Source organism: Cyanidioschyzon merolae, chromosome 16, assembly GCF_000091205.1.
Source record: "Cyanidioschyzon merolae strain 10D DNA, chromosome 16, complete genome".
NCBI classification, from domain to species: domain Eukaryota; phylum Rhodophyta; class Bangiophyceae; order Cyanidiales; family Cyanidiaceae; genus Cyanidioschyzon; species Cyanidioschyzon merolae.
Window position 1 is genome coordinate 295,884 of NC_010142.1, and position 133,957 is coordinate 429,840.

Consider the following 133,957-nt stretch of genomic DNA (forward strand, 5'->3'; position numbering starts at 1 on the left):
CCCGGTGCTCGCTCTGCAGCGGTGCCGTCACCAGCGCTCTGAGCCAGTGCACCGCGCATGAGACTTAAGTTCTTCATGGTGCCTATGATTTTAAAATAATTGCGCCTTCCTAGAAAATTTGAGGCTAGTTGTCGTCGAGCGTGAACACCAGAGACCGACCACGAGACCCTAGCGGGAACGCACTGAAACATGAGCCGCAGCAACCTGTTTCGTCGCACTTGTTGCTTGCCAAGTCGTGAACTTGCTAGTGTGTTCCCAGGTCGCACGAAAGAAAGATCGCAAACTGCGCTTTCTTGTCCAAACGCTCTGGATATTCTCGGGGGAACACGACTTTTGACGAATGCGTTGTGCTTCACACTAGGTCACCTGCGCAATGTCGCACGAACACCGAACTCTTTTCAAAAGAAAAACGCTGTCGCCAACGGTGTACAGTAATAGCGGTGAACGCGTCCTAGAGAAGACGTCGCTAACTGAGGTGCAGACGCCACCCCGTCTTTCTCGACCGGCCACCCACTAATGCTTCCAACGTTTTCTCATATAGTTCACATTTTAGCAATTGTCCAATAAATTTCTTTCTTGTCAGCTCTGGAGGTCTTCTTTCCATCACCGCACATCTCCTGATATTGATTGCGGCGTGAGTGTCTCGGTTCACAAACTCCATACGTTTCTTGCCATCATTGGTTGTACTTACTAAAGCAAGTAGCCCTCGAACTTATGCCCTTCTTTCCATTTGCTCCTCCGTCAGCGGTCCGTACTTTGCTACATCCTCACGGCTCCTTTAAAAGCCCCACACACCACGCCCGGATGAGAGGTCTAGTTTTTCCGGAGGAGCTCTGAAAGTGGGTTAAACCGGGGTGTTCGGGCGACGGGTAAGGAAGCCCACGCCAGGGACCTTGACCGCAACGAACGGGGCGGCGGAGGCAGCAGCACGAGGAAATATTGACGAGAGTTCTGAGCAGTCATCCGCTGCTCCCGAGCCAACGCTGCGGGTTCCGGCGCAAATCCCGGATCCATCCTCGAACTCGGGCTACGTTTTACCTCCCACCTTGAGTACCTACCTCAACTTTGGAAACAATGTCGGCGGATACTTTGGAAGACGGCTGTCGATATGCTCGTGGTCGAAGCTGGAACGAGCGCTTACCCGCCTATATGTTTGGGGAGCGGATACTAAGCCGCTGAAAGGTTGGTTCGTAGACTGTTCCCAATGGTTGCGGGTAGCTTCACGCGTCCACCAAGGTGACGGTCGCATTTGAATCGACCTTGACTAATGTACTTCTGATTCTACGCTCGCGCTGCGGCAGAAACTCAATGAACAACTGGAATGCAGGAGGCAATGGTGGCATGTACGTTCACACACCACGTGGGGGTGCGTCTAAATCGACGAAGTATCTCGGGAGCACCGCAGCGTTACTCCTATTCCCTCACGCGCTACGACTCGATAGGTTTCGCGTCATGGAATATTTGCGGTGTGGCCTCGATACTAGACGACGAGATATCGAATTACCAGTACAGTAATGAAGAACTGATACAAGTCGAGAACTCTACAATAGGAAAAGATACCCAACGGGATACGGAGAAGGAGGCACAGGAAACTCATGATCCACGTAGATGCGAAATAACCAGAGAAAGCAGCTCAGGAAAGAGCCCGAAGAAGAAGAAGACCAACAAGAAAAGACAGAAGAATAGAGAGAAGAACTCCTGAACGAGCCCATAACCACTTATTCCCCGAAAGGGCACCCCAGCAGGAACTCAAGAAAGCTGCCGCCAAGCCAAGTCACCTACTCACAGCGTTGAAGATCCGAAAAGCCATGCATACAAATCTTTAGACCAATTGGCACGCGAGTATGTAGATGGGAATCAGAAGATTGCCAGAGAGCTGGGACTGCTTGCACCAGAACGCAACAGTTGCAAACCTCAGTACCTGAAACGACGTACCAATACCCGGATTGATGAATGCCACCGACTCAACAAAATCGTCAACCGCACCGCCATACATGCCAACGCCGGAGACAAGGAAGCGAAAGCAGCGCTACCGACGCTACAGGCGGAACATGAAGAAGCTATCAAAAGAAAGAAGAAACTCTCCAGAGAAGACAAACGAGAGGATCGAAACCGCAAAATCACCTCCCTGGCGGAATCTATGCTGGAGAGCACCAACAAAGATGAGACTTGGCGCTACGTCCGATCGAGACTGGACCCGCCAACAGACTGCTTGGGGCTCACACCAATTGTTTATAAGGAAGCGCTGAGGACGGAGCGTGCCTCAGTGAATGAGGCCTAGACGGACCACGGGACAGAGCTGCATGAAGACGCAACTGGGCACTGCCAAGACCCAATCTATTGGCACCAACATGCCGCAGAACTACCGCGCCTCGACCCGGTACCAGTATGGAACGACCCAATCTTCTGGCCTGAATCTGTTCGGACCCTGCTATGCTCAAGCAACCGCAAAACACCTGGCATCGACGGTATCTCTGCGGAGTGGATGATACTGGTGACCCCAGAAGACGGGACAACAGGGACACTATCGATACCAGATGAACTTGACACAAGCTTAGGCAAACGCCTTGTGGAGCTCATCCAACGCATGTTCGAAGAGGCGTACATCCCGGATGTATGGAGGACTGCCGAGGTCGTACCGATCCTCAAAAAGGACTCTCACATACACAGACATGAATATCTACCGGCCTATCGGCCTCATCCCGTCAATCATGAAGCTACTTTGCGCCATTCCCACGAACCGGACTCAGAGGCGCTTCGAGGAACGCAAGTTCTTCGCCCCAGAACAGGCTGGATTCCGGAGCCACGAGGAGTGCATGAGCCATGCCCTGACCCTCATTGAAGTGGCGCAGCGTCGCTTCATTAGCGGCCAACAACCAGCTTACGTATGCTTCATCGACTTTCAAAAGGCCTTTGACACGGTCCCGCATGAGGCTCCATTTCTGAAGATGGAACGAGTCGAAGTCTCCGGAAAGTGCTTACCGTTCTTCCGTGCGCTCTAGGCAGACTCGTGGATGTGCACCCGACTGGGCGACTGCTGAAGAACCCCTTCGGTAAGAGTCCGCCGTGGACTGCGATAGGGCGACCCCACATCCCCGCTCCTTTTCAACATCTTCATCAACGATCTGCTGAACAACTGCGGACAATACGGACTTGAGGTGCCGTGGATAGACTGGGGAGATGCCCGGTGAGGAGCCCTCACATAGGAACCGCCTCGCAGGCCTTCTATTCGCGGACGATGTCGTGTTGCTGGCTCCCGCCCCGGAAACGCTTGCGGCTAGCATGGAACAAGTCAGCGCCTGGGTCGATCGCTGGAAGATGAGCATTGCAGCATCGAAGTGCGGCGTCATGGTCATCCATGGAGACTCGCAGCGCATTCGCAATCGCTCGTGGCGGTTGCAGAATCAGGAAATTCCGATCGTGGAAAAATATCGCTACCCGGGGGTCTGTCTAACGCCGACGATCGACGAAGAGGCACACGTCGACGAGATGATCGCCAAGATGCATAGACGTACAGCGATCGCACGCCCAGTCCTATCCGACCCCTCTATCTGCATAGCAATTCGTACCAGCGCACTTAGGATGTGTATCATCCAGCCTGCGACCTGGGGTGCTGAATGGTGCGGCATGAAGCACACAAATGCCTCGCGTCTGCAGACAGCCGCCAACAGGGCAATAAGACTCGTTGTTGTTGGATGCTCAATGCAGAGCAGAGCAACCAACCCGCTGGCACTCGGACTTGAACTCCAAATACCCTCAATAGAAGCGATAGCAGCAGGCTTCCGGGCATGTATATGGGCGAAGGGGTCCACCAAGCGCACCCGGTTCAGTCGGAGTTTCATGCAGATCCCAACGCACTCCAAGAAATCTTGGATGAAATCAACGCAGATTTGGGTGAAGCGCCTTTTAGGAGACAACACGCTCCAATCGTTCCCCAGGAATATAGAAGGCTCCCGCCGCCTCTAGCGAACGGTCCAAACAAAAATATGGGAGGGTAGACACGGAACCAGTCGCCAGTAACGCCGGCTTGACTCTATACTGGAACTACAGCCTAGCCTGTTCATTCAAGTACTGGTAGGAGGTGCTGGAATTCCCGGGACTTGCTCGCGGTAGCCAGTGGCTCGCGAAAATCCGCGTTGGTGGCTTCTGGCTAGCGCCAGCTCTAAGCCGTATAGGAACACTGGAATCGCACTGTCCCTGCTGTGGAGACGATAACCCCGAGACGCTGACATATTTAGGCTTAGAGTGCCCGCGCTGGAAGCAGGAGCGCAGCGTGCTCCTTGAAGGACAGCAGCAGCTGGACATCACCGTGATAGCAAAAGGCCGGACACTCACTTTGAGTGTAGCACTGGCAACTGATGGTCCGCTAACGGAGCCTCAGCGCTCATTAGTGGCGAACAAACTCACATGCTACGTTCTGGGCGGAAGGTCCAGCGGATCGGATGCGCACACGGGCTCAGTGCGCTTTCTGCGCCTACCCACTGTGGTGAGCGTCAAGCACAAACCCACATTGCCAACCGACAACAACGCATTCCATGCATGATCACGAAGGAGAGAGGCAGCTCCCAGGATATATCTGAACAGCCATGTTTCTCCAGCGTGTCGTGCAGCGAATACAAGCCTGCATCCGCAGACTGTCCGAGCACAAACTGACGATGAGACCGGATTCTACGTCGGGTGAACCATGCCTCGAGCCGACGCCCTCTGTGGTATGGAAAAGCAGTTCTAGCTCTATGAACTATCTGCTCCAGCATTTAAGGCGCAAAGGCGGATACGGAACGGCAGGTACGAGGCACACACGATAGGACGTATGAAACGACCAGAATATCCGAGAAGAAGTACAGGTAAAGTAACTTGGAAGTAGGGGGTTTCATAAATACTTCACCGCGCACTGGAAAAAAAGTGAGAAAAGAAAAAGCGCTTGATCGGAGAACGCTGACCCAAGGAAACGTCTTCTCCATAGGAAAAAGAACCTGCACCACACAATGGGCGAGTCGAGCGCGTCCACGGTGCTGCTCGCCGCCGGAGCGCAAATGCCCCAGAGCGGCGATTCCCAGTTCACGTTCGCACACACTGCACCACACGACGTCGAAGGTGCGTAGCAGAGACTTCGAAAAGCGGGTTTTCTGCTCGTGGTGACTTGTTCCAGGAGCGTTTTGCGTCAACTGGTGCACACCATGACACTCGGGTTCATTGTGCCAGTTCCTAGAACGCAACGCTGGGCTGCGCACTCAATCTGGTTGGGAGCGACTGACAGAGTGCCTCATCCACGAAGTGCGGTGGCTGCAGGGAACGCTATCGTGCGGCGTACTCGACTCGTTGGAGCTGGGGCGCAACCGCAGCGGCTGAAGCGCGGAACGCTGGCTAGTTTGCGCAGTGTACACGGCGGGAGCGGGCACGTATGGGACAATGTGTCGTGTGCAAACTCTGGCAGCACGGAATCCGGAGACTTGACACGCAACCGTTTTGCCGTTCACAGGAGGCTGGGGTCGTCCGAGTGGCGTCGCACCTGGAGCGAGCGACTGGCTGGAGCGCGTCGTTTTCTGGTGGAACGTGCTCGGACGACGCTGCGGCGCTCGCCGCAACTCCTTCGCGAGACTCGACAGCAGGTGCAACGAGGGGCAGTCTGGTGCGAGCAGCGGCTTCGGCTGCTTGCCGCAAACATGCTCAAATATCTCGAGTGGATGTCGAAACTTCGGCAGCGCCGCAGGGCTCGTTCGCCTTCTGCCGAATGGGGTCTCGTACTGGAGGCAGGCTGGGCGCGCCGCGGTTTCGGCTCTCCAGCGAGTCGGGCAGTGGAAATCTGGTCGTTTGCGCTTCATCAGGTGTGGATGGAATTGCGTCTGCGTCGAGTTCAGGATTCGAAGCAACGCGCTGCGCTGCGCCGCCGGAACGCCCGCGCGCTCAAGGAGGGCCTCCTCCGTCTCGGACCGACGTTCATCAAGCTTGGACAACTCGCGAGCACGCGCGTGGACCTCTTCCCCCGTGAGTATATCGAAGAGCTTGTCTCATTGCAGGATCGCGTTCCACCGTTCAACATTCGCGTTGTGCGCCAGATCATCAGGGAGGACCTCGGTCGCGACATCGAGGAGCTCTTTGATACGTTCGAAGAGGAGCCCATGGCGGCCGCATCGCTCGGCCAAGTGCACAAAGCGCGCATCAACGGACAAGACGTGGCTGTGAAGGTACAACGCGCCGGACTCCGGGAGCTTTTTGATGTGGATCTGAAGAACTTGCGTCTGCTCGCGCAGATGCTAGACTGGCTGGATCCGAAGACAGACGGCGCCTCACGAAACTGGGTGGAAATCTACAATGAGTCGGCGCGGCTGCTCTACGAGGAGATTGACTACGAAAACGAAGCACAGAATGCGCGAGAGTTTGCAGACAACTTTGAGCGATCCACTCGGGCGTTCGGGGGCGCAAATGATTGGGTGCGCGTCCCCAGAATTCTCGATGCCTACACGTCCAAGCGAGTGCTGGTCATGGAGTACGTGAAAGGCACCAAAATCAGCGCCGTGGAGGCGCTCGACGCCCTCGGTCTCGATCGAAAGCTACTTGCAGAGCGACTCGGGCGTTTCTTCCTGGAACAAACGCTGCGGCATGGTTTTATTCACTGTGATCCGCATCCGGGAAACATCGCAGTAGACGAAGAAGGCAGGTTGCTGGTCTATGATTTCGGCATGTGCCAGCGCCTGACTGCCAAAGTGCGCCGGGCCGTCGTGAACCTTGTCTTCGCGACCTACGAGAACGATGTTGCAGCCTTTGTGGATGCGCTGGCGGAAATGGGTGTCCTGAAACAAACCGCTGACAGGCTTACCGTATACCGCATCGCCCGGTACTTCCTCAAAGCGTTCCGGGAACGCCTCGACGGCACTGCCGTGCAACTGGGCGGCGTCGCGGGTGCAGAGGCCACTGGCGAACAGCCGCCAGCACCAGAGACGACAACAAATCCGTTACCGAGTCTGCCAGTGGTGGACAGGAAGCTTGCACGCCAAATGACGCTAGAGAAGAGGCTCTCGGCAATCGGAGAGGAGCTGCTAGCAGTGGCCGACGATCAGCCGTTCCAGTTTCCGGCAGTCTTTACCTTCGTTTTCCGTGCATTGACCTCCATCGACGGTGCAGCCAAGGCACTGGACCCCGCCTTCGATATCACACGTCTCACCAAGCCGTACCTGCGTGATCTCATCGACCTCCGCGATGGATCCATAGCAAAGACCGCGTTGAAAACCGCCACCAAAGCGCTGGGTTGGCGCAAAGAGGACCTCGCCAGCGTCGTCACGCAGCCCCGAAAAGTCGCCTATATCGAATCGGTACTGCGGAAGATAGAGACGGGCGACCTCAAGATTCGCGTGAGAACGCTGGAAATCGAGCGCTCTTTCAAACTGCTCAGCGTCATGGTCGAAATTTTAGGTCACGGCATGCTCGCAAGCATCTTCATGAACATGGCACTCGCCGGGGTCTTCGCATCTGCCTGTTACCTTGGAGCAGCAGTGTGCGGTGTGCGCGCACTCGTCGGTTTTCTCAACTTGCGCATCATCCAACAACGACAGGCAAAGTACGCTCGTGGCGGGAATTAAGTATCCCACAGTGGCTGCCAGCAGTCACTGCAACAGTCATAGCGCTTGAGAAGCGTTGTCGCATACGCTTGGCGCTTTTTCCAAACCAAAACAGGTTGTTGACGTATACGTACGAATATCGAATACTGGGCTACCATAGCCGGTCATCGATTGGCCAGGCAAATCGTTCACGGTGTAAATATACGGCGCTCCAGTGTGTGGTGCTGGACCGCTGAACCCTACCATACCAGTACCTGATCCCAGGCGAGTACGCAGTGCCCTCTCTCCTGGCCAAGGATATTTTGTTTCTCGAGAGCCTGCCCCGTTTCACCACAATGTCCACCATGGATACGAAATCATTCACTGGAACGTTCGCTCAACAGCAAGGCGATGGATGTTCATCCAGCACGAGACGTTTCCGAATATTGATCGAGGCGGTCGAATATCGATGAAGAGAAAGTACTTGCGAACATCGTTGCAGGCGGCATCGTATTCTAGCAAGTCGCTCGTTTTCGTCTGCCCCGCCGAGTAACCTGAAGTCTGCTTCCCGTGCACCATCTGCTGCATGCGGCACATGTTTCACGGTATGCTGCTGAACCAGGTTCGGCTTGCATCCGTACCCGTGATGCACGTCTGTCGTCCTGAACGTATCGATGGGAATCGTCGGGTAACGATTCTCGGACGCTCTGTGAGTGCGCGCTGTCGCTTGTCGGGCGCCATATGCTGCCATCAAAAACCACGCGACTTGCCCGTCGTTTCCTTTTAGGGTTCGTGGAACAAGTCGGCGGTTGCACGACGATGGCCGTGGTACATCCGAAACCGACGTCCAGCCTGGCGCAGTCGCATGTGTGCTGACCCAGGATCTCCTTCTTGATCCACTTGGAAACTCATGGATGCTCTGAATGATGTGTACAAAGCATCGGCCTTGTGCTCGGTACGGTACTGTGGGCTTCGTACGAGGTATCGACGCCCTCATTGCAGCTGATGGTACGCCTCGGGGCGTCCACGATGCCTGATACCCGATCATGCCGAACCCCGGAGAGAGGTTGAGCGGCCTCACCTGGTTGCCGTTCAGATCTTGGGTTCCGTCGTTTCTATATATGGGGGTACGGCGACCGCCGTGATGCACACGAAGCCGGGACCCCGCTTACCGTAAACGTATACCCTTCATGTACGTTCAGCGGTTGAACGTGAGTCTCGTTGCTCGACTCTGGACCAGGTTTCTAAAAAAATTGCGTGGAAATGGAGATGCCTTGCATCTGTATCCTCCCTGCAGAAGTCTTTCCATTTTATATTCTCTGTAAACGACAAAGCTTGAACGAGCTCTGCGAACGCTGTCTAAGATGTAGGTCGAATGCTTCATAGTTGCTCACAGAGACTGGCTCCTTGTTCGCTTTTTTCTTTATTTTTCTGGTTCACATGGATGTACTGGCTGCATTCGATTTCAGGTTTTGTTCCCGCGGGACCTGGACGCACGCTGTGAACGGTGGCACTGAAAATCGCCTTTTCTATGGATGCATCTACGGTTCCTCAAGTAATACGTTGTCAGCTTCTCTGCCTCCAGCATGTCCGCAGACCGAAACGCACAGTTTCATTTCCTCTCATGAACAAACAGATGCGCAACAGCGCGATTCAGTTCTAGTGAACGCACTGGAGAACGTCAAGTCGTAAAACAGTTTTTCGATTAACGGTGTCACGGATGCGACTGACTCGTCTATAAATCACAGAGCGCCAGATGCGGCGTATGGCTACAGAAAAGTCGCCTTCGACTGGACTGAACCAGCGAGCATAGGCAGGCACAACGCGCAGCTCAACCCCAGGATCAGCAGCATATTCCAGGTCAGGTATTGAATGATGGAATTCGGCGCTGTCTATAAGCAAAAACAGAAGCATCTGGAAAGGAGAAGCTACGAATTGTGCATCGACGAAAGATGCGTCGCTGAACAATCCTGCTGATATTGCGATTTGTGAGCGCCCATATGCATCAATCACAGCGAGAGCTGGTGTTGGCGCTTTGGTCGCTTTCATGCGAAACAAGAGCAGTTTGCCTGCTTTGGGGTACCCACATACCAGTATATTGTTTCTTCCGGATACCGTCTCATCGATTGACACGAAGACGTGCATCTCTTGTGACGAACGTTTGCGTTTCAGAACGAAATCCATAGCCTTGTCCAGCACGTGACAGTCTACCGCAGACGCACACCGGTCTCTTTGGGTAAGCGTGCCTCTTCATCGCCGTTCGGGGCAGCGGTATGCTAAAATCAGATTCTGTGGCTTTTTTGATAGAATTTCTTAGAGAACGTATGGAATCGGATGCATTGACGATGGGAATGGTGAATAAATAGGCTCTCGGAAGTTCTGTAGATGGGGCATGATCTTCAGGATACGGAGCAAGATAAGCGTCGTTCATGGACATGCGGACTGCAGAACGAATAGCTTGTACAAGTAAGGTAGTTTTTCGCAAGCGATCATTGCCAGCAGAACTTCTTTCCATGATCTGCTTCGAATCCAGCGAATATATTCCTCTCATAATACAGCTTTTTGAAAAACAAGCAAAACCAAAAAAGGCAAGCTGATGCAGGTTCTCAAGAATTCACTGCTTGGTGAAGTAACGAGCAATGCATCAACGCTGCCGCTCGCTTGGATTGCGTCCCTGCGCGTAGACTTGGACCGCACTGTAGGCGAAACAGCTTCCAATGGAAATCCAAAGAGGAGAGAGACTGGCGTACTGACAACCTGCAATAAGAGAGCGGAATACGAAGCAGTCGCGGGTAGAGCTCGTAAACGCTGGTGTTGATGATAGCTAGAAGAGAACGGAAAACTTCATAATGAACGCCCATGTTCGCGAGGCGGATCCTGTTCCATTTTATGCTCACCTGCACGTACGCGTGAAAAGTCTCCGATGAAAACGCGTTGCAGCGTAGCGCATCGCCAGACAGCAAAACAGGAGACGCCGTTCAGCTCAAGTCCTGGCAACGGCAACCGCTGCTGCTTCTCTACTGCATCGCACGCTCGTAGCGGAACCGCGGGTTCGTGGCTACTGCCGCACATCCGCCTCGTGTATGCCTTGCCTCTGACGGGAGCAGCACTGTTTTGCACATACATCACACCGTGAACGCTTTTGCGACTGCAAGTTGCAGACAAGGGAACACGAACGCACTGGCGGAGACTGGTGTTGCGCAGGACACGCCCTGCTTGGTGTTCTGGTCGAGAACGCTTCGATGATGAGGCACGTTTAACCGCCGTTCAAGTCGTCGCCACTATCCCTGGCGCGAAATCGATCGATGGACACATCCCTCGAGGTGCTGCGAAAAGCGTCGCTTCAACCGGACGCAAAGCGAGACGCGCAAACCGCATCGAGATTCCGTACCAGAGAAAGCATCGAAGCAGGAGCGACGAAGGCGATATCGCGGATACCGAAACACGATCACGATCGCTATTGAGGTTCGCAGCCGAAGACTCTGTATGGAATGTATCGTTGGTTGCGACGCAGTTGCGAGGTGCAATCATCAAGTCCAGCCATGTGGCAGGGCCTTAGCGCAAACGATTCTCTTGGATCCAGTTCTGGATCGTGCATACGCAAGTGAGGCATCGAGCAACGTCTGATTGTGCAGTTTGTTTTGCGGCGAGCACGGAGCATCTCGTGTGTGCGAGCAAATACGAGGTCCGAGTGGCTTCTCTCGGCGGAATACGGAGCTCGTCCTCCAGGCGACGACGCCGAGAAAGACGTTTCACGAACGCATCTCCAGCGAGTCCATGCGTCTATGCAACGCGCTTTCCCGTGCTCCATATAGAGCTAACGTAATCGTTGCATCCACTGGATAAGAAACCGCTCGCTCAATGCATGTCGGCCTCATCTCGATTAGGGGTCTCCATGCTAGGGCTTTTTGTTCAGAGGCCCATCCATAACACCTTCCCGATGGTAAAATTCATCGAGAATCTTCTGGGACACACGTTTCAGAAGGTGCGCGGGGAATGTGCGTAGCAAACTCCAGGCCAGGTCCAGGGATTCGTAAACAGAGCGGTTCTCGTTACGACCTTGATGAATGAACTTGGACTCAAACTTTGCCAGAAAATCGAGGTGCAGATGATCTTCTGCGGTAAGCGCCTCCTCACCGATGATCGCTTTCATTGCCATCACATCCTTGCCAATCGCGTACGCAGCATATAACTGGTTGCTCACGTCACTATGGTCTCGTCGAGTCATGCCTTCGCCTATGGCACTCTTCATGAGGCGCGACAACGACGGCAACGGGTTCACCGGTGGATAAATCTCACGGCTGTGAAGCGCTGCGTCCAAGAATATTTGGCCCTCGGTGATGTAGCCAGTAAGGTCGGGAATCGGGTGCGTGATATCACCGTTCGGCATGGTGACAATCGGGATCTGGGTGATCGATCCTTTGCAGCCTTCGACGCGGCCAGCTCTCTCATAGAGTGAGCTCAAATCCGAGTACATGAACGAAGGGTAGCCGCGGCGCCCTGGTACCTCCTCCCGAGCCGCGCTGACCTCGCGCAATGCGTCACAGTATGAAGCCATATCCGTAAGAATGACCAGCACGTGCAATCCGCAGTCGTATGCCAGATACTCGGCAGTGGTCAGCGCCAGGCGCGGTGTAATGATGCGTTCAATCGTTGGATCGCTGCTCATGTTCAGGAAGAGCACCGTGCGGGTCATGGCTCCGTTTTCTTCAAAATCGCGGCGGAAGAAGCGAGCTGTCTCCTGGGTCGCACCCATTGCTGCGAAAACGATGGCAAACTGATCGTCGTTGGCATCATTCTTCTTTGTGCCGGGTGGTCGCACCAGGCACGCTTGGCGACATATTTGTGCGGCGACCACATCACTAGGCAGGCCACTGGACGTGAAAATGGGAATCTTCTGACCGCGGGCGACGCTCATCATGACATCGATCGTCGAGATGCCGGTCTGGAACATTTCCTGCGGATACATACGTCGCTGCGGATTGATCGGCGATCCATTGATATCCGCAAGCTTTTCGGGGAGAAAGGCGGGCCCCCCGTCGATGGGCCTCCCAGAGCCGTCGAAAACGCGCCCCAGCATGTCCCGCGAGAGTGGCATGCGCAGTACGTCGCCGGTAAACTCGATGACCGTCCCGCCGCTATCGATTCCGTAGGTACCCTCGAAAACCTGAACGACAGCACGATCACCGTTTACTTCCAGCACCTGACCGCGTCGCCTGGTTCCATCGGAGAGCGTGATCGTCACGATCTCTGCGTACCGCGGTTGACGCACCCGCTCGAGCACGACGAGCGGCCCGTTCACTGCTGCCACAGTGCGGTACGTTAAGCGCGGCTTGACGTCTTCGAACCGATGCGACTCTACTTTTGTACTCTCCATCAGTCACCGGAAGCTCTCTCGGTCCAGAGCAAGAGAAACGCGATTCGATTCGGGTTGGGTGCAACGATTTGCGCTGTTGCTTGACCTGAGCTCGCCGCTCGGTGCCGAGAAGCTTACGCCTGGAGCCTGTTGCCGAAGTATGTACGGGTAGCAGTTGCTCAGACCCCGAAACACCGTAAGCGAACCGCGCTTTGTGTCTCCCGGTGAGTCAGGAATACGCACTAATAAACGAACAAACAAACAAACAAACAAAGAGTTTTCTCTGAAGCGCCACAACTGCAATAATGATAACCTGCACCAGGGATGCCTGCAGCGACGCACGCTTCAGGCAAAACGTGCCATCGCTGGCGCTCGCTTTAGCCTGCACCGGCATTCCGTACGAGGCTGGAGGTGTACAAGCGACGGGTCAAACGGCAACGGGTTCGCATCTGAACTAGCCACTTGTGTTACCGGGCAGTTTCTCAGTGACGATTTGCAGTGCTTCATGGCAACCGAGGAAACAACGCGGCGTTTTCGTGCGTTGCACTGGGTGTTCAAGGATCCCGACCGGCGAAAGACCTATGAATTCTATCGGACAGTGCTGGGGATGAAGGTCCTTCGGCACGAGGAGTTCGACAGTGAGTGCAAAGCTTCGTGTAACGGACCCTACGACAACCGCTGGTCCAAGACCATGTACGGTTTCGGACCTGAAAGCGAGTATTTTGCGTGTGAGTTAACCTACAACTACCCTATCAAGAAGTATGCGTTAGGAAACGACCTGCGCTTCGTCGAGCTTGCCTCCACCACCATACAGGAACGCGTTCGGAACTCAGGTTGGCCTTTCGAAGAGATCCAGACTGGCTCTGTGCTCGAGTTGCGTGCACCCGGTGGTTACGTTTTTCGCTGTTGCGGTGACGATGCGCTCACCGAAGCGGGAAAACCACCTAGCAAGCGGCTCCGAACGGATATAAAGCAGGACGGGAAGAGCGTTTCCGCTGCACAAAACGCAGAACAGCGCGTCACGGAACCTGATCCCTTTCGGAAGATTTCACTTCACGTGACTGATATTGAGCGATCCATCTCGTTCTACCGGGATGAACTGGGAATGCAGCTCGAGGGCAGGTCCAGCGACCCGGAGGATTGCGTTCGTTTGCGATACCCGGGCGACGCTTTCGTGGTCGAGCTCGTGGCGCTTCCAGCGGGTACCGCGCTGGACCACGGAGAGGCATACGGAAGAATCGCATTTTCCATCTCCGGATCGCCTCTGGATATCGAAAAAAAGATCAACGAGAATCCCAAAACGCTCGGTCGCGTACAAACTCCCCTGGTTGCACTGGACACGCCAGCCAAGGCAACGGTTGAAGTGGTGATCCTTCAGGACCCAGACGGGTACGAGATATGTTTCGTTGGTGAGAGCGCGTTCAACGAACTCTGCGTACCAGATCCGGATGCAGAAGCATGCCTCCAGGAAGCGATGGATGCAGACCGTTCTGACGAGGTTCCATTATGGCGAGCGGCGCCAGAAGCGACCGACAAGGACTCGAAAGCTGCAGAGGAGACGCACGCCGTCGACGCCAACGAGCCTGCTGCAGCAACAGAAGACCGAAAGTCTTCGAAAAAGCACTTGGAGAACGATACACAGAACGACGCTCCAGGCAGTACCGCTGAGCCATCCGCCACCTAAGCGTGTCTTCGAACAGGGTAGGCGCCGATGGAGGCGGGGCTGTTTCGGTTGCCGCCCCGTCAACACGTTCTTTCTTTGCATTCATCGTTCTGGCTTGGCAGCGGGACAGTCACAGGGACGGCACTTCTGGACAGCGTCTGGGAAGCTTGCCAGTTTTCGCATAGATGCTTCAAAGGACGTCTTTGGTGCGCGTATCGACGTGAGGCACTGGAATACAGGGCGCTTTTCAATCGACAAAGGTATCGCCCTGGTCCAGCGCGCAAGCCACTCGCTGGTCCGTCGACGCTTATTCGGACACGAGTTCTGCTCAGATGAACACGGAATGCTGGCCTGCTCCTGCTTATCGATTTTTTCTGAACTTTTTCTAGATGCACAGGCTCGATAATGAAAGTGCGGTTATAAGGGTTTACGAATTCGAACCAAGTTTTAGGACGGTTTATTGTGCTTTCGAGGTGACTGCGTTGACGCTCTGCCACCGGAATGCGTTGCGTCAGCGTAATCGAGATGATTCGCGACGCCGACGAACAAGGGTCTCGTTCCATATCCGATTCCATCATCCAGTTCTATCGTATGAGCCTCCACGCTTCTCCTTTTTTTACGTGTAGTGTGCTCGAATCACCCATGGTTTAACTTTCCGATCTTTCTTTTTCAAGGCAACTCGCAGGTACAGGACTTCATGCCGCTGGATTGACGAGGCGAAAAACGCGACCGCAACCTTTGACGGCTTGTCTATAAATTCATGCCGAAATTTCTCTGAACTTGTCATGTCAAACGGTAGATTCCATTCGAAAGTCGAATCCGCGTCTTGCTGAGGGCATCGAAAAAACCCGTATTCCACAGCAGCATGATACCTGTCAGAACCTATGCCCCCAGAAGCTAGGCTTTCTTCTTCCATGAAACGACGAGGTCCTGGACTCGGACCTGCGCTCTCGTAGCGATCGCTTCCGGCGGAAAACGCATCAGTGTTCTGCACAAACGCATTGTCTACGGATCGAGACTGCTCGATCTGTTCTTCAGCATCTATTTTCCTTACGGCACTTGTTTCAGAATGAAAAACATCCAGTTCCAAAAATCCTCTATTTCATGGAACAGCGCGCGTTTACTTGTGCAGTAGACAGAGTCTTCACCCAGTGAGTCGGCCAGAAAAAGCCCGTAATCGGTAGGTGCGGCAGCGGACGCGGAGACGGAGGAGAGTGTCGAGAAGGGCCCCTCTGTACACGTTGATGGCATTCACCGAGCGACGGAGCAAGCCTTCACGCGCCGTGGGTGACGCTTCGAGGACAAGGTCTCCGGCGGACATCCCCGAACAACCAAACGGAGCCAAGTGCCACCGTAGCGACGGGCGTACCGTGGCTGCATGAATCGACAATGCAAATGGAAGCGAAGCTTCGTTCGCAGTGATACGCATCCGATGCATCGATTGAAGCGGAATCAGCGAATCTGGACTTGACGCTGCCACCAACATCCTTCGACTTCTAGTAACGGCGCTGGAGTTACAGGAGAGACTCTGGACCATTTAAAGCCGGGGGATGAAGAGAACAAAAGGAAGCAATCTTCTGGTATTTCACCTCAGTTGTGCTCCATTCCCCGGGTGCGTGTCATCAAATGCTTTCTCGCAGTTGATACAAGGCGCGTGTGAAAAGCGTCCATTTTCAAAAACAGCTCGAAGGGAAAAGTATGGGCATGGAAGCCGGGCATCCTCGAGGCCCGGTGTCGCAGCCTGCCATGAAAAAAAACGAGAAAAATCCTCTTCTCGTCGACCTTCGAGCGAAGAAGAAGAAGAGAGTAGTGATCGGCGACAACAGGTGTTTGCCCGACAGGACGACGACGAGACCGTACTGGCACAGAGGGCAAGCGTTCGAGGACTCCCTGCAATGCTGAGTTCAACCAGCGCCAATGCATGCAAGACGTTCGTGAACCGAGACTTGAACGGCGCCAGCCATTTCAGAAGATATGCGGTGCTGAATTCGAGACCTGAAGAGCTGAGGCTATCCAATTTTGTGGGGAAGCCTCTCAGGCTCGAAGCATGCCAGGAGGAACTGAAACCAATAACAAGCGGCCGATCGAAAAAAAGGCCCCGAGGCGCCATTGACTGTGTATTCGAGTACGCGCTCGAGCCGACGCCCTCACTGGTACCGCGACGCCGTTCTGCGGTCGTGCAACGATCGCACCAGTGCTATAGACGCTATTGCGGACGCTCTGGACAGGCATTCGGCGCACGACAGAACCTACGAATCGGAAAGTATATCCGAGCACAAGTACGGTTCATGAAACTTGGAAGAGCTTCGAAAGAAGGGCGCGCTGATACCAAGCGCCGACTCGCAAAACCCAGACTTCAATGTCCATGTTTGTCCAGAAAAAAAATCAGCTGGCGGGCCGGCGCGCACGCAGCTGGGCGCGGGACGCAACGGGGCCGCAGGGCGTCACGGCAGCGGGTCATTGTTTTCGTGCATCGCTTGGTGCAATTGTTGTTGGTGTTGTTGTCCTGTTCGTAAGGAGCGGGTTGCGGCGTTCACGGTGGATAGATTGAGGCCTTTTATAGTGTTCGATAGTGGGAGCGTCTTTATTTGGGGATTCACGTGCTGCAGACGAGCAACAGCGGTCGGAAAACGGCAGTTGTCTCTGTTGTGCTGCTTACCCGCTGGTAGAGACCGCGCCGGCCTCGGCAGGTGGCGGCGGCGGTGGCGGCGGCGGCGGCGGTTGTGGTGGTAGTGTTTCAACAGCGCCTCGGCACGTCGTCGTTGGCAACCCAGGAGACTAGGCTCGTACCTGGGCTGTCGAGAAACGCGTCTTTCCCGGCAGCGCGGTCCAGGTCTTTCTCGGCATTGAAGGGCGCGATGGCGGCCGCGGCGGCACCGGGCTCGACGCCTCCTGGGACGCCCACAGAGTACGACCCCTTCCGCTTTCGTTCCATCGAGCCCGATCTCCGAGTGGCTATGGTTACGGGAGCGACCGGTGTGCTCGGGCAGGCGACCGTGCGCGCGTTTCTGGACGAGGGGTTTCGGGTGGTTGTTCACGACAACTCAGTGGAGGACCTGAACGCACTTGTCGCACAGCTGGGTGCAAGTGCAACAGCCGAGGCGCTCTACCCCATCTGTTTCGATATATCGCGACCCGAAGCAGTTGCTGCGGCCATGCATCGAATCCAAACTGACTTTGGTCAGGTTTATTTCCTCGTGAATAATAACGCTGTTGTCAGCGCGACGCACGCGCTCGACACCTCGCCAGAGGATTGGCAGTACGCCTTTGCACAGAACGTGCATAGCGCTTTCTACATGTCGCGAGAGGTTCTTCCGGCGATGCGCGCGAAGCGCTTCGGGCGTATTATCAACACATGCAGCTTGGCCGGCAAGACAGGAGGCATTACCACCGGTATTGCCTATTCGACGACCAAGGGTGCGCTCCAGACGCTGACATTCAGTCTCGCACGCGAAACCGCTCGAGATGGCGTCACTGTGAACGGTATCAGTTACGCGTACGTGCAGACGGCGACTCTGGAACGATTTCCCAAAGAGGTTGTCGATCAGCTGCTTAGCAGCATACCCGTTGGTCGATTCATGCGACCAGAAGAATTTGCGTTCGCTGTTATGTTTCTGAGCTCCCCTATGGCTGGGTTTATCACAGGCGAAATTGTAGATTTAAATGGCGGTCTGCTCACAGACTAGGTAAAGTATTTTTGCACAAAACGTTCGGCGGAACAGAGCGGCGCCCTACCGCTCTGCGCTTGTGTCAGCGACGCGTTTCGCTTCTGGCTCCAGATCGTCCGGGTGTCGTGTCCGCGTCGTCTCGACCAAGGTCGCGTGCTGCAGCTCACCCTGGGTCAGTATTTGGGCGTTTCGTTGGAGAAAACGGTCGAACTTGCGCCTGTTTTCCTTTTGATTGCGGGACAGTCTCCGCTTCGGACGGCTAAAACGAACCCGTCCATCGAGTAGAACCAACGTCCGCCGCCAGAAGCAACCGTAGTTCATAACACTAAGCCGAAGAGGCCGCTTCTGTAACCGTTCACGTGCACCAACGCGTAGATGGCGAAGAGGAGGCGACTTCGCCTGCGGATCGGCGGGCGACGGCGCTCCGATTGCAGCGCGTCGGCGGCAGGCACGCGACAGTTCACGACTGGGTGCATGGATCACGGACTCGGGTGGGATGTTCGTTAGACTCAACACTCCGCTGCCTGGAAAGAAGCACTGGTGGATGCACTGTGAGCTCAACTCGTGGCCAGTCGAGGTCCATGGAACGTTGCTTTTTTTCTGGGAGTCTTTTCCGCTGGCGAAATGGGTGGTTCCGGCTTTGTCTGTGAAGGGATCAGGTTCAGGAATGGCAATGATCACGTGAGCGCTGCACTACGCGGGAACGCGTGCTCTTGAACGAGGAATAGCATCCCAAATATCGATATATTTCGTTTGAATGACTTTGTCACGCTGGAGGAATCACTGGCAGCTGGCTGGTGCGAAATCCATCACGATTTGCGTGATGCGAGTCCGTTGCTACCGCTCCCGATACATGCGTTGGCAACCTGCTTTCGAATGACACTTGGTGAAGATAACGGGTCAAGGGCGGGGCCGCGTCGAGCACTCTCACAGGCCTGAATTCCATCGTCGCCGCCATTTTCTGCAAGCGTCCTTGAAGATCGCGTCTCGATGCGAACTGCACTTCACACGGCGTATGGCGAGTTGCTTCGCGATCCGCGCCCCAGAGACATCGGGTGGATTTGCGCTCGCTGAACGCTATGTTGGTGGTGTTTCGCCTCCGGAATACACGACCAAGATCTCGGGCTCGTCGCGGTTTCATGGCTTTCCGTTTGTTCGAGCTCAAGCTGTTACCATGTGAGCAGTGAATCTGGATTAACAGGAGAAATGTATCCAGTTCATTGCAAACACGTCGCTGGACGACTTGGTGTTGACTCCGATAGCATAGGAGTACAAAGACCCGTCTCGCCAAAGTAAGCCGAGCCACGCTCAGCAGGTGGATGACGCACACGTCTCGTCATCCGCATCCAGTGCGCAGTGCATCCGAAACAAATGCCATCAAACTCCATCCGCACACCTGTATCGTCGTCAATCCATTCCCCCCATTTTCCCCATTTCCGGAACAGACGACTAGTTCAGAACAGAGCAGACGCCGTGCTCGAATAAGAGCGATCCCGCCGCCACGAACATGTATTCCATGTGGTCTGCACGTATGGGGTCCGGTCCCATGACATCACTGTAGACACATGTGTATAGCACTATGCTGCGTCCGTCGTGCGCTACAACTGGCCTCTGCGAGCAGAGACCAGGCATTCGAACATCGTCGCGACGAGCATTTGCGAGGCTCATGCATGGCCTCTCGGCTCAGGGCAGACAGCGGAGACACGTTTACCGCCATGATGGAGACAGTCAGAATATCTGTGTGCATGCACTTTGTGTAACCGACGCCTGAGTCGAGCAATGAAACTCCTCTCCAACCGTTCGAGGTGGATGACGAGCAAGTCTCGGTGGCGGGCGTGAATTCCGGTTTCATTGATATGGGCGCCGTCGCCGAGCTCATGAGGGGGTAGGGGACGGAGCCAGAGACCTCCAAGGCATGCAGCTGTAGCTGCTCAGTTCTGCCAGCGCACGGCAGTATCGGGAGTCGGGCATGATGGACACGAAGAGACATCCCGGGAGCTAGAATTCCAGCAAGTCTGGAGCGCGGACAATCCACCTCGGACACCGATCTTCTCGGCCGTTTGCGAACGGTAATCGTGTTCTATTGCTCGAGATTCCCGACTGTACCACATCCGGTATCCGCTGCATGCATGCGTTGCGCGACCAGGCCGCCACCATCTAAAATCCTCCATGGTGGTAGCACGAGCGTCTGCAACGCCCATCGACATGATGCACTGCTCGGAGACGCTTGCCAGGGTGGTGCAGTTGCTGCACCGGGACGCCGCTGCGTCGTTCGACCCGCGCGCCATCCTTCATCAACGTGATCCGGCTCTGTCGATGAAACTCGTTCAGCAATCAAGTCATCGAGCAAGCGCGGAGAATGCATCACAGTGGCGATTTCCTACGCAAGTAAATTCTCATACAAAAGCAGTTTCGCTTTTGGAACCGTCTTCATTGGGTCGCCCTTCCGGGCTTGCGCACTCGTCAGGGCCGTCGAGGTAACGCTTCACAAGCTGGAGCGCTTCCTCCAGTTTGATGACAACGCCCTCGACGTTGCGTGCTTGCGCATCGGAAACTTCTCTGGACTCGGAATCCTTCAAGCTTGCAATTGCTGCTTCAATGTGCTTCCCGGCATCTTGGACTCGCGCCCGCCACTCAAGCCGCTCCTTCATGCGTCTGCGCAAACGATCGAGCTGCTCCTCCGTGAAAACCTGCCTCGACTGCCAAACATCCATCAGCTTCTCAAAGCGCTCATCACCAAACAATACATCCAAGTGATTTTCCAATCCCGCAAAGAAGAGACTCGCAAGTTGCTCCAGTGTCGATACAGGGAGGCGGTGGCGCGCGTGCTGCAGCACCTCATTCGCGACATACAAAAGGTGTAAACGTCGCTCGCGATCGCTTTCGGTAAACACTTGCACCCATTCTTGAACGAGTGAGGATGCGAACGTTGGCGCCATGAATAGGATGAACTGCGCGAGGGACTGGATGGACTCCAGGTTCGGCTGGATCGTTGAGAGACGCCGTTGGAAGTTCGCGCGCGAATATCGGAGTCTTGCGCGGTGCTCACCTGATTCTGCCATTGCATCAACCTATGCCCGTTATCGGGTTTCACTTGTCTGTAGGAAGCGTTCACTCGGCGTTCTCGAAGGACACCAAGGCTCCGAAAAGGGTCGCACACAGCGGGTACGTTCCGAGGAGCACACGATCCAGGACTAGGTTCCTCGACTTTTCGTTCCGCAGGTGTCCGAAAGAAGCCGCGCACACACTTTCGTACAGTACAGCGTCCACGTTTGGTCGAGTCTCTAAAGCGACGCGCCAGAGACCGCTGAAACTCCTGCGGCGGTGTGCTTCGCGCTCGGATACCTCACCGTCTTGCCCCTAGGTCGCGTTGCAGCAGCGACTTGGAAGAATACCCGCAGCTTGGCGTTGAATGCAAGCGCTGGTCACAATCACTAGTTTAAGCCAAAAACACGAATAAAGGTATGGCACGACAGCACTACCAAGTACGAACTATCCAATTTCCGTACGGCTCCAGGATCAACGCACTTGCGTACAGCGCACGTCGACTGCGCGGACGCTCTTAGCATCGCGAATCCATACAAAGCGCGAGGTCTCTCGTCTGTCTCCGATACCGGATTCCTGAGCCGAACAGGGTTTTCTTTCGATCCGCATATGCTATCATAGACCAAAGAGAAAATTATCGTTCCTCTACAAGGTCGGCACTGTTCTCGAATAGCTGTAGGCGGGTGTCTCCGTATGAAAACGGGTTCGAGCAATCTGGCGATACGCTGGAGGCATCGCAGACGAGGCACTTGTCCGAGTGAGGCGCATTCGTTTCGAGGCGGCCTTGCGAGCAGCAACTCGAAGCGCGCACGACGCGACAAGCGCAGTCGTCCGCGTACCCTATTTTCCCTGATGCATCATCATCATTATTATTATTATTATCATCATTGCGCTGATGTGAATCCCCACCATATCCATTAGCTATGCGTTCGCATTGGACAGGAGCTTCGCGAAAGCGGCCGCAAAGGCATCTGAAACCCATCCTGTACGCCTCCGGTGACTGCAAAGGCGCATTCGAGCGCCACAGCCAGCGCCCGCCGATGACGCTTCGCGCATCTACTCACCGGATCGATGATACCGTTCTTCCATGGGATACGCTGGACTGATACCGGGGTACGTGGAACTCGTCCGCATAGAAGCAGAAGCGCCGTCCCAGATTATCAAAAGCAAATATGTTTCCAGAAAGTCTGTGTGGCATCATCGACCCTGCACGAAAGCAAACAGGCAGCTCAACTGACAGCGCTGGCAGGCTGGAGCGTTTCCATGATCACGCGCCTGCGTCCAGCATCCAGGGTTCAGCGGCGGGCGCGGTCGCGTCGCCGCGGTGGCGGAAAGCCGCGCCTCGCACGCAGGCGCTGTCCATCGCGAGGAGCGACAACGCTACCGTCTATCAACGGAAACTACTGTGCTGCTGTCGAAAGACTGGGCATAGTGACTGGTAGAGGACGCGTTGACCTAACGAGTGCCTTGTGCACTGAAGACAGTGTAAGGTGTCCGCTTGGAGGAGCCGGCTACTCCGGGTTCTTCGGTACAACTGCAACTTGGCTTGGTGTTCGTTGCCTCGGCGGGCGACGCCTCGGTGTGCGTTTGCGGTTGTGTTTCGGGCGGTATCTGGCGCCATACCTGAACCTTGTAACCTAAGCTATCTGATTCGCCGCGAGGTAACGTCGCAGAGCTGTGCAGTACCGCTGAGCGGGCCGTTGTCCGAGTGCATCGAATGGGCACAGTGCGTCGCAAGCCGCCGTGCTCTGTTGCCCGCGTCTACGCGCACGTGAACGAGAACCGCCCCCGCGAATACTGGGACTATGAGAACCTCGTGGTCAACTGGGGTAATCAGGATAACTATGAAGTGGTTCGAAAAGTAGGTCGGGGGAAGTACTCCGACGTGTTTGAGGGTATCAACGTCGTGAACGGCGATCGGGTCGTAATCAAAATACTCAAGCCGGTGAAAAAGAAGAAAATTAAGCGAGAAATCAAGATCTTGGAGAATCTCTGGGGCGGTCCGAACATCGTGAAACTGCTGGATCTCTGTCGCGACCCCGTTTCGAAGACACCGTCTTTGATCTTCGAGTATATTCAGAACACTGATTTCAAACAGCTGTATCCGGCGCTAACGCTGAACGACATCCGCTACTATGTCTATGAAGTATTGAAGGCGCTCGATTACGCGCATAGTATGGGCATTATGCATCGTGATGTCAAGCCGCACAATGTCATGATCGACCATGAACGACGCGAACTCCGACTGATCGACTGGGGTCTAGCCGAGTTCTACCATCCCGGACGACTGTACAACGTACGCGTTGCCTCCCGGTATTTCAAAGGACCTGAGTTACTCGTCGATCTTCAAGATTATGATTATTCCTTGGACATTTGGTCGCTTGGGTGCATGCTTGCCGGCATGATCTTCCGAAAGGAGCCGTTCTTTCATGGCCATGATAACCAGGACCAGTTGGTGAAGATCGCTCGCGTGCTCGGTACCGATGACCTTTATGCCTATTTAGCAAAATACGGCATTGAACTGCGCGCTTCCTTCGCGACGTTGATTGGGCGACACAGCAGAAAACCGTGGGATCAATTTGTGGTGCCCGAAAACGCACATCTCGTCACACCAGATGGCATCGATCTGCTGGAGCACATGTTACGATACGATCACCAAGAGCGCTTTACTGCACAGGAATGCATGGCGCATCCATTCTTTGATGCAGTGCGGCCACCGGCACTCGTCGAGACGCTGCCGACAACCGCGGAACCGAGTGACGCTGAGAAAAACGCTCACGTATCGGAATATGCGGTGCCTGAGAATGGAGCTATTTCCCCGCGATCCCTTGCAGTAGACGGACCGCAGGGAGCGCGCCGCTCGATGGGTACCAATGCCTACGAGCGGGGAGCCGCATCAGCGACTGCGTCTGCCGTGATGCGGGTGGATAATTCAACCCTGTGGACGAGCAGCTCGGGTGCGAGTTAGTAGCGAAGGTCGACCAAAGACGTCGCCGAGGGATACGGAGTCCAGTTCATTGGTATTATGCGCACCACAGAGACAGGTCGTGGAATCTCGGGCTCCAACTGATAAAAAACGAGTCGTGTTCAACGGTTTCTCGTTCCGGAGATCTCAACGTGTCATGCACAGGCGTGCACGATTCGCTCGGCATGCGTTATCGTGCGGGTCACCTTTCCGTACGCTCTATGCAGCATCTTGGGCTGAGGTCGCCATAGCGTCTCGCGGCATTGACGCCTATCACTTCGTCGCATGGAAGATCGAAGGGAATTGGCTCGAGATCATCACACAGTGTCTCCAATCATCTTGCAGCCGGCGGTCTCACGTGCGCACGGAATTTGTCCTTTCGGGGAGTTTCGCGCTCGATACCAATGATCATGGATAAACCACGGAGATGTGACGTAAGACCAAGATCTTTGTGGGGACGCGTCCAGTCGACGCTAGCCGCCAACGGGCAGCGCACGCTGCGCTACGCGATCCACGGGTAACGATCCTCTCCCCTTTTACTGAAACTTGCTAGCGATCTCTAAAAACTCTTCGATATCTTCAGCGCTGCCCATGAACACGGGTACTCGCTGGTGAATATGTCGCGGTCTGACGTCCAAAATATCCTCCCTGCCGGTCGTGGCCTTGCCACCGGCGACCTCCATCAAGAACGCCATCGGCGCCGCTTCATACAGGTACCGCAACTTGCCATCCTTGCTCTTGCTGTCCGCGGGGTACATGAAAACTCCCCCGTACAGCAGCGTCCGATGAACATCAGCCACCATGGATCCGATGTAGCGCAGAGAGCGCGGTTTCCCTTTCTCAGGATACTTCATGCGCTGCACGAACTCGCGAACAGCTGGATCCCAGTCGCGGCTATTGCCCTCATTGATCGAGTAGATGGTCCCGCGGGGTGGACAACGCATGTTCGGGTGCGTTAGAACGAATTCCCCCAGCGACGGATCCAGCGTGAACCCGTTGACAGTCTCACCTGTTGAGAAAACGAGGTTCGTCGCGGATCCGTACATGGCGTAGCCAGCAGCAACCATCGAGCGACCGCTCTGCAGCATATAGCGATTGACGTCCTCCGACGAGTTGAGTTCCTGCGGGTTATCGATGTGATAGATGCCAAAGATCGTGCCGATAGAAACGTTCGCGTCGATATTCGAAGAACCGTCCAGCGGGTCGAACGCGACGGCATAGTGGCCGCGCAAGGATGGGTCCACGAGAATCGCCAGCTCCTCCTCCTCGCTGACCAAGCACGCGCACTTCTCCGATGCAATCAAGTTCAGTTTAAAGGTGTCGTTTGCTATCACGTCCAACTTTTTCTGGTCTTCTCCCTGAATATTCTGGTCGCCTGCGAGACCGTAGAGTTTCGCGATACCGGCGCGCCGCACACACGACTCGATGACCTTACAGGCAAGCTGCACCGCGGACAGCAGCAGCGTCAAGTCGCCCTGTGCTTCGCGGTGGCGCCGCTGCTCCACCAGCACGTAGCGGGTGAGGGTCATTGCCTCCGTTCCCTCAAGAAAAGTAGGGGCCCCCTTTGTGGTCATAGTTGTTGTTTAGGGTACTCGCAACAAGTTTACGCGAACCCGTCTATGACTGGTGTCGCCGGAGAAGTAGTAGCAGCACAAATAGCAGCTGCACCTCACGGGAAAGAATGGTTCAAAAGGCGTTCGCAGCGCAGCGCAGCGCAGCGCTGATCGGAATCGACGGCGGCTGCGGCGCGATCACACGATGCACATCGATGCGCTTTCCGATGCACATCGATGCGCTTTCCGATGCACATCGTTGCGCTTTCCGATGCGCTTTCCGATGCGCTTTCCGATGCGCTTTCCGATGCGCTTTCCGATGCGCTTTCCGATGCGCTTTCCGATGCACATCGTTGCGCTTTCCGATGCACATCGTTGCGCTTTCGCAGCAGCGCAAGTTGCGCATTCGAAGGATTCCAGGCGGAATTTGCGTGCGTGTCGAGCGTCGAGGTCAGATAACATGCATAACAGCAAACGGTATGCAAGTGGTGTTGCTTGACCCGCGACCAACGAGTGCTACGGAGGCCTTGACCTGCTCCTGGGACGGTGATGTGGCGGTGGTGCTTTCTTTCGCATGCTGCATGCACGAGCGCTGGACTTGATACATGGGAACCAGCAGTCCTTAGTCAATGTTCGGGGGTAACGCAATCACATTCGTTCACGCAGCCGCTTGCATACCGTCCACCGGGAAGCGGACGACTAGGGGCGTTAGGCGCTCGCGGACAAACGCTTCAGCGAAAACGCGCATCTGGAGCCAAGACGAACGGACGCGACGCCAGAGGCAGGTTCAGCAACTAGATCACAACGCTTCCGATACGCGTTAGCGGATAGGCGACTCGGCACAAGGAAAGTCGGCTGAAAACTGAACAGGATAGGGCTCCCCAGACGCCGCAGGTGGCCTGGTGCTCGAATGTGTCGAGCCCGGCTGCTCCGAGAGCGAGTCTTCGGCGCAAGAATGCGCCCTCGTCGGGGCGTTCGAAGGCATCCCAGTCGTGCACTCCTGATTGTCGACGGCGGTACACTTCATTTTCGTGGTATTCGGTGTACAAGTTGACGCCGATGACGCCGATGACGCTGAGCGCACACGCTTTTTCGGCATGCAGTTCATCGTGAGATCGCTTTCTTGGAGCCGGGGCGAACCGCGGTCGCTAACACCCTTGATAGCTCGCGGGGTCTCGACCGGTCGGAACGACTGCTCGGCCGCGACATTCGCTTGCAAACTACTGTTTTCCTGGTCGGACTCAGGGTCTGAAGTTTGTACAGCTCGTTTTTTCTCTTGTGACAGACGCGAGGGTGTTTCGATATGCGACGCCCTACTCGTGGTATCAAGCGCGGGCGCGTTGTGCTCGTGCGTTTGCATTCCGGCTTCCATGAGCTGCTGCTGCTGCTGCTGCTGATGTTCCGTTCCTTGCGACTGCCTGCAAGGCGATAACGTCGAGCCGGACACCGACGTGCCGGACGACAGACTCGGGTCCAAGAGCTTCGCCTCGGAGGCGCATCTTAACGACGGCGCGCTGCCTCCGCTGTGATGACCATCGCTTTGGGACGAATGGAGTGACCCTATAAGCCGCGCTGAATTTCCAGTCGGGGTACTCCTGTATTCTACACCGACGAAGGACGGTGCTGCCGCACTCGAACCGTACGAGTGCTCCGCGAGCTTTGCCCCTGCTCGCTCAGTGGGCGTGGTCTGTGCAGGGGAACGATCGAGCGTCCGTGTTGACCGCTCAGAGACGCTTCCGCCCTGAACGCAACCGTGACTATTGGACGTACTCATTTCAGTGCCGCTGCTGGAAGACGCATTCTCGGTGAAGCAGCGGTCATTTTGGCCAGTGCTCTGGTTGGCGCACCCACCCGGAGGTCGGATTCCGGCGACTCCAGGACTCTGTGGCGAATCTGCTACCTTTGACGCAAACTGGGGCGTTCGCAAATCTCCAATCATAGGCGCTCTACAGGACATACTATAAGGTGCCGCTGAACCCTCACGAGCTATCGCATGGTGCTGGTTCGCAGGCCCCGCCGCTGAAAGCCAGGCACACCATGCGCCCGGGACTTCGGCACTTGCAGCCGCCAGCGCAGTGGTGGTCTTCGCTTGTCCGATTACCGCGAAAGGAGTATTCGCATCGTGTTTCGATTCCACGCGCTTGCGAACTTGGGCTGCGAGCACTTTCTTCGCACTCGTTCCATTCCATGTATTTGGTGCATTCGGCCTTGGGGTCGGGGTCGAACGAGCGCTCGTGGCGTTGCTCGGTGCAGCAAGCCGACCTGCGCTGCCGGCAGCAGAGGCCGCGTTCGCGGGGACCGTAGCAACCGGTACAAATGCTCCGCTGTTCGCGTTCGTGGGCGTTTCGCGTTGACCGCTGCGACTCACGCGCATGGCAGCCTCGGCTGCCTCTTCCTGTTGAAGGCGCTCCAAAATATCCACACCCTTATGTATGAAACGTTTCTGGAATTCGTGCGCATAACTCTCCAGTAAACTGCGTAACACATTGTTCACTTTGGGTAGCTGACGCACCTGTTTTCGGAGCTGCTCCTCGCGGAGAAGGCCCCCTACGATGCGCTTACCGCCGCTGCGACCAAAGAGGCGCTCCGGATTCTGCATCTCTCGATCCAGCTCCATCTTCTTTTCGAGCAATTCTTCGCGGCGCCTCAAAAGCTCGTGGATCGGACGAATACGCCTTGCAATGGACTCGAGACGCGATGTTTCCTGCTCTATGGCTTCGAGAACTTCCTCGCTCGCTTCATCGTTGCTGCAGAAAGCAAACGAGACCCGCTGCGCTGGTGCGATGTCAAGCTCATTCCACAGCGCGGTCAGGCGTTCTTTCTCCTTGGCAATGAGAGCTCGAAGGCGCTTCTCGCGAGTCGCGCGCAATTCTTCCACATGGCTGTGCCATGCTTCCAAGCTGTGTTTGCTGAGAGTGCTGTGTTCCGCTTGGAATGCACTAAAGCGCTCCGCGGGATAACGTAGCGCCTTGTAGAGCTCAGCGGCGATATTGGATACTCGATCGAGCTCTTCGACCCGCAATTCAATTTCCCGCTCCAGATACGCTACCCGCGCGGTCAAAACATCAATGGAAACAAGAGAGGCACCCAGCGGCTCCTGCGTACCGTCAAAGGTCAGTGCAAGACGATCGAGTTCTGATTCAGTCTCTTCGGGTGACACTATGCAGAGTCTCCGAAGAAGACCTCTGATCGACACAAGTAGCGATGCAATCGTTTGCACTCGTTGCTGGCGCAGCTCTAACAGTTCCGAAATCTTCGACTCAAGCGCACGAATGCGCTGCCCATATTCGCGAATGGAAATCTTGCGAAGGGGATTGTTCAGGTCGGAGGCAATCGTGGTAATCTGCGTAAAATTAGCCTCATGACTTGGGCTTACATTTGCCCCGAGTTCGACTGCGGACGGTACGTCGCGGGTGCGCCGACTCCCCGTGATCACGAGTGCGTCCCGGTACTCCTCGGGCAAGTCATCAACGACTTCGCCGAGTTCATCAACCCAGAGCGTCAAAACACGTTTTTGCAGCTCACCGAGACGCTCGACAAAGAGTCGCTTCTGCGCTTCCAAAGCAGCGACTTGGCGTGAAACCTCGTCCAGACACTGTAGCAAAGTGCCCTGACGACCGGACGAGTCTCCAGAGCGACCGGATCGCTCATGCGGAGCGAGCCCAGGATTCGTGCTTGCACCAGGCAGTAGACGTTCCACAGTCGGCGCTTCACGCCGCAGAGAGGGCTCATCCGGCAACGTACAACTCACGGACATGTCCGGTGCTGCAGTATGCCCCAAACCGCCGGCGCCAAAAGTCGTCGACAGCTCTATGGTATTATTGGCAGCAGAGGCGGCCCCCCATTGTCGCTCCGTCATGTCACCACCGACCGTACGCCGGCTACTGCTCAGCACATCAGCAGGCAACCATGCTGCAGGAGCGCTCTTTTGAGCAGCGGCGACCTCCGCCTGCAGCTCCAGCAGCAGTGCCTCAGCGGCGTCCAGTTCATTTTCGAGGGTATCCCGCTCATCCGCCGCACTTTCCAGCGTATCCACGTATACACGAATCACCTGCTCGCGCAAAGCCTCCACCCGACGAACTCGTTCAGCTTCGTCGAGACCAATCTCCGCCCAAACTTCCTGTAAACGCGATATAACATCTTGATTCAACCTGACCTCCATTCCTGGGGTTCCAGCCAGAGCGCTTGGTCACTTTTCACGACCGCGTGTGGGGACAGGTTCGACTCGAAGCAAACACCAGTTCCCTGTAGCGCCTTGCACGCTGTTGTCCGCTATTCGCAGAAAAGCGGCAACGCTCGCGAAGCGCAACGCAATACCGCACCGTGGCACAGCCAGACAGCAGCAGACACACCGGTAGGAGTGGCGGCACACCGGGCGTCGGGATCGCAACGGCTGGATGTGGCGAATCGGCGATTTGAATGAGGGCGGCTGTGTCGGGTACGGGCGCGCGCTGCTTGCGACGTGTCGCGCGATCGATTGATTCTCGATCGATGGACTGACGGATCGATGGACTGACTGACTGACTGACTGACTGACTGACTGACTGACTGACTGATTCTCGATCGACGGACTGTCTGATCGATGGACTGTCTGATCGATGGACCGACTGACTGACTGACTGATTCTCGATCGATGGAGCGCACAACGAGTCGCGAGTTGGACGCTTCTCTGCAGAGAGATACTGGCATCTGTTCGTGTTCGTGGATGCGATGAAGTCGGTGCTGTGTGGCGGAGTTGGCGTTCGTCTGGGCGCGTTGGTGCGTTTCTTTCGTTTCCGCGCATAGCGTAATGTCGTGCGGAACGGCTGAATCTGGGTATCCAGAGTATGCGACTCGATTTTTTGACTTTTTCCCAGAGTCGATTGAAGAAACAGAGCACGTCTCTAACGATGATAGCGTCTGCAAGGCTGGCACCAACGACAGCCAGTTGCCTGCGAGGATCAGATCCTGGATGATACGCTGAGGTAAAGTTTAGTGTGATGGATTGAGTTTCCTGTACTCATACAGGATACAGATACGCGCAGTGAGCTCGAAACGAAGCGACATGGTCAGCGGCGGTGTCTGCGCCTTGGACGAGTTTATCGGCGCTCATGCACGTGAACGGCTCGTTGCATGGTTCGCTCCGCCCTCGTGCATAGCGTTGCGACCAGGTTCCGTCGAGCGCACACCGTACCCGTGTCGAAGAGGTATTCGCTGGGTCTCTGTGCAGCGAACTGGCAGAGTGATTGTGCAAGCTGTTCCAATGAAGGCTGGTCGTCTGCAGAGCGCCGCAACGAGGGCTGAAACGTTTTTCCGGTGGATATCTGTGTGAAAAAGATGATCAAATACGCAGCTTATGGAGGCGCATATTACCGAGTGCCATTCGGGTGCAGTCACGCATGTTTGGGCATGTATTGTGCACTCCAGTATCGCACCTATCTTGGACCGTTTAAGCGAGGTATTGCGGGCGGCGTCGGCTATCTTCCCAGCATACACGCGTACTGTGCAGCGCTTGCGAGGCGTAGGTCACCTGCTGACAGCGATGCACCATTTTGTGGCCAAGTACGCGTTGCTAGCCTTGCGCACAGCATACGGCGCCCGCACCGATATCGCTCACCCTAAAAACACAAGCTCCATTTGCCCGATCGCAGAAGCAACTTGACATCTCTGGGAATGGCGGCAAAAGAATGGACGCTCCCGTTGGGTACTGAGTGCCATGAGCATAGAAGTCATCTGCGATGCCGGGCGCGGAGCAAGACTCACCGTGCGCTAGCGTCTCAGGTGGACGTAGGTACAACGTCCGTTATCAATCGTAGCGTCTTGGAAGAGCAGCGTTCAAAACACTGCGCAGAGAATGCCATACAAGTCTAGCGCGGCGAAGGCGAAATCGATAGATGCAGAGCAGTGAATCCGGACTGCCTTTGTATGCATGCCCTTTTGTTTTCGCAGGTTTTCCTCGAAGTTTTTTCCTGAAGAAACGTATCCAGTTCATTGCAGAAACGTCGCTGGACGACTTGGTGTTGACTCCGATAGCATAGGAGTACAAAGACCCGTCTCGCCAAAGTAAGCCGAGCCACGCTCAGCAGGTGGATGACGCACACGTCTCGTCATCCGCATCCAGTGCGCAGTGCATCCGAAACAAATGCCATCAAACTCCATCCGCACACCTGCATCGTCATCAATCCATTCCCCCCATTTTCCCCATTTCCGGAACAGACGACTAGTTCAGAACAGAGCAGACGCCGTGCTCGAATAAGAGCGATCCCGCCGCCACAAACATGTATTCCATGTGGTCTGCACGTATGGGGTCCGGTCCCATGACATCACTGTAGACACATGTGTATAGCACTATGCTGCGTCCGTCGTGCGCTACAATTGGCCTCTGCGAGCAGAGACCAGGCATTCGAACATCGTCGCGACGAGCATTTGCGGGGCTCATGCATGGCCTCTCGGCTCAGGACAGACAGCGGAGACACGTTTACCGCCATGATGGAGACAGTCAGAATATCTGTGTGCATGCACTTTGTGTAACCGACGCCTGAGTCGAGCAATGAAACTCCTCTCCAACCGTTCGAGGTGGATGACGAGCAAGTCTCGGTGGCGGGCGTGAATTCCGGTTTCATTGATATGGGCGCCGTCGCCGAGCTCATGAGGGGGTAGGGGACGGAGCCAGAGACCTCCAAGGCATGCAGCTGTAGCTGCTCAGTTCTGCCAGCGCACGGCAGTATCGGGAGTCGGGCATGATGGACACGAAGAGACATCCCGGGAGCTAGAATGACGGCATCAGGACCGAACTCGACGCTTTAAGCTCCGGATCGAGCAGCGAAGGCAGACGCTTTGCGCGCTTCATTCGTAGTGTTCGTGAGCGTCCAAATGCATGATCCAGACCATCCTTGGGAGGAGTACATCAAAACGCGATGCGGCCTACATCGGTCTCGTCTGTACGCACACATGAGGCGTGCATTCTCCAACTTGTTCATTGAGTCGCAAAAGCAAATGACCCGCAGGCCACTTGGTTCGGAAGCGGCCTAGTGTACTGGACGTGCTTCTGCTCGCAAAAGCTGCACTTCTGCCTCTTCGGCGAGAGCGTGCCACACGGGATATGTCCGCAGATGATCCCGTCACTTCTGTTTGCATGGCAAAGGGCATTGGACTCGATCTTAAGTCATTGCAAAAAATCGCCTCCATTGGAGCCTGCGTCACCGTTTTGCGCGGAGGCTTCGCACAGAAATCAAAATTTCTCGACTTGTTCTATAGCCTGGACTCTATCTGCTAATCGTTTCATCACGGGCATCATCCCGTTCTGCAAATCCTCTATCGAAGGGGAAAGCGTGCACTCGCTCATGTTACGGAAACCGTACTCGCCGAGCGAATCGCCCACAAGTCACCCGTGATCGTTATGTACAGCACCAGACACGGAAACGGAGCAGGGTATTGAGCAGAACCTTCTCTACCCGTCAAAGAAAAGTACCAAGCTATGAAGCAAGCGTTCGCGCGCAGCAGGGGGGGCCTCTATACGGGCGCAGTGCTAGCCCTATGCGAACACCTGACAAATGCCAAGTGTCACCGATGCCAAAGGCGTACCAGCGCTATTCTGGAAGAACATGAACATGGCAAGAGACGCGTAGCTCGCAACTGCCACCTTTACATGAAATGTAGCGACAACGTTCAGAGGCGGCGAGCTCGGGAGTTTAAACCTGCCATCAACATCCCTCAACAAACGACGACAGAACCTGAGTAGAAGTAGAGACTGGCGTATGTAAAACGGGAGATAAGAAAACAAAAAAATTAGCCGTCAGACTAAAAGCACGCAAAACTGGGGTTGATGATGGAGGAAGGAGACCTAAGCTTCGGCGTGTGCACCTGTTTTGGAGGCCCAGCGACTTGCTCCATACGCTACTACGGGCCTTTGACGCTTGCACTCCTTCAAGGCGCTCAACTGACTGAAAAGAATGTTGAATGTGCGCTGCTTCCCACAGTACAGGTTCATACGCTGGAAAGCCCACCGGGGCTTGGTATATTCTCTCCAGAGCGCCTCCCAATGAGCAACGCGAACTTTCATGAACTCCCGAAAAGCTCGATAGCCCGCTCCGCGGCACGTCATCTCGCTGGTCGCTTCCAGGTGATCCTTCACTCGTGCATTCCATGTCTGAATTTTCTTCCTTGCACTCATGATGCCGGATTCTCGGTAGTATCTCGCCCTCGAGAGCTTGAAAAGACGAATGTCTTTATGAGGCAAATTACCGTCAGTACCATCTTCCGCTCGCTTGGGTGCTGCGATGGCTATATGATTCGTGTTTCCAGGGTCTGTGCCAACGACAAAGCCGTTATCCTCCACCTCCTGCGTCACAGGATCCTCCTCCTTCTCATCTTCATGGTTCGTCACGGGCGCAGCCGAGGGCGGAACTGGACGATCTGTCTTCAAGCGCCGATAGTGTACATACATGGTTACTCCATCGGTCTCAATCATCCCAGTGAATAACTTTTGCTTGCTCGTATTGAGACGTTTGAAATCGAAAATATTCTTCCAGTACGTCTCCCGGTTTTCGCCGGAGGATTCCTCCCTGCTAACATCGAACTCCGAACTGATCTCCTTCATGATGCACTAGAAGACCTTGGAGTCGATAGTCACAAAACGTGACTTGATGTTGCACAACGGAACGACGTTGAAGCGCGTCCCCCATTAGGAAAGCCTTCCGTTTCTCCGAATCTTCGTTTTTTGTCCCACTAAGCTTCATCTCTGCCTTGCCTTCGAGTTCTCGATCCAAAAACACGAAATACCTCAATATGAGGAGGTAGTATCTTTCCTTATCTTTTTCAACTCTGATACCTTTTCTGCTGGATTCGCCAGCTCCAGTACCGTACGATGCTCTTGCATGACCGCACGGATTACAGAAGCTTCATTCGTGCTCTCGTTTGACGCCTTCTTGTCTACAAATTGGATCTCATCTTCACGCTTGTGATCTTTCGTGATGCCATTGATTATCGCCCATATTCCTTTGCGAGAGGCACCCGGGTAGAGCGCAAACACGGCGCCTATCATGAAACGTTCGAGGTTCACGATCATATGTTTCTTCAGGTTCGTGAGGTACTTCATGGCCCCGTAGGTAAACATACCCCAGTATCCCATGTATCGAGTGCCGTTGAAGTGGTATTCGGAGTGATTTTCGTGGAAGGCATGCACTAGCTCATTTTCCCTCCGCGCTTCCCCTTTACTAAGCATCAGGTGCCGAAGAATGGTCTTGTCGAAAAAATCGCCCGGAACCTCGACTGTTTCCATGTCCGTCACGTCGAGATACATCTCCCTCGACATATGCATTAGCCCTGACGAAGCCTTTATAATACTCATGGAGTACGACTTAACACGGTTTCTAGTTGCCTCCCGTAACTTCTCCACCCACGCATTCTTGATATGTTTAAGAAGACAGGCTTTCACCACCGTCACGTAGGACTCTTGTTTTTCGTGCAGCTTCTGACGTGGGCTCTCCCTCTTCTGCGTCTTTGTCTTTTCCTGTTACTCTCCGCCGGGCACTGTTTTTCGTTTTTTTTCTGGCAGCCGGCGACACCTGCCTTCCAGGATCCTCCACTTGCTTTTCCAGAAATTTCCTTTTTTCGGAAAAGAACGCGCTTTGAACGCTTCTGTTATTAACTGCGAAAAATCAACCGAATACACTCATTAGAGCGTTGAAACACGACTGAGATGAAGTAATATATTTCGCTACGATTCCAATGCAAATACACGTTTTACGTTAAAACAACAAGTCAACGAATGGTCAGGATTGCGTTTCCCTTCAACGGCGAGATGCGCGTCGTACCTCATGCCTGCCGGTAATGGAGGTGCGCATCTCGACCGCACTATATGCAGCAAAGAACAGAGACTAGCTACTGACTAGCAATGAGATGACAATTTCATTCCCACTCTACAGTAAACGTTAAAAGGGCAAATGTTGCCAGATCGTCGAAAGCTTACCTTCCAGGCGAAAGGTCCAGCGAGCCGGACGAGTCTCCGGGGGTTCGTGCTTCATGGCTTCCCCTTCGCCACCCCAGTGCCAGGTGCTTTAGTGATATCTGACCAACTCATCCCCGAAGCGGTTTATTCCGGCATTAAGGGTGCTCAGGCAGCGTCTGGGCGTCGCCCGGCTTGCAGTTATCTCCTAGTATATCGCTTCGCGCTGCCGCAAACCGTATGTCTATCTGTACAAATTGCAGGCTCCCAGAAAGACAATTAGCCCCGATTCCGTATCACGTGTAGTATTCCCCGAGCCGACGCCCCCGGTAGTGTGGTAAATATGTTCTGTTTCCGTGATACATCTGAACCATCGGTAGAGGGGCTATTCCGGGTGCTCACGGCCGGCAAGCGGCGCATGAGAGAACGAATGAAACGACCAGAACGTTCGAAAGCATGTATAAGTAATGGAACTTGGAGGTAGGGTGCAGCATGGCGGACGCTTCCCCGATTGCCAATTCCCATCTCGCAATCCGGGATCCATAGTCCGTGGAAACTTTTTGGCATCGAAATAGGAATCCGGCACGGGTCCAGAGGAGGCGCTTCCGCGGCACCAGCGCAGCGCAGCTGTCCCTTGGCAGGTACAAGAATGACCGCGTTGTCCTTCTTCATGGAGACGCTGCGGTTAACCACGAAGGCTTTCAAGGTAGGAGCGCTGCTTGTACCGTCACGGAAGCATATTGCACACAGGAGTGACCTTTTTCGCCCGATTGGAGCGAAAGCTCGGTTTGCGACTCAGACGCACAGCGAAGCCGCCGGGGACTCTCCCGTCACCAAGGCTGCGTTCCTGGAGCGCTGCACTCTAGACCACGTGCCAACTCGAGGTTTCTCCCTGGAGGCACTGCAAGCAGCGGCCGAGGATGTCGGACTGTCGCCTGCATGGGTTGCTCGTTTCGATCGAGGCCCTGTGGAGCTCGTCGAATGGTGGCGTGAACACGAACTGCGAACCGCGCGGGTCCTGCTCCTTGAAAAGGGTGACTGGCGGCTCGTCGATTCCACAGTAGCGGCGCTTGCTCGTGCTCCGTCAACACAGGTTCCGGAATATGCATGGACGCGAGCCCGCCTGCTGTCCTTCCTTCAGACGATCTTTCGTCTCCGTGCGCCGTACAGGCGTTTCTGGCCACAGGCTCTCGCCTTGCAACTGCAACCGAACAGCTGGAGTCAAGGGCTCGGGGTTCTCACGAAAGCCGTCGATGAGCTCGCCTGGTTCGCGGGCGATCGCTCTGCGGATATGCAATGGTACTGGCGGCGTGCTGCTGTTGCGTCGCTACTCCAGACAACGGAGCTTTACTGGATCGCTACCCTGCCAGACACAACGATGCTCGAACAAAATGCAACCTCAGACTCGTTTCAGGATTCGGAAACCTGGAATTTCGCGCAACGGCAGCTTGCTGATGACTCAGCTTTCATGACTGTCTGGTGGAGGCCAAACCAGAACCTTTCCAGTCGATCGCAGTCGGAGATTGTGGCGTTGCTTCGGATTTTAGGTCAAGGTGCGTCCGCTTGGGCTCGCGCCTGGTCAAAGGGATTCTCCTAGGCGTCCACGCACTTGGAATACGCACCGTCATTGGCCGCTCGCTTTGCGGCGGTGATGACGTTCACGCTCATGCCTCGTGTATGGCCGAGGAGTACGCGATTCGCGGCCGCTGATGTGCATATCCGCCGGCTGCGACGAGCCCGACGATGCTTGTTCGTTTGAACGCATCCGCTCGGTGGCAACGGGCTGCATTTCCGCCAGCGTTTCACTACGACCGGATGATGGCGTCCCTGGTGCATGGTGCTGCTGGTGCTGCTGGTGCTGCTGGTGCTGCGTTGCAGCACCCGTTCGCGGTCGCAAATCAAGCGCAAGTCGCATAGCAGGCAGCGGATCTTGAGCTCCGCCCGCATGCGCGCTGCCGACGCTCTGTTCGGACATCTCCTTCCAATGCTTTGCGATCACCGTGCGAATTTCGAGAAAACGATCCGGTACCAGACGCAGAATAGCACAGAGCTCCTTTTCGAGGGGGCTCAAACGTTTTGCGCTCGGCCAGTTATCGACGAACAGGAGATTGGGTGTGGGCGACGAATCGCTGCTACCCGACAAGGGCGCTGCACCCCGAGGCTGGGGCGTTTGCTGTCGATGCACGATACTCGACCAGCTCGTAACCTCGGCAGCGGATTCACTCTGCAATACCCGCATCGCCAAAGCCTGGGTACCGGTTGTTAAAGTTGTCACAGTGGGCGTTCTGCGATCACTGGTCGAGAGGCCTGATCGATGCTCGGCGTTCGACAGCACAACTGCAGCTCCAGGCGCGGCCTCCTCGGTGCGAATCCGTACCGGTCGACCGCGACGTCTGCGGGGCGCCGCGCTCTCTGGCACGATCTGGAATGTGTTGCTCACCAGCGCACCTGTTGATTCAGCAGGACGAACCGGCGGCTCTGCCACGTCGACAGGGAATGGCGTTGTGTGCAACCGCTCCCGCAAAAGACGTTCGCGTTTCCAGTGCTCAAACTCGCTCAAGTCCCGGACGCCAGAGCGCAGCGCCTCCCAGATTTCTGTAACTTCGCGAGCAAGACACACCTCCGTGACCAAGCGTTGTGCGAACTCGTCGAACTGTAATCCTTGGCCAATGGTAAGGCGTACGAACGGCAAAAGAAGCCTGCCCACCCGTCGTTCGAGAGGGGACTTTGCCCGCTCACGAGCACGTGCGGCTGGAAGATCCGTGAAACCGCGCTGCTCAACGACGGTCTTGCGTTTCGACCGCTCGTCCAACCAGAAAGAATAGATTTCTAAAATGCGCAGCTTAAGTTCTCTCTCCTCCGCCGTATCCTCATCAGTGATATACATGTCAGCAATGAGTAGCTCCGCGTCGTTCTGGAACGGCTCCACATCGTAATCCTGGCGTTTCGGCATATAGCCCGCTATATCACCTTTTCTCGGGCGACCCGGCGGAGAAATCCGTACCTCTGGTGTATCGTCCGACAAGCCCTGCGGCCAACTGGCATCGCACGTCACTGTTTCCGGAGAGTCACCCGAAGTTGGCCCTTTCACCATGCCCTGACTGCCGTCTTGTGACCTGGCATCGTTCGACGCTTTCGGTGTCTGAATTCCATCGCTTTGTGAAGTAGCAGGTGACGACAGCGACGCCGCCGCATGGTCCAATTCGCCAGTGGCAACGCTGGCTTCTGGAAAACGCGACGCTTTCGAGGTTCTCGAGTTGTCCGCAGCAGTTGTTTTCGCATCACCAGTGACCGGATACGCGTGTATTAGGCGAGCCAGCGCTGGGTTCAGGCTGGCTGCCGCAGCAGCAGTGAGCGCAAGCTCCCGCGCGACCGCAGCAGACCGTGCAGTGCCAGGCGGCAGTGATGGATGCGGTGCTCGCGTCTCCGAGAGAATCCGCTCTGGATTCGGCAGCGGGGCGGTATCGACCGCGTCCAAGTATACTTCCAAATAATGTTGCTCGCACTTGATTTTCGACTTGGTTCCAACGTATTCTGCCGCGAGCTGGAAGTTACCGGGGCCATACATCTCGAGACCCTCCAGCAACCGCAGCTCCTCTTCCGCGCTCCACTCCGTTGAGAACACCGGTCTACTCACGTACTCAACGACACGATACGGATGAGACGCCTCGTGGGGATATACGCTCGCTCCTACCGAGAAGCAGCTGATACAGAGATCAAAGTCCGGACACACTGCACATGTGATGCGCGTGCAGTTTGAGATGTCACGTGAACAGTAGTTACAACGGTAACGTGCGCCAAACACTCGAGGCGCTAGGGAAGGATGCCGCGTGGACACCGCCTCTTGCAGTGGCGAGGACGCCAGAGCTACCACATCGCCAGCCAAGTTTGCGCTTTCTGCCGACCGCTTCTGTTTCTGAGTCGGAGAGCTCGGACCCCGCAGGTGTTGATTTACAGCTCGCCGCTCAGGCGCTGCGCAGTCATCGCCATTGTTAGCAATATTTTCAGGCTCGGCTGTGCCAACTCTACTCCGCCGTCGCTTTAGCGGTCGTTCTGAAGGCATATGCTACCATACAACACAACGAACGAACGAACGAACGAAGGAAGGAAGGAAGGATTGCTTAGCAACTGCGGCACGACGTGCGCCCTTGGCGCGTGCTCGGAACAGCGCGTCTGGAAGAGAACTGCACAAATGTGGACGTTGAATGGATCGCGCGCTGCAGCGACGAAATCTTTGGCGATGCTGGCGAGTCGCTTTCCGTGCCTGGCGAAGGATCGATGCATAGAAACGGGTATACCTGATGTGCGAAATGTTCCGGGGGATCGGTGCACAGAAACGAATGCACATGGAAGCCGTTTCCTGTTGCTGGTGCGGGATCCAGGGATATAAACCGATATACCTGGATGTGCGGGATGCTATCGCTCTGCATCAGTGAGAATCCAGCACCACACGGACGCCCTTGCGTTCGATACGTGCCAGTTCGGGATCTCCCCGGCGAATCGAGGTTGCATCATTCTTGTGCCTTGAGCGGTGCTGATGCTGCCGCTCTCCTTCTTTGGAGCACCAAACCCGCTATCACTTGCGCTGTGTGAATACGGGGCAGTTTCACCGCAAGCGCACCCTCGGGGGGTGTCCGTGCGAGGCCCCGCGTGCAGCGTGCGTACGCTGCGAAGTGGATCACGGGGGCACAGCCACGGCAAGAGCACTCAAGCGTGAGCGGTTGGTTACTGTCGATGGTGCTAGCACCAGAACGAAACGAGAATTTTTGTCATGCACGACTGTCGAGTCCATGGAAATCACAATCGGCAAGAGATGAGGTCACTGGTATAGCGTGATGTATTCGCAGCCTGGCAAGAAACGCAAGCAAACTAAAGGAACTGCTTCACGCCTTCGTATCATTAATAACTGGAAGACCAGCTTCGAACCCTGGATACTGTGGCTAACATCATAGCAGCTTTCGGCTTGAGACGCATGCGCGGAAGCAAGCTTTTCAACGATCAAGAGTGTGTTCGCGGAGTTTTCCCTGGAAGAACACTGGATGCACCGCAAATGTCCAGCGTGGACTGCGCTGTCACTCGATCCGCTGTCGTCTGATCCACCCGGTTGTCGGTGTCAGAGCGGCATCGCTTTCGTGATAACGCTGTGCAGCACATACAATGCCTCCAGTGCGCATATTGTCCAACGACACCGGTATAGCGCATTCGTGATGCTGTGTGGCATCCTTGGAACCCGGTTCTGGTAGGGGCCTGGACCTTGGCACCAAGATAGCTACCCGCCCACCTTGCTCTCTCGATACCACGCTGAGCTACACAAGAGCGTCGTTCAAGGTTTGCACTCGCAAAGAGCGCCAGTGACTCGAGCAGGCCAGACCCACAGACTGCCGGTTTCCAAGCTCGCGTCGCATATATCGCTGAAGATGCGTCAAGGCTCGGTTGCACTGGTGAATACTCGGCCGCCGAGAGCCGCATACACCCAGGCGGCCGGATGCCGGATGACGGATGCCTCGAACTCGCCGGTCGCGGCTCCGTCAGGGCACATCTGTGAAGCGGAAACCCGTCTGCCGCATTCCAACCCTGTGCGCTGTACGCTCAGTTTAACCCCTGCGCTTGCAATATGAACCCGCCAAATAGCGGATTCGAGTTCAGGCACGTCGCTTCATATCGTGATGTATCGACGCCCGAGAATCAGCTGTTTGTAGCGCGCTCTCCATGGAGCATCGCACCGACGCGGTGCATGAACCACTGGAACCAGTTGTTCTCGTAGAGACGCACTCCAGGGTTGGCCCTGCTCAGACGCCAGGTATGGGCGCTGCATCCGAGGCCGAACATTGGCGTGCGAGTATCGCGTTTGGCCGCTAGCAACCCGTCCGGCATTCCGGGCAGTCCGAGCAAAAAAAAGTTCGAATTGTCGCGGATCACGAAAGCACTGACACGAGCTACTCGTTAGGACGCAAGCACCAGCAGTCACTGCGTATCAGTTGAGACACGCAACCGGTCATTAGGTGAGAAGGCAACCGGGTCCAACCTCCATCGGAGCGTGCATCCTCGTTCGCATGTCGAAAGCGTCGCGTTCGAGATGCCACAGCCTCATCGGTCAGAGCATTCACGAAGCGTGCATGCACCCGCGAACTTGCGCTGCCGCCTGCGAATGCGCTGTCCAACGCTGCGAAACTGGGGCAGCAGCGACGCCGCGCGCCTTGCGTCAGCGGCAGCGCTGGGGTCGCTCGGATCCGAGATTCTGCCACTTGGCGGGATGTCACAAACTCGGCGTGACATTCCAAGGGGACAGCACCACCCCGTTTCAACGGCGTTGCATGCGACCCGTTGATGTCGCGTCCACTGCCGTCGGAATCCCTGTTTGGATGTCTCTTGTGGTCGCAGCGAGTGCATAGTCAGCTCGGGCGCACCCCGTAAACCCCAGGTCGAAACGCGTTACATCTGCACACCAGGATGTGCGTCGTATCCTTCGCTGGGCGCGCACACACGGGCCGCACGGGGATGGATGCAATGTACGTCTCACGTGCGCTGCACGCATGTGCCGGCGCGAACTGTGCCCCGGTGCTTGGCGCCAAATGGGGTCATGTTTTCCATCCGACGCGATCCATGCGTTCGAGGGCGCGCAGCAACTGGAGCACGCGTCTCCTGCGCAATTGATCCGTTTCGGCGCGCTCAATGTCCCTGTGGAGAACTAAACACAGCTTGTTTGTAGAGTTGATTCCAACTTCGTGTGGATATAGCTAGAAAGAAGTAGTTTAACGGTTTTTATTCGATAGTAGTTTGTGGAACCTACGGTCGAACGGCCTCCGGGATGTCTTGGCACGTTCCCTGTGAACCGTACCGACGGGAACCCAGCTCACGCTCTGTTCGGGTATACCCCATTCAAAAAAACTGCCCTGCAGTGCAGAACGTGCAGCGCTGGACGTGTTGGGGTGGCTGGTGGCTACCGACGTCGTTCGCGGGTCCGACGAGTCTGCAACCGCTCTGGGAGCCGTGCCTTGCATATCCGCTGTCGTGGCGGGGGAGTTTCGCAGTTGCTTGTGGAGCACCGAGCCAGCTCCAGAGCCGAGTTCGTTTGCCGCCGCTGTCCGCATACTTTCCCCCGCACCCTGATAGGTATATCCCTGATAATACGATTGCGCTCGATCACCAGGAATGCACGACGGACGAGCCGGATGTGCAGTCCGCAACCAGCACCGACACTGTGGTTCCGCTGGAAACCCTCGAATGGCCACAGACAACCGCTTCGACAGCGGCAACGACGACGGTTACAAAGTCGCCGTTGTGCATCCCAGGGCGGGATGCTACCGCGGACGACAGCCGCAGCGATGCACATTGCGTTCGTGGACACGACGCGCGCTCTGACGGCCGTCAGTGCTACCACTGTGGTGTTTCCAAGTCACCGAACTGGTATTTAATGGAGAACGATCGTACGCGAAGGTTGTGCAATGCCTGCGGCAAGTACTGGAAACGCACCGGGGCTCAGAGGCCAGCGCATCTGGTTCAGTGCAGTCAGCGGATCCCGCGGCGACGTGGGCGTGCACCGACCAGCGTTCGCGAGCGTCAAATTCGGGGCGCTCTGGGAAGTGCCCCGCGAAAACTGCAGGCGATGCCGTTCGTGGGATCGCCCCTGACACCGCCATCGACGAGTGAAGGCGATGCCCCGAACGCGCTATCGAAGGTATCCCAGAACACGCACGCAGCACGGCCTTTGCTTCCGAGTTTTGAGCGCGCTGCAGACCCGTCTAGCCGCGGTGCGAATGATGGTGAAATGTAGCAACCGGGGCCTCGCATCGAACGTATCCGGGAGCGGGGCGGGGGGCCCATCCTCGACATTACCGATGGCAGCGGCCGTCGCCGCGTTTTTTTCGGGGGCGTCACGGATCGCGGGGCGCGATCGTCTTTCCCGCGGATGCGCCCGGCTGCTCGGCTGCGTCGACAGAGCGCATGCCAGCGTCTCTGTCCTACAAGGAACTGTCCACGGATTTTCAAGGGGAAATGCCAGAAAGGATCAGCCCAGCGTGGCAGCGTCCAACAAGATGTCTGCTACTCGCCATCGACTGCTCACTGAAATCTAGCGCGCGTCGTGTGATCAGCAAGTGCGTCATGCTGCTTGACCACGGGTCAACTTGGATTGCGAATGCGCACTGCTAGCATTGGCGTATGTTTCTTTCAAACGAGCACTGGTCTGGCTGGATGCACCAGCACAGTCACAATGGGTAATGCGGGGCTCAGCCCTAGCATCCGAAATCTGTATCTGGTCCTTGTCAACGCTTCGGGCTCTTGCGGTGCGTCGCTTGTCCGTAACGCGTTTATCGTGGATCTGAGCCACCTCGCACGCGATTCGCCCCCGGCACGCAGCGCTCATCGGATGTGTAGCGGCAGCACGCATGCGTCGTGTTCCCGCGAATCGCCATTCGAGCGGTGCCCAACAGCGCCGCTATTGAGCCTCGACGCGTGTGTGAGCCTGCGCGCTGCATCCATCACCGCACAGCGGTAAGTCATGCTGCCTATTCCCGTCGATGGAAAATTTGACAGAGAGTGATCTAGAGTTTGCGTCGGAGAAACTGCCTGCGCCAAGCGCTGGTTCTGAGTGCATCCCTAAATGACTGAAGGTATTCTCTGGAGCACGCAATGGATATTTGGCGGCACCGAAGGACGCTGGGATCGATTTTTCAGTGCACCATTGTCGTCGCCATCTTTCAGTCACGTGGATTCATCGCAGCCGGCTGGCGCTTACCATACTTTATTTCATAGCATGCGAGCGATGCATCGAACCAGATTCCTCCGGATGCACGGTTGCGATTCGTAACCGGGGAAGCATCGCCAGCTCCTTCACAGACGCTGCTGCTTTCTATCAATCCCGAGACCAGTTTTCCTCTCAGAAACCGAAGCATAATGCATCCGGTGACCTCGATGATACCACGCCTCCAGCGAACGACTGTCGACGACAGCACGGCTGCGGTGCATGCCTGCGAGGATCGCGGCCCCGGGTCGCGGATGTGCACACACGACCTCGACGTGCGCAGCGCCACGGCCGGGAATCGATCCGCGCGCCCGCTGTGCTCGCTGCCTGCGGGCGCCTGTGCAGCCGCGTGCGCCGGTAGAGGCACCGGCGCGGGTGCCTCTCCAGGCACAGCTCGTCATTGTATCGGCCTTATTGCGGGCATTGGTAGCACCGGGAACGCTCTCCTGCTTCAGCGGCTGCCTTTGAAGCACTGGGACTCGGCTGCTGGCGCTGACGACGGCCGCGGCTTGTGGCGACACCTGTTTCCGCAGAAGCTACAGAAACGGTGTTCGGAGAGCAGCACACTCGTATCGACCAGAAGCCTGCGACGTATAGTGCGAAACGCTTCTCGGAACCGTTGCTCATGTTCTCGTCCGGCCGGGCTGCACGCTTTGGCGAAGCTCCGGCAGGTGCCACCTCGGTGTACGCTTTGGACTTTGATGGAGTCCTCTGCGACTCCGTAGAAGAGCTCAGTCGGTGCGCTTACTACGCTGCGCTGGTGGCGTTCCCCGCTCAGCTCGAGGCGCCGCGCTGGACCGGACACGATAGCTCTCGGAGCGCGAGCTTCACGGAACGAGGCGAATCCCCGGGAAAGATCGCTACAAACCCCGGGCTCGGAGCAGAGGACCCTTCGCCGGCAGCGGCAGCAGCTGAAACAGCGCGGATACCAACAATTTCAGAAAACATCTGGCAGGCCGTCCCGCCTGCTTGGTTGTTAGATAAAATGCGGAAACTCCGTCCATACATAGAGACTGGCTACGAGAGCATTCTTCTGGTACGGATGCTGATTGAGGAGCGGCTCGTATCTGAGCGAGCAGAGCGACGCCCTCGTCCGCTGACAGTCGGTGAGATCGCCGCCAACTGGAAGTCTGTACTGCACGACCGGCTCTTACGGGACTGGAACATTCAACCCAGTTTCTTAATTGAACTTTTTGGCACTATCCGGGATGCGTGGATCGCTCGAGACAAGTCAACGTGGCTCTCGATGAACCCTATTTACCCAGGTGTGGCGGACGCGCTGAACATGAGCCAGCAGCCGGTCTATATCGTTACCACCAAACAAGAGCGCTTTGTCAAGCTGATTCTCGAGCATGCCGGTATTCGTCCAGGCCGTATCCCGCCGGCAAACGTGTATGGCATGGACCGAAAGATGACCAAAATCGCAACAATTAAAGAGATCCTGCGAAAAGAGGAAGAACGGAGCCAAGATAGCCAACGAAAGGTAGTTGTACACCTCGTAGAGGACCGTCTCGAGACGCTGGAGGCAGCGACGATATCCCTGTTAGGCGCACCCGTCACCTATCATCTGGCAACCTGGGGCTACAACGATCCAGCACAACGCGCTCGGGCTGAGAAACACCCGTTCATCGACTTGCTCGATTTACCATCCTTCACCATGAAGATGCACTAGGCACCACATTCGACTGCTTAGGTAAACAGGTTGAATGCCGCGAGCAGCGTGGCTTGTGGGCGCCTTTCGACGTACTTGAGCGAGCGTCGCAGGGGATCTCGATGCGACGCCTTGTTCAGTCTGCTGGACATCTGCGAGATACCGTGTCCGAGCAGTGCACCGGGCAGCATTGTCAACGGCGATGATGCTAATCATCGTGACGCTGGTATACTGATTCATGTTGAATGATGGAATTACAATTTTGCGCACCAATCCCCAAGGGAAGCCGTTCCCGATGTACATGTAGGACACGCCAGCCGTTCCGGCATTGCTGGACCGTACCGTGCCAGTGCGCGGTCACGGGCGGGAATATGCGGTCGCGGCCTCGCTGCTGTCCACTGATTTCCTTGCTTCGGAAGTGGGCAGCGTTCCGGCACCATGCTCACAACGAGTGCTGAAGGATTTGCTCGAGACTTCGCTTGATATAAAGGCACCCGATGCCACAGGAGCACGACTTAGATATGGATGCTTCTCGGGAGGTTCAAGTCGCAGTGCAGCATGTGCTTGCGCGCATTCTATCTGGTGAATGCACACCACAGCAAGCCTCTGATCTTCAATTGCATTGAAAGCTGACGTTCGATCCGCCTACGGTTCTCTACCTGGTGCATCCAGCTCTGCATCAAGCTCAACTTTTGTACCTGATTCAGCGCACAACCGTGCTCGTGAAGCGTGCATGTCGTTCTCAACTCGTCGATGGGAATCGTACAGCGTCGACTCGTGCACTCGTTATACGCTCTCGTCGAAGGATGACGAGTGTAGCCTTTGCGCGCTGCAGCCTGTCCAGCACCATAGCTAACACCAAATGACGAAACGCATCGGCCGTTTCATTTTCCATCTCATTGAACAGGTACGGGAATGCACGCCTCGAGCCTGCATAGCACCGTAAGCATTAGTGGCCTCAGCGTGGTCTCATGTGCTCCCGACAAAGCTTTTCCGCATAAGCGCTTTGGATGCTCATACACGCACCGAATGAAACGTACGAATCATTGTCCTCTGCTCCATACATGACTGAGAGCGTCGAGATCGGGGTTCTGGTAACGTCGTCATTCCAGTTGATGATATACCTCGTCGTGATCATTGTGCTCGACTCACGAACATACCGAGCCAGGGAAAAGCTCATCAGATTCATCTGCTTTCCGTTCAGGCCTTTGGCCGCGTGCTCTTGACTTGGAGGTACGGCGACGTCTATGACGCCCTGGTACCACGAATTCATGCCCGGAATCAAGTCTTTCATTTCAGTTGCTTTTGGACAGTTGAAAATGCATCTCGTGGTTCGACTCGCTTCTTGGCTATACAATGTGCATTCAGATTGACATTTAGTCGTTCTCCATGGTCTCTGTATACCTCTTGTCATGTCCTCCCCGTAAACGCGAATCCTTGACCGAGCTGCACCTGTGCCCTCCGCAAACTTTGATCAAATGCTTCATTGCTGTTGGAGGACATCGGCTCCTTTTCCCCATCTCCAATACCTGGTGGAGTCGCATAGATTTGGTCGCTATGCTGTATATTCGTTTTTGTCCTAGAGGTTCAGATGCACTGGGTAGACGGAAAGTGTGATCCACTGAGACGAATACTCATCTCGAATGTTCCCTGCGTTCGCAGTACACGACGACATCGACACTGTGCTGTTCATCGCGGAACAGGATCCGAATAAAGACTCGCAGTTTTCAGAGTCCCTTCATGCCTCCTGATCACCATTCGTACCAACGTTACGAAGACTTCACAAATCCTATCAATCTTTCGGCAGGATCGCATGGTGAATGCAACGGGTGGAATCGATTGACCAGGGCCGAGTCATACCGAAAGAGCTTGATCAGTGCTTGTTTTCGGCGCATGACGTTCAGCGAAAGGACCAGGAGGAGTGCGATTCGTCTACCACCTGCTGACCGAACTATGACTGACTTGTCGAAACAATGCCGTTTTTAGCGAACGAAAATTCACCGCATAAAGTCCTTCTGCGACCTTTCTCCCATTTACAGGATTTGTACCTCTAGTTGACTACTTTCGAGGAAAAAGAACGGAAACAATGAGGACGTGCTGCTACTGGTCCTCCGGGTTTCACCGATGATCATCGCGATGACTATGGTCAGTGAACCCCAGAGCTAGGCGCGGCATCGCTCCGTGATCATGCTCCGCCCTTCTATGAAACGCAGATGCCAGTAGGTTTCGCGTCAACAGCATCAGAGTGCACAAGTCGCAAAGTGCTCCCGTTTCACTGCTTCACGCGACACGAAGCGGGTCCAGTGCGTGCTACCCTAGCAAGTACTCGTGTTCTGCGAAACTCGAAACGCGTATCGGCGCTTTATCACCGAGACAAATCTTGAAAACAAGTACAGTGCTGTTATGTCGATCTCGTGCTCCCAGCGATAGCATCTTTGGAGCGATTTCGCGAAACAGTCACGTCGAGGAACTCGTATCCCCGACACTAGCGAAATACCCAGCGGAGCTTGCATCTCGTTGGAAGCAGTGCACGGCAACTCCCCGCATGAGATGTCGAGATGAATGCATTGCGCACCATGAGATCGCTCAGAGAAGATGGTTCGTTTGAATTAGCGACAGATAGCCGGCTCCGTGCTCCACCGCCATCTCCATGACGGTAGACAAATGCTGCAGCATTCGAGCCAGGAGAGAAGGCGCCTCCAGAGAAGATCCAGCCGGTCGGGCGCGGCAGGGGCGCTCCAGTACCAGCGCCCGGTTCACGGCTGCGGCCACCAGGAGACGCCACCGCTGGAGTGACGCAGGAGCAAGCACTGCAGCATCTGCGTGCGTCACCAGAATGAGATGGTGGAGAAGGAGGAGCTGGACCAGCTGCCGGTGCTCTTCCGTACGGTTGCTCGTTTGCGCAGGGGCCTTATTTCCAGGTGCTGACTTTCGACCATGTTTTCCGAGCGGGGGCTGAGAGGCATCCCGTTGCGCTTCGGCTGGACCGCTGCAGAGTGCAGACTTGCCGGCAGCAGTGCCTGCACACTCAAGAAGAAGCGGCCAGAGATGCCCACATGCGTACTGGAAAACAGAGTAAGATTCGCTGCTGCGCTCGCTTTGGTGTGCGAGCACCTCGCGAAACTCTTGACACCGAAGTAGTATCGCGGCGAGTTGTTGATCTAGTGCCGTTTCTGAGGCGGGCCCACTGCAGTCGCCCAACGATGCCGGCGATTGGAAGAATCGCGGATAGTGCTCGGCGCCCAGTGACCGTGCTTGCTCGATCTCACCTCGTAGAATATAGTCCATAATGGATGCACGAATGCTGGCATCCGAAAGCGCCTGTGGAAGTTTTTGCTGTCGCAGCTGATGACGCGGCGAAGAACGCGGCGGATCCATTTCGGGCGCTGCGTGTACATCCCCTTGTGACACCAAGCGCTCAAGGGGAAACACAGTTTTGGCAAATGCGCGTGCTGTTTCCACATATCCCTCCGTAAGCAGATAGTCTAGCACCACATTCTGCAGAGCGCATTGCTCATGAAGGACGCTCGAATGCTCGTCCTCATCGTCATTGTCCGCTGTAGCGGCCACGATCGAGTCAAGGAACATTTCAACCTCCTCGCGCACATAGGGTTCGATATCGAAACGAAACGGCTTCTGTCCAAAGTTTGCCTCAACGATTTCGCCAACGGTACGCATCCCCACGACCGGATACCAGCCCTCGTAGCTTGAGAGCCACTGTGGGGATCGCGTTGCTCCCGCAGCCCACGGAAGGTGTGACGCACCGCTCGTGCCAGCGCCGCCATCGCCACCGCTACTGCTGCTGCTACTATTGCTACTACCACTACGGGCGCCGCCGTTGCCTGCTCGCCGTTCACCGGGTATGGAGGCAACACCACGCCGGAGACGGGTCGGTCGCACGTTCCGAAAGGCACGCTTCAGTCGGACACCTTCCTTGGTGAAAAACACGTCACCCGTGATGCAGTTCCAGCAACACCCTACGGTATCGCCAGTCGAGTAAGTGGGTCCATACGGAGACCCTACTCCCGAGTCGCGAAAAATATGCCCGTCGTCGCCATGATAGCCGATGCTGTTCTTTTCCCATCCGGGGAGACGTTCCAGGGCAACATCGCCCGCACACAGTCCTAGGCCGATAAAGCCCTCAGCACCCGCCGATACCACCGTCATTTCATAGTAGTAGATGCAAGCCTCGGTGGGGACAGGCACATTCGCGCGCACAGCAGCAGCGTCCGTATCCAGCTTACCAGGTCCAACGTAGTACGCTCGTCTCGGCCGATCGGTATGCTTCTCCAGATCGACGCCGACGGCCTTGTCGGTACTGGACCAGTGAGATGGAAAGCTGATCTCCGGCACAGACGCGGTTGCCTCCACTCCGGGGCGCTTATGGCCTACGCTGGCTGCTCGTGCACGACCTATCTCGATGACGCGACAGCTTGGACGCTGTCGACGATGACGACGGTGTCGAGCACTCGTTGGCGCTTCCTCGCTGGAGTCCGCCATGACCTCATCATCATTCCCGGGATAAGTTTGCTCAGATGCAAACTCTGCCGCGGTTGAAGCGTCACCAATAGCGTTCCTTTCAAAAGGACCCACGTGGCCGTATGCCGCCAGATAGGGCAATTCCTGGTCTTTCCAGCGCCGGTACCAGTCACCGAACTGGCGGACGCGCCAGTGCCGGCCATCCAGTCCAATCTGCAGCCACTCGCGTGCCAGACCTTCGCTCCAATTAATTTTCAGTGGATCTTCGCTCGGTTGCTGCTCGTCGCTCACAACATCTGTCCCTGCCGCCGCGGTCTCCGCTGCGAAAGGCTGGAAACGGAAACGCTGTGCCCGCTCCCGCTTCGTGGTAGGCTGCAAGGGGTTCTCCAGCCATCCCTGCAGTCCCATGAGGGTGTAAAGTTCGAAAACGGTTGATGCTGAAGTAGCGGGTGTCCTCGCTGCTGAAAACATTTCAGACGTGGCGTCTCCTCTGCTGGTGTCATACTGCGAAGCCTTTGAGTCCAGGCCCGAGTCCGGCGTTTCTGCTTCAGGGCACGGCCCGCTGCCGTGCATGGCGATTTTCGAGGGGTTAGTCTCAACAGTGTATAGAGATAAAACAGGTATCAACGTCCGGTAACGTGCAACAGAATACTTTCGAGAACAACCTCGTACGAAACGTTAAGAAGAGTGCCTGACGGTACCGCTGGTGGCTTGCTGCACTGCGGGATGTCGGGCGCCCCCGGCAACGCACATCCACTTCGGCCCGTGAGGCGCTTGTTCCACTCTTTCATCTCAATTGGGTTCCACAACCAGGTACATGGAACCAAATGATTTTTTCGCAGTTTATAGCAGACTTGTCGGAAGTGTTCTCATTGGAAGGAATAAAAAATCCAAGGGAAATGAATGGATGTGAAAGTCGACGGACGCACAGGGCCGTCATTGCCGGATTCACCAAGGGAAACGAAAAAAGACCTCTTCTTGCCGACCGTCGAGTGAAGAAGAGCAAGTGACAAAGAAGAAGGAGATATCCGAGAGCGCTTGTTTGCCCAACGAAATGGTGGCGAGATGTTAGTGACACAGAGGGTACGAGTTCTAGAAAGCCTTGCATTCATGAGTTCCACCAGAGGCAATGAACGTAAAGAGTTCGTATACCTGGACTTTACGCCGCCATCAATACCAGACAGTGTACGGTGCTGAAGACGAGACCCGAGGAGCTGACGCGAGCAAACTTCATGGGGCAGCCTCTGATGCTCGGAGTTTGTCCGATGAAACAGTAACCGATAGCAGGCGGCGGGCAGAACAAGGCAGGGAGGCGTCTTCGAATGGGCATAAATGTAACCTCCATGGTTGTGAAAAAGCTTTTGTTTCGTCGACCACACTTGCTGCAAGCCAGAAGCGTTCCTTGTTTGAGAAAGCCTCGTGAGGTTTACCAACGCATCCCACAAATAGCTTAGGAGACGGTGTGACTGCCCTGTTGCCCCCGCTCTGCAGACGTTTCTCTACTTGTGTAGGCACCGCGTGGAGAGTTACCTAGGACCGGCCAGTTTCAGCGGCGAATCCGCCTGGGATAAAGTCTCTGAAAACTGGTTGAACCGCTTGTGGACGCCACAAGGACACGAGGAAATTGTTTTCTGGAGGAAATCACCGGGACCCAGAACAGCGCATCCCTAAAGGAAAGCTCCCTGCTGGCTCACTGCCGCAGATGCTCAGCGGTGAGCAGTCAAGTGCCTCTGGCCCCGGGTCCACTGCAGGGGAGTATGAGGGACAGGCGCCAGCAACGCGAACGCCAACGCACTTTCTGCGAAAAGTTCTTGGACGTCCAGTTGTGGTGAAACTCAATAACGGTACGGAATACCGTGGAACGCTGGTTTGTTTAGATGGTTATCTGAACATAGTTTTGGAAAATTCTGCGGAATTTTTGAACGGAGAGCTCAAGCGACGCTATGGAGACACCCTCTTGCGTGGTAGTAATGTACTTTACGTAGGGACGATTCCCGATTGATGCGTTCGGGTAAAGCTGGTCTCTACACCCGCGTCAGACTAGAATGGAGCTCTGAAACTTCTCGCTGTTTTCCTGGCTTTGGATTCGTTCCAAACTTTGCTCAGTTGCACACTCTCGACATTCGAATGACGGCAAGAAGGGCTTACGGATTCACGCGTAGTAATTGACTGATCGGTCGTGTTCTAGGTGTGGCTCCTGCTCGACACGAACTTGTGTTCGGGGCTTATGGCGCCGCGACTGAGCACAACGGACCAGTTGGAACCTGTTTTGCGAAATTGGTTGGAGGTTGCGAATGGTGGATCTCCGAAGAGACACGTAGACAAGGGATGAACGAGGCATTTATCAGAAACGTGTCGTGCTTGATTATCAAAAGAGGCACGCAACCCGAGCACACCAGGTATGCTGCGGAAACAAATGTGTACTGGTAAAAAAAGAAATACTGGAGCGTTTTGAACAGCCTAATGTATCGGTCTCAGAGAACGTCGCAACTCTCAGACGAAACGCATTCCTTCGTGAGGATCACCGCTGTTCTACGACACTGTGGTCGTAAAGATATGCCTCAGTACTTTTTATTTCCCCTTACCGGAAAACGGAGTCCGCGCAGCAGGATATGCACTTGTCTCCTCGGAGCTCCAGCATCGAGCTTACCTCAAGCTCAAGACCGTGTGCTTCGCAAGCGTGTTTGAGCTTTTAAAAGTAAGGAACTTCACAGAGGCGCTGATGTGACGGATACCCTTTTTGTTCTCACGCCAACCGGGCAGCTACTTGATACATGTTGTCCGGTCCGTGCAGTCATTCGTGGCGCAAGCGTTTCGGCTCCCTGGCTGAGCGACCTTGCGGATGCCGAAGCCTTGACTCGTTTAATGACTCAAAGCGGACTGGATAACACAAAGGAGCACTCAGGAAAACATACGAACGGCGAATTTGGACAACGTCAGCTTTCATCCCCGTACACGCGTACAGAATTCGATGTCCTAAAAGCGACAGGGCGACGACTCGGTCGCCAGCTGCACGGTATGAAGGCACTCTACATGCCGGGCACTTCGTCGCAGCCCATTGGCTCGACCGATACAGAGAGCGTGATAAACCTCATTCGTGATTCCTCGACGACGAAGATGCCGAGAATAAGTTAGACATGATGGCTGCGAGGAGCATGCCCACGAAAGTGATGGCATTTCCGAATCTGGAAAGCTGCTCCAGAGTGCTTCAAAGGAAGAAATTCCTCGTTAACGAACGTATCCCTGCGCCGCCCGCACCAGCCGCTCGATTCGAGGTTTTTCTTTCGCTGGGCTGTGAAGGAAGTCGTCCTCGCAAAGGCGCTCTGATGACGCCCAGTAGAGAACAGGAGCGTCGAACAAGAAGCGCTGATCGACGGCATGGAATGCACGAAGCAAGCCATGCATTCTTCACCCGGAGATTCAGTGGAAATCATGAACGGCTTTAGGATCGAAATGCAATGCAGTGCAATGAAAGGTGCGAATGGTGCGGAAAAACGAAGCAACGGGAGGTTCACATCACGGTGCGTGGATGCGTTCCCCTCCAGCGAGTCCGATAGGGTGGCGGTTTCCATCTCATCAAACGCAACATTCCTACGCGCTTCATGACCGCCTCGGAGCTTAAACGCATTCCCACTCACCAGAGGCAACACATGTATGAACAACCAGCAACACGAGGACGCCGTCTCGGCAGCTCGATCTCCAATGCGATCTACATAGGTCTGGACGCAGACATAGCGAGCATCTACACCTGCGTTTCCGTGAGACCCGAAGAGCACCACAGTTCCCATGTGGTAACCGATAATGCGCCCAAACCAAGAGTTTTGGAACCCGCTGACTTCCACCCACAGTCGCAAGTTCTACCCGCGCACCATTCATGTTCGTCTCCGTGGAAGCGGAGAAATCAGTGCATAATCCAATGAGCGACCAAAAGAGAATTGAGTAGCACAAGCCGCAGGAGCATTGTCCCAGGCGGGCGGAACATGTGCACACGATGCCCATGAGTGATCCAGGAACCTCGATTACCGTAATGCTAATCCGCACGTTTCGCGAGTCGCTCACACAGACGAAGAACAACTTGCATGGGGACAGATGTCGAATGATCGAATGGAACAACGAGCGCTTGTGTATGCAGCGGACAGCGTGCTCGCCGAAAGGATGACCAAGAAGAGCCGCATGATCGAGGTTTACGGTACTGAGCACAGAAACGGAGATGGAAATTGGGTTGAACCATCTCCACAGGTCACGGGCATGTACCGAACGATATAACAAGCGTTCACGTACCATAGGGCGAAGCTCGGAGAAGCCTGTGTGTTTGACCCATGCACACACACACACACACACCCGTCCACATCCTGGTTTCATCGCTATGACGGGCGCATCGAGCCTGCATGCAAAGAACATGAAAATGGCGAGCGAAGCGTGGATCGCAGCTTTCACTTGTGCATGAATTGCGTTGCCAATGGCCAGAAGCTGCGAAATCGGGACTTGAACGCTGTCATCAACATCCTTCGACGGATAAAAACAAAACCAGAACGATAGCAGAGACCGCCAAACATGATGCCTGAGCTCAGGCCGAGGAAAAGGAAGCATTCTTGAAAAATCACGCAAAAGGTTTTGTCCATGAAAACCGGAAGAGGCCCAAGCATTAGCGTGTATGCCCAAGTTAGCAAGACGTGCATGTTCCATTTTATTCTGATATGGATGCCGTGAGCATTCCGCGCAGATGAAACGCTGCCGTGATGGGGTCTGCGACAGTCCCGTTTGCCGGGACATGCGGTGCAGAATACGTGGGAATTCAGATACGTCCCACTATAACTCCCGGAATCAGCGTTTCGAGGGCGGTTTCTCAGCTGCATGGAGGCTCATTGCTCCGAAGCTGGTTCGATGCTCATGCGCGATTCAATATTGCGAGCCGCGCATTTGTATGAAATGACGAGTGCATCAGGTTAGGGTCGGCGGGCGGCGACCCGAGTTTGCGTGTCGAAGGCACTCGCCACCGACTCGCTAAATAAACCGCAGTCGCAGTGGCGCTATCGCCTGTTCCATAGACGTAGTCACGACAAATTTGCTACATGCAAAGCATTCGAAATAGCGCTCACATGTGTTCCAGCATCGCGCTCCCTAATGACTCGCTGCGTGACCACCACTCGAAACAGCGCTCTCACCTGTTTCAGAGTCCGCTGGTGGCTCTTTCCGGTGACCCGACGTGCCTGCGTTCGAAGCGGTACTCGAGTCATCAGGGGCGGCGGTTACCGTCCATGTGGTATCGGCATTATCCGCGGCGATACTACCCGCACCGGTATACGGTTCGATCTTACCACGGATAAGTTGAGCTCGCTCATCAGCCACATTCGTTGGAATGGAGTACGTAATATCGTGAAGCACAGCCTCGACACGCTGGCTTGTTGGGTCAACTGCAAGCGCCGAGCCACAGAGCGAGAACGTACGTGTCTCGTAGACGACTCCCTTCAAGTCCAGGCAGAGACGAACCGCCCCCGAATCCGCGTTGTGGCTCCATTGCACGCAACCAATGGTGCCAGTATCGCCAGCCAGATCAAACTCGTCATTTTCGAAAACCAAAAGAGCAGTTTTCTCGCTCTCTTTCTTGATGCGGTCAATCCGGAGCTGGAGCCACAGGACGTCGCCAGAGGGCTCGCTCGACTCGTCCGCTCTCGCCGCGTTTCGCAAGGGCGGGGTCTCGGCACTCATACCAGAGGGCACGTCCAATTCCGTTGCCGCATCAGGTACCCCTGCAGGAACCGTGTCGACCTGGGCGTGCTCCTCGGAAGAGGAGGGCGCAGGCTCGTCTGGAGCTTCTCGTTTTCGGCGGTTGCGCTCTTGGCGCGCCTTCTTGGGTCCCTTTGACTCATCCTTGGATGCCTGGCTTAAATAGCTTTCGATTGCAGTCTGCATATGTGAAACAGAGGAAGCAAGTTGCCCATCAGTTGGCGGTTAACTGAGTAGGCGTGCTCAGAAGCAACACAACGCTTGCATATCCGCTCGAACGCACGCAGGTCGATCGGCACGCTCTGGGTTTTGGCATGGCGCACTTCCCGCCAAAGTGCGATAACAAGTTCCTCATTTTTGTTTGTTTGATGAAACGTTTACATTGTCCTCGGATCCCAGGTTGCACGATGAATTGTGGCTATCGTGAAAGGGTTCATCATGTTGCACCCAAATTTTAAGTACCATGACGCATGCGTCCTCTCGGATGTCCAGGTCGTTCTGTGCGTTCGATCGTGCATCGAATGCCTGCGCTGAGCACCTGCAATAGCGCCTATGCTGCTGGTGCGGATGCAACACGGAGACAGAGCGGCATTGCCGTACCAATGAGGTCGTCGGCTCGAGGCGTGGTTCAACGCATTCGGTACTGGGACTCATCATACTTCTAGGAGCCTGAAAGGCTGTGCAGACAGACGTCCCCCCAGCGACCACGCGAAGTGACATACTAGGAATCAACAGCGACCGGTGCGTCGCCGAGAAGCAGCCTATCCGCTGCGATTCCCAGACTAGACTGCGTTATGGACAAACTGCTCAGGTCTCGGCACTGCACCCGTCGCTGCAGAGGCACATGCAGCGGATGCCCGGTTGACTCGAGCGGCCGCAGGACCTTCCGCCTAGATGGTAAACTTTCGGACATAGGGAAAACTTTCCCCCTGCCAACGCTTACCGTAGAGGAAGAACGAAATCGTTATCGAGTTGCTAGTACGTTTTCCGTTTCTGATCTGTTGTCAATGTTTACTCGATCGGATGCACGCTGAGGCTAGCAGCGCACCGCCGCGCCGTCCTAAAGCGATCAAAAAAGGCACAGTGTCGGAGGCGTTGCCGGACCGATCAATTCGCTTTATGCAGCGGGAATACTGGAATGGAGGTCGTACAACGTGGAAACGTATGCACGGTACGAGCTGTCGCTTGGATGGGCATCGCCAGCATGAACGCAAGCAGGCAAGCTCGTCCCGTGTCACTGTTGGTGATTCCGCTCCCGAGTTGTTCACCTAGACTTGTCTTTTCAAATTTGCACAGGATACATGGGTACCCGGCTAGAACCATTGCTTCTACATCAAAAGAAGCGCTGCGGCGTTGAAGCACGATCGGGCTGATGCCACAGACACTCCAACAGACATTGAGCGAAAACCATGGTACACAAAATTAGGCAATGATTTGTGCGATCTTTCCATAACCTGCGAGCCATTGGAGACGAAAGAAGCAATTGAACCTCCGCAGGCAAAGGTTGAAGGGCCCTCATTTCACGCGCTCTACAGAATTCGAGCGGTTTCTGCGAACAACAGCTAAGAAATCGTTTCAATGATGCGACGCATATCAAAGTCTGGGTATAGCATGGACCCTTTTTGCCCAAGTTTCCTCGCGACATGGAAAAAGCACAATGGGCGCAATAGACTGCACCTGAACACTCCAGACACATGAGCGCGAAAAATAGCATCCTCGCGCTCGGCTACGTTTCTCCTGGACCTCTTGTAGATTAGAGTGGAACGCTGAACTGTGCGCGTTGTTCCAGTATTTCGATTTTTTTCGAACCTTCTTTTGTCTACAGCTGCGACATTTGAACTTTGTCAATAAGAGCTCACGGATGAATACGTAGTTTTGGGATTCTCTGTCGTTGATTCGGTGTGACCTCGTCGCTGCTTCGTCGCTGGATTTCGTTGAATCAACGGGGTTACGATATATCTCGATGCCCTCGAACATGCTTTCGTAAACGAATCGATATCATTTTGCCATTTCATGCATAGAAGCCTCCGATCCTCTCCTTCCCTTCCATGACGCATGCTCAATTCAGACATTTTTCAAGTTCTCGATCTTTCTCTTCCGAGGCAACTCCTGGGTGCAGCGGTTCGCGTCACCGGATTGGCAAGGGAAAATTCTCGAAGTCGCCCCTTGAAGCCTTGTTCAAAAGCGTATATGGAAAGCTCGCTGAACTCTATGCGCAAAAGAATAGATACCGTTTGATAGACAAATCAGCAGCCGTTCATGGGCATCGACGAAACGGCAGGCAACAGCAGCTGGTACCACCCGCGGGATACGCTCCCAGGCGCTTCGGCCTCTTCGGTTTCCATGAAAGAGCGCCCCGGACTCAGCACTGATTTATCGCAGCAAACCGCATCCACTTTCGAATGCGTTACAGCTTTGCACAAAGAGAGCATTGACGAATCGGAATTTCTGGATCTCTTCTGCAAGCTGCATATTCCTTCTTGTACTTGTTCCAGCATGGCCGAATCTGAGTTCCACATATTTTTGTCTATCGAATGGAACTGCGTGCACTTGCGTCTGTAGCAGACAGAGTATTCACCGAATGGATCATCCAAAAGTGCCCCACGACCGTAGAGTACAGCACTGAACACGGGAACAGTGAAGGGCACCCAGCGGAGTCTTCGATACTCGCCAGGGCATGTATCGAACGTTAAAGCAAGCGTTCACGTGCCACTGGATAGCCCACAGAGGAATACGCATGGAGGACGTATAGGAACACTTGATCATCGTCAAGTGTCACTTTTGCAACGGGCGATCCGAGGCTGTGTACAACGAAGATGAAAATGGCACGCAAAGCGCAGATCGCGACTCTTTCCATGTGCGTACCATGCGCAGACAGCAGCCGGAAGCAATGGAATCGGGGCTTGAATGCTGCCATCAGCATCCTTCCGCTGCCGCCAATGATGCTTGACGGAAAAGAGAGACTCTTGTATTCAAAGCCGGTGTAAATAGAGTGGAAATGCAGTAGTTCTAAAGAAAACGAAAGTCCGCCAAATCTGGTATTGTTGACTCTAGGAGGAAACAAGAACTTTAGCGTGTACTCCCGAGTGAGATAAGAGGACTCATGTCACTTTCTCCTGGAATGGATGCATTCTTACGTTGCATATCAGCCGTTATTCGAAACGGTCTTTCTAACCGAGCGCTTGCGGCTTGCGTTTACGCGCCCTGGTTGGAACGGCCGGACGCAAGCATCATGCCTGAGAGCCAGCTATCGGTGTGCTCACACGGCAAAGAAAGAGCCCTGAAACCCACAGCCTGAACACGAGTAAGGTGCGACTGCTTGTACAGAAAGCAGCTGCGCCTGGATGGATGCTTCGCCTTGGTGGCACGTCAAATACGGAAGCCGCTTCCCGCGGATTTTCTGGCGGTTATTATTACAACGCGACCTCATCCCGTGAAGCAGAAACCGCGCCGCGATAAAACGTTGCAACTTGCATCCAGAGCTGAACTTCGCACCCAATGTGCCTCGGTTCGGCACACCGACACCACACGCTCTTTACTCCAAGACGCTGCACAACAGAGCATCTCAGTTGTCTGGGGTGAAGCACTCTCGTAGCTAAGCAGACTGCCCTGGGTACGAGAACGCTGCCGGTTCGCGGAGCTTCAGCGGCACCGCAAACGCGGCAAACTTGCAGTAACTATAATCCTGTCCTATTTCCGTATAGAAAGAACCGAGTGAGTCCTATAAGCCTTGCGTTCCAGTGGCAAACCTGCTATCTCCAGTCACGAACGCTCTCTATCGACCAGAGCATGACTCCAACTTGCCTCGCGCTACAGTTGCAAAACTGCTTTCTCCAATTTTAAACGCTTTCTACACTGAAAGGACCGAGTGAGTCCTATAAGCCTTGCGTTCCAGTGGCAAACCTGCTATCTCCAGTCACGAACGCTCTCTATCGACCAGAGCATGACTCTAACTTGCCTCGCGTTTCAGTGGCAAACCTGCTATCTCCAGTCACGAACGCTCTCTATCGACCAGAGCATGACTCCAACTTGCCTCGCGCTACAGTTGCAAAACTGCTTTCTCCAATTTTAAACGCTTTCTACACTGAAAGGACCGAGTGAGTCCTATAAGCCTTGCGTTCCAGTGGCAAACCTGCTATCTCCAGTCACGAACGCTCTCTATCGACCACAGCATGTCTCCAACTTGCCTCGCGTTTCAGTGGCAAACCTGCTATCTCCAGTCACGAACGCTCTCTATCGACCAGAGCATGACTCCAACTTGCCTCGCGTTTCAGTTGCAACAAGGCTGGTGGCGCGCTTTCCCCGGTAGCAACGGTGCATCCCGTTCGATCAAAACAACTGTGCTAGTCGGCGCTTTCGCGCTCGTGCAGTGGGCTCGTCTACGCACTGGACACTTCTCTGGTGCCAAATTTAGAATGCTCGACTAGTACCGGTCGGCTCATGTCCGTGATCACGAGGCGCCCTTGCTTCATGCCTGCGGCTGCGTTGCGCAGTCAGCAACAGACGTTCGCGCTCGTCCAGAGTGGCTTCACCTGCCGACTTCAACTCCGGTACAGCTCGCAGGGGGCGTTTTTGCCGAGTGAGCGACCTTGGCGTCGAAGGCAGGTTCTAGAACTTATTCGTCAAGTGCAGCAGGGCGAGCGCTACCGGGAGCGCCTTCGTCGAGAGTGCCAACTGCCGCTCGGACTCTGGGACCTGGTGGCACAGCGCATCAGCGGCTGGAAGCTCAAACGCTTGCGTCGTTGGCTTCGTGGCGCCGAAAACCTTCTTTTGACGCACAAGCAGCTGCCTCTAAAGGGACAGGAAACTCTCTCCGAAGGTGCCGAGCTCAGCTGTGCTGCCCATGCACCCCAAGAGCTAGTATTTCGTGCAATGCTAGCCTATTGTCGGCAGCGCTATGGTGAAGAACTGGGTTCGCTCGCTCGGCTTGCAGTGTGTGCAGACTTAAGCTTGCCAGCGACTTGGTTTCCCCTCGCCCGCGCCCGCAAGAGAAAGGTGATTTATCATGCAGGGAAAACCAACAGCGGGAAGACTCATCAGGCATTGCAGCGCTTTCTGAACGCCGAGTCGGGTGTGTACTGCGGACCTCTTCGGCTGCTCGCCTGGGAAGTCTACGATCGACTGAACAAGCAGGGCATTGCCTGCATCCTGCGAACTGGTCAGGAGTTCGCCATGCCGCCAGGCTCGCCTTCAACAGCAAATGTGAAAGATGCAGCGATGATGCCTGGGTCAGTGTCGGGCGCCCTGAATCATGCCTTGAGCCCGAAAACCGATGATCACGAAGAGGAAGACGAGGATGAAGACGAAGAGGAATCGAACGCGTCTGCCGCTTTCGATGATGAGCGCATTCATCTAGGACGCCATGCGCACAGCGGCCTAGCCAGAGGCGTTGCGCTCGATCAGTCAGTGACTGATCCACTTGACTTTCCAAAACAGGTACGTTTCGTGTCCTGTACTGTAGAGATGGCTGATCTCTATCGTCCCGTGCAAGTCGCCATAGTTGATGAAGTGCAGATGATTGCTGAGCGGGAGCGTGGTGGTGCATGGACGCGAGCGATCCTCGGTTTGCCGGCGGATGAGCTCCACCTCTGCGGATGTCCCAGTGCAGTTGACGTCGTACGCGCTATGATCGAGGAAGACTGCCACGAGCAACTAGAGGTGCGCACCTACGAGCGTCTAGGTCCGTTACGTGTCTCAGAGAAGGCACTGGGCGAGACCCAGCGCCAGTGGAGCCGTGGCGTGCGTGCCGGGGACTGTTTCGTTACGTTTTCCAGACGCGAACTCTTCCGCATCAAACACCAGTTGGAACGAAATGCTATCAAACCTCTACAGTGCGCTGTCATCTACGGCTCACTGCCACCGGAAACACGTCGTGAACAGGCGCAGCTCTTTAATGAGGCGGATACCCACTCGATTCTGGTGGCGACGGACGCAGTCGGCATGGGCCTGAACCTCAATATTCGGCGCATGATCTTCTCCGCTTTGGACAAGTTCGACGGGACTCAGCGTCGACCGCTAACGACCGCAGAAATTCTTCAAATTGCGGGCCGAGCCGGCCGCTATGCCGGGCCTGACCGGCGGCCCCAGTGCGGTGAGGTCACCGCGTTTCGCCAGGACGACCTCAGACGTCTTCGAAGCATTCTGCATGGTGCCGGTATCGATACGCACGGCTGGCCTGCCTCGATTGTACCGGAAAAAGTCACAAAAGCGGGCCTCAGTCCGACTCGAGAGATGATGGAGGCGTTTGCCGCTCGCTGTACTGCAGAGCTTGCTTCGCGCTCGGCGTCTGGCGATGACCTGATGCGGCGAGCTGCCACGAAGCGACCGCCACTCAGTGAGCTCTACGAAAAATTTGAAAACCTGGCCCAAGTGGACGCTTCCGGGCGATACTTCGTGTGCGACCTCACCGACGTCAAGCGAATCTGCCGTCTCCTGGAGCGTGCCCGGGTTGACGAATGGATGACCTTTGATCTACTGTACAGTGCGTCTATGGCTCCGCTCAAGCTCGACGATGCTGCGGCCTGCGAGGCCATGGTCCAGTTTATGCGAGCATTCACCACAAGCGGCGTGGTGCGTCTCACTCTCCAGCAGTGCGGCTCCAGGATGGCGTTGCGTTGGTTGAGTGGGGCGCCCCAGTGGAGCTCCGGGCCTCGCACGGTTTCTGAACTCAGGGAGCTCGAGTCGCTCTACCACGTCCTCGATCTATATAATTGGTTTGCGAATCGATACACTGACGCATTCGTGGACCGAGATCGTGCCTCTGAATTGCGCCAGCGATGTGCAGAGGCAGTTGCTCGTGGTCTCGCGAACCTCTCCCAAAGTGCCATCGAAGACGAGCATGACGACATGCAGGCCGACACCCTCTCACAGAGACGTCCGCGGCGAACTCGCTACCGTCTTCGTCTGGATGAAAATGAACGTCTGCAGTATGTATCCTATCTGCGGAAGCACCAACCGCTATATCTGCGATGAACGATACGCAGCACGTGCGTTGTAAAGTGGACACGCCAAGCGCAAACTTATCTTTATAGCCGCTCTCCATGGATCAGAGACAAGAACACCGCCACTTGTGCAGTTATCGCAGTGCATACGACGCTACCGTTCAGTTTGTTGTACGAGCGCGCTGCGAGGTTGCCAGCGAATGCCGTGAAAGAACTCCTGTCTTCTTTCACTGGCGTCAAGGGTCGAGATCCCCCTGACGCATGAACGCGACTCGCTCCGCTTCAGCAGATTTTCGCGTCATCTCTGCGACGAATACGCTGTCGGAGGTATCGGAGACGTCGACAGCATGCCACCCATGGACACCACCAGCATCTACGTAAACAAAAGGAGTGCATCTCTGTCATGCAGATGCTCGCCTCGATGCCAGACAAAGTGCACACGCTAGCAGCGCGTACGCAACAATTCCTCGGGAGAGTCTCTCAGACTCGAACCAAGTTTGACCTGGACGTGTTTACTCGACCCAGTCAAAGCATCTGGAACGACAGAAAGACACAAGATCGACGGGTTTGTTGCCTCCGATACAACAGCGTCCACTGCTGCATCGTGCGACTCTGCTACCTGCGCTTCTACGAAACGATGTTCATTGAAATTGACGAATAAGCACGCTTCATGAATCCTAAGCGTAACGTGCATGCTTGCATGTCATGATGACACGATGAAGATCAAGATCATGAGCATCGTGATCCTTGTGATCATCATTGTTAGCAATTCTTTGGTCGTGTAGGGTGATGCTCTAGCCGCGCTCGGTTCGCTGGCGTGTCTTGACTACACATCCGAGGCACGTCTCAAGAGAATCTTCCTGCAAGCAGGGCCAGGGAGCCATTGAAAGTAGACAACGACCAGTGTAGAGGCCAACGCAAGCAGAACCTGAAGCACTCGTCTTGCCATGTGCAACGCAAGTGGATACATCACAATCTCCGACTGCATCCAGCCACGCTTTCTAATTTTGGACGCCTTGGTGCGACACGTGTACGCCCCGTTTCGTTACGGTGACCTGGTGTGGCAGCGAAACTATGCGATCACATCCAAGCAGAAGCAGCAGAAGCAGTAGCAAAAGCGCTGCTGGCGACACCCAAGCTCGTGAAAGCAGTACCACGACAGACGCTTCGCCTGGTCCATCGATGCGAGTCGCCGTGGTAACGACAGCTACGCTCGCCCGAAGGGTCCACACACACACACACACAGAGAGAGAGAGAGACGCGTTCCAGACGTTTCAGACTCCCCTTCCAGATTTGTACCAACTTGAGCTACTGCAGAACGACTGCAGAAGCCTTTTCCATTCGATATGACAGCATCAGTTGCCAACCAAAGGCATAGCCTCTGTCAGTGTGTGGATTTCGACTCCCCCCGGACGCGGTAGCGCCACCGATACCGTCGGTATAACCGAACAACAGCAACAACAGCACAAGAAGTGCGAGTTGTTATAGAAGCAGCGGTATCGTTTTGGTGCGCATCCCTCGCAGCAGCATTCGCCGCTGGTGATACCTTGCGTTCCGGCGACTCGGGTCCTCTGTAGACGACGAGAAGGGTCACTCTAGTCAAGTGTGTGTAATTTGCACCATATTGTCGACGACCTTTCGATCTGTCTGGGATATCGAAAGGCAACGAGCAATTGAGTCCTTTGTTGCAAGCATCGGCATGTGTTGGCCTGAACAGACAGGAGATCCTGTCGAGTCTCTGCACTATGATTCATGGTAACGAGTCGCAGCAGCGTCGTTGTGCGAGTCCGCTCTGGAGCTGGATGCGAGGGTCTTTGCGGAGCCATTTGCAAGCCGGTCGCCAGCACCTGTGCTCAGCACCGGGTGACGCACAGGCCGCAGGATCTGAGGTCACAAGCGACAACCACGGAGCAGTCCAAACGAGCGCACGAGTACAACGCGGTGCCCGGGATACCCCGAGGAACCTGTGGAGCGTGCTTCTAGGACGTGATCGAACGCATACAAGCGCGTTGGCAGCTGCAGAGCCACCAGCCGTTATCGCGTTACTGCCTTCTCCTGTTGGGGTTGTAGCAGTTGCGCCCAAAGAGCCTGAGCTCTTGACCTGGAACCGTGATCGTTTCGACGGCAGCCGTACTGACGCGGAGATTACCGCTGAATCCGCGTCCCGAGAGCCGCTTGAAAGACAATGTGCGGTAGCGAGCCGCCAGGCAGCCCCAGTGCCGGACAGTTACCAGATGCTGGACGTAGGCTCCGGTCGTTCGTTTCTCAACGCTCTAACCATTGCGGGCGTTGGTATCCCGAGCAAACTTCTCATGGGCAGTCTCGAGCGCATTCATGCGTATCACCTGGATCGCTTGCACGAAGCGGTGATGTCGCGCCCGCGAAATACACCGCTTTTGACGGTCAGCAACCACAAGTCTGTCATGGACGATCCGTTCCTGTTGGCGTGGATGCTTCCGACTCGTACGCTGCTCCATCCAGAGACTATGCGTTACGGCTTATGCGCTGTAGACATTTGCTTCCGAAGCAAGTGGTTGAATCATTTCTTCACGGCAGGCAAGGTGCTCCCCATTCGCCGTGGCGGCGGACTCAATCAACCCGAACTCTACCGAGCCGCGGAGAAGCTCGCTGCCGGCGCCTGGCTCCACGTCTATCCCGAGGGTCGCGTCAGTCAGCGCTGCCTGGGTCTTATTCGACGCGGCGTCGGAAAACTTCTCGCCCTTGCCCACGAAAAGCGCAATGCAAACGACCCCGAAATTCTTATTCTTCCCATTTACCACGAGGGCATGCAGACGGTCATGCCTCAAGACGAAGAAACAAATGAGTTGGTATCTATGGTACCGAGGATCGGACGCGAAATCTTTGTATGGGTCGGGGAGCCCTTCACGGTGTCGGACATACTCCACAAATGGCAAGATTTAGGTACGATATCGCTTGCCGAAGATGGACCTCAGCAACTCTCCATGTATGAGGAGATTTGTGATCGCATTGCTGGCGTTCTCGTCGAGCTCCGAGCCGAGCTCCGTCGACGTGTACTCGAAGACCACGGTATCGATCTGCGCGAGAGGCTCCAGAGCTACGACTGAACCCTCGGATGAAACGAACGCTCTGGCCGGAACGGGGTCCCATAGTTCGCTCTACCAGGAGCGGATGCCCGGGCGATCAGGCAGGGAGCAGGCACTGCGCTGCTGGTGTTGGACGCGCCTCACACGTACGCTGTGCAGCGAGACACTAGCGTGCTGGACGTCGCTTCCAAGGAGCCTTTGCGTTCACCAGGTTGGTAACGAAGTTTTCTGGGGTGTTTACGACCAGACTTGGGGCGGACAAGTGCCTGTAGGTGTACGCAAATGTGCGTGTGTTTGTGATTATGCTCTCCGCCCGCGAGGCAATGAAGTGATGCTGCTTTCCGACTCTGGAATGCGAATGAGCAGGCGCTACGACCGGTTGGCGTCAAAAGCAGCGTTCAATCACCATCGAATGTGGTCACATGACTCGCGGTCGGTGCTCGACGCGCTGTACTGGAAAATATGCCACCAAATGTTCTCTTTTCCTGCTTACGATGAACTTCGATCAGTCGCTGTAATTGCTCGAGCTCTTTCTTTGCGATTGTATGTTTCGGTTCAAGACGCAATACCTGTAGTAGGTCACGTTTGGCGTCCTCGTAATTCCCTAGCTCGCGCTGAGCCTGGCCACGTGTAAACAGCGCTTTGCCCACGAGCGAACAGTGCGCGCTCTCGCCGGCTGCAGCTGCCCCTTCAGCTGCTGGGGCAACTCTGTCTTCTTCTCGTTTGTCGGACTTGCCGTGTTGCGCGGACTCGAGCACCAGGTCTGCTAGGCGTATCGCATCGTGGTACGCGCCCAGCCGATAATGCGTCCGAGCCAAGTTACTCAACAGCGTGCGCGTCAGTTGTTCCCGTTGCGTCTGAATGGACAGGTCTCCAGTATCATCAGCCTCATTCGTCTTTGAGGAACCGCTCTGATTCGATGGCGCTTTCCCCCAGAGCTGCAAAGTCTGAAGCGCTACCTCATACTCTTGTACGGCTGCCTCCAGCTGGCCTCCTTTGAAATAGTAGTTCCCGAGCTCCTTTGCCTCCAGGGCGTACGCCAGCCGATCCGCATCCGTCTCAAGGTCTGCAAAAGCACGCGTCTTCCGGAATCGTAACAGTGGAGGTGCGGTGACGCTCTGTGTGCCTGCTGTGCTGCCTGTCGGAGGGCTTGTCGTGCCGTCTCCGCAGCTTGCACTGCTTCCATTGGCCTCGGTCTCTAGTGCGCCCGATGACAATGATTGGGGTGCATTGGGGGCATCGCCGCCTTGGCATGCGCCGTCGAGGGCTTTCGCCTCAGGTCGCCAGGGCAAAGACGTAACCCCGTTGAGCGCAAGGAGCTGCGGCCGGCCGTCAACGATTCGCACCGTGCCCAAGAAGTGAATCTCTAACTCAATGCTCGCACAGTTCGGTTTCACCACCCAGCGTCCACCACGGCCTTTGCGACCGCGATCGCCGTAGGCATATTTTGGCGCACGGCAGCATACAAGAGCTTTTTCTCCGACCCGCATCGTAAATAACGCCAGCTCTACCACCGGGATCACCTGGTGTCGGCCGAGCACGAACGTGAACGGTGCAACTGCGTCAGCTACGTCGCTGTCGCAAACGTCGAAAAGTATACGACCCTGCGAGTCGGGCTCTCCTTTCAGGTCGGTATCACTTGCTGCAACATAGGCGCGGTAGTGAATAGCGACACGTTCGCCAATGGCTGGCGGCGGAAGCAGTGCAACAGGTGCTGCAGGTTCCTCGGGGGCCGCGTCGCAGCCGCTGCCTGTTTGGCTCGGTGCCGTCGTCGCGGGCTCGAGAACAACTTTATAGACTTGTCCGTATACTGCATGACCAGGAGGCAGCAACTCAACTTTCGTGCCTTTCGAGGCCACGGAACTCATATCGAGCACGCCGTCAAACTGATCGCTCACGCAACGTCACCTAGAGGCTTGTGGTCGTTACCGAAGTGGCCGTGTGTCCGTCGGAGTCCACTGCGTACAGTCTCGAACGCGCGGAGATCTCTGAACGCACTGGCCTACTGCACCGAGAGACACGACACCAACACGAACACGAACACCAAAACCAACACCTCCCTCTGGCCGCTTCCACAGTCCTTTGTGCAAGTCCGCAGAAGCACGCGAACGCGGTCTGCGGGTCTGCCACGCCAAAGAGCGCAGGCGCTGCAATCTGTAGTATTCTGAGCCGCCGCGCAGAGGTGCACCTATGCCCTGGCAAGGCGTGGGAATGTCTGTACTAGCATGTCGCTAAATTTTGTGCCGCGCAGAGGTGCTCCTATGCCCTGGCAAGGCGTGGGAATGTATGTACAAGCATGTCGCTAAATTTTGTGCCGCGCAGAGGTGCTCCTATGCCCTGGCAAAGCGTGGGAATGTCTGTACAAGCATGTCGCTAAATTTTGTGCCGCGCAGAGGTGCTCCTATGCCCTGGCAAGGCGTGGGAATGTCTGTACAAGCATGTCGCTAAATTTTGTGCCGCGCAGAGGTGCTCCTATGCCCTGGCAAGGCGTGGGAAGTCTGTACAAGCATGTCGCTAAATTTTGTGCCGCGCAGAGGTGCTCCTATGCCCTGGCAAGGCGTGGGAATGTCTGTACAAGCATGTCGCTAAATTTTGTTGTTGCTCGTTAGACAACTTGTACGCTTCAGTCGTGCGTCTGTTGTCGTTTCGTGGCGCTACACCGGTGTCAGACGATAAGGCAACACCGTACTAGTCGCTCTTTTCCTGCTTTCCGACTTTTGTCTGAAGTTTTCTTAGATCCATAGCCTTGATCTTCTAAGTGCGGCAATAAGGGGATAACGGAAACATACGTAGTTCTAGGATTCTCGGTCGCATTTTCAGATAGATCCTACGACGCTTTGTCGGTACAGTTCGTCACGTTTCCGAAATCACGATGATTGCCGACACTCTCAGTCAAGATTTTAGAAAATAACCTATAAGATTATCCATTTCTTATGAACAAGCTTCCACGCTTCTGATTCCCGTGCTTGGAGCAAGCTCAAATCATATCTTTCCAGGGTTTGCCATCTTTGGTTTCACCTGGCAAGTCGCATGCGCCGCCATTCGCAACGCTCCGTTGACGAGGACAGTAACGCAACCAAGTGCCTTGTGGACTTGATCTCCAGCCGGGTTTTCCCTTTCCAGGCATGTTCCATTATGGACAGTGTCGCGTTCCGCGATCCCGCTATCGAATGGGACAGCGCACGCCTGCTTGTACAGCGAACAGCGTACTTGTCGAGTAGCTCGACCAGCAGAAACCGCACGTTGTAGCGTACAGCAACTGGATTAACAACGGAGGAGGGCATCGTGCGGAGCCTTGTGTACTTTTCAAGGGATGCACGCGGCGATGAAGCAAGCGTTTCTCGCGACTCAGACAGGTCCGCGATCCGAAGTGGAAGCATCCGTGAACACGCGAGGATACCTGGCCTCAGTCCATAATCACCGGTGCGAAGCGCGTACCGAATGCATTCTGCAAAGAAGATAGCAATCGCGCTTCACGCGTAGATCGTCACTACCGCGCATGCATGAGATGCTTCGACGAGAGCAGCACGTCACAAACTCGGGACGCGAACGTCGCCGTGAACATTTTTACAGCTGGCAGCGGAGCTGAAAAGAACCGTTTAACCGGATGTTTGAAAGCCCATGATAAGAGAGCGAGAGAACGGAAGCAGACGCGGAAACATCCGCAAACCCCGGTGTTGATGATACTGGGAAACCCTCAAACCTCACATTGTACGCCCACTTGATAGGACCTGGTCCATTGAACCCTGGCACGGGTGTAGACAGGGAGCGCAGAGCGACCTTGCGTCGCGAGTATAAAACAAAACAATACTGGGGGTGGTATGATCAACAGCAGGCAACCGAGCATTCAGCGCCTCGTTGACGCTACGTCAGGGCATAGACTAGCAAGCACGCTTACCGCTGCTGCTGCTGCCCTCAAGACGTCATACAGCGCGCTACACCATTGATTGATCACTAGACAAGAAGGCTGGCGTTCTCAGGCAATGGGACTTGAATCATGTACACACTTTACTTGGCCGTCCATGATGCTGCCCCTCGAGAGGCTTCCATGTATTGCTTTCCTGAGAGAAGACAGCACAGCAGAAACACGCCTCATTCAAAGTCGCATCCAGTCAAGGAGCGGACGCTACTCCTGACGATGACGCTTCATTGGCTGAGCGCCGTGGTTTGAGTGCGTGCGTTCAACAGAATGCTCGAACAGCAGACGTTTTTCCGCACTGCTCGCTCCTAGTCGACTTCTTCGACAGTTGGGCCGCTGCCAGTGCCAGCGCCGCCAGCACCAGGCATGCCGCCAGCTCCAGGCATGCCGCCAGCTCCAGGCATACCACCGGCACCTGGCATGCCATCTGCAGCGCCGCCAGCTTGCTGGTACATGCGAGTGAAGATGGGCATGGTAACGCTTTCCAGCTCTTTCTGCATGTTCTTGATCTGATCGAGCGAAGCAGTGGCGCCGTTTTCTTCGAGCCATTCCAGCACTTCTTTGGTCTTGTCAAGAATCTTCTGCTTGTCGCCGGCGCTGAGGCTCTGAGCTACCTGTTCCTCTTCCACGGTGCGCTTCGCCGAATAGGCCAGCTGCTCGAGCGAGTTGCGCGCCTCGACCGTGCGTCGGACTTCTTCATCCTTCGCCTTCATGGCCTCTGCCTCCTTCACCATGCGCTCAACCTCCGCCTCGCTCAGCCGACCCTTTTCATTCTTAATCGCAATCCGTTCACTCTTACCGGTAGTCTTGTCAACTGCTGTAACATTCAGGATGCCGTTCGCATCGAGGTCAAATGTGACCTCAATCTGAGGCACACCCCGTGGTGCCGGCGGAATACCTGTCAAGGTGAACTGTCCCAACAGGTGGTTGTCCTTGGTCATAGCGCGCTCGCCTTCATAAACTTGAATCGTGACAGCAGGCTGATTGTCGGCATAGGTTGTGAAGATCTGGCTCTTCTTTGTCGGGATTGTGCTGTTCCGCGGAATCAAAACAGTCATGACACCTCCGGCGGTCTCAATACCGAGCGAGAGAGGCGTCACGTCGAGCAACAGAATGTCCTTGGTCGTTTCAGACTCATGGCCCGACAAGATTGCAGCCTGGACGGCTGCTCCGTACGCCACCGCCTCATCCGGATTGATTGACTTGCAGAGCTCCTTGCCATTGAAGAACTGGCTAAGAAGTTGCTGAATCTTTGGAATGCGTGTCGAGCCGCCGACGAGAACGACGTCGTCAACTTGGCTCTTCGACAAATTCGCGTCCTTCAGGACCCTCTCAACAGGATCGAGGGTGCTGCGGAACAAATCTCCGCAGAGCTCCTCGAACTTGGCTCGAGTGATTGAGCTGTAAAAGTCAATGCCGTTGTAAAGGGAATCTATCTCAATCGTCGCTTGCGTCGCCGACGACAGCGTCCGTTTCGCCCGTTCGCACGCCGTCCGCAATCGCCGCATGGCTCGATTGTTCCCAGTAATGTCTTCCTTGTACTTGCGCTTGAACTCCTTCACGAAATAATCCACCATTCGCGAATCAAAGTCCTCGCCACCCAGATGAGAATTGCCAGAGACTGCGCGCACCTCGAAGATGCCCGAATCGACGCTCAGCAAGCTCACATCGAATGTTCCACCACCAAGGTCGTAAATCAGCACATTGCGCTCCTTGTTATCACTCGTCTTCTTATCAATACCATACGCGATTGCGGCTGCCGTCGGCTCGTTGATGATGCGAAGGACGTTCAGACCGGCGATCGTACCAGCATCCTTTGTCGCCTGGCGCTGGGAATCATTGAAATATGCCGGCACTGTGATAACAGCATCAGTAACCTTCGTTCCCAGGTATGACTCCGCAATATCCTTCATTTTCGTCAACACCATGGCACTGATCTCCTCCGGGGAGAACCGTTTCACGTCGCCATGTGCGACAACCTGGATGAGCGGCTTGTCACCCGGGCCTTGAACGACCTTGAATGGCCAGTGCTTCATATCCTCCTGCACGGTAGGATCAGAGAACTTACGTCCAATGAGACGTTTCGCGTCAAAGACAGTATTCTCGGGGTTCAGCGCTACCTGGTTCTTCGCGGCGTCTCCGATGAGGCGCTCCGTCTCCGTGAAGGCAACATATGACGGGGTCGTCCGGTTGCCCTGCTCGTTCGCAATAATCTCAACCTTGTTGCCTTCCATAACGGCAACGCACGAGTAGGTCGTGCCAAGGTCAATTCCGATCGCCTTTGCCTTTGACATTGTTCAAAGCTCGTTAACAGGAACTATTCCACGAACACGAGTTAAACGTCCAGTCTGAACACTCTGTCTCACTTGCTCCGCAACAAGAACAATATGCTCCCGTACCGGAACTCGCTCCTCTGACACACGTGTTCTAGCGAACGGCGCGTGTTTGACTATGAACACCAATGACTCTTAAGTAGACGCCCATTGTATGAATGGGGCCGCGACACGATCGCTAGCGACGCGTCGATCGGCGCGCCGCAGCGATCGTGCGCCGACGGTTCGCGAAGGATTCGGAAGCTTTGCCGCGAAAAACGCCAGCGGCGTACAGTAGTGGCAGCGACCGCGCCTTAGACAAATCGTTCTCAGCTGACGTGCAGACGCCTCCCAGCCTTTCTCGACCGGCCACCTACTACTGCTTCCAACTTCTTCTCATATAGTTCGACTTTGAGGGGTTGTCCAACAAAGTTCTCTCTTGTCTATTCTGGAGATCTGTTCTCCAGCACCGCACATCTCCGTATATTGCTAGGGGCATGAAAGTCACGATTCACACACTCCATACGGTTCTTGCCATCATTGGTTGTACTTACTAACGCAGGCAATCCTCGAACGTTCGCCCTCCTTTCCATTTGCTCCTCTGTTAGCGGTCCGTACTTTGCGATTTCCTCAGGGCACCGCTGGCACTTGTCTATCTCGACCGTCTGAAGTGTACAACCCAGCTCGTGGTGTGTATAGGACGTTCGGAACTCATCTACAGGTATCGTGACGAGACGCCTTCCACACTCCTTGTACGTTCTTGTTGTTGGAGCTGGTATGCACCCCTTTTGGGTCTTCCATCGCCCTGCTCCATACGCTACGACGAGCCTTTGACTCTGGTCCCCGTTGAGCGCACGCAACTGATTGAAAAAGTTGGCAAACGCCCGCTGCCTCCCACAGTGTAGATTCATACGCAGACGGGCCCACCGAGGCTTTGTATATTCCTTCCACAGCGCATCCCAATGGGCAACACGAACTTCCATGAATTTCCGAAAAGCTCGAAAGTCCGCTCCTCGGCTCGTCACCTCGCTCATAGCTTCCAGGTGCTCTTTCATTCCTGAATTCCACGTTTCGATTTTCTTCGTCGCATTTATGACACCGGATTCTCGATAGAATCTCGCTCTCGAGAACGTCAACAGACGGATGTCTTTCTGACGTAAGTTGCCGTAAGTACCATCTTCCGCCCGCTTCGGTGCTGCGATGGTTATGGTATTTGTGCTTCCGGGGTCCGTGCCAACGACAAAGTCGATATCCTGCACTTTCTGCTTCTCAGAACCCGCCTTCTTGTTCTCTTCATTCTTTACCGCGCCAACGACAAGGTCGTTATGCTCCACCTCCTGCATCGCAGGATCCGCCGTCTTCTTATCTTCATCCTTCGTCACGTCAACGACAAGGTCGTTATCCTCCACCTCCTGAATCGCACGTTCCTCCTCTTTGTTTTCTTCATCCCTCGTCACGGGCGAAGTCAAAGGCGGAACTGGCCGATCTGTCTTCAACCGCCGATCGTGTACACAAAAGGCTACCCCATCGGTTTCGATCTTCCCAGTGAATACATTTTGCTTGCTCACTTTGGGACGCTTGGAATCGGAGATACGCTTCCAGTGGGTCTCCCGGTTTTCGCCGGTGAAATCCTTCCTGCTAACACTGAACTTCGGTCCGATCTCCCTCATGATGCCGTAAAGGACGCCGGAGTCGATACTCACGAAGTATGACTTGATATTGGACAATGGAACCACGCCGGAGCGCTTCCCCACTAGGACAGCCTTCCGTCTCTCCCACTCTTCATTTGTCTCTTCACTCAGCTTCATCTCCGCCTTGCGTTCGAGCTCTCGGTCCAGAAACACAAAGTACCGTAGGACGAGGCGATAGTATCGTTCCTTATCTTTTTTTCAACTCTGATATCTTTTCTGTTTGATTCGCCAACCCCAGTACCGCACGGTGCTCTTGTACAGTCGCCCGGATCACAGAAGCTTCATTCGCGCTCTCGTTTGACGCCTTCTTCTCGACAAATTCGACCTCATCTTCATGCTGTCGATCTTTCGTGATGCCATTGATAGTCGCCCATTTTCCTTTGCGAGAGATGCCCGGGCGGAGTGCAACCGCGGCGCGGATCACGAAACGTTCGAGGTTCGTTGTCAAACGGCTCGTCAGGTTCGTGAGGTACTTCATCGCCCCGTGGTCGTAAATATCCGCGCCACCCCTGTATCGGGTACGCTCGAAGCGGAATGCCGCGAAGTTTTCGTGGAGGGCATGCACTAGCACATTTTCCCTCCACGTTCCTGCTGTACAAAGCATCAGGTAGAGAAAAATCGTCTTGTCGAAAACCTCGTCCGGAATCTCGACCGATTCCATGTGCGTCACGTCGAGATACATCTCCCTCGCCAGATGCATCAGTCCTGACGAAGCCTTTATAATACTCATGGAGTACGACTCAACACGGTTTCTAGTTGCCTCCCGTAACTTCTCCACCCACGCATTCTTGATATGTTTAAGAAGACAGGCTTTCACCACCGTCACGTAGGACTCTTGTTTTTCGTGCAGCTTCTGACGTGGGCTCTCCCTCTTCTGCGTCTTTGTCTTTTCCTGTTACTCTCCGCCGGGCACTGTTTTTTGTTTTTTTTTCTGGCAGCCGGCGACACCTGCCTTCCAGGATCCTCCACTTGCTTTTCCAGAAATTTCCTTTTTTTCGAAAAAGAACGCGCTTTGAACGCTTCTGTTATAAACTGCGAAGAATCAACCGAATACACTCATTTGAGCGTTGAAACACGACTGAGATGAAGTAATATATTTCGCTACGATTCCAATGCAAATACATGTTTTACGTTAAAACAACAAGTCAACGAATGGTCAGGATCGCGTTTCCCTTCAACGGCGAGATGCGCGTCGTACCTCATGCCTGCCGGTTATGGAGGTGCGCATCTCGACCGCACTATATGCAGCAAAGAACAGGACTAGCTACTGACTAGCAATGAGATGACCATTTCTTTCCCACTCTACAGTAAACGTTAAAAGGGCAAATGTTGCCATATCGTCGGAAGCTTACCTTCCAGGCGAAAGGTCCAGCGAGCCGGACGAGTCTCCGGGGGTTCGTGCTTCATGGCTTCCCCTTCGCCACCCCAGTGCCAGGTGCTTTAGTGATATCTGACCAACTCATCCCCGAAGCGGTTTATTCCGGCATTAAGGGTGCTCAGGCAGCGTCTGGGCGTCGCCCTGGTCGCAGCGCATTCGGTGGTACGCCTACGCTGTTCTGTCCCTGTGCAGCATCCGCTCCAGCGGTACAAGCGCTGCGGCGGGTGCTCACCGCAGGCTCGGCGCACGAAAGAACGCACAAATCGACCAATCTAGCGGAAAGGGAGTCTAAGTAATGGAACCTGGAGGCAGGGTGCACCATGATGGGCGCTTTCCCGAAAGCCGATATCCATCCCGCAATCCGTGATCCACGGTCAACGAATAGGTTTTCTCAGACCAGAAAAAGAACAAGACACGACGCACATCTCGCCGTTGAAGGGAAACGCGATCCTGATCATGAACGTGTCGCTCTAACGGACAAGACGTGTTAGGGTTGAAGGGGCAGCAAGGTCTAGTCTTTCAATGCATTCGTGTTCCACTAGCCTCGTAGAGTATTCAAGTGGTTTTTCGCGGTTAACAGCAGATGCGTTCCAAGTGCGTTCGTTCTCAAAAAAAATAGAATGCAATGGTATGGACGTGAAAGTCGAGGATACCGGAGGACCGTCATTGCCGAGTTCGACAAGCAAAATGAGGAAATCCTCTTCCCGCCGACCACCTATCCAAGAAGAACAACGGGTGACGACAACGAAGACGATGACGATGACGACGATGCGATATAGGCGAGAAAAGGTGTTTGCTCACCGGTACGTTTACGAAACTGTGGTGGCACAGAGAGCACGAGTTCGAGGCGTCTTCGCAAAGCGAGGTTCCACCATCGGCCATAAATGCAAGGAGTTCGTCGACCGAGACCCCAACGTCGCCATCATGATCAGATAATATGCAGAGCGAAAGACTTTACCCGAGGAACTGACGCGATCTGACTTGCGGGGCAGTCTCTCAGGGTCTCCGTACACAACCAGAAGCTGAAGCCGACAGCAGGGCCCGGTCCAGCACGGCAGGGAGGCGTCTGCGGGTAGATATCCATGTATACGACATGGTCGTGGGACGTTTTTGTTCCACTGACAGGTGCGTTCGAGTTACATAGAACTGAACAGATCCACGGACAAAGACGTATGCACTAATATTTCGGCTTCTTTAAACGACGCTGGTCTCTCCTTTCTCTCCGGCGCTGTTCATAGCAGTCGCACGATATTGGCGGTGGTGGTGTTCAGGCCCCGATTCCATAGCTGCCGACTCTTGTCTAGGCATTCCATGCACTGCCAAAAGTTGCCATCTTCGCTTCGCTTGCCATGTGCACCTTCTCTCCACTCTGTTGCGGTGCGCCCGTCGCAGCGTTGCCGCTTGGCTGTGGTCTGGCGGTCACATGCCACCAGCATACTTCGTCATCTGACGGCTAGTCGCTGACACGTGAACGCTCGCGTCGACGCTCCGTAACTGTGTGTGGCGGGTCCAGAAGCCTCACCTCAGTGCCCTGCTCCGTTCTCGCACCAGCTGCCGTAACCTACGCTCACGGGCTTCTGCTGGGCGATCGCCTCGGCGAGAGCGCTCCCCGCAGCACACGCCTGCGCATGCTGCTCCCTTCTCTAGACGACTCGTCGAAGGCGATGCTCTCCAGACAGGAACAGGTACCGCAACGAACCTCCCAGGCCGGCGTGCACGTCGTGAACTCTCGATCTGTCTTCGCTCGCTTCGCGCAAAGCAGTGACGCACACTCTACTCAAAGTCATCGCAGCGATGAGTAAAGCCCGGGTCCAAGACCCCTTTCCATGCGCAGAAAAGAGACGGGCGCCTCTGAGCGCATGTTCCGGGAACTGCACCATACTGCCAATGAGTGCCGCTCCGTCGATAGCCCCACATAGAGGTGGCATTGCCTCTCAAGCGAAACTGCCTGTTTGCAGTGATAAGCTGCGTGACGTTTCAGCGAGAGTCTGTGAACGAGTCGTCACGGCCTCAACCCAGGTATTTTTCGTCGTTCATCCAGCGACGTGAAGTGCTGCACCCGAGTGTCGCCTTGAAACAGAGGCATCGAACCTTGGCGCATGCGAGTGATTCGTGCACGCTACACTTAGGAATATGAGAAGCGCAGAGGCTTGTACACATGTCGTGGAAGAAGATGCCTTTTATGTGATGAATCCTTGCTCGTGGGTGCCGCGCATCATTCAAATGACGGTGACGTGACGAATGCGAGCGGCAGAGGGTCTACAAAGCAACTCCGGATGTGCGACCCTGATTCCTACAGCTACTTCCCAGTCCATGAGCCCGCACTGTTGCACTTTGCATCTACAGGCTGGAGATCTAAAACAATTGCGGAAAAATCTCAAGCCAGGAACTGCGCGAGCAGCTCAGTTCTCCACTTTAATCTGACTTAAGAATAGGATGCCATGGGTGCCTACAACTGGGACTCCGCGCGAACACGCTGCAGAAGCGTTGTTGCAGCCTCTGGACTGCAGGGAGCGCCACGCGGCGAACCAGGCCCTTTCCGCATACGACAACCCGACTCGCCAGGCTGTGACCTGGCCATACCTCAGATGGTGCTTCAGCGAACCTTGGTTCCGGACGGCCGACTTCATACGCTGGACATAGGAGCATTGCGTACTCTTTTGATCCTTCGAGAAAACATGTAATCGTTATGTGGGAACGAGCAACGCCCCTCACGGAGCATGCCACATTCGTTCTCCTGTTGCTCAACTGCCCCCCAGCCGCGGTGTCTGACGAGACGTTTGCTCTCGGGGACACCCGACAAGTTAAATACGAACGGATTCGGGCATCCCAGGCCCGCTGATGCTATTCGAGAAGGCATACGCCTGTCGTAAATGAAACGCAATGTGTACCTCTATGGCGCACCCTCTGACGAGCAGATGCCAACACACGCGCGCTCGAAGACTGCTCCCGAAAGAAGGCCTTCCAGGACACGTAAGAGCTCTTCAATAGCATAGTGCTTGCAGCTGGTTCTGCTCAGTCCGCTCAGAGCGACGCTAGACCTCACACTGATTCCGTAGGAGCTTGCAACACAGTGCACTACAGGCTTCCGAGTATGATTGAGCCCACAAGACAAAGAGCAAGCACACCGCCAATGTCTGTAAGCGTGCTGAGCAGTGGGCTCGCGCAGTGGCATGGATCCAATCCCATCTGAGCCAGGATGAGCGGAGCAATTGTTCCGATTAGAACTGCAGTGAAAACGGTTATCCAAAGAGAGGTTGAGACAGTTACACAGGCCAAAAAGTCACCGCCCCCGATATATACACGCGTAAAGCCAACTGCTGAAAGGATCGTGGCTATAGCGCACCCGACGAGGAGTTCCCTCCGGATGACACGACCCGCATTTGCAGGGCTGATCTCTCCGGTGGCGAGCCCTCGTATCACCAGGGCACTGGATTGGTTACCGGCGTTACCACCGGCACCAACCATCATCGTTAGAAAGAGTGCGAGCACGACGTGACGTTCAATGAGGGCCGAATACTGGCCCAATACAATCGAGCTCAATGACTGGAGAAGCAGAAGAGCAACCAACCATGCAGATCGACCAATTACGAAGGATCGTGTGCTCGTCTGAAAGTACGACTCTATGTCATCTCTCTGTAAAGGTGATTCGACACCACCAAAGCGAAGGATGTCGTCAGTTGCTTCAAGTTCCATCTCCCGAATGATATCCGCTGCGGTAACGAGCCCTACGAGACGCATCTCACGATCCACAACAGGGGCAGTCAGTGCTCCAACGTTCCGCAGGCGCCGAACTGCTGCCTCAAACTCCTCGTCAACCGAAAGCACAACAGAGCATTGTCGCACAAACTGATCAATTTTCTGTTCATCATCCGCGGCAAGCAAGAGATCCTCCAAAGAGAGAAATCCCACAAGCCCCGACGTGCACGGGTCCAGTACGTAGAGTGCATCCAAAACAGGGGCACTCTGATTCCTTACCTGCATTGCGGCAGTTATCGGGAGCTGTAGGGAGCCTGGTGCTTGCGAGTTGCTGTCCCGGACGGTGCCATTCACTGTCGCAGGATCGGGTACTGGGGCGGTATCATGGACACGATGGAGCTGCCAGAGGAGGCCCTTGCACTCACGCACCGTGTAGCCCAGGGGAACCGTTACAGCCTCGCGTCGCGAGGTTGTATCGGTCCAGACCCCACCGGCCGGGACGCAACCGGGGCCCATGATAGTAGCGACACAGGCCTCGCGGTCTGCAACCCGGGCTTTGAGAAGCGAATCACCAGTTTCAGCGGTCGGAGACCTCGAGTCCTGCCAAAGTCCATCAGGAAGCGGCCTCAGAGTATCGTTCGAGTGCTCCGCGCGTGGCCCGGTGCTGGCTGTTGCACTCAGAACGCGGCGCCGGAGACGTACCCTCGACCTCCCCATAGAGGCCGGTCGCGTGCCGGCTACACCACGAGCAGCGGTCGCGCCGTAGCTAAGGCCACCAGCCACGCGTGTCCGCCACGCGCATGCGTTTCGGTGTGCAGTTCCCGAGTGAACCGCGACCTGGCCGGTCCACCGAACTGAGCTCGTCACAAAACTCAGAAAGGAGGCCCCGAAGCGCTCAGAGCTCGTCATAGCCGCATTCGACGTACTTCGGAGCCTCTTTGGCGTCCCTTGGGTACCTAAGACAACACTCATTCAATAGGCTCCCGAGAGAAGCCTGGGGAGCTGCAAAAGATATCTGCAGTGGACCGTCGTGCGCTTCCAGGTTGCCCGACTTGGGCGAGTGCTCCACTGGAACGAACAGCAGCGAGAGCGCTCGATGACGCCCGGCGGCAGCGCAGCTGCAGATCGCACACTCGTCCATTTGCGGGTGTAGCTGCAATCGCTAAATTGTCAAGTGCAAGCGGCACCAGCAACTCGAGAACGATGGGTTTCTCTCTCTACGGTAAGTGCTGAAAGGGGGAAGAGGTTTTCCGTATTTTCGAAACTTTATCCTATAGATGGAAAAGCAGCAACTCGAGAACGATGGGTTTCCATCTCCACGGTAAGCGCTGAAAGGGGAAGAGGTATTCCGTATTTTCGAAACTCTACCCCATAGATGGAAAAGCAGCAACTCGAGAGCGTTTGCTTTCCCTCTCTACGGTAAGTGCTGAAAGGGGGAAGAGGTTTTCCGTATTTTCGAAACTTTATCCTATAGATGGAAAAGCAGCAACTCGAGAACGATGGGTTTCCATCTCCACGGTAAGCGCTGAAAGGGGGAAGAGGTATTCCGTATTTTCGAAACTCTACCCCATAGATGGAAAAGCAGCAACTCGAGAGCGTTTGCTTTCCCTCTCTACGGTAAGCGCTGAAAGGGGGAAGAGGTATTCCGTATTTTCGAAACTCTACCCCATAGATGGAAAACCAGCAACTCGAGAACGATGGGTTTCCATCTCCACGGTAAGCGCTGAAAGGGGGAAGAGGTTTTCCGTATTTTCGAAACTTTACCCTATAGATGGCAGATCTCGCGTGCTCGACGTGTCTACCGGGCTTGTGCTCCGTGCGACTCTGCAGTGGCGGGTGCTCTTGCGCGACCTGAGTAGCATACCCGCTCCTAGGCCCAGAATAAAGTGCGTTGGGGACGAGTGGCTGTGCTGTTGCCACTGCACTCGCCAGGGCAGAGACGCGCGGACCTACAACACCGGAGCATTGTCGGCCTTGCGGGACCTTTCGTACAGAAGCTAGGTTTGCGACTGTAAGGAAACCTTCACCACTTTTCAGCTCTTACGGTGGAGTGGGAACGAAGTCATGCAAAGTAGTTTGTTCGTGTTTCATTTCTGTTCTATTACCCTAATAGTTGATGTCCAGTGAAACGGAACGCATGCCCGGGTTGCGCTGCCGGCGCGGCAATTGTTGATACAATAACATCGATGAATCGAACCAGAACGCTTGGGATGCGTACGTTCGTGCTGTACGCAATCAGGAAAGTGACCAGCATTCCCTAGAGACGTCCATGCGCCCCGGAAGCTGCAGCCCGTTTCCCAGCCTGCACCGGGAGTTTGACTGAGCGAACGACCCTGCAATTGCCGAGCCTACCGCAAGCGCTTGCTGTGGCGTTGCAGGCGCCCAACTAGTCGCCTTGTGGAGACAAAAAGCGTCTGCGTCGTATCCCAGCGGGAATCTCATCGAGGCTCAGGGCCATGCCCGCCTGGCACACGCCCCTTCGTTGTCCGTGCGAATTTCGGGCCGCATGGAGGTCGTGCTGCGGCGCGAACTCGCGGCATCGTCGTATCTGCTCGCTGAAGAGCGACCGCCTGCGGTCGCTGCTTCCTCCGCATACCGTGCAACTGCATTCTTTCTGCCAACGGGGGTGACGTGCGCCAGTTCGGCATCGCCCGCGTGCTGCAAATTTGAAACCGTCACCGGCAAAGGATTTCTGTCCGCCTAAGTAGCTTCTCTAGGCACAGGCGTCTCCATCGGGAGCTGGGTACACGTGCTGGGTTCCGGATGAGGGTGCATACCCAGTCTCGCCACAATGCCCGCTCGCTGGACGTATCCGCGTGACGCTGTGTGCCTCGTTTGCCTCCAGGCCGGGTTTCTGGTAGTTGAGGACACCGCGCAGCCTGCTCATATGCAAGCCAGCCGATCCTGCGTGCATTTTCGTGATCGAGTGCTCGCGTGCGTGCTATCAGTAGCCCGTCTGCGTGCCATCCGATTCCACGAGGAATCTTCAGAACAAATGCGCGCACCTACAGCATCAGTGGCAACGAGTAAGCACGAGTACCGCAGACCTCGAGTGCAGACTGCTGTATGCCTTGCATGCAGCGCGTCGCGCTGTCGACGCTGCGGCAGGGCGCCTTGTGCGCAAATCGGCTGCGACGTCTGTACTCGCGTCGAGACGCCTTTCCAGTAGGCAGCGTTCGGGAAAACTGCAGCCTTGCCAATAGAACTGAACGTTGTTGCACGGAATAGGAGCTGTGGAACATGCATGTCCAGGGAAAACGGGAACAACGGCCAGAATGGGAATACGACGGACGAAGAGGCTTTCCTTGTCGACGAGAGAACAATGACGGTAGATGGGCTTCCCCTGCACATCTGGTGTCGCACGCCCGGGAACCTAGCAAAAGTACGGGCCCTGGTGGAGCGAGGCGCAGACGTCAACGCGGTTGACGAACACGATGCGACACCGGTCTACTACTGCGCCTTGACGGGGAACGCTCCAGTGCTCCGTTTCCTGCTAGAAGCGGGAGCCGTGCTCGACCCGAAAACGTTTGTTGGCGAGCGTGTTCTATACGCCGCTCTAACTCCAGAAATTAAACGCTTGCTGCTTCAGTATCGGGAGCAAACGCTCCCTAGCTATACGGATGCACTGACGGAGCACCTGCGCGCTGTCCTGGAGGGTAACGAGAACGTCGGCGGACACGTCGATGATGATGCCGACGTCGGCTTCAGACTTGAGGGGAATCGCTGCATCTGGGCCCATCGGGTGGTGCTCGCTGCCCGCAGCCCGGTTTTCGAGAAAATCCTCGAGAAACGAACATCACCGGGCAAAGTCCTGCGGCTGAAACACGTCTCCACGGATGCATTCGAGGCGTTTCTGCGCTACCTGTACACCTCAACCGTTTCCGTGCGGGTACGGCATGCGGAAGAATTCATGACCATAGCGCAGCGGTTCCATCTCGATGAGCTCGCCCAGGAAGTCGATAGGCAAAGGCAATGGCTCTTGCGAAAGCGCGAGCACAAATACGAAGTTGTAACGCATCAGCGCCTCGAAGATCTACACATCAATCTTTTCGGCGCGTCGCGAGTCCACCGTCTGGAACAGGACTTGGAGCACCTTCTGTCGCGTACCGATAACATGCCGTTCGTGGACGTGTACGTACAGGTAACGTGCCCAGGCCCCACATACGAGGAATGTTCGTTGTTGGTGTACCCCGCGCACTGGCTTTTTCTTCGTCGTGCGGAGTACTTTCGGGCCTTGCGCGACTTTTATCGCGATCGTTCCAGTGCCTGTGCAATCGTGCGCATCCCGTCGAATATCTCTCCTTTTGCTTTCGAATGCGTGTTGCATCACATGTACCATTCGAGCCTTCCCCGGAACTGGCGCGAAAAGGCACTTGATTGTGCGCGCCTCCGACGCGAGCCGTGCAATCATCACGCAGTGGACGTCGACATGAACGAGTTTCTGGTGGAGATCATTGCCGCCGCCGACCTTCTGGGCTATCCGCATGTGAAGCAGTCAGCCGCCTCAGCGATGGAAATCAATCGCATCAATGTCTTCGGTCTCATCTACGCGGCGGCATGTTATCAGTCGCGGGCGTTGCGAGCAGCTTGTGTGCGAATCCTTGCGGAGATGCTGTTGGATGCGGTGCAGCCTCTGCTTGTGCCGAGCGTCACGGCGATTTCTTGTTCGGCAACCCGAGTTCCAGAGCCCGGCAGTATTGCAGAGGCCTTGGTGCCGCACGTGGATTCGCAGTTGAGGCTTCCGCCCGCCGATTCTCGCACACGAGACTCGTCGATTGCCACCTCACAGGAATCGAACCACGCTAGCCAATGCTCGTCGATTGCTGCAGTGTCCGCAACGGACACTTGCACAATGCCGTCGTGGCAGGTTCTGAACCAGTGTCCGACGCATGTCGTTCAGGTCGACCGGCACGCAACCGTTTTCCAGCGTGCGCGCGATTTCATCGCCCTCAGACAAGTGCTCAGTGCGGTTGAATTCTCGGAAATCATGGAGGATGTTCGCGAGGAAGCCCTGCGTCTGGGCCTCGTGCATAAATTTAGTTCGGCAGTCAGGGACGCACTCGGCGAGACGCTGGATTGTATCGTTTTCGAAATCACGGACGGGCTGGTGTTGGCCGAGGGCAGCGCAGAGCGCACCACGAGACACCATGCGTAGCACATGCACTGGACTAGCGTGCAGAACGCCGTTTCCAACTTTACATATCGCGAAACTCTATTCGACGCGATTTTAGAAGCGCCCACTTGAATCGTTTCATGTAAAGCATCAGACCTGCCAGAATGCCCAGAGAAACCATGGTTTCAACACCCATGAGCTTGCGCTGATCGTGCTCCGGCTCTGCTGCCCAGCTCAGAAACGTAGCCACATCTTTCGCCATCTGACTTGTTGTGGCCGGAGTTCCGTCGTCGTACTCGACACCGTCATCGTAGAGCGCTCGGGCCATTGCAATCTGCTGGCCAGGGAAGTATGGATTGTAGTAGAGGCCTTCGCGAACGTGCACACCGGCCGGTGGATCACGGTAACCAGTCAGGAGTGCGAAGATGTAGTCGGCACCACCATGACGTGCCTTGGTGATCAAAGATAGGTCCGGCGGAAGCGCTCCGTTGTTGGCGTAGCGCGCGGCCTCTGCATTTGGATATGGCGCTGGGAAATAGTCCGAGAGTCGGCCAGGACGAGTAAACATCTCGCCTTCGTCGTTAGGCCCATCCTCAACCTCAACCTCCTCCGCTAGCTGTTTCGCCTCCTCCTCAGTGAAGGCAACACCCACCAGGTTGCGAAAAGCGACTCGGTTCATCGAGTGGCACGAAGAGCAAACATTCTTGTAAACTTGGTAGCCACGACGTATGGAAGCTGCGTCAAACGCTGACAAGGGACCGCGGTGAGACCAGGGGTATTTTGGTGGTGGCAAGTGGTCCTCTTCGGCGAGCGCGGGCTGTGCGCTCATCAGAAGATACCCGGCACCCGAGACGCCCGCCGCGAAAGCCGCGCCGTTCAGCAGTCGCGTTAGGACCTGCATTCCTTTGACGCGATTCTTCTCGATATAATTGAAGCGTTGTCCAGTAACCTGAAAGATCGGGCGCTGCCAGAAAACTCGTCCGCAACAAGGCACGAAATGCACGCCCTGTCGAAGCGCAACAGCACACCGGTACAGTGTTAGCGGCCTTTCACCGCAGAAACTCGCACTGATGGTGCTTTACGGAAGCTTCTCTTCGTCGCGCCTTGAGCTCTGTTCCCGGTCGAAGCGAGGCTCCCCGGGTCTGCAAAGCTCTAATAAAGCCACGTGGGCAAAGAGTCGTGCACTGCAGCAGCTGCAGCACGAACCAGATATGCTGCACCCGTTCAGAGCAAGTGCAGTGCCTCGTCTCTACTGCCGATAACGGATCCGGAGACCGACGACGGTAGAGAAACCAAACGCCTTCACAGAGTCGAACGATGCCGACTGTGTACAGTAGTGGCGGTGAACGCGCCCTAGACTTAAAGTCGCCAATTGACGTGCAGACGCCTCCCAGCCTTTCTCGACCGGCCACCTACTACTGCTTCCAACTTCTTCTCATATAGTTCGACTTTGAGAGGTTGTCCAACAAAGTTCTCTCTTGTCTATTCTGGAGATCTGTTCTCCAGCACCGCACATCTCCGTATATTGCTAGGGGCATGAAAGTCACGATTCACAAACTCCATACGGTTCTTGCCATCATTGGTTGTACTTACTAACGCAGGCAATCCTCGAACGTTCGCCCTCCTTTCCATTTGCTCCTCTGTTAGCGGTCCGTACTTTGCGATTTCCTCAGGGCACCGCTGGCACTTTTCCATCTCGACCGTCTGAAGTGTACAACCCAGCTCGTGGTGTGTATAGGACGTTCGGAACTCATCTACAGATATCGTGACGAGACGCCTTCCACACTCCTTGTACGTTCGTGTTGTTGGAGCTGGTATGCACCCCTTTTGGGTCTTCCATCGCCCTGCTCCATACGCTACGACGAGCCTTTGAGTCTGGTCCCCGTTGAGCGCACGCAACTGATTGAAAAAGTTGGCAAACGCCCGCTGCCTCCCACAGTGTAGATTCATACGCAGACGGGCCCACCGAGGCTTTGTATATTCCTTCCACAGCGCATCCCAATGGGCAACACGAACTTCCATGAATTTCCGAAAAGCTCGAAAGTCCGCTCCTCGGCTCGTCACCTCGCTCATAGCTTCCAGGTGCTCTTTCATTCCTGAATTCCACGTTTCGATTTTCTTCGTCGCATTTATGACACCGGATTCTCGATAGAATCTCGCTCTCGAGAACGTCAACAGACGGATGTCTTTCTGACGTAAGTTGCCGTAAGTACCATCTTCCGCCCGCTTCGGTGCTGCGATGGTTATGGTATTTGTGCTTCCGGGGTCCGTGCCAACGACAAAGTCGATATCCTGCACTTTCTGCTTCTCAGAACCCGCCTTCTTGTTCTCTTCATTCTTTACCGCGCCAACGACAAGGTCGTTATGCTCCACCTCCTGCATCGCAGGATCCGCCGCCTTCTTATCTTCATCCTTCGTCACGTCAACGACAAGGTCGTTATGCTCCACCTCCTGCATCGCAGGATCCGCCTTCTTCTCATTTTCATCCTTCGTTACGCCAACGACAAGGTCGTTATGCTCCACCTCCTGCATCGCAGGATCCGCCGCCTTCTTATCTTCATCCTTCGTTACGCCAACGACAAGGTCGTTATGCTCCACCTCCTGCATCGCAGGATCCGCCGTCTTCTTATCTTCATCCTTCGTCACGTCAACGACAAGGTCGTTATCCTCCACCTCCTGAATCGCACGTTCCTCCTCTTTGTTTTCTTCATCCCTCGTCACGGGCGAAGTCAAAGGCGGAACTGGCCGATCTGTCTTCAACCGCCGATCGTGTACACAAAAGGCTACCCCATCGGTTTCGATCTTCCCAGTGAATACATTTTGCTTGCTCACTTTGGGACGCTTGGAATCGGAGATACGCTTCCAGTGGGTCTCCCGGTTTTCGCCGGTGAAATCCTTCCTGCTAACACTGAACTTCGGTCCGATCTCCCTCATGATGCCGTAAAGGACGCCGGAGTCGATACTCACGAAGTATGACTTGATATTGGACAATGGAACCACGCCGGAGCGCTTCCCCACTAGGACAGCCTTCCGTCTCTCCCACTCTTCATTTGTCTCTTCACTCAGCTTCATCTCCGCCTTGCGTTCGAGCTCTCGGTCCAGAAACACAAAGTACCGTAGGACGAGGCGATAGTATCGTTCCTTATCTTTTTTTCAACTCTGATATCTTTTCTGTTTGATTCGCCAACCCCAGTACCGCACGGTACTCTTGTACAGCCGCACGGATCACAGAAGCTTCATTCGCGCTCTCGTTTGACGCCTTCTTCTCGACAAATTCGGCCTCATCTTCATGCTGTCGATCTTTCGTGATGCCATTGATAGTCGCCCATTTTCCTTTGCGAGAGATGCCCGGGCGGAGTGCAACCGCGGCGCGGATCACGAAACGTTCGAGGTTCGTTGTCAAACGGCTCGTCAGGTTCGTGAGGTACTTCATCGCCCCATAGTCGTAAATATCCGCGCCACCCCTGTATCGGGTACCCTCGAAGCGGAATGCCGCGAAGTTTTCGTGGAGGGCATGCACTAGCACATTTTCCCTCCACGTTCCTGCTGTACAAAGCATCAGGTAGAGAAAAATCGTCTTGTCGAAAACCTCGTCCGGAATCTCGACCGATTCCATGTGCGTCACGTCGAGATACATCTCCCTCGCCAGATGCATCAGTCCTGACGATGCCTTTATAATACTCATGGAGTACGACTCAACACGGTTTCTAGTTGCCTCCCGTAACTTCTCCACCCACGCATTCTTGATATGTTTAAGAAGACAGGCTTTCACCACCGTCACGTAGGACTCTTGTTTTTCGTGCAGCTTCTGACGTGGGCTCTCCCTCTTCTGCGTCTTTGTCTTTTCCTGTTACTCTCCGCCGGGCACTGTTTTTTGTTTTTTTTTCTGGCAGCCGGCGACACCTGCCTTCCAGGATCCTCCGCTTGCTTTTCCAGAAATTTCCTTTTTTCGAAAAAGAACACGCTTTGAACGCTTCTGTTATAAACTGCGAAAAATCAACCGAATACACTCATTTGAGCGTTGAAACACGACTGAGATGAAATAATATATTTCGCTACGATTCCAATGCAAATACACGTTTTACGTTAAAACAACAAGTCAACGAATGGTCAGGATTGCGTTTCCCTTCAACGGCGAGATGCGCGTCGTACCTCATGCCTGCCGGTAATGGAGGTGTGCATCTCGACCGCACTATATGCAGCAAAGAACAGGACTAGCTACTGACTAGCAATGAGATGACCATTTCTTTCCCACTCTACAGTAAACGTTAAAAGGGCAAATGTTGCCAGATCGTCGAAAGCTTACCTTCCAGGCGAAAGGTCCAGCGAGCCGGACGAGTCTCCGGGGGTTCGTGCTTCATGGCTTCCCCTTCGCCACCCCAGTGCCAGGTGCTCTAGTGATATCTGACCAACTCATCCCCGAAGCGGTTTATTCCGGCATTAAGGGTGCTCAGGCAGCGTCTGGGCGTCGCCCTGGTCGCAGCGCATTCGGTGGTACGCCTACGCTGTCCTGTCCCTGTGCAGCATCCGCTCCAGCGGTACAAGCGCTGCGGCGGGTGCTCACCGCAGGCTCGGCGCACGAAAGAACGCACAAATCGACCAGTCTAGCGGAAAGGGAGTCTAAGTAATGGAACCTGGAAGCAGGGTGCACCATGACGGGCGCTTTCCCGAAAGCCGATATCCATCCCGCAATCCGTGATCCACGGTCGATGGATAGGTTTTCTCAGACCAGAAAAAGAACAAGACACGACGCACATCTCGCCGTTGAAGGGAAACGCGATCCTGATCATGAACGTGTCGCTCTAACGGACAAGACGTGTTAGGGTTGAAGTGGCAGCAAGGTCTAGTCTTTCAATGCATTCGTGTTCCACTAGCCTCGTAGAGTATTCAAGTGGTTTTTCGCGGTTAACAGCAGATGCGTTCCAAGTGCGTTCGTTCTCAAAAAAAATAGAATGCAATGGTATGGACGTGAAAGTCGAGGATACCGGAGGACCGTCATTGCCGAGTTCGACAAGCAAAATGAGGAAATCCTCTTCCCGCCGACCACCTATCCAAGAAGAACAACGGGTGACGACAACGAAGACGATGACGATGACGACGATGCGATATAGGCGAGAAAAGGTGTTTGCGCAACCGGTACGTTTACGAAACTGTGGTGGCACAGAGAGCACGAGTTCGAGGCGTCTTCGCAAAGCGAGGTTCCACCATCGGCCATAAATGCAAGGAGTTCGTCGACCGAGACCCCAACGTCGCCATCATGATCAGATAATATGCAGAGCGAAAGACTTTACCCGAGGAACTGACGCGATCTGACTTGCGGGGCAGTCTCTCAGGGTCTCCGTACACAACCAGAAGCTGAAGCCGACAGCAGGGCCCGGTCCAGCACGGCAGGGAGGCGTCTGCGGGTAGATATCCATGTATACGACATGGTCGTGGGACGTTTTTGTTCCACTGACAGGTGCGTTCGAGTTACATAGAACTGAACAGATCCACGGACAAAGACGTATGCACTAATATTTCGGCTTCTTTAAACGACGCTGGTCTCTCCTTTCTCTCCGGCGCTGTTCATAGCAGTCGCACGATATTGGCGGTGGTGGTGTTCAGGCCCCGATTCCATAGCTGCCGACTCTTGTCTAGGCATTCCATGCACTGCCAAAAGTTGCCATCTTCGCTTCGCTTGCCATGTGCACCTTCTCTCCACTCTGTTGCGGTGCGCCCGTCGCAGCGTTGCCGCTTGGCTGTGGTCTGGCGGTCACATGCCACCAGCATACTTCGTCATCTGACGGCTAGTCGCTGACACGTGAACGCTCGCGTCGACGCTCCGTAACTGTGTGTGGCGGGTCCAGAAGCCTCACCTCAGTGCCCTGCTCCGTTCTCGCACCAGCTGCCGTAACCTACGCTCACGGGCTTCTGCTGGGCGATCGCCTCGGCGAGAGCGCTCCCCGCAGCACACGCCTGCGCATGCTGCTCCCTTCTCTAGACGACTCGTCGAAGGCGATGCTCTCCAGACAGGAACAGGTACCGCAACGAACCTCCCAGGCCGGCGTGCACGTCGTGAACTCTCGATCTGTCTTCGCTCGCTTCGCGCAAAGCAGTGACGCACACTCTACTCAAAGTCATCGCAGCGATGAGTAAAGCCCGGGTCCAAGACCCCTTTCCATGCGCAGAGAAGAGACGGGCGCCTCTGAGCGCATGTTCCGGGAACTGCACCATACTGCCAATGAGTGCCGCTCCGTCGATAGCCCCACATAGAGGTGCCATTGCCTCTCAAGCGAAACTGCCTGTTCGCAGTGATAAGCTGCGTGACGTTTCAGCGAGAGTCTGTGAACGAGTCGTCACGGCCTCAACCCAGGTATTTTTCGTCGTTCATCCAGCGACGTGAAGTGCTGCACCCGAGTGTCGTCTTGAAGCAGAGGCATCGAACCTTGGCGCATGCGAGTGATTCGTGCACGCTACACTTAGGAATATGAGAAGCGCAGAGGCTTGTACACATGTCGTGGAAGAAGATGCCTTTTATGTGATGAATCCTTGCTCGTGGGTGCCGCGCATCATTCAAATGACGGTGACGTGACGAATGCGAGCGGCAGAGGGTCTACAAAGCAACTCCGGATGTGCGACCCTGATTCCTACAGCTACTTCCCAGTCCATGAGCCCGCACTGTTGCACTTTGCATCTACAGGCTGGAGATCTAAAACAATTGCGGAAAAATCTCAAGCCAGGAACTGCGCGAGCAGCTCTGTATTGCATTGATTCTAACACTGGCGCTGCATCAGGTGCCGCCGCTGTTTCTCTGCAAAGCTCTGCCGTGCGCTCTCTCTCGCTTTCTCTCTCTACAACCTCCTCTCCGCGCCCTTGGCCAAAACACGTGAACAGAGTGCTGGATGTCGAGCATAACGCCCCGTTGCGCAGCTATCCGCCAGTCTGCACCTGCTTCGAGTACTCTCTCACTAAATAGACCAGGACCGCTATGCATACAGGAACAAACAGTCGTTTCAAAAGCGTCCACGTGCTGGATCCACCAGAGAGCGGCTCAGCTCCGAACGCGCCCCCGGCAAAGAGTCGCTCTTTTCCCAGACCGTTGGCTCGAACACCATCGCCGTCACGCCTCTCGGCTGCTGCACTCGCTTGGACGGCTCGCTTTGCAGCGAGTTCCTCTGCAGTGGGCTCTCGTACGTCACCAATGTAAAACTCTTTGAGCTGCTCCCGCGCAGACTTGGAGTGACCGACATCCTCGAACTCGCGCGTCGCGTCCCGACCTGCGGTCTCGAGGAGCACGTCTTCGCCTCCGGGGTGCTCGTTCAGAAACTTCTCAACGGCGTATACTTTACCATCGATGACTAGCCAGCATGAGTCCTTATCTGCGTGTTTAGCGACCTCGTCCAAAGTAAACTGAGTCGTGCGACCCATCGCCATCACCAACGCCGTTCGAAAGTCGAACGACGCCAACGGTGTACAATAGTGGCGAGTGACCCGCCCTAGAGGAGACGTCGCCAGTTGATGTGCGGACGCCATCCAATCTTTCTCGACCGGCCACGTACAACTGCTTCCAACTTTTTCTCATATAATTCCACGTTGGGAGGTTCTCCCACAAAATTCTCTCTTGTCTACTTTGGAGGTCTATTCTCCAGCACCGCACATCTCCTTATATCGATAGCTGCGTTAAGGTCTCGGTTCACAAACTCGATACGTTTCTTGCCATCATTGGTTGTACTTACTAATGCAAGTAGCCGTCGAACTTTTGCCCTCCTTTCCATTTGCTCGTCTGTCAGCGGTCCGTACTTTTTTATATCCTCAGGGCTCCACTGACACTTTTACATTTCCACTCTCTGAGGTGTGCATCCGAGTTCATGGTGTGTACACGATGTTCGGAACTCATCTACAGGTATCGTGACGAAACGCCTTGCGCACTCCTTTTACGTTCTTGTCGATGGAGCTGGTGTAGTCCCTTTTTGGGTCTTCCATCGGCCTGCTCCGTACGCTACTACGAGCCTCTGACTTTCATCCTCCTTCAGGGCACTCAGCTGATTGAAGAAGTTTGCGAACGCCCGCTGCCTCCCACCGTATAGATGCATACGCTGACGAGCCCACCGGGGCTTTGTATACCCTTTCTACAGCTCCTCGTTATGAGCAGCGCGAGTATTCATGAACTCCAGAAAAGCCTGAAAGTCCGCTCAACGGCTCGTCACGTTACCGATAGATGAGTAACGAACGACTTTCGTCCACCATGAGTTGGGACGTACACTTCAGAAGGTAGAGATGGAAAAAGCCAGCGGGGCGCTCCGGAGATGAAAGAGTACGGAGAGCTGCCAGAGCAGGAAATTGCAGTGAGGGCACGAGGCCGTGGACTCCTTGCATTCATAAGTTCCACCAGCGGCGGAGCATGCAAGGAGTTCGTGAACCGAGACTTTAACGCAGCTATTAATATCAGAAGATGTGCAGTGCCGGAGACGAGACCCGAAGAGCTGACGCGATCTAATTTTGTGACACAGCCTCTCAGGCTCCAAGTGTACAGAGAGAAGCTGAAACCGATAGCCGAGGGCAGGTCGAAAAAGACTGGGAGATGTCTGCGCGATAGTAGATACACACAAATACCGCCCATGGCCGCGAAACGTTCTTCATTTTGCTGAATGTATAGATCATCTTCCGCCGGATGCACCAGCGATGTCCCCGGCACAAACGCTCCAACAGAAGATGTATTTCTTTTGGCAAGCCGTCGCACGGAAGACTTGCTCGGATACCGATGTTGGACGTCTGGGTCTGCATAATATTCTCAAACGAATGCTGATCCAGATTCTACCGTGGCATCTCTCGCAACGCATGAACTTCGCGCGAACCCGTTTCATCGTGTGCGTACGGCTTCCGCAAACCCCCTACATTTCAAAATCCGCTCACTCGGTGGTTGCCAACGCGGGGGTGAGGCCAACCTCATGTCGCCCTCTTTGAAACGCGCCTCCGGGGCGGAGCGTTCGCCACTCGGGTGATCCCAAAGATGGATACCCCCGCAGCGATGCATATCGGTGGAGCGCATCCCAAGGAAGCGCGCCCCTATGATTTTCCGTCATTATTCCTCTTCGACTAGATTGCCATGACGGTCAAAGAAACGATACCGACGCCCGGGCACGATCGCGTTCCAAGCGATGCTTGCAAACGCGCCCGGCAGTGTCTTGAACCTGATGTACGCCCCACGAAGTGGTGGCTGTGATCGCGCCACCTGGATGATTCGAGGCACCAGGAACGCTGCAACTGTTTCCGGTCGCTCCGCCAAAAGGTTAAAGAATAGGCGCATCTGCGCGGTGGAGTCACGGAGCAGAAGATCCGTTATCATCATACCCGGTGAAATGGTGTGGACGGACACATTGGTGCCAGCGAGCTCTCTGTTAAGGGAGCGCATCAGCTGCGGCATGGCACGTTTGGTTGTACCATACGCAGCAAAGTACGGGGTTCCGTTGCCAAAGACACCCGCACCGTCGACATTGAAAATATGCCCATGCTTGTTTTGCGCACGCGTCATGTGGAGCGCTGCGGTGCGGCAGCCGAGCATCGTTCCGAGAAGGTTCGTCTCGATGACTTCGCGGAGCGCAGCTGCTGGCACATCGACAGCGCTCCCGCGTCTGCCAACAGTACCTGCGTTGTTAATCCACACATCCATGGTCGATTCACCAAAGTACGAAAAAGCCGACTCCACAAACGACTCCAACTCGTCTTCACTCGCTACGTTGCAACGTTGAGCGAATAGAAGCGTTGGCGGGAGTTCGCTGCGAATGTCCGCGAGGCGCGTCGTATCGCGTCCGCAAACGGCAACGCGGTGTCCGCCCTGTGCAAATGCCCTCGTCAGCGCCCAGCCGAGACCACGGGAGCCCCCAGTGATGAAGACTACGAGTGAATCAGCCGCCGGCTGGAGTGTGCTGTCGAGGGCGAGCCTCGACGGACGCCTTGTGCGCCTGCGTGTCCAGCGCCGAGGTTCGTGCGCAACGCTCCTGTTGACGCAAGTTCCGCAAGCAGAGCGTGTGCGTTTTAGCACGCGCGCCGAACGCTGTACCGGCCGCAGATGCACGCGTTCCGACTCTGCTGTAGTACGGAGCGAGAACGACCGGCCGCTTGCTGCCCTGAAGGGCGAAATCAGGAAGCATTCGCTCGGGGTACGCGTCGCGCTACCTGTCAACAGGGACAACCGACAGTGGCGCTGTCCACAAGCTCCCTGCTCGGGGATCATGCCCGACCTACCCGAGCGGTCTTCAACAGCCTCCAGTTTGCAGTGTATTCCGAAAGACTTGCGAAAAAGGAGTTTCGTGACGGCGACGCGATTCGAACGCGCGTGAGCTGTCGCTCATTGGAACCTTACTCCAACGCCTTGGACCACTCGGCCACGCCGTCGTGCCTCTCTCTGAAGCGTACTGGGTGCACAGCGTCCGCGATAGTCGCTGCGATTGCATCGGCACGTCCATCGCGTTAGACATTGACGCGAACGCGCTCACCTGAGCGGATCAAGCTGTGCCCCAGCATCTCCATGGATCTTGTGATGCAGAAAACCGTATATAAAGTGATCAGTGCTGTCCGCGCAACGGCTGTCGCTCCGGTGGCGATCGCTGCGTGCCGCGGGCACGGAAGCGCACGCGTGCGCCTTCACGCATGGCCGTGCCTGAAGGGTTATTGCGTGGCAACGCGAGAGGCGTCCGCACACCAGAATGCGCCTCCAGCACCGCTGGACTGGGATCAATCGCCCGCTGCATGCACCGATGCGTGCGAGTCACGCGATCCTCCCGGCATCAGCGCCAGCAGAGATTTGCCCATGCTGGGTCTGCGTGCTGCTGCTGTGTACGCGTGTGTATAGAGAGGCTCCTGATATCGCGAAACGTACCTATTCTTGAACTGGGCGGGCAGCCATGTTCGTGCAGAGAACGTTTATAGCTCAGCACGCGCGGGAAAAGAGCCGCCCATTCAACCCGAGTCGCTCAGGAAAAGTTGGTCGGCGGCAGCACCCGGTGGCTTGCTCGTACCTGCCCTTGTCGCCCACGTCGCCGGGGCCTGGGCCGTCGAGACCGGAGAAGGAACTTCAAAAGAAGATAGATAATTTTCTCAAGCAAGTTCGTACGAGCTTTGCACGGTTGACGCGTCGTGGACAGTCGCGCGAAGCAGAGCGCTCTGCTGGGCCGCTCCCGGCGCCGTTGTCAGAGGCCCTGGCGGCGTTGCGGAAGCGCTTCGGCGACGATTCAGCGCAACCCAGCAGTTCCAGTACGGAAGACGGGTCTATCAGCAGCATTTTGAAGAGCGCAAGCGAGTTTGTGGACAACATAGTATCCTCTGGTACGGGTTCGATGCCAGATCTAGGAGCTGTCCTGTCCGATTTGGTTGAGGATGCGCAGTCGCGTCTCGGGCAGACACGCAAGGAAATCGAGCGCTGGAGTCGCGATACGAGCAGATACATCCAAGACCAGCTGCCGGATGATACGGCGCAGCGAATGCGCGACCTGAACGACGCCGTACGCTCGGTGGCGATGACGGGGCCGGGCGATATCGACATGCCAGCACGCCTGCGGTCCGCAGAGCAGACGTTGCAGAACCTACGCGGAGACTTTGAGAATCTCAAACCGTACTTGTCGAATACGTTGTCGCCAGTGGTTTCGGAAGCACAACGGTTCCTGGAATCTATTCGTTCGCAGTACAATCGCTTTGTGGAGACCAAGCTCGCCGAAATGACGGCATCGATTGGTATAGCGGAGTCATCATACATTGCAGAACCTCTTCGCGGGCGCAGGGTCCCTTTTGATGCGCAGCTGGCTTTACTCATGGCGGGGTTCACTTTCGACGCTTATCGAGATCCAGAGCCACACGAGGGCAAACGATGCGCTCTCGGGGACCTTCAGACGGTTTATCTCTCCCTAGATTTTGTTCGGGAATGCTTCGAGGGCGTGCTCACGGGACAAACTGGACGCAATTGGGCGTTGGAGTATCCACCGGAGGACTCGGCTCGCGAGGATAGCAGCTACAGCTTCTACATCAGAGATTTCGAGAACGATGATGCCACCGTCATTGAAAACAAGCCCTTTTTCCGTACAGAACGCCGAAAAGTTAAGGTCAAACAAATTCCGGAATCGCGGTTTGTGCGTTTCAAATTGAATGGTAATGGAAATGAGGAACACGGGCTTAATTCTGAGCAAATGGTGACTTCATCAGAGTCTTCTCTGATAGGGTTCGCGAACCAAGCAACACGCCGCTGGACGGACGCCGCACAGTATGCGTTTCATCGAACAGTGCAACTCGCTCAGCGACAAGCGAATAGCACCGAGATCGCAAGATCCGTGGAGCAACTGATTCGCGAGTCAAACGTTCCGCCAGGCGAACTGCGAGAATGGGATGAGTTGCAGCGACGGGTCTTGGATGAGATCAGCTGCTACAAGGACACAGAGAGGCTGATGTTCGTCAAACATGTTGGTACTGATACTGAGTTTTATATCTGGCGTTCGCCTCCGGGCGAGCCGAACCGACGCGTGGTCTTCGCGTTCCGTGGAACAGTCCAAATGTCCTGGCGCGATTTCCTGACCGATGCCAAGCTCAATCAGGTGGATTTTTCTGAAGAAACTCGCGTGGAAGGGGCTTGCGTACATGCTGGGTTCGCCGAGGCGTACCGCTCGATCCGGGAGACAGTTCGGCGCGTGGCGCTCTATTTCGTGGAAAAGAGCCGGCGAGAAGGCACCCTCTCCAGCGAAGGGCTTGAGTTCTTCTTCACCGGACATTCGCTGGGTGCCGCGTTGGCCACACTTGCGGCGCTCGATGTGACGCGCGTTCTCGAGGATCGTGGCATTCCGTTGAGCCAGCGTGCACGCAACGGTGTCCGCATTCGTATGTACAACTTTGGCTCGCCGCGGGTTGGCAACGGAGTGTTTGCGCGGACCTTCAATACGCTGGTACCTGACGCTTATCGTATCGTGAATGACGCGGATGTTGTCGCTCGAATGCCGCGTACATTAAGTTTCGACTATCATCACGTCGGATCAACGGTCCTTGTGAACGCTGACGGCAAACTCTGGATAGAGGGTCAGAGTCCGGGCAGGGATCCGCTCAAGGAGCGATGGAGCACCATCGAGGATTTGATCAAGCTGGAGCAACGCGCGTTCGAGAGCATTTTTAACAATGAAGCGCTTTTGCACCACCTAGAAGATGCCTATTTCGTCGCTTTAGCTCGAACCATCGTGAGGATCTCCGAATCAGCCATTTTGTAAAAACAAACACGACATGAACAGGAGTCTCGTTCCCGATCAACGCTGGTTGTGGTATAGGCTGCTATCCTGCCGTCACTGCAGCCTTCAGTGCACATGGGCTAGAATACGCTCCACCAGCACGATTTCCGGACCCGAGCACACAACTCTCGGCATCAGCGGTTAATCTCAGCCGCCGTCACCGCGATGTCAACCGCTCAGTGCATCACGCACTCAGGATCCCCGGTCAGATACAACAATCCTGCATTGCGACACACGAAACACACCCATTCAGTTGCGTACCCACAACCCGTGGTTAGACGCAGCGATTCTTCAGAGCATAGGAAATCCACTCAGTGCTGAACAACCTGGGGTGAGCCTGTCTGCCATGAGCGAACGAGCGCCTCGGCGACGCGCGTAGCTGCGAGGCCATCCAGAGGCCCGGGTGCGCCTGCGGGTAGGGTTCCCTTTCGAACTGCTTCAGCGAAGACCTCCATCTCTCGTTGGAAGGCCTGTTCGAAACGCTCCCTGAAAACGGGTGCAATGCGCTCGGACAGGGCTCCGGCTGGATCTGCAACGCGAATGGCGTCTCCCGGTCGCTTGAGTTCTCCTAAATACACGGAACCGCGCTCACACACCAGTTCGCTCGTAACATTATATCCGTAGTTAAATGCGCGACAAAAGTGTGCCGACACCAGAGCGCCGCTATCCATCTCGAGCAGGGCCAAGGCGTTGTCTGCGTCGCCCAGCCCCGCCAGCTGCGGATACACGAGCGAACGACAAACGACGTGAACCCGGTGGACCTCAGCACCGAGAAGCCAGCGGGCCAAATCGATATCATGCACAGCAAGGTCAAGCAGCATGGAATTGTAGCCAAGATCTCGTTGATATTTCGCGGGATACTCGGCGTCACCGGAGGTGCACTTGAGCACCGTCGGTTTCCCAAGCGCCCCCGACTGTACCAGTAGTTTTCCTCGCGCGTACGCCGGATCAAAGCGGCGCATAAACCCGACCATGAAAACTTTCTTTCCAAAGTCGCCGCGCTCAAGTCGAGCGTGCTCCACTTGTGCAAGCGCCTTTTCAACGCTCGCAGCTGAGAGGCCAAGCGGCTTCTCACAAAATATGTGCTTTCCAGCTTGGGCTGCTCGAACGATTCGTTCAGTATGATCCGCAGGAGCGGTAGCCACTACGACGGCATCCACTCTCGGACTGGCTAGAGCATCCTCGTACGACTCGAAGCGCAACGCACACGGTACGTACAGGCGCTCCGCAAGCTCGTGGAGAACCTCGGAGCGTTTCGAGGCAAGAGCGAGCTCTACTCCGCCAAGTCTCCGCAGAGACTCAGCGTGTATGGTGCCCATCTCACCCAATCCCAGTACAGCTATACAAATATTCCGGTCCATTGTACCAAGAACAAAAAGCTGCGCTGCTTTGTAGTACAAGGCGAAATGCGGTCAAGAAGCCTGGAGACAATTCCGGGTGCGGGCTCTCCGCGAGCACAAGCCGACGTTCTGGCTCTCTGAATGGACAGGGTCCAGTACGGGATGGTGCCGGCTTCACTAGATGCCGATAACCATGATGCATTCGAGGAGCTCTGCTTCTAGTCTTCCAGGTAAATTATGCTGGATTCTGCAGGTTCGTATCATCAAAAGCTTTTTTACGGTTTATAGTGAATGCATTCGAAGTGCGTTCATTCGAAGTGTAAAAAATCCATAGGAAATATATGGACATGGAGGTCGAGGATCCTGGTGGACCCCCATCGCCGTGCTCGACAAAGGAAACAAAAAAAGTCCTCTTCTCGCTGGCCATGGATCGAAGAAGAGCGCATGACGGAGAAGAACAGGGGGAATAGGCGAGAAAAGGTGTTTGCCGGACGGTACGTTTACAAAACTCTAGTGGTACAGGGGGCACGAGTTCCAGCTATCCTTGCGTTGATGAGTTCCACCATCGGCGGCAATAGAAGTATGGAGCTCGTGAACCGCGACTTCAAAGCTGCCATCAATATCAGACGATACGCGTTGCTAAAGACGAGACCCGCGGATCTGACGCGATCCAACTTTGCGGGACAGCCTCGCAGGGCCTAACTTTACAAGCAGACGCTAACGTCGATAGCATGAGGCCCGTCTAAAAAGGCCGGGTGGCGTCCGCAGGTGGATATTCGTTTACCGACTTATGTGTATGCTTTGAAACAACATCCCCAGGATGCATGATGGAGATCGATAGCCAGCTGCAGGACCTCAGTTCCCTTTGAAATGCTAAAACATTTCGTTAACTCCATGTTCAACTAGCCGTCTGGGACAGAGTCTTGATCCGATGAGCCCCTCGTGTATCGAACCTACCATGAGCACCGGCTGTGAAGCTAGATGCTTCGCCAGCGCAATTGTTTCCTCGAGACAGAACAGCTCGGCTATACCTTTGCGGGTGTCGGCTCCAGTGCGCTGCTGCTCCCGCTGACGTGATGCGCAGCTACGGAAAAGCGATGTAGAGGCAGCCCCGATGACCGGGAGCGTTTGCCCATATGCGGAAACCTGGCTCAATGCCATCATCCCGCCCGACACACAAGCGGTATTACGCTTCCTGCTGCGCAGAGCAGTTCCGATGCAGCCAGCTGCTGGGAGTCTCTCCACGAGCATATTCGAGAACAGTTACGGAAAATTCATGAAAGACGCTCGATGAAGTGGAATATGGCTGTGAGCATGGCAGCAGTCAAACGCCAGAAGGCAAACGTGCCAGAATCCAACATAGAGAAGCGCGCTCAACAGTCTTTGCGTACAGCCCCGCTCCCATCTCTTGTCGCTGCTCATGCATGGCGTACGACGGGGTTGCGACGGTGCGCACCGAACTCCATCCAGCATGGTGGAACTGAGCGAGACATTTGGCAGCAGATGCACCTTCAGTTAGGTAAGCAGAGAAACAGACAGAGCCCGCCATTGACCGCGCTAGAAGATTCAGAAGTAGCTTGAAGAAGCTGCTCCGTCATCCCAGTTGCTTCTGTTTCCAACACAACAGGTCATACGCTCGCTCAGTGGAATCGCCATGAGGCACCTGTCCGCAGTGATCATTCTCTCCAGCTGCAAAGGACTCGGAGCACGCCAATTCTGTGCTTTCCCGAGATGGCAGCACAGCGTTCGGGATCACCGTTATCTGGATGACCCAGATCGTACGAGCATTGATGCCAGAGGAGGTCGACGGGTGGACTGTGCGTTCACTGCAGCCTTCGATCCGTCTGTTGACGTTTAGAAACGGACGTCGTCTGCCCAAGCACTCACGGCGGAGCACCTGCACCGAAGCTACGGCACCCAATAAGTTGCATGCTGCCCTTTCCCGCCCGTCCGTCCGCGAATGCACGCTGCCAATGTTTTTCGTTTCAAAGAACGTTTACACTAACCAGTGATACCCGACTGCAAGCTCGATATCAGCGATCGGAGAAGCGTTTGTCGTCCCGCCGACCTTCAGGCTCCATGACTTGCACTTCACCTCCGAGATACTGGACATTTATCACGCTGCCGATACGCGCAGTCGAGCAGGTTGCCGCAACGCTGTGTATGTTGACTCGGCGAAGGGGGCGGACGGGCGGCTGTCTCACTCAGAGGCAGCGCCCCGGACTCTGCATCATAACCTCTTTCTGTGTTCCGAACAACCCGAGACCTGCATACTCCACCAAAGCTCGGTTCTCCCAAATAGAACCACTTTGCATCCATACACCTAGATCGGGATAGATGTTTCGTCTTGCACTCAATACGCTAGCACCTATGTCAGAATGAATACGAACTGGATTACGAACTCGGGCGTACTCTATAAAGCTTAAACCTCTTCCCGTTACCGCCAGCATCAGCCTTTGCGAATTTTTCCTGCAATTGCTTTTTCCTTGCATGTTATCTTCAGCTTTCAGTAGCTACGCTCTCGTGCCCATCTAGCTCCATTGTCAGCGGTCGATGGATGCCCATTGCAACGTGAAACTCCCGATTCCGCCGCTTCTGGTTGTATGCTATTCATGTCATGGACTGGAAAAAGGTTGCGGTCTACGCTTCGCTTGCTATTTCCATCTTCATCGCAACCAGCTTCGGTGCGTCTTTTGCAGCCGTGATACTTGGCTGTGGTCAGGTGTTCGCATATATCCACGATTTTTCCTCCTCCGGGAGCTGCTTACTTGCACATGAACGTTTGCTTCATCGCTCGGTTCATGCACTTGACGGGTACAGCAGCCTCAACACAAGGCCCTGGTCCTTTTGCGCACCAGTACCCATATCCACTTATCACGAGCTTCTTCTGGGCAAGCCTTTTGGTGAGGTCCATATCTGCTGCATGCGCAAGGGTACGCTGTTCCATTCGATACAGAATTTGTGGAACGCGATTTTGTTCATGATGAAAAGAAAACCAGAAGGGATATTCAGACAGGCGAACAAGTCTAGACACTTAGATACGCCCATGCTGCTTTGGAGCAAAGCAGTGACACGCTCTCCGCTGGAAACCATCACCGCGATGATGGAGGTCCGAGTCCGATACCCTTTTCCATGAACACAGAAACGAAGGCAGCCTCTGGGAATGTATCCCGTGATATGTATCACGCTGCAGTGGAATCATATTTCTTGGACGGCGACGATGAGAGGAAGTTTCTCTTTCGAACGGAGTCGATGATTGCACATGAGAAAATCAGGGAACTTTCTGCATGAACTTGTGGAGAAGCCTTCATGGGCTGATGTCGAGCTTTTTCCCTCGTCAATCCACCGGCGTGAATCACGGCGCCTGCGAGTCCCTCTGAGGCAAAAACATTGAGATTTTGAAGAATGCACGATCCGGCCATGCATCAGGGAAGGAAAAACAATGCGGAGCTCCTTGTACGCATGTCCTGGATAATTATATTGGTTATTTTACGAACCCGGTGTTCGACGGCATCGCGAATTATCCTGATGAAGATGCCGTGACGAATTCTAGCGCCAACGGGCCGAGGTAGTTTCTCAGAAAACGCGACCACGCATCCTAAACCTACGGATGAATCGGCAAGCCCCAAGTGCTGCACTTCGAGTCTCGAACCTGCAGATATAAAAAACAGTTCGGAAAAATCGAAAGACAGGAATAGAACGAAAAAACTGTGTTCTATTTTAATCTGAAATTGGTGCAGCTCTTTTGAACGCCTGGACGGTCCCGAATACCTGTAGCGTGCCCAAAAGAAGCACTTCTACGTCGTCGATGAAGGTACATAGGCACATCCGAGCTGCTGGGATCCATCCAGTGTCGGGGCTGCTGCCAGAACACAGATCTGGCTACCGTTCAAGAACATTTGAGCGATATGCTGCTTCTCGATACCCTCCTCACTGTACGTATACTCATCGACATCTTCCAAAAATAAGTTCACATATTCATCAAATCCCCGGAGAATACCACAGAACTCGCGTGCACCCCGTAGGATGATCCAGACGCGGGTTCCCACAGCTGCGTCCACAAGTTCCAGCGGATAAAGAGACGGCTGGTTCGCGTGTGCCGCCATTCTGAGCGACAACTCGCCGTTCGGTCCAGGAGCTTCGTGAGACACAAAAGCGATGAGCAACCTCTGAACCAGTAACTTGCCAGGACTCCAGCGGGCCTCGGCTGCACAAACGTTGCGGCTGGAGGGTCTTGCGCTGCAGCCGAGAACTGCAACAGTTGACAAACCAATCGATCTTGTCCGGTGGCGAGCTCAGTTCAAGCGTGAATTCCCAAAGCCTTCCAGCTTGAGTAAAGAGACGGCTCAAGCGAAAAGCTCCGTATGTGAACGAACGGATATAATGGCCTATTGGTCAGCGCTCCAAGTGTGTGGAAGCTTTCCCCAGTCTCAGACAGAGACTCTTCCCGAGGCCTCGGGTTGTAGCACTATCCTGGGGAGTTCTCGAGTTTCCCGGACGATTCGTACACCCAGGCTCTTTCTTAAACTCGAAATAATACCCGGACAACACAAGTTCAAGTCCTGATTGGTGCAACAGCACTCGAACAGCGTCCGCGGTTGGCCTGTTGCCCCGACGTCCCGAGTGCTGCACTTGCCAAGGAAGGCGCGCTCAGACAACAACGTCGCCGCGCTAGTTGTCGCGCTTTTTACCGACTGCTTTGGCTAAGCTGCTTGGACGCGGGCGAGGAACCCTCCTGGCTGGATTAGCGTGAGGTTCTTTCAATGGTGCTGCAGCGCACGAGCAAGGGTGGCTAGGTTCCTGGAACCGCAAGCGAGCTCCAAAGAGTTGTCCGCCGAGCGCAACGTTGGCAACTACGAGCCGTTTCGAGGAGTCCTGCAGCGTTTCTCGAAAACGATCAGGCCAGGGTTCCACTCGAGACGCCCTCAATTGTCTGACTTGATGCAAGTATGTGGGTGCGGGGTCGTTGGTTGCTTCAACCGCTCCGCTCCAACAGAGCAACCTGCAGTTCGCTCTCGACGGGGCGCGCACAGTCCAGTCCCCAGGAAGACGGTGCTACAGCGAAAGCAGGTCGTTTCTGGGGCGGTGGTTGGGTTTCTCGGCTCTCGCGAACACTCCGAAACACTCTGGCCCTTATCGGACTCTCAACTATCGCGCTCAGTGCTTTGACAGCAGCTCGTGCAGACCAGGCATATCGAGCAGCAGTTGGCGACAGACCAGCGTCCGTCATTCTCGAGATCCCCCTTGATCGAATCGTCATCACAGAGGAGGAACCCATCGAGGATCTGGCGGTGTGGCGAAGGTTATGGCGTCGCCTCTCATCGGGCTCCATGTCGCCACCAGAGCCAGTCTCTCTGTTTCAGGTAACCCGCGCACTCGAGGATGCTGCCCGGGATCCCCGCATCGCTGGTATCCTAACCACTTCTGGGAGTAACCAGGGGCGTGCTTTCCGCGCTTACACCAACCCGCTTGGCGTTCTGGAGGAGGTCACAGCGGCCCTGCGGTCATTCGCGCTAGCCGGGCAGCCGACCGCTTTCTACGCCCCGTCGTTCGAAAATACGGCTATGTACTACTTGGCTGCTGCTCACGAGAAAATCTTCATGCATCCAACTGGCATTTGGAATGTCGTTGGATTATCGGCAGGTGGCCTCTTTCTTCGCGATCTCCTCGATGCGAAGGGTGTCCGGATCGATGTCATTCGTTGCGGGGAATACAAAACGGCAGCGAACATCTTCACCCAGACCGCCTATACCCCAGAACATCGAGAAGCAGTGCAGGCGCTTTTGGACACGATGTACGTCACGATTGTGCAGGCGATTGCGGCGAACCGCCGAAAAGAGCCAGCTCGAGTGGAGGCGCTCATCAATACAGCCCCTCTGAGCGCGTCCGAAGCTTTCGAAGCGAACCTGGTGGATGCACTCGCCTATCCGGATGCAGTTCGATCACAGATGCAAGCGCTAGTGCTTGCTCGAATGCAGGAACGCGCAGCTGAACGCCAGGAGGCCAGGGAGCTTCTCGAGCAGGCGCTCCTGAACCCACAGGCACTCGAGGACCTCAGCGATAGTGTTGAAAGGTGGCTGCGCACCCGACCCTGGGAAGCGAACCCACCGAGCGTCGAGAGGGAACCTGCAGCCGAATGGTTCGCGGCCTATGAAGCGGTGCAACGCGCTCGAAGTACTGTTGCAAACTCGGACAGCGAAATACCCGCTGAGAACGCCACCGTCCTAGTTGAACGCATCCAGGCACTCCTGAAACTAAGCACAGCCCAGGAGACGCGACTTGGCGATGCGGTTCCGGATGCATCAATAGACGCGAAACGGCCTGCGTCTCGTTCAGAGGGACACGCTCGCAGAGAAAGCACCGAGAGTTTGCGCTTCTGCCCGGTCACAGACTACATCGCGGAGCGATCCTTGTTCCGCAGTCGGCTGGAAAGGGCTCAACAGTCTGGTCTCGAATGGCTCAAACGTCGATTCTCGCGGACGGAGCCACTTGGCAACGCTGACCGACGAGCCAGCATTCCAGTCATTGCGATCGTTCCCGTAACAGGTGTGCTGACCGATGGCAGCGTGCGCTCGCCTTTGAGGGCACTGCGCAAAGCCTCCAAGGATCCAAAAGTATGCGCAGTAGTGCTACGAGTGGTATCGCCTGGTGGTACGGTAACCGCTTCGGAAAATCTTCGCCAAGCTGTGGAGCAGTGTGCACAGGCGAAACCGGTGATCGCCTCCTTCGGCGAAGTCGCTGCCTCAGGGGCTTATTTGGCAGCGCTGGGAGCCAAGCACATCATCGCACCAACGTGTTGTATCACTGGCAGTATTGGCGTCATACTGCTCAGATTGAATCTGCTCGATGTGGCGAAACGCAATGGCATCCAGTTTGATCACGTCTCGATTGGCAAGAATGCACCCTCCTTTGCCGCAGTTTCCAGTCTCTTTCAACCGTTAGATGAAGAGCAGCAACAACGGTTACAGAGTCTAGTGCATTGGCAGTACAAACTCTTCTGCGAACGAGTCTCTCGAGCACGTCGGCTCAGCGAGGAGGCGGCGCAACGCGTTGCCAGGGGTCGCGTCTGGAGCGGCGCTGATGCGCTTCGCAACGGTGTGGTGGACCAGCAGGGTGGCCTGCAGGACGCCATTCGCTTGGCTCGTCGAGAGGCAGGCCTAGCCGCCTGGGACCCTGCGTCAGTCGATGCGCGTTACGGGCAGTATTCGGGCTCTGCTGTACAGACGCTTCGGCGTCTGACGAGTCGCGATCGAGATGACACAGAACAGGAACAGCTTGCTGAGCTTGTGTTGCGATCCCCAATGATCACTGTTCCGAGCGAGGTCCAGAGGTATCTGGGCCAGTGCCTGCAGCTCTTGGGGCATGCGTCGGTGCCAGAACCGATGGCGCTCTGGCTGGAAGGCATTGGATTCTGGATTCATTCGTGAGAGGCTGGTCAGCGGTCGGCGATCATTGCGGGCCTCTCTGGAGCGGCGTCTTGAGGGGCATTTTTTGTTGCTCGACTGCCTCTGGTATGCGCATCGATACTGGAGGCCATTTCAAAGACGTAAAGCACCCGCGGCTTCGACGTCACGACCGTGAATACGTCTGCAGGGCGCACCGAGCATCACGGAGCGTAGACAAGAGAACGAGGTTGTTTTGTCGGGCTGTAAGACGCGTGTATCGAACCAGAATTCGGCATATGCGTAGTCGCTGCTGGCATCCGAAGAAACGACCGTCAATGCGCTCCTGGGAAGGAGCGGATATATCGCGAGACGGTTTTTCGAAAGACGCAAGAGCAATAATATGCGTATTAGCAGGGTTTCTTTCATGCACTCCTACACAGGGAAACGTTCCGATCGGCCTGAACGCATCATTGCAATGCGGAACCTGATGATATGCCTCGTAGAACCACTCGGTTATTGCCAAAGATCGCCTGAACGCATCACTGCAATGCAAAACTTCAAGATGCGTCCCACGGGATCACTCGGTCATTGCTAGAGTCGCTTGGCTGCCGTCCATGGCGCCATTGCAGCTCGAAAGTGCTCCATCTTGATCATCGGTTCAGAAAAGCTACCCATGTACTGTGCTTGCGCTTCGTTGCGGTGCCCGAATACCATATTCACCATCGCCAGCATAGCGTGTGCATTGATAGAACACCAGAAAAACTCATCTGACAAAGTTCATTGTCGTCACCTCAAAGTCAATCTATGGAATGTCTCGCGCTCCCTGTGGACTCACGACGTCAGCTCCTTTCAAATGCGACATAAATACCGATTTATGGAGATACCTCCCAAGCTGCGGTGCAGACATCACCACAACCATCTGTGCAGCTGCATCGCTTCACGTTGCCTTCAAGAAGCCTAACGGAAAATTCGATGCACACATGGAGTTTCCTGTACGGAACCTTTACAGGCATCGCAGCAGGGATCCGCACTGCTGGATCGATTCGTGCTGCATTTTCAGAGCGTTATGAAATCTGCTGCTTGACAGCGGAATTTTAAGCGCCGGGCTTCCATTGCCTACGCACAATCACCACCTGCTTTTCTACAAGAAAGAGCGCATCCCTAAACGGCTCGAAACGAAACGCTCCCAGCTTTCGTGAACAACCAGGGCATCGGAGACGACCTCCTCCTGACTGGACGACTCCGCACGCTGCCCCGGGTACCTCGGTGCTCTGCTGCATCCATGAAATGGCGTATAGCTGAAACGTTCGCGCATCTTCCCGAACAACATCCTCCGCGAGACGAAACAGCGGCACACGACACCAACGACAGCAAGCGCAGACAAATCCACAACGTGCCTCCTGTTCCACCGTTTTCCAATCCAAGGCATACTCTGAAGACCAGGCCCTGCATAAGCCCATATAGGTTAGCCCGTGCGACGCTTTCGCGATGGCGGTGCGACCTCCTTTCCATCTCTGCAGCTGCAGCACAAAGCCGGGGTTCATGTCGGGCTCGACGCCACTGCGTTTGAGGATGGCCTCGGCTTCAGCAAAGTCGTGCCCGTAACTGTGCATGAGATAGGCGCATACAACCGCTAGACATCGACTCCGGCCAGAGACGCAGTGGCAGAGCACGCCGTGTCGCTCGCGCTGCGCGCTCTGTATCAGGGGAACTGTTTCTCCCAAAATAGGCCATAAATCCTGGTCTGGTGTGTCCTTCAAGTCAGGGGCCTCATACCAGAAGCGGCCTGGCGCTTGTCGAGTCCAGTCCTCCAGAGCGCGGACGGCATCGCCACATCCAAGCGACACGATAACTTGGACCGGATAGAGTACACCGCGGCGCGCTACCTCCAGCGCCGTCTCTAGCGAACCGATGTAAAGAGCTGGTGGCACGACCAAAATAGGGGCGTGCGGCTCCCGGAGGTATCCACCAGCTGCTTGACGCGTCGATCCGGCAGTCATGTGGAGCGCCCGCACCGCCACACTTTAGAAACCGCTCTCCTTGGTCTGCTTGCCGCTCAACCGACGCCAACTGCGCCGTCCACACGCCTAGAGCGCTCTGTGAGAGGTTGCTCGTCTGCGAGATCTCAAATTTTTATGACTGCAATGTTCAAGACTCGTGGTGCAGCCCCCATGGCCCGAACGGAGATCGTGCAGCTCAGTCGTCCATCGTTGCTATAGCCCTTGAACTCGATTTCGTTCCGTCCCTGCCGCGTGTCATCGAATGCTTGTTCGCAGTGTATTGCAGGAGATCGAAATCGCTAAGCAATATGCCGCATAGATCTCGGACGAATTGAATGTAGTATATATTCTTTCACTGAAGAGTGCAAGGAGGACTGCATTCTTCTTTCAGGTCAGTCGTACCACAGTACTCCGATAACAGAGGAACACTGAAACAAAGAACTACATGCGCTCCGCGCCTTACATCGATATTATCAATGTGTGTTTGCAGTCCGTCGAAGAAACGCGACCCGTTGGTCACATTTCGGAAAGCAAAAGCGACGATGGTAGTCACCACGGGCGTCTGTGTGGCTCAACAGCTTGCTCGTGTGGTCCTGAATGCATTGGGATGCAATCCAGTAAAAGAGACCTAGTTCACGCACGGCGTTCTTCCACACAAATCGCAACGAAAAAAAGTTCCTGGAACGTCGCGATCAGTATGAAGTACCCGGCGGTCGGTTTGTTTGTTCAGTCGGTGACACTTGCTTCGGACGAGAAGGTCGGATCGTGTATGAGTATTCGTGGGGCAGGGCGCCCATTTTATGTACAATCGAACTCGAATAGAACGAGGAAATCATAATCTGTTCTAGCTTTAGTGTATTCAAGTGGTGGCTCCAATTTCGCTCATAGAGAGGGCTCATATTAGAGCGCTTACGTTGTCGAATCATTGAAGACTTTTCCCTGACGCCCGGCGACGCCCTTCAATTGGAAGACATGGTACTTCGCAAGTCCCGTTGCGTTCGAGCTTTTGTCGAATCGATCGAGGAGTAGAGCTGCTTTTCATTTCTCCGTACGCTCCGTGATTTAACCCCATCGAGGGAGTGTTTCGTATTGTGATACGTAATGACAGCTCCACTGGGTGAATCGCTGAAGCGTGCAGCACACGGTGACACACCAGGCCACATGTCGTCGTCCTTATGCAAGTCCTTCTCTCTCTAGGAAGGTACTCGCCTAACGGCATAAACAAGTATGTTCTTTTGAAGAAACATGAAATTCAAGGGAAAGTTACGGACATGGATGTCGAGAATCCTGGAGGCCCGATGTCTCCGGATCCGAAAGAAAATATTCGCCTCCCCGACCATGGAGCGAAGAAGAGCAATTCATGACGACGACGACGATGATGACGACGATGCGATATAGGCGAGAAAAGTTGTTTGCTCGACGGTACGTTTGCGAAACTGTAGTGGCACCGAGAGCACGAGTTCGAGGCATCTTCGCAAAGCTAAGTTCCACTATTTGCAGTAAATGAAAGGATTTCGTTTACCGAGACCTCAACGCCGCGATCATTATCAGACAAATGTGCAGTGCGAAAGACGATACCCGAGGAACTGACGCGATCTAACTTCGCAGGGCACTCTCTCAGGCTCAAAGTGTGTCTAGATAAACTGAAACCGATAGCACGTGGCTGGTCAAAAAAGGCTGCGAGGCTTCTCAGGGTGGATATTCATTTACTCTATGGTCCTGGGATATTTTCTGTTTCACGGATCACATGTATACAGCGACTAGTTCAGATGCCGATCGGCGTCCTGTCCAACGCTAACTACACCAGTTCCAGGATAAAATGTGACATGGAACTATTCGCTCTGTTTCTGTCTTGCGATTTCAACCGAACTATTTTAGATGTCCAGGCTCTGCGTTCGTAGTCTGGCAATAAGCGCTTACGGATTCATACGCAGTTTTTGGGATTTTCGGTCGACCATCCGCAGTGGCTCCATCGATGTCGTGGCGCTGGAATTCGTTACGCCACAGGATTCAAGATCATTCGCTACGCCCTCGAACAGGGATTTGTAAAATAACCTGTATTATAATCCAATGGATAAGCAGAAGCCTTGACTCTTCTCTCCCAGTTGCGTACAGCATGCTCAAATCAAAAGACTTTAGCATTTTTGGATCTTTCAGTGCCAATGGAACTCGTGAGTGCAGCAGTTCGCCCCACTGGATAAACGAGGAAAAGAGTGCAACGTTGTCGTCGACTATGGGCTTGTTCACAAACTCATATCAAATGCATACGGACATTTTCACGTCATAGATACGATTGCGTTCAAAAGAAATATCGTTTTCCCTTAATGTCCATCGACGAGACGGGATTCGACAGCAGCATGAACGCGTTCAGAAAAAATCTGCCCCGAGAGCATCCGCCGCTTTTTATGTATGGGAAAGGACCAGGAACCGGGACTTGAGTCGTCAAAGCGATTACATTCAGTGGATAGTTCGTCAGCGCTTTGCACGAAGGGCGCGAAGCCGGATCAAGATTTCACGATTACCTCTTTGACCTGAGTTTTAGTTTTTGGTACCGTTTTCGTCGTCGACGACAGCGCGTTCTAGTATCCCTCTATCAAATGGAGCAGCGTACGCTTATATATGCTGCGGAGAGAGTCCGCACCGAGGGGACCTCTTTGAGGAAAACGCGTGGTCATAGGATATCCGCTGGACGCATAAACGGGAACGAGCACCGTTCAGTGCCGTCTGTACCCGCCAAGGGCATGAACCGAGCGATAAAGCAAGCATTCATGCGCGACTGGGCGGCGCTTGGGGGAGAAGATCTAAAGGGTGCAGAGTTATACCTGACCAGTATCTAGTGTAACCGCTGCGCGGGGCGCACAGAAACTGTATACAAAGAGAATGAAAATCACAAGCGAAGCGTAGATCGCAATGATCGTCTGTCAAAGAAGTACATCGACAGCATCCGAAAGCAGCGGAGTCAGATCCCTAAAGCTACCATCGACATCCTCCGACTGCTGGCAAGAGAACCGGAGGGAAAAAAGTGACCAGCATATTCAAAGCCAGCACGTAAGGGAGAGGATAAGGAAGCAGATGCAGGAATTGCCGCCAGAGGCTGATTTTGGTGCTCATGGTAAGGGACGCAAGCTTTGCAGTGTACATACGTTTCAGGGGACACGCCCTGTTTTCTCTGACACTCTAGCGCACAACCTGAATATTGGGCGCGTACCGCCTGACGCCTATCGGTGGTTCACGCTTTCTCGAAGAGAGCAGCAGTGAGGCATGCAAGAAACCGCTCTAGCCTGATCTGCTCTGTACCCGTTCACGTTGATATTCGTAGAGTGCGGGCGTCAGCAGTGCAACACGACTCCACGAATGACTGGACTCGAAAGTATGCGCGGCAGCGATGGGGTTCATATCCCGATGATGCGCAGCGATGACTACTTCGGAAGTGTGTAGTTCCATCCATCGATCCGCTCGCTAGAAAATCCGATACTAGTTCAACTGCCGTGTGCGTAGCATTGCGAGCACCCTTGTGCCTGTCGACAAAGTACTCTACTCTTCAGGACACTTTTCTTCATATTGAGGCCCGGAGCGCAAGCGTCCTCATCCTTCTCCTGTTTTACAGAAAAGCACCGCGCTTACTGCTTCGGCATGATCTCGAAATGGGTTCAGCAAAACGCCCCCTAGAGCGAAACATTTATCCGAGTACGCGTCTATGGAGACACGACGCCATCTGGGGTATCACCGACGCGGTTTGGTAAACAAAAGCGTAGCCACTGCGGGCTACACGACCTGCACCTTGTTCTGAACGCGAACTCTTGGACGCGCATCAACTAACGCCGTACATTGCCAGCTAGCATTCATCGCACCAGACGCTTGTCTCCTGGACAATGCGCTGGATCATGTCCAGCACGCTCCTATAGCGCACATCCTCCCGGCTTGGTGGCTTACAAACCTGCAAGTGATCGGCACGATCCACGCGGACCAGCTCGCCGACCCCTGCGTAAGCAGATTCCTCTGAAACGAATAGGAAGCGACTCCCGCCCCACGTTCGAGTTGTGGTGCCTTCATAGATGCTGAGCACTTGCACCGGCGGTAGTATGCAGCTTGGCTCTAGGGACAACTTCTTCGCTGGTGACGAAGGAACATCGCAGTCTGATGCTGCGGCTTCCTGCTCATCGTCGTCGGCAGCGCTGCGACGTTTGATTTCCTCACGTAAAAGGCCCTGCACATACTCAGTGCCGACCGATACCGGTCCAAGCACGTCCAGAACTTGGTCGCCTCGCTCGCGAAAGACCTGTCGACGAGACGGCTCTCTGCTAGACTGTTGTCCACGATGCGCGTGCTGGTCTGCAACGGTGCTCTGGAGCTCGCTCCGGATGCCCGCTCCTCCTTCGGCAGGTCTTCGAGCATATTTTGTTGTCCCTGCATCCAGCGCTGAGCGCGACCCATCCCGCTGCTGCTGACCTGCACTTGCTGCCAACCAGAGACCCCAGAGCACCCCGGGAAGCCGAGTGCGCCCCTGGTCGTCGCGCAGTTCTCGACAGGGGTGTCGAATGAGTGTCAGAAAGGCACGGTGTAACTTTTCGATGCTTTCATTGTAGGGGAGCAGCTCACGCACGGGCGCTGCAGGCCTGACGGCCTTGTCGAGGATGCCACCCAGAAACCGGCCAGCAACTGCAGATCCATGATGCGGTGTCGAATAGAACGCAATACCACGCAATGCCCTAGACAAGGTTCCCGCGCCCGGCGTATCAGCAGCCGAGGCAGCTGCGTCATCCACGAGGAGCTGTTTCGCAATGAGGCCTCCATATGAGTGCGCAACAAGCACCAGGGGCCGCTTGCCCACACCTGCTCGGAGGAGTTTCCGACGCAGATCAGCGGCTTGCTCGCTCAAGGAGAGCGTTGCACCGGATTCCTCAGAACTTCCCCAGGCGGTCAGGGCACTGGAGTAACCAACGGAGAGAATTCGTGCCGATGCACCAAGGTCTGGCGCGAGCCACTCCCGAGGCCACAGTCGCTCTTGCCAGGCTTTCATGCTCTTGCGCGCTGCGGTTGCCTGCACAGGCGCCTCAACGAGGTCCTCATCCGTCGGTTTGCGGACGTCGTAGGCGCCACATCGCCACGTCAGAAGCGGATCGCCTCGAAGTCCGTGGACAAATACCACATCCACCAGGGGTGCGCAGGCTCGCGCTAGGGTCGGCTCAGGAGATAGCAGGTACACCTCCAAATCGAGGCGGTTCGATGAATATCCCAGGAGTTCCTCACACGCATTCTCGAGGGCTCGATCCGCGCACGCCTGCAGAAGCGTATGATCTGTTCTACACTTCCACTCGCAAAAGATGCGAATCCATTCAGGATATTGCTGGGCAAGCGTAACACTAAACCGATCCGTGATCCGCTTTGCTATTTCCATGCGTAGAAGATCCGCTGCCTGCACGCCCGCAGTGCCGCTTCTATCCCGGCTGTTGGGAGACGACGGCCTTGGTGTCTCTGCAGCATTCATGTTCACGAGTCCTGCGCCCTGCTGCTGTCTCGAATCGGCAAGGAGCATCAGCGTGCGCATGCATTCATCTGCTTTGGGGTTTCCGTCAATCTGCTCAAACAAAAGTGTGACTGCTCTGGTATCCGCATGACGAACGCAGGCAGAGGCAAGCAGGCGAGCGTACTCCTGTTCAGGAGTCTCAGTTGGAAGTGCCAACAGGCCATCGGTGTCATCCGGGAAAAGTGGAAGACGTCGCAGCGGAGACGGGTCCGCTTCTAGAATCCGTTCAAGCGTTCCTCGCAATACAGCAAACATCTGGGTATCGTCGAGGCTGTGGTTCGCAGTACGCTCGTGTGCCAGTGTTGTGGCTGCTGGGTCCGGCAGCGCGGACTCGACGCTATGCCGTCCCACTGTTCTGCGCTCGCCAGCAACCGCTGGAGAAGCAGCCACCAGTTGGGACCACGATTCTAACAGCACTGGGGCAACAGCTGCCTGCCTGGCAAACTCCAGCAAATGAGGTGTGCTTCCTCTCACACTGTATGGAGCACATCGCAGTAGCAAGCGAGAAGCCTCAGCGCTTGCGGAGACGCAGGCATCGCGCAGGGACTCCATGACAGCGCGACTGATCGGCCTTGAGGCGTGTTGCATAGCGTCTCCGGAGGCGTGCCCCTGCTCGCTCGAGAAACCTGTTCGAAAAAGTTTCTTGCTGGTCGCTTGGTTGCACGCGAGCCGCCAGATACGGGCGATCCAAGCAGTCAAGACCCAGCCTCCTTGCAGCGCCCATTCTTCGCACCACGCAGCATCTTCAACGGGTCTTAGACTCCGCATGGCGAGTGCTCGCTGTTCAGCGTCCCCAACGCGCAGACGCCATACCGTCTGCAACACTTGTCTGCGGATATATACCCGGTCCATCGTACCAAACCCACCTGCTGGGCGGCCTCGACTCCATTCCGTGCATGCTCGGTCGCTCTGTTGAACACTTGACGACTCTCCCATCGTATCGCTTACGTTCTATATCATAACATGATCCGCTATGAGGACGTGCCAGGGCTGTGCTTGGTGCATACACGCTCGTTGTGCGCTTAGCGCTCGTTTCGCCTTGGCCCGTCGCTGACGAGCAGCGGTGTCGCAGCAGCGTCCAGCGTGCGCTGCTTGTGCCGCGTTTAAAGAGTCCTGCGGCACTACAGGGCCGTAGCGGCCGGCTCACACGAGCGCTGGCAGGGCACTGTCTCAAGCGTTTCCAGCGGGTGTACTGCAGGTACGGGAGGTACGACTCTGGACAGGTACCTGGCGCTGTTCAACGGTACTCCTCTCGCTAACTGAGCTTGAACTGTGGACAACTTGGAAACCGTCTCGTGTAGTTGTCCTGAACAGACGCAGGCAAGTGGCAACTGCCTCCCTTTGCGCTGCAACTAGGCTTGGTGGCTTTCCCGGTGACGCTGAAGCGACCTTGCAGACGTCTCGACTACGTACGGGCAGTTATGTGTTTGCAAGCAACGTGCTAGAGCGTGTTCAGTTGCGAGCAAGCGTCTATATAGAAGATGTAAACGTCCGTTTTTATTCAAAACTAGCGTCAATCTAGGTACACAACGATTTCTTTGACGCACCAACCAGTGCTTCGCCCTATACGCGGGCTAGATGAAAATGGTACACTGATTTTTTCGATGACAAAACGTTTACATTGACCTTGCATCCCGGATTGCAGGATAGATAATGGTAATCAAAGAAGTGTCCAACATGATGCACCTTACCTCCAAGTTCCATGACTTATTCTCGGATGTATTGGTCGTTTCGTATGTTCTATCGTGCGCCAGGTACCTGCTTTGAGCACCCGCCTTGGTACCTAAACTGCTGTTACGGATGCTGCACGTAAACAGAGCGGCTTTGCCATACCACTGAGCGCTTCGGCTGGAGGAATGCTTCACCTAACATGGAGTCGGGATCCATTATAATCCTGGGTGCCGGTAAGCTGTGCAGACAGACGTACTGTCTGCGGCAGCGCGAAGCGATGTACAAGGAGTCCACTGCGACCGGGGCGATCCCCAGACGCAGCGTACCCGCTCCTAGTCTTGGAATAAACTGCGTTTTGGACGAGCTGCTCAGGTCCATTCACAGCACTGGGCGCTGGAAAGAGCATGAATGACTGGTCTAGCAGACACGTCCGGCTCGCGAGACCCTCCTCCTATAGGGTAAACTTTCGACAGTGTGGAAAGCGTGTCCGCCTTTTAACGTTTATCGTAGATGGGGAAAGTAATCATTTTATTGTCGCTACTTAGTGGCTTCTTTCTGTTCTTCGTTCTGAATAGAGCGCTCGATGCGCGAACCTCCATACCTGGCAGGAACTGAACATGTCGCGTATCTCGCAGATGGAGGGAAACGCGATCCTGACCGCTCCTTGCCCTATTTCTCTAAAGGGCGAGTTGTATTCTCGTTAACTTCATAGCCAAGTATAGTTTTCAATTCGATTGCTTTTCAACCCTCAAGTAAAAATATTCGATTGACTTTTCGCAGTATATAACAGAAGCGTTCAAAGAGCGTTCTTTTTCAAAAAAAATAAAAATGAAAAGTTATGAGAAAGCAAGTCGACGATCCTGGAGGCCCAGTGTCGCTGGGTGCCAGACAAAAAAACGAAAAACTGTGCCTAGTCCAGAGGAACAGGAAAAGGCAAAGAAGCAAGGGCAGGAAGACCGACGTCAGTGGCTGCAAGAAAGACGACAGTACGACGAGACGGTGGGGAAAGCCTGTTTTCTTAAACATATCAAGGATCCGCATAGAGAAAAATCGCGAGAGGTCATTAGGAACCGTGTCGATTCGTACTCCAGGAGGAGTATAAAGTCGTCCTCAGGACTAATGCATCTGGTGAAGGGGATGTACGAAGACGTGATGGACATGGAAACAGTCGAGGTTCCGGAAGAATTCTTCGACAAGACCTATATTCGTCACCTGATGCTTGGTAGAGCGGAAGCGCAGAGGGAAAAAGAGCGGATACACGTCCTCACGAAAACCATCCTTTTTACAGCTTCGAGGGTGCTCGAAACAAGGGTGACCGGGATATTCACGACAATGGGGCGATGAAGTAGATCACGAACCTGAAGAACCATTTGACAGTGAACCTCGAACGTTTCATGAAACGCACCGTGTTTGCACTCTACTCGGGCCTATCTCGCAATGGAAAATGGGCGATTATCAATGGCATCACGAAAGATCGCAAGCGTGAAGATGAAGTCGAATTCGTCGACAAGAAGGCATCAAACGAGAGCACGAATGAAGCTTCTGTAATCCGTGCGGCTATAGAAGAGCATCGTGCAGTCCTGGAGCTGGCGAATCCAACAGACAAGATATCAGAGTTGAAAGAAGCTAAGGAAAGATACTATCGCCTCGTCCTGCGCTATTTCGTGTTTCTGGACCAAGAACTCGAACGCAAGGCAGAGGTGAAGCAGCGTGAGGAAAGCAATGAAGAGTGGGAGAGACGGAAGGCTTTCCTACTGGGGAAGCGCCTCAACGTGGTTCCAATGTGCAACATCAAGTCACATTTTGTGACTATCCACTCCAGAATCCTTCACGGCATCATGGAGGAGATTAGTCCGGAGTTCGATGTTAGCAGGGAGGAATTCTCCGGTGAAAACCGGGAGACGTACTGGAAGAATATCTTCGATTTCAAACATCTCAAAGTGAGCAAGCAAAAGGTATTCAATGGGATGATCGAAACCGATGGGGTAGCCTTGTGTGTACACTATCGGCGGTTGAAAAGAGATCGTCCAGTTCCACCCTCGGCTTCGCCCGTGACGAAGGATGAAGAAAAGAAGGAGGCGGATCCTGCGACGCAGGAGGTATAGGATAAAGACCTTGTCGTTGACGTGACGAAGGATGAAGAAAGGGAGGAGGCGGATCCTGCGACACAGGAGGTGGAGGATAACGACCTTGTCGTTGACGCGGTGAAGCATGAAGATGAGAAGGAGGCGGATCCTGTGATGCAGGAGGTAGATGGGAACGACTTTGTCGTTCGTGCTGACCCCGGAAACACAAATATCGTAATCATCGCAGTATCCAAGCGTGCGGAAGACGGTACCGACGGTAATTTTCGTCAGAGACATGCGTCTTTTGAGGTTCTCGAAAATGATATATTATCGAGAATCCGGCACAATGAATGCAAGGAAGAAAATTGAGACATGGAATGCAGGAATGAAGGATCACCTGGAAACTTTGAGCGAGGTGACTAGCCGAGAGGCGGACTTTCAAACTTTTCTGAAATTCATGGAAGTTCGCGTTGCTCATTGGGATGCGCTGTGGAATGAGTATGCAAAGCCCCGGTGGGCTCGTCTGCGTATGAATTTGTATTTTGGGAAGCAGCGTGCATTCGCGAACTTTTTCAATGAGCTGAGCACCTTCAAAGAAGATGAAAGTCAGAGGCTCGTAGTGGCGTACGGAGCAGGGCGCTGCGCGCCCAAAAAAGTATATACACCAGCTCCAACGACAAGAACGTACAAGGAGAGCGCAAAGCGTTTCTTTACGATACCAATAAGATGAGTTCCGAACATCGTATACACACCATGAACTGGGGTGTACATTTCAAAGGGTCGAGATGGAAAAGTGCCAGCGGAGCCCTGAGAATATAAAAAAGTACGGAGCGCTGACAGATGAGCAAATGGAAAGGAGAGCGGAAGTTCGGGACTACTTGCATTCGTAAGTACAATCAATGGCAAGAAACGTATGGAATTTTTGATCCGGGACTTTAACGCCACAATCAATATAACAACATGTGCGGTGATGGAGAATAGACCACCAGAGCGAACACGAGAGAACTTTGTTGGACAACCTTTCAAAATGAAACTATATGAGAAAAAGTTGAAACCAGTAGTAGGTGGCCGGTCGAGAAAGACTCGATGGTGTTTGAACGTCAGTTGGAGACTTCTTGACTAGGGCGGGTTTCTCGCCACTACTGTACACCGCTGGCGTCGTTCGACTTTCGAACGGCGTTTTGCGATGGTTTGATCGTTGCAACGCTCCAGGAGCAAACAAGGCTTGGAAACGTGCACGCTTTTCATGGAAAGAGCGCAGCGCTGCTTGCAGAGAGAGCCTTTGATGCGGTAGAGGTGCTTGGTGCTCGTCGCTGAGAGTCCGCGAAGCAACTGCACCAAAACTGGCGACGGCAAGGTTTTATCTATGTGCATGGTAGTCGCGAAAGGCGTAATAGCACGTTTCAGCGGTAGCGTGCACAACCTGGGCCGCTGGAGAAGCTGGCTTGTCTCGCGGACAGCTCTGTTTCGTCCGTTTTCACTTCGAGGCGAACGGGCGCTGCTAGCAGATCCCCGATGCCAAAACGACAACGTTGCAGCTCCTCTTCTACCTGTTCAACTGAGCAGCTCTCATCCAAGGGGCTTGCTTTCGGCAAACTTGGTGTATCGGACAGCGCGATTTATTTGCACGAAACAGTGTTTGCCAGCGACGGCAGCAGAACCGCCTGTACAGCAGCAGCACCAGCAGCAGCAAGACGGCAACGTTACCGATTCTGCGTGTCATAGGAAGTGCCTCAGTTTTCTGCAGGCCTGGAGCATTCCCGAGTTCCCGGTAGTGTCCGGGACGCAGCTCGGGGCCTTCCATGGATGGCCGTTGCTCCTGAGAGCCCTCACACATGCGTCTGCTCTGCCGCCACGTCTGTGTCCCCGCGAGTCCGGTGTGCTCACTGATGCACAGCGCTGGGAGCGCTACCAGCTCCATAATGCTGCCTTAGAGTTTGTCGGGGACCGCGTCCTCAACCTTTGTGTCGTGGACTGGCTCGTAAGGACACAGCCGTGGAAAACTCAAGGTGCAGACACTGCGCTGTATCGAGGCTCGAATATCAAAGAACGGTTGACGTTCTATGTACAGCAATATGTGTATAATGCGCATCTGACGGATGTTGCATATCGAATAGGACTTGATCGTATCGTCCGTCGAAGACTCCCTGCTGAAAAGGAGCACCCCGGACGCGGCACCGAGCTGGTGCTCGCCAACGCTTTCGAAGCCCTTGTTTGCGCGATATTTCTGGAACACGGTTTTCTCCAAGCACAGAAATTTGTACGCCAAACATTATTTGAGGGGCCGGGTTCCTCGCTGAAACAGCCCATGGGAGACTCGTGGCATGCAGACACACGATTTGCTGCGACGGACACAGCTCGGGTACGACAGGAGGCTGCTGCTCTGGACAGGATGCGGCAGCCAGTTCTGCGACCCCCGCATAATATACCGCTTTCTTCTCATCCCAAGGAGGCTTTGGAAAAAGAGCTGTTGCTCTGGGGTCTGTGTATCGGAGGTAATCGCTCTGCCGGAGGTGAAGACCTTCGAACTAGAGCGCAGCAGCAAAAGAGGTCGGGAGTATGTCTCTCCTACTGTCTAGAACATGAGGAAAGGCGACTGAGCCATCATTCCCTATATATGGTGCGTCTAGAGCTGTCAGGAGTGGTGGTCGCTCGCGGACGAGGTCGCTCGATTCGCAGTGCAGAGAACGCAGCAGCGGCCGCTTTCCTGAAGGCACTCGGTCTGGACTGTGCATCGTTTCGAACGCCATATGCCTCTGGGGAAGCGTTATCCAGCCGAGAGATTTGGAAACAGTTCCGCGACCTCAACGTGCCGCTTTGCATCCCGGACAACTATAAGCCCGCGTCTCCTTTCGACGAGGATGCCGACTGGGCGACAATCTTGCTCTGGAATCGAGAACGCTTCGGGAGCGTCTCGCGACAAGAACAGAAAACACGCGCCAAGGCCGAAGAACGAGAGGAACGCTCTCCTGGTGATGCTGTTTTTTGGCATCAAGCTCTGGGATTCGATGATTGGGCAAACGCCCGGCAAGTGCTGCCGTCTCTGTTGGCGCTGGTGCTTCCGAACGAGGGCCCCGAACCCGAGGCTGCCCGAACGGCGCTCGCTGCTGCGGAGCTGGTGGAACTCAAGTATTTGGGACACTGCGGTTTGAAGCTTTTCGCAGCAAGCTCCAGTCTTCGGATCTATGGTCCGGGTGCATGGTCGACGGGAGCCCTTCACGATGACTACGTGCGAGCGATTGCGTCAACAGCGGTAACGGGGCAGGCTGCGGAGCTGCTGAGACGTCTGCAGCGCGCCGGGGCCTGGCGGACGAGGCAGCGCCTCTCAGCAGCTGCGCAACGCGAACTGTTGCTAGCGTTCTTAGGAATTGCACAGGTGCTGTTTGGTTACGAAAAAGGGCCGGATTTACTTCTTAGAACTCTGGATGAGGAGAAACGCGCGTCTACACCTGTCTCTTTCGACAGACCCCATCTTTAGATGAAGCTTTGGACGAGCTCACGAGTCGGTAGCTCGCATCCATGTATTCTGGCTTTCTCCGAGACTCTGAAAAGCTATGACACCCCCTTCACAATAGAAGAGGACACATCCTCCAACGCAGGCGTACAGAATACCATTTGTATCTCTTCAGATTTTCATCAAGATCAGCCTTTGTGCGCTGTTTCTGCGACTGCATTGATTTCCTCCCTCTTTTCTCCGGCTTTAAATAAGCAGCGCTTTCCTTCCCATCAAGTTCCGTTTTCAGCAGCTGGGGGATGCTGATGGACGCATGAATGTACAATAGGCACCGTTCACGGCTGGTGTCGACCCATCGGATGCACAGACCGAAGTTGCGATCCTCGCTTTGCGAACCATTTTCTTCTTCTTTGTATGTAGCCTCAATGCGCCGCTGGCAGTTGTGATACGTGGCCGCTGTTCAGTATTCTGATACGCCCACAGCATCTTCACCGCCAAGCACCACCCTGTGATGCATGAACGCCTGCGTCATCGCTCAGTACACAACCATGATGGGTATAGATGGCTGGCATCGACGCGCTCCTCCGTTCATGCGACTGCTACCACACACTACGATCATGGAGTTCTTCTGGGCAAACTGCTATACGTGGACGGTGCCCGCTATACGCGCCAGCGTGCGCTGTTCCACATGATGGAAGATTTCCCGAAAGATATGGTGACTATGATAAAACATGTTCCTGAAGGAATATCGAGACTCAGGGACAAATCTAGATTTTTCGATCCCACTACGCTCGCTTCGTGCAAAGCGGTGAAGCGCTTTCCATTGGTAGCGATCCCTGCGGTAAGTAAAATGCGATTCGAACACCCTTTCCCATACAGTCAGAACACAAGTGACTCGAGTCTCTGCGAGCATATCCAGTGCGAGGTATCAGGCTGTAGCTGGATACCGCTTTCGTTGATGTCCACAAAGTGAGGAAGATTTGTATTTCGAATTGAATCGATTACTTCATGAGACAATTTCAATCGAATTTCAACATTGGCGTGTGAAGCACTCGTCAAGGGACGCAGTGGAGTTTCTTTCTCGTCAATAAAATGCTAACCATCGATGCGCCCGGTGTTCACTTTGAAACGGAAAGATCTAGGACTAGAAAGAAGCGTAGTTGAAGCATGCTGCACGTAAGGAATCGAGAAGAGTAGATGCTTGAACGTATAAACTGGATAAAGGTATCTTTTATTTTTATCAAACCTTCTTGAAGAATGTCGTGAATCAAATGCATTCCTGCGATGTATCGAATACCAGCGCGAAAAAGAATCGAAAGCGCCACTCCAGAAAGTCTCCTGAAAATCCTGAAACTCTACTCATGAGTCCGTGAAACCGTATTCGTGCAATTTAAATTTCGATGATGTGTATCAAGAAAATTTAGCACATTTTCTCAAGCCAGGCACAGAGCGAGCAGTTCGGTGTTCCATATTAGTCTGACACAGATGCAGGACACCGTTCTGCATCTGCGCTCGCAGTGCACGCATTCGTCGAATCCGAGGTCATCGATGCAACAAAAGTATCATTTCTCTGCTTTGGTGCACATGGTGATCGTTCAGGATGATGAAGATCTGTATGTCTATGCCATCGAAGCGGCAAAAGTAGCATTCTTCTGTTTTGATGCTCTCGGTGATCGTTCAGCTTCCCAGAAGTCTATACTCCGAGACCATCGACGCGGCCAACGTCTCACTACTCTTCCACAGTGGACAGGGTTATTCATCAGCTTCCTGGAGATGCACATGGCAAGTGTACTGCAGCGGTGAACCGATCATCCCTGTTCCTTGGTGCAAAGCGGGGTCATTAAGGTTCCGTCAGACGCATATCCAGAGGAAGCGGCGGTGGCGGGACAGTCGCCAAGCACGCTGTCGGAGCGACCAACAGAGACGCACACAGAACGACAGCTGCTTTTGCGTTCGTAAGCACCATGGATGCAAATGCATCCAAAACCGCATGCGTCGTGGACGTGGTACCACGCATCCCGTGTACTGTGTTCGTGCCCCAGAGGATGCTGTGCAGTAGTCTACCTGGACTGCCACAAAGAGGTGCGCACCACGTTCCTGTTCACTGCAAGAGCTCAGCTGTAGAAGTGCCTATGCGCCTCAGGGCAAACGTTTTTTCCAGAGGTCGCTGGGTTTTCTGGTCTCGGTGGAATGCTCGTGCATCTTACATAGTCTGTACGCAACACGCATTCAACTGTTCGCGAACGTTCGACGCTACACAATAGATGTACACTTCATGCGCAATGCCGTATACTCAGGTTTTTTTTTGTGCCGGCAAATCTTACCAGGGCCGCTGCAGTTCCCCTCAGAGCGTCCCGCGACACGCTCATACGTGACCTTGACCGCCGACGTCGCTGCGTGAGCGTTTTCGTGCCATTGAGAGCGTGCGTCTCTGTCTGCGGCTAGACTTGTGAACTGCGCTGCGGACAACAACAGCCCCATGACTTTATGTACAGATTGTATGCTCAAGGGCGTTTCATTCTTTCGGGACTTGGGCCCCTTGGTGTATCGACAGCGACGACCTCGCCCCGTTGCGTCGTCGGAAACTTTCCCGCGTCCTTCCCGTTGCTTTGCAGAGCCGCATCCGCTGCCATTTCTTCATCCATTTCTTTCAGGGCTTGTCGGGTAGTTCTCCCAATGAGCACCAGTACACCGGCAGTAGCGGCAAGGCCAACAATCAGCAGCGCAGTATTGACTCCAGTGCCGCTCGCGGCGAGCTCTTCGCCAGCATCTGACGCAGCGCGACTGGCAACCCTCTCAAGCACGGCATTTCCAGTGCGCCCTGCGTAAACGTACGCAAGCGTGCCTGGCAGCATGCCCAACCAGCTCGCAACAATGTACGGAACGAAGCGCACGCTCGTCAGGCCGTAGAGATAGTTGCTAGCGGAGAACGGCAGCAGCGGGCTCAGACGAAGCAGAAGAACAATTTTGAAGCCCTCTTTCGCAATTGCACGGTCGATAGCGCGGAATCGGGGAAACCTCGATGCCAGCTTCTCCTGGATCAGGTTGCGAAGAAAATACCTTGAAAGCAGAAACGAGGTTCCCGCGGCTGCAGTTGCGGCCGCCGAAGACACCAGGAGGCCTCGCCAGACGCCAAAGAGATACCCCGCCCCGATGGTCAGCAGCAGGGCTGGAAACGAAACCAGCTCTAACACAAAGTACAAACCAAAGTAGTAGAGCACTGCGGCAGGTCCCATAGATTCAAACCACTTCACAAGATCGTGGAGGTTCTCGATGGAAAGCGTGCCCAGCGAGTGCCCTAGCACGCTTACCGCACCAATAGCGCCTCCTGCAAGACCAAAGAGATAGAGCGTTCGTTTCAGCGAGCGGCGCTCGGGTTTCCTCTCCCGACTCTCCAGATCCGGCTCAGTTTTCGCCTGCAGTCTCGTTGCGGCGCAACCACTTCGCCAAGCCGAACGGACGCGCGTCATGCTCGCAGAGCAGCTGGGCCGGAGTAGCCTCTGTTCTGGGGGCCCCAACCAGGTTCGCTCCAGTGCTCGTGTCCCAGCACACAGCGTGCCTCGCACGGGTCGTGTGCGCGCGGAGGGAACACTCGCACAAACCGTAGAAGTACAGCTGACGCTTCGTTGGCGCGTGTTCAATACAGACTTGCCTCCGGATCCAGAAAGCACGAATGCACTGCAAGGGCGCAGCCAACTCAGGTTATGCACTGTGCAATGCTGTAGGCACGCAACGCCGCTCAGTTGTGTGAATGCTGCAGGCTGCGCTTTCTGTGAAGCAGCGACGCACAGGACCCAAACTTTTGGCAGCGTCCAACTTTGCCTTGGCGCAGCGGTTGAAGCTTCCTGTAGAGAAAGCATACAGTCCACCAGCTTCGGGAGAGCGAGCTTGTTTCAAGCCTGCAGTCGTTTCAGACACTTTGTTCCAGCGCTGCTTGGGATGCATCTGGTGGCGGGCCCGCAACGATGCGGGCGCAGGCGATGGTGGCGGTGGAAGGGCGCAGCAGGCCGTTGCAGCGCGCGCGCCCCGGACGTCAGTCGAATCCGATCGAAATCGACAGAGGCATGGCGACTGGCGATGTCAGGCTAGGGACTGGTAGACTGCTTGATCGTTATCAGGGGCAGGTATGCACCCATTGCTATTCTGTTCGATGCATAGATGCTAAAGCCTGAAATGTCGGACGGTTGAGTGGACAGTATCCCTGCATCTCAAGCCGCAGCCCGAATTCCATCAAGGCGAACCGTCATGCGTCCGTACAAGCTTCGTCCTTTTTTTTCTAGTCCAGATTGATGCATCCGCCAAGGCTCTCGAGGACGCGCAAACGCAGCTGATGATCAGGGAAGAGAGTTCAGTTCCTCGGCAGGCGCTTGCGTGCCCCGTACGACCAAGAACAGTTTTTAGGCAATAACGGCCTGTCCCATCTAAAGATATTCAGAGTGCGGAGCCTATCGGGGACGCCACGATTGGACAGGGCCGCTCCGCGCGCTACCCTTGCCCGCCTCGGACCGCCACATGGAGGACACGGCGCAGGACGAGGACTCGCTCATTGCCAAGACTCCTCCGGGGAGCAGAGCAAGGCCTACTACTGGAGCCCAGCGACGTGCTGGTGCGAGTTCGCGATCAGTTCGACACGCGCGCCTCGAGGGCCTCTCTGCGTCGTCGCCGAAGAGCTGACAGAAAGCGTTCCAGGTGCGCGAGCCTCACTTGGGCATATACCAGTGAGTGGGTGCGGGCACCACTAGTCCGGTGAACTCGGCCGGTCAGCCAAATCCTCCACCCGGAAGGTTCGCACCGTCACTGCAGCGAGCGCAGTCCAAGCTTCTAGGCGCGGTAGGCGTGCAGGATGCGCGTCCAATTCGGCAAGATGCGCTGCCGGCATGCCCGCCCATGTGTCGGACCCATTCCGTGCAAGCGAGGCACGTCGAGCGATTTGGGGCGCGTGCATAGGCCCGCGCACGATGAATGATCTGGTTGCATGCGTACACAAACAGGACTTTTCTGACCATGATATCCCTATTCGGACATGACGCATCGCGCACTTCCGCAACACCTCGTTGCTGGGCGCAGCCGGCCGCGGCACCTCGCGAGCACGCCGGCCTCGGCAGCGCGAGCGCATTAGCGAGATCTCCGACGACGGACGTGGGTCGAGATTCGATTTCGGAGGCCGCACGACGCAAAAAGGTCATTCGAGTTTGTGTCTGCGGACTCTGAACGTTCCTCGTAAAGCACTTCTGATATGATCGGCTTCGTTGGTTCTGTTAGCTCTCTCGGCGCTCGTGTTTCATCCTTCACAGCAAGCTGTAGTGCAAGCAACAGCTGCTCGGTCGTAGCTGCTCCCCGACGGGCGTTCGACCTCCGCGCGGCTGAGGAGAAGCCACAAACCAGCAGTTCGAGTGCAGCGGGATCGTCTTCTGCTTCGAGTAGTGGCGCGGGATCATCGGAGCGTGCGGCGCCATCAGCAGTGTCGTCACCCCCTGCGGCGGCGACGTCCACGCAAAGCGGGGCAGCGAAGATGCCCACGATGACTGCACTGAAGACGGCAGCAAATAGGAAGTTGGGTGAGGTTACACAGGCTCGCTTGCGCAAGGTCGGAGACTCCGTCACCCCAAGTTATCGCCAGATCGATAGCTTCCGTGTTCCAGCGTATCCGATACCCGGGAAAGATGACGAAGTGTCTCGCCGCACGGAGCGTATGTACATGATCCTGCGCCAGATCTTTGGATACGGTCACCTCTTCGAGCGAGACGGTGAGGAAATGGATAAGCTCCAGAGTTGCTATATCAATGGTGAGCTGAGCACGAAGGATTTCGTGAGAGCCGTCGCCAAGTCGGAAACATACAAGGAAAAGTTTTGGAACAACCGGCCGCCGTTCGGACGCTACGGCGCGGTGGAGCTCGCCTACAAGCATCTGCTTGGCCGCCGCACCTTCGACGCGAAGGAGAACGCAGCTGCGCAAGCGGTGTACCACGCACACGGCTACGACGCAATGATCGATTATATTATCGACAACGAGTATGATCGGGCGTTTCCGTTCCGCAACGACGGCAGCGACAACGTGCCGCACTGGCGTGAACCAGCTTGGTTCATGGGACGCCGCCCCGAACCCCAGGCACTACGTGGCGGTCTCGAGCGCGCGATGAGCGGTGCCCGTGGTGCGATGCTCTACCAGTACCGCGTCCGCCTCGGCTCCCAGAATATGGGCGTTGTGGCTGGAGGCTGTCCGCCGCCCGTGAACCTCAAGAACAAGACCGACGAGCCGGTGTTCCGTGTGGTCACGGCCGGGTATCGCGAGCCGGCAGTGAACAGCGGCGGGCTGGGCTACTCCGTGGGCAGGTCCTACACGCGCCAGAACAAGTACAGCACCGTGGCGCGCTCACAGCGCACGTATCTAGTGCCACTGAGCGAGCTGAACAACACCATCACTCGCATTCACCGCTCGGGAGGCTACATCCGCACAGTGGAGCGAGCGTAATAACGGAGCGTTTCACGAGGGACGCTCACAGGAGGATGCTTGCGCTGCGTTCACGGGACCAGAACCCGCGGGGGACGTTTAACTCATGCTGTTTCTTGGTACGCTCACTGAATGGCAGGGAAATGTGAAAAGCAGCTGGATCTCATCCTTCCAGCATGGAAATAGTATTAAGAGGACTTTTGGGAACGATATATCAATAGTTGCCATGCCATTCGTTTCGTGTTATCGCATGAAAACGTTTGACTTCAAAGGATCGACAAAGTCAGGATTCGTAAATAGACGGTAATTAGAACATCACAGTGCTCGTGTCTCCAGCGAACGCTGTAGACCGCTGTCAGCGAGTGCGGCATTCGCGCATGCGCCAGCGCATCAGCGAAGAAACGGCGCGAGACACCTCCCAGCGAGCCCGCCATGAACTCGATCGTCAGTGATCGTGCATGAAACCAGCGAGGCGTGTTTCCTCTTCACCGGCTTTGCTCGTCAGGTTAACGTCGCACGACGGAAGACGCTTCGCCCCAGCATCCACGCTGAGGCTCCCGGAAAAAAGAAACCACCGAGCTAGAGAGGGCGCGCTCCACCCAGCCTGTGATACGCAGTTTACGAACCACACGCGGTTAGGCACGCGACGTAGGGTTTCCCAGTGCGTCGCTCTTCTTTTTCCTCTGTGCATGCGCTTTACCATAGAGATCCCGAATGCGCGTCCGGTTGTGGGCAAATTGTTTCCAGTGGCAGCTGTTGATCGCTGGTGGAACCCCGTTCGACTGGAATGGATGGACGCGCATTCCGCGTCATCCAGGAGGCGCGCTTCATCACATATCTATGACAGTGGATTAACTGACGCCGGCCAAGGCGAGCGCCAGTGTGAACGCTTGTCTCGACGATGTAGTGTGCTGCCGGCCAGTCTGCGAAGCGACGTCGGCCTTTGCTGGCAAACGCGCAGCTGTTCCCTCAAGCAGAGATCTCGAGCGATGGATGCAGCGGAAGCACACTCAAGTCGCTGGCAACGCCAACGCTTCAATAACGTTCGCAGTACTGCTTCTAGCCAGTGCACATCATCGAGGAGAGTCTTCGATTGGATCACGCGAATCGGTGCATTCGGTTGGGCCCCAGGGCATAGGTCGATTTTGCAAACGCTCCTGTCTCCTTTGCAAGCGCTCAATCACGAGCATAAGTTCCGTATCGGGCTCGAGCGAGCCTATGGATACCGTGGCGACGCAGCCGGCAACTGGACAAGGTGCTGCATGCCTGTCCGTGAGACGTTCACGGGCTCGCAAACGGTTGTGGGCTCTGATGAGCTGCTCTATGCTCTGCTTTTCGTATGAGTGCTGGCAATCGCGGTTCCGGAAGGGTTGCTGCATGACTACGCCAGAAACGGGGCAGCGTATTCGAGAAGCATCTGGTTCCCAGTCAGCGGCTACATACGTCGGGGCGGTTGAATCACCGACAATAGGGTCTGGGCTCGCTTGCTGCGTAGCGGCGAGTGACGGATCACTCAGGCTATCCGCCGAAGCTGACTGCATCGTGCCGCCTTCAACCAGGCGACGGACCTTGTCACGGTTCCGCTCCGTTATTGTCTCTCCCGAGCTAGCGCTTCTTGCCGACCTTCCCGTCTCTTCAAAACGCCGCCACGTGTCCGTGAAAGACTCTGTCGTCTGCCCTTCAGTCCCTGTTGGTGTTGGTTCCTGGCAGGAGAGAAGCGCCTCGCGAACTTTCCGTGCAGTTCGGAGGATATTTGCAGCCTCTCTCTCTCCGGTAACGCACTGCGAAGCAGCCAACGAGAGACTCTCCAGCGTACCAGCTTGCGAGGCCGCACTGGGGCCCTGACAGACTGCCTCCGGGTTCGCAGGCGCTCCTCCGAGAAGGCACCGAGATGCGCTCACCAAATGCTCCGAGAGGAGCACGCTTCGCGTCTTCCACGCAGTGGTGAAACGCTCAATATCGGCCAGTGAGGCCTCAAAGTCAGGACTTTCAACCGTTGTGCCTTCCGCAATGGATTTGGCAAGTTCTAGTATTGAAGCCTCGCCGCTACGCTCCATGTCTGGTTCTTCTTACAAGAGGTGAGCGTATCGAAGAAGACCTCCGCCTATCTACCTGCCTGTCTGCCAAACAAATATTGACGGAACCCAACCGCTTTCCAAACCAGGCGTGCCACAAGTCTAACAGTACTCTTCGGGCAAGTTTCCAGGTTTTGGCGCCACATCCTACGCGCTTCCGCAGGGTGCGTTTCATTCAATGCCGGTACACGGCTGCAGGCTTTCGTCGTACAGGCGGAGCTGCGTTCCCTTACTCCTCCACTTTGGAAACAACCTCTGCGTTATCAGAGAGAAAGGCTTGAACTGCTGTGTCCTTGACGTTCATCGCGATGTTCGTTTATTTGCAGAGTTTCAGTTCTGCTCGCATGAGGCCAGTTGCAATATGCAAGGCACAATAGTGTCGGACTTGTACACTTTGTCGTTAATTATGCAGCACTGCAGGCAGGAACTCTCGCGAGAATAGTTAATGGGAGGGGGGTTGGAACTGTGAAGTGCCTCAACACGGCATGTGCCGGTGACTCGGTTTGTCATGTTCTTCAGCAACCAGGTAGGCAGCCTCTGGGAGTCATTTTGTGCCGCTGCAAAAGAACCACCTTGCACCAGGGAAAACGTTCTTGTTTCCGTGAAACAAAAATAGGCGAATCTTAGGACAAAAGTAAAGATCGGTCTCTGTGATATAAAATCAGCCTCCGAGTTACCTGCGAGGAATGTGGAACTCGTGGAAAACAGCGGTCCTTTATGAGTGAAAGCCGTTGCATTCCACATGCAACGCTTTTCCGGTAGCGAATTCGGGTCCAGGTACCTCAATGTACATCATCGACTTGTAATTAATCAGACAGCGCTGTGGCGGCCACGTAGGATGGTAGATGCGTGCGCTCCTGTCCAGGCACGAAACTGTCAGCGCTCGCCTCTGTCTCCACGCCAGCTCACGGATGGTGCGATACCATGCTACGACTTGCATGAGATTCATGCACTGAAGAAGAGAAGCATGAGACAAGTCAATTCGTAGTGGCATGCAGGCACAGACTCGTTCTATCACAAGCCAATGTTCCCTGTGCTGAAGCGTTCTTCAGGAGAATCAAAGTATGCCACCGCGCTACCCTGAGCGTTTTGGCTCCGTGCCTGTTCTGCCGCCTTCACCAAGCCGGGGCTCGAATCATTTCGATATCCTTCGGATGCTTGCTAGTGCGTTACGGGCATTTCCAGAGCACCGATGCGAAGCTGACTTCTGCTCCAGTGCCTCGGCATTGAAGTCTGTGCTCGCATGCGTTGACGAAGAATACACGGCGCGTTCGAAACTGACGCGCCGTTTCCGGCCAATATCCCAGACGGACAGAGCTCTTCGCGGAGTCATTACTCTGGTGAACGCCACGCAACGCAGCTATCATGCGCCCGAAGACGGGATTCGACCGTACCCAAGAGCGCCCCTGCCCAAGTGCGGCACACATCTCGTAAATGGATCCCATGTGATGGCCTCTTGTAGCGAAACTGCTACCGGATACGTTATCCGAGGCGAAACCTCGGCAAATGCCAAGATACACCGGCGTTTGCGACCAGTTCAACTGTCCCGGAGTGTGACTGCAAATCTTCGTAGAATATAGAGATTCCCATCGCAACATATCTTTGTCTGGGCGGAAACGTTTGCAAAGTAGTTCTCCACGGAGCGACTCTTGGTGGGCGTTTCCCGCCACGGAGCGCAAACTGGCCCCTTGGGTGCGGCTTCCTGATGGCACTGTAGCTGCGCGACATGTGTGTGCGAACGAGTCGTTCCTGGGTACTATGATGTACGGAAACATGACAGTAATGATTGCTTTCCCTGCATGGGGCCTCTTCGTGTTGTCGGCTCGCTTTCTGTGGCCCAGGGCTCTGCTAATTTGATGTCTGACGAAAATGGAAATCGTCCAATAAACTAACTCGGACGTACATGCGAAATTTTTGGATCTTTCCGCAGTCATCAACACCAGCCTTGGCGGATTCTCTGTGACTGCTTCCATTAGATTTCTCGTAGCTACGACTTTAAATACGCCGGTCGATCACCTCCCTCAAGATCTGTCGTCAGAGCTCGACGGATATTGATGCCAGCATTAAAGTCCCGATTTCGCCGTCTCAGGCTGGTGCCAACGCATGCCATGCCCAGGCAAAAGTTGCGATCTTCGCTTTGTCTGCCATCTCCATTTTCTCTCCAGAGCAGCATCGATACGCCCTTCGCAGCAGCGACTCTTGGTAATGGTCACGCTTTTCCTGTTTGTCCAATACGCTTCCTCCTCTGAGCGCCGCCCTGTGGCGCGTGAACGCTTGCCCCAACGCTCACAGCACATGCACGTGCTGGGTACAGAACCATCCCGCAAGTGCCGTCCTCCATCCACGCGCCCGGTACCGTACCCTGTGATCGACAGCTTATTCCGGGTAAGTCTGCGGCAGGTGCTCTGCCCGCTGAACACGAAAGCGCACGCCACTCTATTCGACAAAGGATTTGTGGATCGCGATGTTGTTCACGATGAAACAAGTTCCGGACGGGAAACCCGCAGCAGCCAGAAGACTGAGGAGCTTCGAACAATCCACGCTACACTGGTGCAACGCGGTGACGCACTCTGCGCTGGGGGCGAGCGCTGACGTCAGTGCGAGTCCAAGACACTTCTCCGTGCAAGCAGAAGCGCTGGAGCCTCCGAGAGCCTCCGAGAGCCTCCGAAAGCCTCCGAGAGCCTCCGAAAGCCTCCGAGAGCATACCCCCAAGAGAGATATCGTGCTGTTGTCGAACCCTATTTCGTGGATGGCCACACAGAGTAGAGAATAACTCCTTCGGACGGAATAGATCGTTCGGCGTTCGCAGTCCAGTCCGGAATCGGCACAAGCTCGCGAAGGAGTCCTCAAGGGAAGGCGTCGAGTTTTTTGGTCGCCAGTCCATCAGAGCAGATTCCTACGCGCTCGGGTAGCCTCGAAACCAGAGAACTCTAAAAATTGAAGAATGCGTCATTTGAGCATATTACTCGTAAGGAAGGAGTATGAGTGGCGTCTTCTGCGTATGAATTGGATGATGGTATCGGTTATTTTACGAACCCTTTTACGGGGACGTCGCGAATGACCGTGACTCTGGGGATGAAACGCAGTCCAGCGGGAACGAGTCGAAGGGGTCATTCCGGAAAGACCACCGATGATCCTGGAGTTATATGAAAATCCCAAACCGATTGCTGCACTTTGCATGCCGAGGACGTGCAGCTAAAAGAATTTCGGGAGAATTGCAAGGCAGGAAGAGAGCGAAGAGTTCAGTGTTTCATTTGAATCTGGCTCGGCTGTTGTGCACTCGTCCAGAGGAGGCACCGAAATGCCTCGGAGAACGCTCGCACTGCACTCATCTTAAGGGACTCGTGGCAATGGACTTCAAAGACTTGGTTGCTCTCCGTTGTGAACTTTCTGTGCAGAGTCTGACAGAAGTTTCGGCTGCACTCCGCCGCGTGATTCTGAGCAAGTCCTACTACGAGTATCAGGTAACTAGAGCGCCCCTGCGGAGTTTCCTCAACAACGGACCGCTATGGATTTTCCAGACTCTGAGCGGTGCAGGCAGCCTATGGGTATCAAACTTTTACGACACTTGCCGGGATCTCATCGCGTCGGGAACGAGACCGGCAACAGGCACTTCCAGTTCTGCGGCGGGCGGCGCGCCAGCGAGGGCCTCACCGACCAGGGCGAGCGATAAAACAGAAAAGAAAAAGGCTCGGAGGCTGCTGGAGCTATGTCAGGCCGCACAGCCACCGGGGCTTCGCTCTTTGTGTGAACTAGAAAGGGCCCGATGCCAGGCTGCTGTGCATGCTCTCGGCCGTCTCGAGCGAGCCTTAGCAGTGTATCTTGGAAGGGCCCAGGAGGAGCTTTCTCGTCTACGAAGTTTAGTCGAGAAAGATCCTCAAAATAGTTCTGAGTTGCGGGCACTCTTTCTCTCTTGCGACGAATTGCATCACCGTACACTAACAGCGCTGGAAGCAACCGATGTGGATGCTATCGAGGAGGCTGTTTACGCCCACTTGTTGGTCGATTCTGACGTTCTGGCTGATCTGGATCGCTGGGCTTCTATAATGAAAGAGGATGCAGAACGATTCATTACGCTCCTGCGCGATGTTCCGCGTAGATGGAACGTCTATTTGACTCTGGAAGAGCTCAGTCGCATCATGCCTGCGGCAGGACGTCAGTCCGGAAAGCGCCGCGGTCTGGGCTTCATCGAGCGATTGCAAAGGGTTTCGCTCATTTACCCATCGCACTTTGCGAGAAACTGGATACGCTACCTGTGCGGTACCCTGACCATCTTCTGGTCCTGGACGAAAATCAGCGCACATCGCGAGCATGTGATGCAT

The 133,957-nt window shown here is 55.0% G+C and overlaps 39 protein-coding genes and 4 non-coding genes across 43 annotated transcripts in view, besides 9 other annotated features; 18 read left to right on the forward strand and 25 right to left on the reverse strand.

Moving 5' to 3' along the window:
• The window catches only part of CYME_CMP119C (GTP cyclohydrolase II / 3,4-dihydroxy-2-butanone 4-phosphate synthase), a gene marked incomplete at both ends in the record, with an annotated part of 1,656 nt that extends 1,465 nt beyond the window's left edge, over window positions 1-191 (reverse strand). The window contains one exon of the mRNA XM_005537741.1: window positions 1-191. This exon is cut by the window's left edge and continues 1,465 nt beyond it. Coding sequence (XP_005537798.1) covers window positions 1-191 — 191 coding nt within the window.
• A 188-nt stretch (window positions 192-379) lies between these two features.
• Window positions 380-2,669: a sequence feature (repetitive element).
• CYME_CMP121C (retroelement, dead) lies at window positions 2,613-3,002 on the forward strand (the record flags this gene model as incomplete). The annotated part of the gene is made up of 1 exon (XM_005537742.1): window positions 2,613-3,002. The coding sequence occupies one exon, from the start codon at window positions 2,613-2,615 to the stop codon at window positions 3,000-3,002; it is 390 nt and encodes a 129-aa protein (XP_005537799.1).
• A 2,175-nt stretch (window positions 3,003-5,177) lies between these two features.
• Window positions 5,178-7,577, forward strand: CYME_CMP122C (unknown kinase with aarF domain; the record flags this gene model as incomplete). Its single annotated transcript, XM_005537743.1, has 1 exon — window positions 5,178-7,577. One exon carries the CDS (start codon window positions 5,178-5,180, stop codon window positions 7,575-7,577), a length of 2,400 nt encoding a protein of 799 aa, XP_005537800.1.
• Window positions 7,578-11,433: 3,856 nt separating this feature from the next.
• Window positions 11,434-12,912, reverse strand: CYME_CMP123C (V-type ATPase V1 subunit B; the record flags this gene model as incomplete). The annotated part of the gene is made up of 1 exon (XM_005537744.1): window positions 11,434-12,912. The coding sequence occupies one exon, from the start codon at window positions 12,910-12,912 to the stop codon at window positions 11,434-11,436; it is 1,479 nt and encodes a 492-aa protein (XP_005537801.1).
• A 484-nt stretch (window positions 12,913-13,396) lies between these two features.
• CYME_CMP124C (probable lactoylglutathione lyase) lies at window positions 13,397-14,575 on the forward strand (the record flags this gene model as incomplete). The annotated part of the gene is made up of 1 exon (XM_005537745.1): window positions 13,397-14,575. One exon carries the CDS (start codon window positions 13,397-13,399, stop codon window positions 14,573-14,575), a length of 1,179 nt encoding a protein of 392 aa, XP_005537802.1.
• Window positions 14,576-15,156: 581 nt separating this feature from the next.
• CYME_CMP125T lies at window positions 15,157-16,851 on the reverse strand. Its single transcript, XR_002461524.1, has one exon. It is a non-coding gene; the product is annotated as a hypothetical transcript (transcript).
• Window positions 16,852-17,412: 561 nt separating this feature from the next.
• Window positions 17,413-18,240, forward strand: CYME_CMP126C (similar to 3-oxoacyl-(acyl-carrier-protein) reductase; the record flags this gene model as incomplete). Its single annotated transcript, XM_005537746.1, has 1 exon — window positions 17,413-18,240. One exon carries the CDS (start codon window positions 17,413-17,415, stop codon window positions 18,238-18,240), a length of 828 nt encoding a protein of 275 aa, XP_005537803.1.
• A 2,378-nt stretch (window positions 18,241-20,618) lies between these two features.
• On the reverse strand, window positions 20,619-21,284 carry CYME_CMP127C (hypothetical protein, conserved; the record flags this gene model as incomplete). The annotated part of the gene is made up of 1 exon (XM_005537747.1): window positions 20,619-21,284. One exon carries the CDS (start codon window positions 21,282-21,284, stop codon window positions 20,619-20,621), a length of 666 nt encoding a protein of 221 aa, XP_005537804.1.
• A 1,700-nt stretch (window positions 21,285-22,984) lies between these two features.
• Window positions 22,985-24,235, forward strand: CYME_CMP128C (casein kinase II, alpha subunit; the record flags this gene model as incomplete). The annotated part of the gene is made up of 1 exon (XM_005537748.1): window positions 22,985-24,235. The coding sequence occupies one exon, from the start codon at window positions 22,985-22,987 to the stop codon at window positions 24,233-24,235; it is 1,251 nt and encodes a 416-aa protein (XP_005537805.1).
• A 533-nt stretch (window positions 24,236-24,768) lies between these two features.
• Window positions 24,769-25,806, reverse strand: CYME_CMP129C (fructose-1,6-bisphosphatase; the record flags this gene model as incomplete). The annotated part of the gene is made up of 1 exon (XM_005537749.1): window positions 24,769-25,806. One exon carries the CDS (start codon window positions 25,804-25,806, stop codon window positions 24,769-24,771), a length of 1,038 nt encoding a protein of 345 aa, XP_005537806.1.
• Window positions 25,807-26,605: 799 nt separating this feature from the next.
• Window positions 26,606-29,947, reverse strand: CYME_CMP130C (similar to microtubule-associated protein; the record flags this gene model as incomplete). The annotated part of the gene is made up of 1 exon (XM_005537750.1): window positions 26,606-29,947. The coding sequence occupies one exon, from the start codon at window positions 29,945-29,947 to the stop codon at window positions 26,606-26,608; it is 3,342 nt and encodes a 1,113-aa protein (XP_005537807.1).
• Window positions 29,948-30,299: 352 nt separating this feature from the next.
• Window positions 30,300-33,522, forward strand: CYME_CMP131T. Its single transcript, XR_002461525.1, has one exon. It is a non-coding gene; the product is annotated as a hypothetical transcript (transcript).
• A 116-nt stretch (window positions 33,523-33,638) lies between these two features.
• Window positions 33,639-35,243: a sequence feature (repetitive element).
• A 1,137-nt stretch (window positions 35,244-36,380) lies between these two features.
• On the forward strand, window positions 36,381-37,307 carry CYME_CMP133C (hypothetical protein, conserved; the record flags this gene model as incomplete). The annotated part of the gene is made up of 1 exon (XM_005537751.1): window positions 36,381-37,307. One exon carries the CDS (start codon window positions 36,381-36,383, stop codon window positions 37,305-37,307), a length of 927 nt encoding a protein of 308 aa, XP_005537808.1.
• Window positions 37,308-37,334: 27 nt separating this feature from the next.
• CYME_CMP134C (similar to transcriptional adaptor like protein) lies at window positions 37,335-39,773 on the reverse strand (the record flags this gene model as incomplete). Its single annotated transcript, XM_005537752.1, has 1 exon — window positions 37,335-39,773. One exon carries the CDS (start codon window positions 39,771-39,773, stop codon window positions 37,335-37,337), a length of 2,439 nt encoding a protein of 812 aa, XP_005537809.1.
• A 2,745-nt stretch (window positions 39,774-42,518) lies between these two features.
• CYME_CMP135C (hypothetical protein) lies at window positions 42,519-43,484 on the forward strand (the record flags this gene model as incomplete). The annotated part of the gene is made up of 1 exon (XM_005537753.1): window positions 42,519-43,484. One exon carries the CDS (start codon window positions 42,519-42,521, stop codon window positions 43,482-43,484), a length of 966 nt encoding a protein of 321 aa, XP_005537810.1.
• A 1,594-nt stretch (window positions 43,485-45,078) lies between these two features.
• On the forward strand, window positions 45,079-46,125 carry CYME_CMP136C (hypothetical protein, conserved; the record flags this gene model as incomplete). The annotated part of the gene is made up of 1 exon (XM_005537754.1): window positions 45,079-46,125. The coding sequence occupies one exon, from the start codon at window positions 45,079-45,081 to the stop codon at window positions 46,123-46,125; it is 1,047 nt and encodes a 348-aa protein (XP_005537811.1).
• A 2,565-nt stretch (window positions 46,126-48,690) lies between these two features.
• Window positions 48,691-51,156, reverse strand: CYME_CMP137C (similar to RAN binding protein; the record flags this gene model as incomplete). Its single annotated transcript, XM_005537755.1, has 1 exon — window positions 48,691-51,156. One exon carries the CDS (start codon window positions 51,154-51,156, stop codon window positions 48,691-48,693), a length of 2,466 nt encoding a protein of 821 aa, XP_005537812.1.
• A 1,129-nt stretch (window positions 51,157-52,285) lies between these two features.
• On the forward strand, window positions 52,286-52,585 carry CYME_CMP138C (U6 snRNA-associated Sm-like protein LSm6; the record flags this gene model as incomplete). The annotated part of the gene is made up of 1 exon (XM_005537756.1): window positions 52,286-52,585. The coding sequence occupies one exon, from the start codon at window positions 52,286-52,288 to the stop codon at window positions 52,583-52,585; it is 300 nt and encodes a 99-aa protein (XP_005537813.1).
• A 1,616-nt stretch (window positions 52,586-54,201) lies between these two features.
• CYME_CMP139C (hypothetical protein) lies at window positions 54,202-55,356 on the reverse strand (the record flags this gene model as incomplete). Its single annotated transcript, XM_005537757.1, has 1 exon — window positions 54,202-55,356. One exon carries the CDS (start codon window positions 55,354-55,356, stop codon window positions 54,202-54,204), a length of 1,155 nt encoding a protein of 384 aa, XP_005537814.1.
• Window positions 55,357-55,704: 348 nt separating this feature from the next.
• On the reverse strand, window positions 55,705-56,496 carry CYME_CMP364C (hypothetical protein; the record flags this gene model as incomplete). The annotated part of the gene is made up of 1 exon (XM_005537758.1): window positions 55,705-56,496. The coding sequence occupies one exon, from the start codon at window positions 56,494-56,496 to the stop codon at window positions 55,705-55,707; it is 792 nt and encodes a 263-aa protein (XP_005537815.1).
• A 4,254-nt stretch (window positions 56,497-60,750) lies between these two features.
• Window positions 60,751-63,282, forward strand: CYME_CMP140C (probable mitochondrial ATP-dependent RNA helicase Suv3; the record flags this gene model as incomplete). The annotated part of the gene is made up of 1 exon (XM_005537759.1): window positions 60,751-63,282. The coding sequence occupies one exon, from the start codon at window positions 60,751-60,753 to the stop codon at window positions 63,280-63,282; it is 2,532 nt and encodes an 843-aa protein (XP_005537816.1).
• Window positions 63,283-63,326: 44 nt separating this feature from the next.
• Window positions 63,327-64,737, reverse strand: CYME_CMP141T. The gene has a single exon (XR_002461526.1). It is a non-coding gene; the product is annotated as a hypothetical transcript (transcript).
• Window positions 64,738-64,996: 259 nt separating this feature from the next.
• CYME_CMP142C (similar to acyltransferase Tafazzin) lies at window positions 64,997-66,337 on the forward strand (the record flags this gene model as incomplete). The annotated part of the gene is made up of 1 exon (XM_005537760.1): window positions 64,997-66,337. The coding sequence occupies one exon, from the start codon at window positions 64,997-64,999 to the stop codon at window positions 66,335-66,337; it is 1,341 nt and encodes a 446-aa protein (XP_005537817.1).
• A 377-nt stretch (window positions 66,338-66,714) lies between these two features.
• Window positions 66,715-68,184, reverse strand: CYME_CMP143C (hypothetical protein; the record flags this gene model as incomplete). The annotated part of the gene is made up of 1 exon (XM_005537761.1): window positions 66,715-68,184. The coding sequence occupies one exon, from the start codon at window positions 68,182-68,184 to the stop codon at window positions 66,715-66,717; it is 1,470 nt and encodes a 489-aa protein (XP_005537818.1).
• A 947-nt stretch (window positions 68,185-69,131) lies between these two features.
• Window positions 69,132-72,527: a sequence feature (pseudo-gene of NAD-specific glutamate dehydrogenase).
• Window positions 70,544-72,529, reverse strand: CYME_CMP145C (heat shock protein Hsp70, cytosolic; the record flags this gene model as incomplete). Its single annotated transcript, XM_005537762.1, has 1 exon — window positions 70,544-72,529. One exon carries the CDS (start codon window positions 72,527-72,529, stop codon window positions 70,544-70,546), a length of 1,986 nt encoding a protein of 661 aa, XP_005537819.1.
• A 290-nt stretch (window positions 72,530-72,819) lies between these two features.
• Window positions 72,820-75,496: a sequence feature (repetitive element).
• A 1,302-nt stretch (window positions 75,497-76,798) lies between these two features.
• Window positions 76,799-77,450: a sequence feature (possible transcribed region).
• Window positions 76,813-78,491: a sequence feature (possible transcribed region).
• Window positions 78,492-78,694: 203 nt separating this feature from the next.
• CYME_CMP149C (probabale Mg2+ transporter MgtE) lies at window positions 78,695-80,287 on the reverse strand (the record flags this gene model as incomplete). The annotated part of the gene is made up of 1 exon (XM_005537763.1): window positions 78,695-80,287. One exon carries the CDS (start codon window positions 80,285-80,287, stop codon window positions 78,695-78,697), a length of 1,593 nt encoding a protein of 530 aa, XP_005537820.1.
• A 494-nt stretch (window positions 80,288-80,781) lies between these two features.
• Window positions 80,782-82,349: a sequence feature (possible transcribed region).
• A 210-nt stretch (window positions 82,350-82,559) lies between these two features.
• On the forward strand, window positions 82,560-84,470 carry CYME_CMP151C (unknown DNA-binding protein; the record flags this gene model as incomplete). Its single annotated transcript, XM_005537764.1, has 1 exon — window positions 82,560-84,470. The coding sequence occupies one exon, from the start codon at window positions 82,560-82,562 to the stop codon at window positions 84,468-84,470; it is 1,911 nt and encodes a 636-aa protein (XP_005537821.1).
• A 40-nt stretch (window positions 84,471-84,510) lies between these two features.
• Window positions 84,511-85,329, reverse strand: CYME_CMP152C (cytochrome c reductase cytochrome c1 subunit; the record flags this gene model as incomplete). Its single annotated transcript, XM_005537765.1, has 1 exon — window positions 84,511-85,329. The coding sequence occupies one exon, from the start codon at window positions 85,327-85,329 to the stop codon at window positions 84,511-84,513; it is 819 nt and encodes a 272-aa protein (XP_005537822.1).
• Window positions 85,330-85,731: 402 nt separating this feature from the next.
• Window positions 85,732-88,523: a sequence feature (repetitive element).
• A 2,814-nt stretch (window positions 88,524-91,337) lies between these two features.
• CYME_CMP154C (similar to cytochrome B5) lies at window positions 91,338-91,841 on the reverse strand (the record flags this gene model as incomplete). The annotated part of the gene is made up of 1 exon (XM_005537766.1): window positions 91,338-91,841. The coding sequence occupies one exon, from the start codon at window positions 91,839-91,841 to the stop codon at window positions 91,338-91,340; it is 504 nt and encodes a 167-aa protein (XP_005537823.1).
• Window positions 91,842-93,489: 1,648 nt separating this feature from the next.
• Window positions 93,490-94,641, reverse strand: CYME_CMP155C (hypothetical protein, conserved; the record flags this gene model as incomplete). Its single annotated transcript, XM_005537767.1, has 1 exon — window positions 93,490-94,641. One exon carries the CDS (start codon window positions 94,639-94,641, stop codon window positions 93,490-93,492), a length of 1,152 nt encoding a protein of 383 aa, XP_005537824.1.
• A 77-nt stretch (window positions 94,642-94,718) lies between these two features.
• On the reverse strand, window positions 94,719-94,802 carry CYME_CMP156R. Its single transcript has one exon. It is a non-coding gene; the product is annotated as a tRNA-Leu (tRNA).
• A 509-nt stretch (window positions 94,803-95,311) lies between these two features.
• On the forward strand, window positions 95,312-97,648 carry CYME_CMP157C (similar to triacylglycerol lipase; the record flags this gene model as incomplete). Its single annotated transcript, XM_005537768.1, has 1 exon — window positions 95,312-97,648. One exon carries the CDS (start codon window positions 95,312-95,314, stop codon window positions 97,646-97,648), a length of 2,337 nt encoding a protein of 778 aa, XP_005537825.1.
• A 329-nt stretch (window positions 97,649-97,977) lies between these two features.
• CYME_CMP158C (similar to dehydrogenase) lies at window positions 97,978-99,027 on the reverse strand (the record flags this gene model as incomplete). Its single annotated transcript, XM_005537769.1, has 1 exon — window positions 97,978-99,027. The coding sequence occupies one exon, from the start codon at window positions 99,025-99,027 to the stop codon at window positions 97,978-97,980; it is 1,050 nt and encodes a 349-aa protein (XP_005537826.1).
• A 3,776-nt stretch (window positions 99,028-102,803) lies between these two features.
• CYME_CMP159C (U6 snRNA-associated Sm-like protein LSm5) lies at window positions 102,804-103,112 on the reverse strand (the record flags this gene model as incomplete). The annotated part of the gene is made up of 1 exon (XM_005537770.1): window positions 102,804-103,112. The coding sequence occupies one exon, from the start codon at window positions 103,110-103,112 to the stop codon at window positions 102,804-102,806; it is 309 nt and encodes a 102-aa protein (XP_005537827.1).
• An 843-nt stretch (window positions 103,113-103,955) lies between these two features.
• CYME_CMP160C (protease IV) lies at window positions 103,956-106,433 on the forward strand (the record flags this gene model as incomplete). Its single annotated transcript, XM_005537771.1, has 1 exon — window positions 103,956-106,433. The coding sequence occupies one exon, from the start codon at window positions 103,956-103,958 to the stop codon at window positions 106,431-106,433; it is 2,478 nt and encodes an 825-aa protein (XP_005537828.1).
• A 1,052-nt stretch (window positions 106,434-107,485) lies between these two features.
• On the reverse strand, window positions 107,486-108,391 carry CYME_CMP161C (similar to dual specificity protein phosphatase; the record flags this gene model as incomplete). Its single annotated transcript, XM_005537772.1, has 1 exon — window positions 107,486-108,391. The coding sequence occupies one exon, from the start codon at window positions 108,389-108,391 to the stop codon at window positions 107,486-107,488; it is 906 nt and encodes a 301-aa protein (XP_005537829.1).
• A 3,835-nt stretch (window positions 108,392-112,226) lies between these two features.
• Window positions 112,227-114,854, reverse strand: CYME_CMP162C (hypothetical protein, conserved; the record flags this gene model as incomplete). The annotated part of the gene is made up of 1 exon (XM_005537773.1): window positions 112,227-114,854. One exon carries the CDS (start codon window positions 114,852-114,854, stop codon window positions 112,227-112,229), a length of 2,628 nt encoding a protein of 875 aa, XP_005537830.1.
• An 860-nt stretch (window positions 114,855-115,714) lies between these two features.
• Window positions 115,715-118,842: a sequence feature (repetitive element).
• Window positions 118,843-119,021: 179 nt separating this feature from the next.
• On the forward strand, window positions 119,022-121,133 carry CYME_CMP164C (similar to ribonuclease III; the record flags this gene model as incomplete). Its single annotated transcript, XM_005537774.1, has 1 exon — window positions 119,022-121,133. The coding sequence occupies one exon, from the start codon at window positions 119,022-119,024 to the stop codon at window positions 121,131-121,133; it is 2,112 nt and encodes a 703-aa protein (XP_005537831.1).
• Window positions 121,134-123,613: 2,480 nt separating this feature from the next.
• Window positions 123,614-124,969, reverse strand: CYME_CMP165C (hypothetical protein, conserved; the record flags this gene model as incomplete). Its single annotated transcript, XM_005537775.1, has 1 exon — window positions 123,614-124,969. One exon carries the CDS (start codon window positions 124,967-124,969, stop codon window positions 123,614-123,616), a length of 1,356 nt encoding a protein of 451 aa, XP_005537832.1.
• Window positions 124,970-126,345: 1,376 nt separating this feature from the next.
• On the forward strand, window positions 126,346-127,581 carry CYME_CMP166C (phycocyanin-associated rod linker protein; the record flags this gene model as incomplete). The annotated part of the gene is made up of 1 exon (XM_005537776.1): window positions 126,346-127,581. The coding sequence occupies one exon, from the start codon at window positions 126,346-126,348 to the stop codon at window positions 127,579-127,581; it is 1,236 nt and encodes a 411-aa protein (XP_005537833.1).
• Window positions 127,582-128,633: 1,052 nt separating this feature from the next.
• CYME_CMP167C (hypothetical protein) lies at window positions 128,634-129,617 on the reverse strand (the record flags this gene model as incomplete). The annotated part of the gene is made up of 1 exon (XM_005537777.1): window positions 128,634-129,617. One exon carries the CDS (start codon window positions 129,615-129,617, stop codon window positions 128,634-128,636), a length of 984 nt encoding a protein of 327 aa, XP_005537834.1.
• Window positions 129,618-130,804: 1,187 nt separating this feature from the next.
• CYME_CMP168C (hypothetical protein) lies at window positions 130,805-131,608 on the reverse strand (the record flags this gene model as incomplete). The annotated part of the gene is made up of 1 exon (XM_005537778.1): window positions 130,805-131,608. One exon carries the CDS (start codon window positions 131,606-131,608, stop codon window positions 130,805-130,807), a length of 804 nt encoding a protein of 267 aa, XP_005537835.1.
• Window positions 131,609-132,985: 1,377 nt separating this feature from the next.
• Window positions 132,986-133,957, forward strand: part of CYME_CMP169C (similar to expression regulator of ATP synthase Nca2p) — a gene marked incomplete at both ends in the record, with an annotated part of 2,067 nt that continues 1,095 nt past the window's right edge. Inside the window, one exon of the mRNA XM_005537779.1 lies at window positions 132,986-133,957. This exon is cut by the window's right edge and continues 1,095 nt beyond it. Within this exon, the coding sequence (XP_005537836.1) occupies window positions 132,986-133,957 (972 nt within the window).